The sequence below is a fragment of the Lontra canadensis genome, unplaced genomic scaffold, assembly GCF_010015895.1.
Source record: "Lontra canadensis isolate GAN:19392208 unplaced genomic scaffold, GSC_riverotter_1.0 scaffold36, whole genome shotgun sequence".
NCBI lineage: Eukaryota > Metazoa > Chordata > Mammalia > Carnivora > Mustelidae > Lontra > Lontra canadensis.
In genome coordinates this window covers 6777056-6921234 of record NW_022631030.1, presented here as the reverse complement: position 1 = coordinate 6921234, position 144179 = coordinate 6777056, and the positions used below count along the sequence as shown (strand labels likewise).

The following is a 144179-nucleotide window of genomic DNA, read 5'->3' as shown; positions in this document are numbered from 1 at the left end:
CAGTCTTTGCCACTGGCCATCAAATGCACACTGGTACATGCACCTTGAAGGTGGCAGAGACCAGAGACCATATTCTCTAGTCACAGAGCTGAGCTTTTGAGACCTAGAATAGGTAGAGAGGAATACCTCATTTGATTTTTTTTTTCATGTGTACATTATCAGCTTTATTGAAGTCTCTCAGGGCCAACTTAATACCTTAGAGGGTTATGCCACTGGGTTGGGAATAGTGTGGTGTTTTATAGTGTACCTCATTGCACAGAAATTTTCTTGAGGTTGGCAGGTGACCTAGTGTCAGTCTAACCTGTTCTGTGACCAATTTATATTTTGAGGCTTCGAGTTAGGTGGTGAGCATTCCAATAGCTTTGAAGTGCTTGACCTGTGCTCACTGATTTTGTGGTTGTTGCTTCTGATATTCCCATTAGCAATAGACTTTACCTCGTGTGCACATTAACTCACAGAAAAATTTGTCTGAATAGATAGTGGTCTGGTGAGAATGGTGAACTCACCACTTTGTGAGACTAGCCTTAACAGCAGGCTTATAGGACCTGTGCCTGCATTATACCCTGTGGTTTTCCTCCTTATGACAAGTGGCACAAAAGACAGAGACAAAGGAAAACAGTGGTCATCAGCAGAAAACAAGAGTACTCATAACAGATCTTTACCAGAGTTTCTATACCCAAGGAACTAGTTCACACAAATTCTCTCCTGATAATCTAAATCTAGAAAAAGGTAAAAGAACTCCCATCACTCTCACTTCCACCAGACCCTGCAGGTAGAGATCAGGAAGACTGATACGTTAAGAATTCTTACCTCTGCCAGTTTTTATTGGAGGTCTCCCAGGATCTCAGCAGCAAAAGCCCTGAGGCAAAGTGTCTGGCCAATGCAGTTCCCTTCATGGTTGTCAACTGAAGGGGTAGAAAAGTTTTCCTTCTATTCTTTTAGGTTCTTTGGCTGGTCTAATAATCGAATTGACATAAGACAGATTAACATGAGAAAAACAAATTAATACCACACATACAGGAGCCCCATGAAATTAAGAGACCCAAGGGGCACCTGAGTGGCTTAGCTGGTTGAGTCCAACTCTTGATTTCAGCTCAGGTCATGATCACAGGGTTGTGAGATCAAACTCTGAGTTGGACTCCATTCTGAGCATGGAGCCTGTTTAAGATTCTTTCTACCCCTCTCCCCCCGCCCCACCAAAAACAGTTACAAGATTCAGTAGACAATCAAGTAAGTGAAGCTTATATGACTTCCCGAATAAGGAAACGGGCAGGGATCTGAGGAGACAAACGAGAGGTGGTGGGAAGACCTCCACAGGAAGGCAAGAAGAGATGTTTGGAGAACAGTGATTGCCCTGTTACACAGATTAGTTTTTAGGTGAAAAGATATCTCTGATAATAGTTGTCTTCCTGGTAGAGACCCCCTTTCCAATGTAAATTTTGGCAATTGATAGGGAGTTAAAGAACTTTTCCTGAATCTTCTGGGTTTTGATTCCCTCGGGATCAAAATATCCTTATGCCAAAGAGAAATATTTGGGGGTAGCAAAATCTGCTCCCCTTTAGGATCAACACAGGCTTCTTTGTAAGGCATAAGGAAGTAAGAGTTAAGCTCAATTTCAGATTACCACATATAATTTCCTAGAGTGTAGACACGGCGGAACTACGATTAATTCTATCAGCTGCACCCACTCCCATCACTGCTATGGCCACTACCACCTCACAGGGATCATTCCTAAAAGGTTTTCAGGTGAACGAATAATGCTGGGGCTTTTCCAGGTGAGACTTATTAATTATTCAGTTACTGGGAATTCGTAAAACTCAGCCCGAAGTGAAAGATAGCAGTGATAGAATAAACAAAGGGTTTCAAGCACTGTACAAGAGACACAGAAACAGGTGGCAGGTAGGTGAGATGGGGGTGGGTATAGCACCATTCAGGAAATCCTGGGCTGATCTTACTACAGAGAAAATGGAAACCATTCCTTCTATAAATTGAGAGTAGTCGCATTATTAACACCTGATGTGTTACTCTTCAATAAGATCCATGATCTTTCAATAGAACTGTCTCTTCCATGAGGTCGATGTATACATCCCCATTTTGTAGGTAAGGAGGCTAAGACCCAAGTGAAATCACCTAGTAAATAACCGAATGAGTTGGGCAAGCATTGGACATTTTGTTTCCCAGTGCAGAGAGTTTCAGGAACAATCCGTAAGATGAACAAACTGGTCAGGTTAGTCAAAGATGCTTATCTCAGCCCGTTCCTCCACAGAGACCTCAACTGGCCCTTGTTTCACATAATCCTGTTTTGTATTGCCTTACCTTTTCTGTTTGGTTGTTTGCTTGTTTGTTGTTTGCTTTTTTCTCCCTTAAAAATAACTTTAGGCTCTACTGATTTCAAAGAAGAGAAGTGTTCAACTCAAATTAATTTGAGGAAAAAGGAGCCTAATATAAAATTGTTTTGCACCAGGAAGAAAAGCTCTGTGAGGGGGTTGTAGAGACAGGTGATTCCTTCTGCCTTTTGTGGTGGACCCACTTTTCTCTACTACTGGATTCCATTTCTGTCTCTACCAGTAGGTTCCTTAGCTTTACTTAGAAGTCAGTCTTCCCATAACTTTGGCTTAATGTGGCCCATTATGGCTATTCTGGCCTCTAAAAGATAACTTTCTTTACTTTTTCTTCTACTGTCAACTAATAAATTCTTGTGATATTTCCTTGCTCAGAGTCTCAGGAGAGGAAATATAATTAGTCTGGCATGCTGACGGTTTGGATTAGTTGCCATTGGATTAAATGTCCAGGACTGGGCCAGTCGAATGAGTCCTGTATTGGGGTTCAGATAAGACAAACTGTGGTAACTGAAGCCTACTTTTCAGGGTCATTTCTAGGAGATGAGGGTGGAGATCAGCAGTGAGACTACATTTGCTGATTCTACTCCCTTCCTCTCATTTACTCTTCAGCGTGGATAGGACTAGTGTAACGCAAAAGAGGCACCTAGGGTTTCAGATTTAAGGCTGTACTCACTACCAGATGCTGACCCTGCCCTCGCACAACTTTGAGAGTCAGTTTCACCTTAAATTTTGTTCCCGGATGCTTCTCTTTCCTCACCAAGTCCCCATTCCTTCACCAAGTCCCCATTCCTTCACCAAGTGTGTTTCCACCCAGGTCTCAATGACCTATATACTGTGATATCCAACAGACATTTTTAGCCTTTTAAGATCTCTTTTTTGGCCTCTCTCTGTGTTCGATGCTCCTCCTCCAAAACTCTCCTCTCTTTTCTTTGTGAGAACTCTATATTTTCTTCATGTCTCCATATAATCTGAGTCTCTTGCCTGGCTCCCTCTTTTCAACCAGTCTGCACATTTGGGCAGAGTGTATTGGGCTGTCTCTAAACATACTCCCTTTGGACAATTTACCTATAACCAGCTTCCACCTATACCATAAGTTGGTGTGATTCTGAAATTTAAGTCTCCAAATCAGATCTATCTCCTGACGGACTCTCCATATTCCATTTGTCTTCCAAACTTCCACCTGGGTGTTTGACAGGAACATCAGACTCCATATACCCTGACTCAGAAATAGAACTGTCCAAGGAAAGACTCTCTGCATTCAGTATTGCCTATATCAGCAAATTCATGAGATCAGTGAAAACAATTGACCATGCCAGTCACGACTCCTCCCTATCATAGCCAATTGGTTGTGAAGTGTTTAGACTGTCCATTCTTGTCCATCTCTACTATTATTACCTAACTCAGACTCTCATTCACCTGCACTTGGATAATGCAGTTCTCAGTCGGTCTTCCTGATTCTGGTCTTCCTTACTTTCCAATCCATTCTCTATACTATAGCTGGACTTATCTTCCAAAAGTGAACTTCAGCATGTGTTAATCCCTTGCATAGGATCCTTAAATGACTCATCATTGTCTAAAAAGTTAAAGTCCACAACTTTTCAAAGGACATTCAAGATCTTTCGTAACCAGATCCCTTACTTTCTCTGAATTTCATCTACCACCATACACCTTTTCAAAGCCTGTAATCCAGTTGTATCATATGACTAATATTTCCGCCCAAGCCAGGTGCTTCCGTGACTCTCTGCCATTTATATGCTGTTTCTTGTACCATTTTCCTACTCCTACTCATCCTTGAGGACCTACCTCAACTGTTTTCTACTAGGTAACGGTTTCTCTTATAGCCAGAGCTACCTAATGAGAGCTGAGTGCTGCTACTGTAGTATAATGTGTTTCTTTTTTTTTTTTTTTAAGATTTTATTTATTTATTTGACAGATAGAGATCACAAGTAGGCAGAGAGGCAGGCAGAGAGAGAGGAGGAAGCAAGCTCCCCGCCAAGCAGAGAGGCCGATGCGGGGCTCGATCCCAGGACCCTGGGACCATGACCTGAGCCGAAGGCAGGGGCTTTAACCCACTGAGCCACCCAGGCGCCCCAGTATAATGTGTTTCTACATCTATTATCCAGTACTTACTCTACTAGTTTGAAATGATGTCTGCCTTATTAGACTTTAAGTTCCTTTCAGACTAAGGATTTGTTTTACTCTTTGTAGCCCTGGTGCCTGATTCTTTCATGTACCTAACACTCAAACTCAAGACTTAATATATATTTGGAGATGCTTTGATCTTTCAGGGCTCAATGAATGTGTGTGTGTGTGTGTGTGTGTGTGTATGAATTAATATGCTCTCTGGTTTCCAAGGCATTTTTTACAGAATTCATAGTATGTGTCCTCTTCCTTTAAATGGGCCATTTCTGTATTGGATTTTTTGGACAGTGGTTTTCCCTAGGATTGAGCCTACTGAAGGCCAAAGTAGAGTGGCTAGAACACCCCTGGGTCTATCTTTGGGGATGATATAACCCAGCTTCTCATTTTAGCTTTTTGGTGGAACTACCTTCTCTTGTCTCAGATAGGCAGTATGTCCCTGTTCTTCTCCTTTATTTTCTTCTCAAAAAAATAACCTTTCTGGGGTGTCTGGATGGCTCAGTCAGTTAAGTGTCTGACTCTTGATTTCAGCTTAGGTCACAATCTCAAGGTCCTGGGATCAAACCCTGTGACAGGCTCCACAGTAGGTATGGAGCCTGCTTGAGATTCTCTATCTCCCTCTCTCTCTGTCCCTCTCTTTTCTTCTCACCTCCCTCCCAAAAAAATCTAAAAATCTCCAAACTTTTCTATTCTCAGGAAATAATCTGATAAGTTAATTCACCCAGAGGTGAATGATCAATAATGCTCAAAGCAATTCTTCCTTTAGAACTTTCTAAATTGCAGGAGTCAGGAAGCCATCAGACAGCACCTTCAAATAGCCTACTTGGGTCTCTGATCCTCAAATTTCTTCCTACAGCACCATGTTGTTCCAGTTGCCTGGGTTAAAAAATATGTGGTAACTTTATAGTATAATATTCAACTATTGATCTATTAAATCTTGCTGGGAATCTAGGCATTTATTAGTTTGTCATATTATGATACTTAGCAAAGCCCTGAGGAAATAACTGTCTGATCAGAGGTAGGGACGGCCAAGGGGATGATCTGGGAACAGGTACCATGTATGAAGTCTGGTCAGAGTGGGGGTTCATGGGTAATTTGGGAGCAGAGTAGTTAGCCAGCATTTTGAGCAGTGTTATGAGGTCATGAAAAGGAGAGGGAGGAAGTGGAAAGAAGACAGAGTATGTTTGGTGGTTCATTCAGCATTTTTATTGAATTTTACTATAGGCCAGGCACCAAGGCTGATTAAAAAAAAAATAAGGTGATGATTCTCCATTACAGGAACTCATTATCTTGTGGGAAAATTAGAAACTGAAAGGCACAAAGCTATATTTTAAGTACAATGGCAGAGGTTAAATATAATATGCTCTTGGAGCATAGAGGAAGGAGCCACTGACTCTGACAGGGAAACGAAGTCAGCAAAATAGGGAAGATGCAGAGAGAAGGTAATATTAAATTTCTGTCTAAATGGGTAAATATGTTTTCTGGGTGGAGAAAAGGAGGGAAGACTATTCTAAGGAGGGAAGATGTGGCAAAGGGATTTTCCCAGAGAGTATTTATTGGGTACCTACTATGTGCTGAGTATTTTTCTAATTGCCCAGGATATATCAGTGAATGAACAGAGGAGATTCCATGCTCATGGAGCTCAATATTAGTTAGGGAGACAGAAAATAAGAAATACGAATAATTAAAATATGTAATAACTTACATACGATATGTGGTGATGACAAAGAATGAAGCAGGCATGAGAGATATGAAATGTTGGGATGGGGACTGATATTTTAGATGGGGGGGGCAGGAAACTTTTGTTGTTAGTTAACTTTTGAGTAAAGTTCTAAAGGAAGTTAGGGAACTAATCATATGGATATCAGGGGTAAGAATGCTTTAAGCAGAGGAAACAGAAAGAGCAAAGGCCTGAGCTAAGGATGGACGTGGAGTCTTGGAGGGATAGAAAGGAGGTCAGAATGCAAAGATTGAGTGGGGATTATGAGCTCAGAGATTTAAGGAGGAGGCAGATAATTTGGGGCTTTGTGGGTCACCATAAGGATTCCAGCTTTCACTCCGAGCAGGATGGGAAACCATTAGAGGAGTCTGAATAAGGAGAAATATATTCTGATTTAGGTTTTAACAGAAGCACTCTGGCTATTGTGTTGAGAGATGGTTGCAGGGAGTCAAGGACAGAAACAGGAGGACCGTTTGGGAGCTTATTTTGACAATCCAGGTGAGAGATGGTAGTGACTTGAACCAGAATAGTGGCTGTGGGGGACAAGTGGTCAAATTCTAGATTGATCCTGAAGGTTGAGCCACAGAGGTTCACAGTACTTTGGACATGAGAGGTCAGAGTGAGAAGAATCCAGAATAGCTTTCAATTTTTAAGCCTGTGTAAGTTGCCATATATTGAGAAAGGAAAGGAACTAGCTTTGGGAAAAACAAGAGGAACTCAGTTTGGGAATGTTAAGTTTCAATGCCTCTTAAACATCCAAGTGCTGATGTTACATAGGCAGTTTTGAATATATGGGGAGAGATCCAGGCTGAAGAGAATACAATATTGAGGGTCATCATTCCTATATAGAGTCTCATAACCATGTAGATGACATTTAAAGTCATGAATCTAGAGGAGTTTATGTAGATCATAGATGAGACCACATAAAGAAAGACAGAGGGTGAGAAAGAAGACATTGTAGATGGGCCCTTTGGAGGAATCTGACATTTAGAAGTCAGAGAGATGAGATCAAGCCAGGAAAAGAAAATAAATAGATGCAACCAGAAATGGAGGAGGGAAACAAAGATAATATGTTGTTCTGGAAGCCAAGAATATGAAGTGTTTCAAAGAGAGTTTTCATTTACGTCAAAAGCTACTGCTAGGTAAACACAGATGAGGACTGAGAAATGACCTTTGAAGACCGCAGTGGAGGTCATTGGTGGCCTTGTGAAGAGCCATTTCAGGGAAGTGATGGGGACAAAAACTTGATTGGAGTGTGCTTGAGAAATAAGGGAGCACATAGAAAGATAGATGTTCACCATCGTTAGCCATCAAAGAAATGCACCAAAACCTAATGAGCTATCACTTTATACCCCCTAGGATGGATATAACAGAAAGGATAGATAGTAACATGAATTGGAAAGGAAGGGATTTGGAGAATTGGGACCCTCATACACTGCTGGTGAGAAAACAAAATGGTGTTGCTACCTTGGAAAGCAGCCTGGCAGTTCCTCAAAAAGTTAATCATGGAGTTATCACATGACCTAGGAATTCCATTCTTCCTATCTACTCAAGAGACATGAAAACATACGTCTGCACAAAGACTGATTACATGAATGTTCATAGCAGCATTTTCCATAATAGTCCCAAATTGAAATGCCCATCAGCTGATGAATGGGTAAATAAAATGTGGTTCATCCTTACCAGAGGATATTACTTGGGCAGTTAAAAGGAATGCATCACTGATACATGATACAACATGGATGGACCTTGAAAACATTATGGTAAGTGAAAGAACATAGTTACAAAAGACCATGTGTTGAACTCCATTTATATGAAAAGTCCAGAATAGTCAAGTCTGTACAGGCAAAAAGTAGATTGATGGTTGCCTAGGTCTGGAGGATAGGAGACAGGGATGAATAGGGAATAAAAGTGAATTGGTAGGAGGTTTCATTTTGGTCTGATAAAAATCTTCTAAAATTTGATTGTGTTAATAGTTCCACAACTCTGTGAATTCTAAAAACCATTGAATTGCCTATTTTATTTATTTAAAAAATATTTTTAAATGATTTTATTTATTTGAGAGAGAGAGAGAGAGAGAGAGAGAGTGAGAGGAGAGAGGTCAGCGGGAGAAGCAGACTCCCTGCCGAGCAGGGATTCTGATGTGGGACTCGATCCCAGGACTCCAGGATCATGACCTGAGCCGAAGGCAGTCGCTTAAACAACTGAGCCACCCAGGCGCCCCTGAATTGCCTATTTTAAATGGGTGGATTTTATGGTATGTAAATTATATCTTAATAAAAATTTACAAAAAGAAAGAATGGGAGAGAGATATTAGGAAGAACTAGGAGAGAAGTCTTTCAAAAATTCTTTGAGGAATTTTGAGGTTTGAGGAAAGGAGAAAAATAAGGCAGTAGTGGGATGGGGAAATTGGATTATGGAAGGAGTTTTTTTCTTTAAGGTCAGAGGAATATCAGCGTATTTTATAATGTTGCAATTGATCTAAGGGGAAGAGGAAGTTTGGTCCTACAGGAGAGAGAGGAGACATGGTAGAACAATGTTTTTGGGTAGTCAAGAGAAAATGGGAATTTAGCACATAGGTGGAGGGATTTGTCTTGCTGGGAGTCTGGATAGTTTGTCTACAGTTATAACAGAGAAAGTAGAGTATATTCATTCTTATTCCAGTAGGTGGGTAGATTTGGGGTTGGAACTTTCACAAATTCTCTTTTAATTGCTTCATTTTTCCTCCATGATAGTAGAAGGCAAGATTGATGAGCCAAGAATGAGGATGAGAGAGGAGAGGCTGGAAATTAGAGGAGACACTGAAATAGTTGTCCTGGAAAGTGAAAAAAGAGTGGTTTAGGGGAGAAAAGAATGATTTCTGGGGAAAGGGAAGGACGTGTATGCAGTTTAGTGAGCAGGAGTGTCACGAGACCAGTTGGCATGCTTACAGTCTTTTTCTCCAGCTATCTTTGATTGCATGGGTTCAGGCTTGGACTAAATGAAGAATTGGATTTAGCTAGGGTTTTAAAATTTGCCAGATTCAATTGGGTTCCAAGAAAACGGACTCTGAGTTGAAGATCTGTGTTCAGGAAGTTTGCTGAGCCATAACCTCTTTCAGAAGAAACATCTGTGAAGAAGGGAAAGGAGGGAGCACTTGGCAGAGGACAGGGTGAACAGTGATGCTGTGACAACTGGGGTCTCAGTCAATCTTACGGGGAGATGGGAACCTTCAGAGTGGTCCCAGATTGAGGCAAGGGGTTGGGCATCTGTGCGCCTTTGGAAATATTTAGATAGGGATTCCTCTGGGGAAGAGACACAGCCTTGGGCAAGGAGGCTTCCTTTGGGAGAGGGGAATTCTCCAGCAGGGACCTCACTGTGAGATGGCAGCAGTCAGTACACGTAGGATCTGAAGTAATGAGTGCTTAGAGTACTTAGTACTTAATGAGTACTTAGGTAATAGTGCTTAAGGGGAGGTAACAGATAACATTCCACAGAATTCACTACAGTTCACCCTTTGCACTGCTTGCTTGTATTACTCAGTTTGCTACTTCTAGAAAGAGCTAGAAGGATTCTACTCCATTTGTTTTTCTGGGCAAACTTAGAAGGTTACTGGGACTAATCCCACCTCTGTAGCTGGTCTAGAGGTTGCCATTGATATTTGTCATCTCCCTAATCTAAACCCATTCTAGATGCTCTTCTCCTGGCTCGCACCTCTGCTTATGTAGAGGGCTTGCTTAGTGGTATGACCCATATTTTTATATATGAGTTATCTGGCTCTCGGGTAATCAAGCTGTTCTCGGGATCTGGCTGTTGCATTTGTCCATTTACCATTAAAATTGGGCAGGGAAGTATCAAGAATGCAATATTGGATCACCTAGTTGCCCAACACAGTTTTCCCTTTTCCCTTATGGAAGAACCACCTTTTCTTCTGGTGATGTTTGGGGTCAATTTCTTCCACCAGTTTGGTGACATCTTTTCTCAACTGCTGGTATTTTGGTACAAAGAGCTCAATGTGACCAGGTGACAGGCATAGCTTAGGGTTTAATGGGGCCATAATGTGTTCCATGGTTGATTTCCATTCTGAGAACAGGGACCTTTACATTTGTGGGGGAGAACTGTGGGTTCCCAAGTGGGTCACTGAGAGTGCAGGTAAGCAACGCTCGTTGGTGCCCAGACCCATGCACCCTACACACTGGGGGCATGGGATCATAAGGTAGTCTTCGAATTATGGTATATACTATGTCCTGGAGGATAGCACCCCATCCAGAGTATCATCTCCAAGCTTATGCCTTAGCTACACTTTTGAAAGGTCATTCTACTGCTCTATCAGTTTGGTAGATTGGAGTGCTACAGTATATGAAAGGACTAGCTGATCCAATAGTCATGTGCCGTTTGCCATATGCCCTTTGCCATACCTCTTTTTATATAAAGTTCTTTTTGGTACAAGTCATTGCTATGTGGCATTTTGTGCTGTAGATCAAGTGTTCTCTATGCTCTTGGTGCTGGCCAAGGCCTTTTGGACCCATACTGGGTTTGGGGGTTTTCTGTGGAGAGGAATTGCTGTTCCTTCCAGCATAAAAGAGATTCGGTATAATAAATTTGCCACTAGTGTCTTCTTGGTCTTCTCTAGCCATAGGGTCACATCAAGGGGTGGCTATTTGTCTCTGTGGCTGACCGGTTGGGTGTTTGGCAGCATCAGTAGTCAATCGGCACTCTTGAGTAGTACTCCATGCTCCTGGGCCCGTGAATAGCCTCCATCCAATAACATCATTGCTGCTCCGTTAATAAGCCTGTTAGGCTGGTCCTGGGGTAGCTTAATAGTGGCTGGAGGAATTCTTCTGTCCACTTGGTTATTTAATGTCTATTCCATGTGGATGCCCTCTTGTGGGCACATTCAGCAATAAAGATGTTCACATTTTGTGAGTTTTCCCATATTCCCATTCACAGGACCTTTTCCCTGACCCCCTTTCCCAAATCTTCCAGACTTACTATGTTCTGATTAGTAAGCCAAGTCAATCATCACTGCCTCTGAGACCATGTGTATTTTCACCTCTGACCACCTCTCTTTCCACACAAAGCAGATGGACGGGTTCTTCACCTGAAGCCCACCTATTAGGAGAAGGTCCACTCACCCCTGTCTTTTGGTGCCACTTTCTAGAGAAGCCCATGTTTCTCTCATGACCACATACTGAACCAGCACAGCCATGAACCAAACTTAGCCTTCTTTATCCTCTGCTGAGGAATCCTCCATCTCATGCAACCGTAGGTTATGGGGCATGGGTCAGAGATAGACATCATGCAGCAATGGCGGATGACCCAGGGGTCTGGGCATCTGCTCAGGAAGCTTGCTTGTGCCTTCAGGACTGTGTATGCCTGATCTTGGCGTACCACTTCCAGCTTACAGTGAATTGCTCCTGGGGCCTCTTGACCTTATGAAACATAGATTCCCCCCCCCCCCCAGTTCTTACAGCTGGTTGATAGAATCCAGTCCATAATGGGTCATCCTGGCCACATGGTCACTTAATGTCCAATTCTCTATGTCTACAAGGGTCCAGTAGCAATGCGAGCAGTGTTGTGTCGAAGTAATTATAGGTATCTGTTACAGAAAGCATAGCCTTGCTCCAGATCCCTACGAGTTTGTGTTGTGATTCTTCTATCCAAGTTTGCTATGAAGTCCATATGATGCCTTTTCTTATAGCAGTAGAAACATCTAGTATCATTGGTTCTTCTGCAGCATATGGCTAAGTGGCTGGTTTTTCCGGCAGTGTGGTCTCAATTCCTGTGCCAGGGCTCCCTGGAAGCTGGAGAACTTTTATGTTACCCAATAAATGGGTCAGAGCAGCATCCTAAAAGTGGAAAATGATGCCTGTGGAATGTGGAGAGATTTACTAGGCATGTCTTCCTTTTTAGCGGCACAAGGCTCACAATGAAGTGATGTGTACTTTAATTCAGAGGGGGAGTTCCAGCATGATCCAAAGCACTGATCCCCTAAAACCCTCACCGGTATGGTGGTCCCCTAATTCTTTGTAATATTTATTTCCAGCTGTCAGAAGCCCATATGTCTTATTAAGACTTCTGATACTTGCCATTTCTTGTTCCTCCAGCTGGACGAACAAAGACGCCATCCATAGACTGGAATAATGGAATGGTCTATGAAATGGCCAAGCTGTGTAGGTAATTTTAGACAGTATTAAAGAAGTAGGGTATCTTTGGGGCAAATGTATATATGTGCACTTTGTCTGTTGCACATGGATGCAAACTTGTCTCCAATCCTACCTTTTGATAGGGATGGAAAAGAACTCCTTTGTCGGATAAGTGGCTTTCTAAATGCCATGTATTTAAGGCTGTATATCTAGCAAGGATCCCACATCTGGCAAAGTCGCTGCAACTGGGGTTACTCCTTGGTCAAATTTTCTGTGTATCATGTCATGCATCACAGTCCATCTGGGTTTTGTAGGTTCCAGAATGGTGAATGAAATGGGAGATGATGGGGATCATCACCCCTGCATTCTTTGGGTCTTGAGGGTGTGTTATCTCTGCTGTTGCCCCCTGGGATAAAGTATTGTTTGGATTTACTATTTTAGCCAGAGAATATGATTTAGAGGATTCCTTGGATTCCTCACTAGGTAACTCTTACCCCACAGTCCATGGAGCCAATGTGTGCCTCCTGCCAATTATAAAGTTCTCATCATCCATTTGACTATCAGAGAAATGATCACTGGGTGGGTCTGTGAATAAATGGAGTTATTGTAATTTGAACTTGGGACAAAATTCCATATATTCCCTGGTCCCCAAAGCCCCCACTCCAGTCGGGTAGCCATGAACGCTCAGCATTCTGTGTGTTCTCGAAGTACCTACTCAGTCCCCTTTTCTTAACAAAGGATTTTCTTTCTATCACTTTGCCTTTGGGGGAAGAACTGGGAATATTATTTCCATATATACTTGCTGTGTTCCATTAATTTTCTTCATGGGAGCTTAGCCTTTCCTTCAATCCAGGGTTCTGGATCTATTCCAGAAACTGCTGAAAAGATTTTGACTTTTTATTGGGGTGGTTACCTTCAGTTTCCTGATCACCCGTCTTTGACTTTTTTTTTTTTTTTTTTGGTCCTATGAGTTAAGCAACTTCCTTGTTAGCTGCCCATCAACTTTACCTTAGGATTAACAAAAGGCATCTTTTATTAACCACCTCCATGGCTGTCTATAGGTCATGTAGGAAGCATACAGTCCTTTGCAAAGCCAAGACCTCTTGATTATCTTCAAAAAAGGCATAATGCCAACTTTTAATGCACACACACACAAACACACACACGCACACACACACATATTTGAGAGAGAGAGTGAACGAGAGTGCTTGAGCTGGGGGAAGGGCAGAGGGGTAGAGAGAAAGAATCTCAGGCAGACTCCGTGCTGAGCACAGAGCCTGATATGGGGCTCATCTCATGAAAAGAGCCCTATGTGGGGCTCAATCTCATGATCCTGAGATCATGACCTGAGCTGAGATAAAGAGTTGGACGCTCAACCGACTGAGCCACCCAGGTGCCCCATAAAATACCAGGAGGGGTCACCACTGCAAGTCCAGGTGGTTCGGGCTAACCTGGGAGTTCTAGATTTCCAAGTACATCAACACAGACATCCCCATCCCAGGTCTCAGGATTTCATTCTTTCCTAATTGAATAGGGTGAATGGGATGTTGAGCATTATAGAGTTTATAGAAGTTTGAGCATTATAGAAGTTACACTTATCTGTAATGATAAGGTCAAGAATTTTCCATTGGGCTGAGTGGCTGAGGTAGGGTAGAGGACAGGATCAATGGAAGACAACAGATGGAGGAATTAAGAGGCAGGGGGATGGAGGCATCATAGAACTGAACTGTTTAGTACTTAGATGTGAAAGGGCTTAGTATGTTCAAGGAATAGTGGGGAATGGAATGAGCCAGAGCTCATATATATGGTGACAAAGGTGGAAAATATCTGAAAAGGTAGTTTAGGGCCAGCATGCAAAAGGCCCTCAGCATCCAGCTACAGAATTTGGCCCCATAGAAAAAACATAGCTAATGGAGATTTTACAACACTAATTTGTTTTAATCATATGGGGTTTACTTGCAGCAGTGTGGACAACACAGATCGTCTAGAGTAAGGCCAACAAATTTAGATGCTACCACAATGGCCCAGGGGTAGTTCTGGCTCCATAAGCTAGGTATTTGCATCAGACACTGTCAACTGCCTATCCAATATCCCCTCTCCCTTATTCCTTAGGAATAGGTCTCTGTGGTGTCAAAGGGAAAAAATTGTGTTCGCCTTCCTTGCAGATAGGAGGCATCATTGAATATTGTAAGATTTTTGAGAAGACCGTGTAACGATGTTTAAATCTGCAGAAGGCAAGTGTGGAAGGCAGAATAATGCTCCCCGAGATGTCCCTGTCCTAATCCCCAGAACCTATAAATACGTTATCTGAGGCTGCAGATGTCATTCATGATGTTAACCAGCGTCCCGGATTACTCGGGCAGGCCCAGTGTAATTACAGTCATCTCTGAAAGTGAAAGAGGAGGAAGAAGAGTTAAGAGTTCCATGTGCCCCAATGTGGGAACTCTACCCACTGCTGCTGGCTTTGAAAATGGGGGAGGGGACCTGGAGCCAAGGAATGCAGTAGCCTATAGAGGATGGAAATTGAAGGAAGTAAGTCGTCTCCTACAGCTTCCACAAGGAAACATAGCCCTGCTGACATCTTGATGATACTCCAGGGAGACCCCTGTCAGGTTTCTAACCTATAAAATTGTAAGGTAATGCATTTGTGTGTGCTTTTTCCTAAGCCGCTAAGTTGGAGGTTATTTGTTATAGCAGCAATAGAAAACTAATACAGCAATCATCTTTACTTTTTCCTCCTCCCTGCTTCCTTCTAATTGCTGGGATGCAGATGTGATGGTTGGAGCTCCAGCATTCATAGTGGACTATAAAGCAAACCTGAGGATGGATACCATGCATTAGGGGTGACAGATCAAAAAGATAGAAAGCCCTGGGTCCCTGGCAGCCACATTTTGGGACATCAGCCTCAGAATTTCTTTCAGAGTACTGGAAATAAACCTGTAGCATGTTGAAGAGACTGTAATCAGGGTCATATTACTATCTAAATGTAATTCCTGACTAAATAATAATGTAGGCTGGATAGACTTGTAACTCTAAAACTTAGCATTCCGTGGTCCAGTAAATGTTCGAGCTGCCATAGGCGTGGCATGATCCTCCCCACTCCTTGATTTCCTGATCTCTGCTCATCTTCAGGGCTTCTGAGGCCAGAACTCTTGCATTCCCCTAAAATGCTCCCTCATTTTCATTTGCATGTCCAGTGAGTTGTCCACTTGTCAAAGCCTGTCGATTCTGCATCCATATTGCCATCCACATCTTCTGTCACTGTTGCACTACCTTGGACTGGGTCCTCTCTCTCTGTCTCTGTCTCTCATCTAGGCTATTACAAAAACTGGTCTTTTCATGTTAATTGTTAATCCCTGTTGTATCCTCTAAATGGCTCTATTCTACTAACATTTCAAAAAAAACTTTTTTTTTTTTTTTTTTTTTTTTTAAGAGGGAGAGAACACCTGATTGGGGGCAGGGAAGGGTAGAGGGAGAGGGAGAGAGAAAAAATACCAAGCGGGCGTGAGATCATGACCTGAGCTGAAATAAGAGTCGAGCGCTTAAACGACTGAGCCACCCAGGCACCCCTAACATTTCAGTTTCTTTCTTCTTCTTTTTTTTTTTTTTTTTTTTTAAATTTGACAGAGAGAGAGAGGTCACAAGTAGGCAGAGAGGCAGGCAGAGAGAGGGGAAAGCAGGCTCCCCGCTGAGCAGAGAGCCCGATGCGGGGCTTGATCCCAGGACCCTGAGATCATGACCTGAGCCGAAGGCAGAGGCTTAACCCACTGAGCCACCCAGGCACCCCAACATTTCAGTTTCTTAAAAGAACAGTAGTACTTAGAATTCTTCCCCTAAAAATCCTTCAGTGTCTTCTCATTACACACTATATTAAATCCAGATGTCTTAATCTTGCATTCAGGGCCTTAATCAAAATATGTCATGTATTTTTCTCTTTAACATATGTTGGGTTGGCTAATGATTATTTCCCCAAACATGCCTCCCATTTTCCTGATTCTGTGGCTCCTCACCTCTGACACACATGCCTTGGTTTCCGTGATTTACTCTCTCAGCATTTCCCTTTTACTTCTCTCTTTGCTTACTATGGATTGCAAATACATTTGTTATTGTTTGTTTACATATCACTTTATGTATTTTCATTCTCACCAGAGTGTAAGCTCCCTGAGGACGGGAGCTATGTCCATCTTAGTCACTACCCAATTCCCGAGGTCAGGTTAAGTGTCTCAGGAGGGGCTCATGAAATATTTGTTAATTGACTACATGAGTGTGATGTCATTGTAAAGACCATCATAGCATCGTCCTAAAATTCAAGCTGGAAAAAGCATGGCAGCTTACATACTCAGAGCTCTAAGAATTAGGGATGTGTGCTCGTCCTCTCCTCGTGGGAGAACACCATAAAGTTGTGTACCCTGATGGCAGGGAGGCAAGGCTGTCCACAGATCAGAGCACCAGCCTCCATCAAGGCTGTGGGGCCTCTCTGATCTCTAGGGAGTCATTTTAGGTCAAACGAAAAAATATCCTTCTTATTTTACTCTTACTTTATGCTGGGCCATAAGGATTATTTAGCCTTTAAAAACTCAGTTTCTCTTGGGCTTCATCTAACTGCTGAAAACTTAGTGTGTCTGGAACAGTATAAATAAACAGACTCGGAACGGGGTGGGGGGGCGACGGGGGCTACATTTTATTCTTCCCCTTGGCAAAGCATAAAAACAAATACCCCCCCCATGCCTAAACTCTCCAAAAACCTCATAATTACAGGAAGGAAAATATGTCTGAGGAAATTTTATTTATTCAACAGCAGGCAAGGATCTCAGATAAGGGGAACATGTCGTAGCTGCTCAGTGGTAGCTGCTGAATGGGGTACATGTAGGGAGAGGCAGTGGGTTTACTCGTAAGGTACATCGAAGTCCCTTTTATTCATCGAAGCAATTGATGCTGGCTAGGCAGGCATTGTATTAGAGGCTGGGGGACACTGTTTCTTCGTACACCTAGAGAATTGTTGTTCCTTTGAAACTCTGCAACATCTTTTCAAACACAAATTGGCCTGTGTGTGTGTGTGTGTGTGTGTCTATGTCTAGGCAAACAAGCACTTTAATTCCAAATGAGTATTTAATAATCTTTATCATTTGCAATTTGATAGAGTATAGACACATATAAATGACACCCTGAAAATACCAGAAGGACAACAAAAGATATTTATTACTATTATTATTATTAATCATTTTAAATATAAAATGCCTTTCCATTCATTCCTATGCTGTCTGTATTAGGCCCTCTCTTTGGCTCTCTCCCTTCTTTTCCCGCCCTTAACCCTTTCCATTTGCAGAGTGTGAATCCTGACTTTTGACTCAGAGAAGTCGTCTGTTTTTAAATTTCCGGAATTTCAGCTCTCCTGTCATTAAGGATGACAGAGAGGTTTAGGAAAAGGCAAAGGGGAAGCACTATTTAAAAAAAACAACAACTGTTTTTTAGTGTGACCTAGACAGCACCCCAGATGAATCTGAATTTTGAACATATTTTTAGGTTGTGTCCCGGTGTGTAGCATTTTAGAGTGTGATGATGACTAAGTCATCGGAAAGAATCCATTTTGCGTAGAAGATTTTTAACAATTTTATCCAGAAGCTAAATCCTCACGTTGTGTTTGAATATGCAAACGACTCCCATTCTGATCTGGGTTTGGAAGCCTGATCGGAAAAGCCTTTCACTGGCATTTAGGACGTGGTGTTCTTTAGCGAGAAAGCTGTCTATTTTTCTTTTCTCCGGGGGAGCCGCAGTTTAGGACAGACACAAAGCTGGGAACACAACCAAGGGCAGAAAAAAATTCACCCCCCTCTTCTGTTTGTCAAACTGACCTGCAGGTCACAACCTGAAAGTTTATGGATCGGTGGGGCCTTGCTTCTGCACAAGCATGTTTTCTGGACTTTGGTTGAAGCTGAATTCCTGACTTCTGAAAGAGGAGTGGGTGTGGACTTCCAGCAGGAATAGCCAGTGGGAAGGAAGTAATATTCATTAAGAGTGTCTCATGCAAGCAGTGCAGGGCTAAGCATGCTCAGTGTAAATTCTCCTGTAGCCTGTCAAGCTATGTTTGAACTCGTTCCAGAATACTGGATTTACTTTTTTTTTTTTTCCACCACCAGGAAGAATGCTTGATTAGACTGCATTTTGCCCTGTTTTTCTCTTTCTTTTCTTCTTTCTTTCTCTCTTTCTTTCTTTCTTTCTTTCTTCCTGGCAGAAGATTGGAAACAATATCCTTTTCCGATCAGTTCAGTAATACAATACCTTCAGTGTCCACTTGAGCATTTCAGTGGAGAAGAAAAGAAACTTTGCTACCTGAAAGCTGAAGACTGCTTAGGTCAGTGACTGCTAATAAAGTCCTTAAGGACTTATGGAACCAGGAGTTAACTTTTCTCAACTGTGAAGGTAATATACAGCAAATTTAATTGCTTTTTCAACTGAGTGGGTGTACACCAATTTTTTTTCTCACAAAAAAAAGTATGTTTTTCATATGTTGGAGTGATTTTCCAAACACAGGGAAAATATGTCTTTGGGTTAATTTGCATTTGAAAGAACCTCTTTTTGTATTAGAAGTTCTCTCTCTCTCTCTGTTTCTCTACCACAAATTATGTGTTTTTCAAACAAATATTGTGGTGAGCTGATGTAGCCATAATGGTCTGAATGTGGTTGTGTTCTGTGTTATATTAATTCTTGGCATGGGCTGGTTTGGTGAAAGTTACTGCTATTGTTACTGCCAAAGATGAAAGAGAGTTTGTTTTTTGTTGCTGTTGTTTTTGGAACTTTTGGTAGGCTTTGGGGGCTGCATTGTGAGCCCCTTCTGGAGAAGAAAGTCATCTCTTTCTATGTGTAATGTGCGTTTTGCACAGTGTTCAACTCTAACTCTGAGAAAGGGACACAGTTTTTTTCAGAATCTGTGTAGGAGTCGAGGTTTTTTTTTTTTTTTTTTTTAATGTGGTTTTGGAGGGAAACAGTACTTAAGAAAGGCAGAAGCAAGGTTTGTCATGAAGAAATTAAATCAAGACCTTCTTGGTGAATATAAGTAGTGAATGCAAAGAAGTATTGCATGCCATGTACTCCCTGGTTTAGTTTAGATTAATAATTTTACTTTTGAATTAAAAGCAAACAGATTAGACTCTAAAGTGTGCTGTCTTACATATCCATTGTGATGACACCAAAAACTCCAATGAGAGAGACGTTAGGATCTCCGAAAAAGCAAGGTCGCAAAGATGGCCCCTTGAAAGCATACATCTGAGGACTGAGGTTAGGAAGCCACATGGCTTCATGAAGGAACAGAGCATCCTGGGCTAAAGCAGTTTAATTTTATTCAAGAATTTTAAGAGTGAAAGGGGGATTTATTTCTTTTCAAAATCAGAACAGCCAGGCGAGGATTATTGATCAGTAGGGGATTAAATATTTTCTGGGATACAAAGCATCACATATTACCAATGTGTAAATCAGACTGACCAGCAAGCTATTCAGGGGATGGAAATGAAAACACCAGAGTTCCATTCGGAGTCGGATGCGGGAGCACCCCTGCCCTTCATTCTCCCATCTTTATGTCCCAGAAAGGGCCGATAAGAGGTGGGGCAGGGTGTGAAATAAGGCTTCGCTGGTGAGCTGACCTTGCTCTTTTTTAACTTCTGTCCATCTGCTCTTACTGGGCAGCTGAAACCGTGAGCAACGTGGGAAGGGACCTCAGGGGAGATGAGGAAGAAGGGGCCAGACCCCGCCAGGCCTCTGATCCGTTCCCCATCCTGTGATTTAGACCTAAGCAGAGAAGCTAAGTGGTTGCATCTAAATCCACTTCCTTCTGCTCCCAGGGCTTTGATTTAGTACCACTTGCCGCAGTTCTGCACCTGCCTCTGCTTTTCATAAGTAAAAGCTCCTCGATGCGGAGACGGTGGTTTATTTGTTACAGATTGATCCCCAAGGAGATAGCCTCAGTAATTCAGTCTTGTTTTGGTTTTTCCTTTCTTACCTAACATGTGGCATAGATCTTGATAAGTTTAATGGAAACAACAAATCCTTTCTAGGATGGGAGAGCACAGTTCTCCACGAATGTGTGTGCGCGCATGCGCCTGGGCTGGGCTGCGGGACAGTGCAGCTCGGGAGACTTTGCATGGCCAAGGGCATTTGTCTGGCGTCAGGGACCCTTTCACTGCCTTGGCTCTGTCTGTATAGAAAGAGAGGAGGCACACATTCTGGAGCTTTCTTTCCCCCCACTCTCCTTTCCTATCACTGTGCCCCTCCCCAACGCTGTTCCCCCTCATGACCTACGTCTCAAAGAATGGCATGAAACCTTTCGAGGGACAAAGGAAACCCAGAGGCCTCTTAATGTTCACATCTGGATAAAATTTAGATTGTGACAAGGGAAAGTGAGTGGGAGAAAAAAAAAAAAAGCCTGACGTCACATTTTTTAAAAAGGTAGTAACTGACTTCCTAGAGGTTTTCTTGTTTCAAGTTTTCTGGGTGTTTTTGTGTCCTGCCCACACCCTGCCCACTGGGCTTGGGGAAGGCGAGTATCATATCCTTATTTTGTAGTGAAGTCCAGTGGCTTGTCCAAAGTAGTGGCCGAGTTCGAATCAGCACACAGAGCTGTCAAGCTCCGGGTTAAGACTTCTCCTACACGCTAGAAGGGATGATCTGAGGCGAATTTCTGCATCTTAGCCTCAGTTTCCCCACTCAGCTGGAGGTTTTGGACAATGGCAGTTTTTCTGTGCAATAATCTCTCCAACGGACTCCATTACCATAATGGTTTCTTAAGTGGGAGAAGCACTTGAGACTTTCCAGGGAACTTTCTCGTCTTTCTTTTTATCTTCAACACCGGCCATCAGAATCGATTGGACCAGTGTTGACATTTTCTCCAGACAAAGCATGATACCAAAAGCCTAGGTGAGTTGCCGCCTCTGATCAGGTAGAGGCTGGATGGGAGTTCAGGTTGCCCAACTCAGGGTTTGAAATTCTAGACCATCCTGCATCTATGTGGGGAGTTTGGGGGTACTGAGGTAGGGAGGGTACCTAAAGAGGAGTCCCGTGGTCCATGAAAGTGCAAAGTGTGTCAGAAGCTTTAAATACTGTGAGTCCCCTGACGAAGGAGAAAACTCAGAAAAGTCATGTGCTTGGTCCGCACTCACACTTAGGGAGTTGGGAAGCTGGCTCTGGATCCTATGGTTAGGACCCCAAGGTGTGTGCCAGATGGCTCAGTGAGGAAGCCCCTGGGCTTCGGTAGGTTTCTCTGCATCTTTTTTCCACTTGTAGGTAGAAAGGGGATACCTAGCACAGGGGTGCTGTGAGGATTTTACTAGAGGACATATGTAAAGTACTTAGTATGGTGCTTCGAGCACAGTAAAACCCTACAACATTCTGAATGGGGCCTGTTCTTGTTGTCTGTGTTTTTTTAATCACCCAAGGCGAGCACCAGTTACGCTCACTGTGAATCCCAGTCAACTCTTAGCTCAGCTCCCAGATTCTCAGGGCAGTTGTGTTGGCGACTTAGCGTCATTCTATGAATGCACTCAAGGCATATTTATTGAAAATACAAAAACTGTGCCGACTGCTGGCAGGGAGCTAACAAGGGAAAAAGCAGAGTTCTTCGTCTCCACCCGGGGAGAGGCTGGAGGGAGGTTATGCAGGCAGATGTGACTGGGATAAGCAGTATGGGCTGAGTCAAATCTAGTCATCTTTGGTGGCCTTCACCAGCTGCTGAGCAGACTTCTTGCATGTGAGAGGTCTCTCTGAGGGGAGGAATGGCTCGTCAGAGGTTAGTCTAGGCTCATAGCTCCGGTGAGTATTGAAAAACAAGTGAAGGCACTTGTGCTCACAGGTTGTGAGAGTTTTGTATTTCTTGGCCCTTTGAGACCAGTACTGACTGGGCTGTGGAGGCTGATGGAGTCTCTGAACTTAACGTGACATTGTGTTAGAAAGATCCTCTTGAAAAGAGAAAACTCCAAGGTCCACGGCTGACCAAATCAGTACTTTGTAATTGAGTCGAGAACTGTAAGCACACCATAACAGGGCTGCAAAACCAGAGGGCAGAGCCACTCCCCTCAGAGCATGTTCGTCTGACTGAATAAATGGTACATATAAAGGCACAGAGCACTGTGACTCACAAAATAGGTGTGGGGGCGCTGAAGTGTGAGGCCAACTTCAGGGACAATTTTAAATGTCTATTTACAATTCTAAATTCTTTAGCGTTCAGAGGCTTTACCATGACCTTCGGTCACTTGTCCACTGTAGGGGAATGGGGAATATAGAGAGGTGTTGGTTTCTTAAGCATCTATTATGTACCTTCCACTAGATTTTATGCTTTACCAACATTAGCTTCTTGAAAGTTCACAATATCCCTAAAAAGTTTCAAGAGGAGGAAATCGGCTGGGAGACAAGTGTATGTGGCCACCGAAGCGAAGAGGGTTCACATGATTGACCAACTGACATACCATACCTCGTGTAATAGGAAGACCTCCAGGAAGCATTTTAGGTGGACAGCTGTGGTCCAGGAGTCTCTCAGCTACTGTCATTTCTGCAAGTTCCTTAGATGGGAGATGCCAGACTCGCCCAGTTCTGGATCCATTAACATGTATTGTCCGGAGTTGGGCAAGTCTGTTCCCATGAAGGGCTACTGCTTTCTTGGCTCTATGCACACCACCTGCTTTAGGGAAGCTACTCTACTTGAACAGCAAATCGAAATGCATCTTTTTATTCTCCCATAAGTAGGTCCTTAAAAGTTTTGCAGCTTTAGAAGTAAAAACCCCAGTAATTATTAGGTAGTATCATGTAACTTAAAAGCAGAATTTGGAGTGAAATGCCCAGGATTTGGGTTCTGACCTTGGCATTTCCTAGCTGTGTGACTTTGAGTAAATTATTCCAATTCATTGTGCCTCACTTTTCACACCTGAAAATTGGAAGGGCAGAGAGAATTTCCTCAGGTGGGATGATGAAATGTTGAAGTGAATTCTAAAAATTTAGCCTGTTTTACCCCTGTGGCTGCTATCTGAGGGTTCTCATGCATTCTGCTTTTCTGTTCTGAAAAGGCTTCTCCTTCACTTACTACACGGAAGGTAGCATGGTTGGCTGAGCTGGACAAACTGTTTTCTATCAGAATATTGGAAAATCTCTTATTGCCCAAATTAACTTTATATTTGCCAGATTAGTGAAAGATGGAAGTCTTTGAAAAGACAGGGAACTAGGCAGAAAATATAGCCATAGCAGAATTTGGTTGACTGTAAGTAGTTCCCATATGCAATGAGAGATAAACAACGAATCAGGGTACCAGATAAATTGTTGACACACATATATTTCCACATGCTCCCTGAGATGATGGGAGAACCACCACCCGCATTAGGGTGACTACTTAAAAGAAAATAACAAATGTTGGTGAGGATGTGGAAAATTGGAATCCCAGACAATGTTGGTGAGAATGCAAAATGGTGCTGTGGCTGAGGAAAACAGTATGGCGGTTCCTCAAAAAGATAAATATACACATAGGATTTCATCCCATCTAGCAATTCTACTTCTCAATATATACCCCAAATAATTGAAAGCAGGGTTTCAAAGAGATGTTTAAACACCCATATTCATGGCAGCATTATTCATAGGAGCCAAATGATGGAAGGAACCCAAATGTTTGTCAATGGATGAATGGATAAACAAAATGTGGTACGTATACGTACAATGGAATATTACTCAGCCTTAAAAAAGGACATTCTGACACATGCTACGTCATGAATGAACCTTGAGGACATTATGCTAAGTGAAACAAAGCAGACATATCCCTCCTCCCCCAACACAAATACCTTATGATCCCACTTATATGAAGTACCTAGAGTAGTCAAATTCACAAAGACTGAAAGTAGAATGGAGGTTGTCATGGGCTGAGGGCTGGGGAAGTGGGTATAGAGTTTCAGTTTGGGATGATGAGAAAGTTCTGGGGTTGGATGGTAGCTATGGTTGCTCGAAATTGTGAACCTACTTAGTGCTCTGGACCCGGTTATTTAAAAATGGGTGAGGATGGTAAATTTTACATTCTGTATATTCCACTGCAATTGAAAATGAAAAAAAAAAATGACAATGTGAAAAAGTCAGTATATGAGATAGTTTGTAAGGGCTTACCCACTAGACGTTATTTGTTTCATTCCTGAAATTCAGGTGTGGGAGGGGAAACTTAGGCTCAAACAGAGGAGAACAAAAGAACAAACCCTTTTAATACATGCACTTTGTGGAAGTGAGGAAAAAAAAAAGAGAGAAAATACAGGAGAGAGAAAGGCTCTTGGTATAGAAAAATGCAATTTCCAGAATTTCTGAACGTGAGGTTCTGAGGGGTAGGGTTCTCCTTCGACGTTGCATTCACACAGCAAGGGTGCCACTCTCATTTGGGGGTGGCATTTGGTCACTGATACCGAGGTGGAGGGACCGAAAGCATTCCTGAACCCCCTCTTTTTGCTAAGACCTTGAATTTCCTATTGGATTAAATCCTTATCAGGGGCTACCTTTGTGAAAGGTCTGTGGTGAGAAAAAAAATGCAGAAGTCAAGAGAAATTAAACAGCTGCTCAGAGGCAGGTGGAGGAAGGGAGGACCAGCAGCCAGCAGGGGCTGGGTGCCTGCTTTGTACCAGGTGTTTATGTACACCATGCATTTAATCCCCTCAGTTGCCTCTCGCCTGATTTTATAAGGGCGGCCTTTCCAAGGTCCTTTTGCCAACAGGGTGGCGAAGCCAAGACTAGAACCCAGGTCTGTAAGAGCCTGAAGTTTATTGGGTTTCATCACACTTCAGGCTTTAGGAATTACATTGCTTCAGTTAACTATGTAGACCAGCCACCCCCTCCACTTCCCCCACACCCCACACCCCGCTGTCTTCGCTGTCAGCAGCCATGGAGGGAGGTTTTTCTGGAACAGATACATGTCTCCCCCATACAGCTTAGGACCCTCCAGGAGGCTTTGGGGTGTGGAAGGGGGCATCCTTAGCATCCACAATCTGAACATCATTTTTGATTTTCACAAATATTCGCATGACAACATTTAACCTTCTAGAAGAAAAAAACAAAACAAAACAAGCCTCCAGAGGCACAGGTGTCTGGGGAGCGTCTTTTCTGCGGTGCTGTCTCGGGTTCAGGTGTTGGAATAAATGAACCCGAGCGCACCGGCCCCCTCCCTGGAAGGCTGTTCTCAGGCTCCTTTGTTTGGTTTATGTATAGCCATCAATGCATCATTCTTTCTGCTTCAGCTGTTTGAGAATCCCATCTTCTCTATTGATTTCCCACAGAACGTTTACTGCTCTCCAAGGTGTGACCTGTACCTCTAGCTAATTTATTTCTGTCATGGCTGTAGGATTTAGGAATGAAGGGGGAGGGGAGGTGGGGAGGAGTGGGGACTGGAGGGAGGGAGGGTCGGGAGAGAGTGATGTGTCCAAGATGTGGGAAGTAAATTCAGCATCGGAGCCCCCGACAGGCACGCCTGCGGCTCTGGAGGGCAGTTCTATGCACACAGTGAGGGGACTTTGTTTGAAAATCTGCTCAGCACGATGGAAGCTCAGCCACGGGGTTTCAGAAGGCCAGGAATTATAGCAGGGCCCCATGGGGATGGAAAAGCAACGAAAGAATGTGTTTGAAAATAACGTCTTGACTGTTCAGGAGCCAGTCACCATATTGAGCAGTATGTGGTCGGTTTTTTTTCTTTTTCTTTTTTTTTTTTAATGAAATGATGGAAAACTCCTACTAGGGTCAGGGAGGCGACTAGTGAAGTCATATTCTCTTCTACATTATGGGATTTTCAACAACGGGGCATTCATGTGTCAGTCTCTGCCACTGTGGGTATAGTGACAGACATGTCAGATATTAAATCAAACCACTTTAACATAAACCTCCCTTGCCCTCCATGCCTAGAACACACCAAGTGACCCTTTCCAGGGCCTAATTTTTCCAGAGAATGATTCGAATGTCCACTTCATTCCTGCCCACACCCCAACTCTGGAGCAACTTCTATCTTAGAAAATCTGGATGTCGATTATTTATTATTGCCTGGATAATGACTCACGTTTGTTAAGTGAGTAGATAAGTCATATTTGAAGAGGGCTTGAGAGTTCTCAAGACCTTTTTCATATATGTTATTTTATTTCATTTCCACGGCAATGCTAAGGTTTTTTGTTTTTTTTTTTTCTGTGCATAATCGAAGAAATCCTGGCTCATCAGCCAGCTTGTTACCTGCCAAGGTCACGTGGCTAATCAATAGCAAATACGAGATTCAAGTCTAGGGCTTCTGACTCCAGATTTAGTTTGTATTACGTGACACCTCAGAAGTTCAGAGCCCACAATTCTTTATCAAGATCACCCACTGAGTAGTAGAAGCTGGGCTGTAAGAGGCATGAGGACCAAAATTTGCCCAGCCACTTAGAAAGACACTAATGGGATAAATCAGAACTGAACGAAACATACAGGCTTTGATGTGTCCACTCATAGGATTTATGCCTACGGTCAGTCTATCTGAGGTATGAGAAAGCTTAGGAAGGAGGGTAGAACATTACTAGTGACCATTTTCTCTCTCCTTCTCATGTACCAGCCTCCAGCCCCACCCCAATGTACATGCAAATTCTCTCATTCTTTATAGGGAATAAAATAAAGTAAGTCATCTCCACATGTGTGATCATTAATTATAATGTATCCTGGGCTGGGGATTAGAACAGCAATTCATTGTGAGGCTGCCTGATGAAATTCATGTCTATAAATGCCAGACATTCTGAGAACCTCTTCCTTTTCCACAGTTTAATGTAGAAGGGGCTCCTGTGATGTTAGCTGGAGAACAAGATGGCGGGGCTGGGAGGTCTTTCATCATTGGAGTCTAGGCTACCAGTGACTGTCTAACCCTGAGGAAGAGCAGGGTTTGCCTGCCATGATGGCCAGGCAAATCTTCTCAGCACCCACCTTGGAGCTTGAAAGAGCCTCCTCAATCAGGAGGCCCAGGACTTGAGCCACTCCATTTTTAAAAACATGTAGCATGATGGTGTCATGGAAAGTCTTCTATCCTAAGGAAATACTTGGAATTAAAAAAGAAGGGATAATCTTGTAGATAAATTTAAAAAATCCAGTGTGTAGGAATAAAAAGTAACTGTAAATATCACTGGAAAACGGACATTATTTTGGTCTGGCAGTGTCTGGTCTTTCAAAAGAAACTTGACTCTCTTCCTCTCTATGTGGCTGACTATATTCCCGCCAACTCTGAGGTAACCTTTGTCTCGAAATTTAGGATTTTGAGAAGGGATGAATGAGCTGCAAAATAAGTTGGCCTGAGGTGGCCTGTTGTTACAGAGAGAACTCAGGACTCACAGATTTTTTTGAAAGGCCTGCACCTGAGTACTTGTTCCACAACTTATTAGCTGTGTGGCTATGGCATTTAATTGCCATAATTAATTTCTGCATCTGTAAAGTGGGTATATTAATATCTCTCCTAACTCACAGGGTTGTTGCATGACCCTTAAGAGACAATGGGTGCTAAGATGTTTTGTAAACTCAAAAGCGCTGTGCTGGAAAGAATTTGTCTGGTATTATTTTGAGTTCTTAAAACATATGGGCAGTTGGTGTTATCTCATTTATCTCTGCTATCATCATGACATAATGTTCCAGCATGTTTCTATTTAATATTAAACTTATTTGGAGCTATGGTTTGGCGTCAACCTACAGTTCACCACTAAATGCCAAACACAAACCTTGTCCCTACTCTGTTCTGTGTCTCCCCACACTAATTAAATATCCTGCCTCTTTGCTCTGAGAGTATGTTCCACTCCCGCACCTGGCCCTGTTCTTTGGAGGTTTGCCTGGGAACCTCTTTAATATAAGCACCCTCATCAGGAGACACCATCTTATGGCTCCTGGAATTTCCGTAAGTATTGGAGCAAAGTGCTGTGGGGAGGGGCTGGGCTGTGTGCAGGGGGCACCACTGTAGGGAAGGGGGGTTGAGTTTCAGACGTCTCCTTTCTCAGCTTGGAACATGGTGTGTTGTAAAACTAACAGAATACATAAAGTTTAAGTCTGAATGTAAGAATGATGTGATTTTGGTACCTGATGGGTTAGGTTTTTGGTGGGCTAATGCGAGAAGCTACAAGCCATTTATACAACTGAGAAATGCTTTGCTGGGAAAATGCCTTATGAATTGCAAGGACTGACTTCAAACATATATTCAGAGCTCAGCTTGGTTATGGCTGGAGGCTTTTCTTGGTCTGAATGTATGGACCTGGCTTCCGAATTTAATTTGTAGAAGTATTTTATAATCTGTGAGATGAGATATGTCTTGGTTAGTGTGGGTTGCTGAGTGACCTCTGATACTGGGTGACTGGAGAGGGAAGGAGGAGGACCAGTCCTGATTTGGCCATTTACCTGCTGTGACACTGGACAACCACTTAAGCTCTTTATGTCCTGGCTTCCTCACCTATAAAATAAAGATGATAATAATAGTTCTCTATCTACAGGGTTGTTGTTTTTAGAAATTGTTCATAGAATATAGCCATTACACAAAGAGACTTGTGACACTGACTTAGTGCAGCACTTTTTTTTTAAAGACTTATTTGTTTGAGAGAGAAAGAGAGAGGGGGAAGAGGGAGAGAACCTCAAGCAGACTCCCTGCTGAGCACAGAGCCCTACACAGGACTTGATCCCACAACCCATTAGGTTATGACCTGAGCCAAAATTCACAAGTTGGATGCTTAACTGATTGAGCCACCCAGGTGCCCTGACTTATGCAGGATTAACACTCCTTTCCATTTTGTTGAACAAGAAATGACTGGCTTCCCAGCAAGGACTCTTTAGAGTGTGTTCATTGAGGGTAAGATGTTCAGATAGTACTGAAGATCAAAAATTCCCACAAATACTTTAGGTAGGATAAGGAGTTGACAAAATTGTCTTAGAGACACACAATGGAACACTATTTAGCCATAAAAAGGGAGGAAGCACTGGAATAGGCTACAGTGTACATAAACCTCGAAAACATACTAAGTGAAAGAAGTCAGTCACAAAAGGTCATGTGTGGTATGATTGTATTTATATAAAATACCCAGAAGAAGTAAATACATAGAAACAGAGAGCAGATTGGTGGTTGCCTGGGTCTAGGGGGAGAGGGATATGGGGAGTAGCAGTGTAATGGGTATAGGGTTTTCTTTTGGAATGATAAAAATGTATTAGAATTAGATGAACACAGCATTGAGAATGTGCTAAATATGAATTGTTCACTTGAAAATGGTTAATTTTTATGTACATTTTGCCTCAGTCAAAAAAATGCTCCCCCCCCCAAAAAAAAACCCAAACCCACACCTGAATAAGTTTACTATATAGGAAGCCTTTCTGACTCTTTATATAATCTTGGTCATTTGGTGAACTTTGTGAAGGAAGTCTCCCTGACTTCTCTACTTTGTTTTTTTTCTGGCTTTGGTAGCCCTGTCTTAAAACCTTGGTTTTCTGTATCTCCAAGAGTATGCAAGTTCTGTTTGAGGCACTTCTTTCGTTCATTCACTTGGTGTCAAAGAGAATGATAATTAATGTGTGATCCAGGGCAGGGGACGCAAGCTGGCACTGCTGTGTAACTTTGGCAAGCATCGCAACCTCTCTGGTCTTAGGGAAACATCAACTAGGTTACTTTTGGGGACTTTCAGTTTCAAAGTGCTATATTTAAGAAATGAGCAGGGCATTATTAGGTTTCCTTTAAGTATTCTGCCAATTAATTTCTCTGATTCTTTTACTTTGAATTCATTTATCAAACCTAGCTAGACAGACAGAAAAAAAATAAATTACGCTTTGAATTAGCCTCTTTTTTTTTTTCATTAAACCTCATTAATAAGGAGAAAAATTCATCTCCGTATCTGTGGTAAAACTACTTTGACTGCGGGAAACTTTTCTTCATGTTTTTTTAAGATAAAAATGCCCAAAGCATGAAATTGATAAACTTTTAAGGTTTGAAAAGCATCAGAAAGGATTTTTTTATCGTTAATTATAATACGTATCAGAAGATAGACACAGCAATAACTTAATAGACGATCAGAACACCATCTTCAAGGGTCATTTAGCATTTCCATGATAAATTGTTATTTTTAGAAGCTTATGTAACCAAACAAAGAATGTGTTCTTGGCTATGGCCATGAAGACAAGTTATTATCGTGGGAGGGACAAAGGAATCTGAGAGGCCCATGAGAGACGGAGCCAATTGCAGAGGACATTTTATAGAGCGCTCTTTCTCTTTAGTCTCCCATTTTCTGCAATCAGAATAATGCAGTGCGTTTCAGGGCCATTTTCATTTTTGAAGTGCTCTTTCATCATTAGTTAATAAATACTCATCAATGAATTTTCCTCCTCGTCTTGGAAGTTGGAGTAAAAAGAAAGATAATCGCTTTCTGTTTCGTAAGTATTATTCCCTTTGGGGCTTCCCTCTTGTGCTTTTAATGGAAATGTAAGAAATACATGATACCTATTCGTTTGAAAGGACCAAGGACTCCCATTCCTTCCATATAGAGCACCTGGAAATTTACCGCAGAAATGAAGGACCTTCAGCAACTACCCAACTATGGTAACAGAAGGCATGTCTGTCTCCCATTACCAAACTTTGTACTGTGTAGTGTCTCTTGAGGACAGGGAACTGGAAAGATGCCTTGGTGGGGGGAGTCTTCATCAGGGAGATGAATACAATAGAGTTGAGCTGGGAGGAAGTGGTCTCTGTCTGAGCGTGGGTTTCCAGTGACCTTCATATCTCTGATTTCTAGGGCCAAAGGGTATGGTTTTTGAATTTTCTATTCTTTTGCATTATCCGCACTTCCCCCCTGTATCATCTTAGTTCGTTCCATTTAGACTTGGCTATGATTTTCCCAGTTTCTGCTGTGGTGAATTGCACTACGCATACTTAAACTGCTCCTAGACCATAGCTGCACGTATCTGGGGAAGGGGGTTAAGGGAAGGTGATTTATAGCATGAGCTATGTCTTACTGGGTTTTTGTTGTCTTATAGTTTATAGTAGTGTTCTCCAACAGGCCCACAACACAAATATGAGCCACATGTCTAATTTTAAATTTTATGGTAACTGCGCTAAAAAAGTAAAAATAAACAGGTGAAATTAATTTTAATAATACATTTCATTTAACCCAGTATATCTAAAATATTATCACTGCCATATGTAATCAATATAAAAAGTGAATGAGATATTATCCATTTCTTTAACCAAATCCATGAATTTTGATGTGTGTTTTATACTTACAACATGTCTGTTTGGACTAGCCACATTTCAAGTATGAACAGCTACATTTCATATGGCTGGTGGCCATTCCTTTGGACAGTACAGACCTATGAGTATGGGTAGACAATATTTTAACAGGTATTTTCAAATAAAAAGGCATTCTGAATTATTTATCACAAAGTCAAATTCTGAGGTAAATTACCTCAAGTTTCCAAGGTTTTCTCCTTGTCAAGTAAAGTATCTCTTGGTTTTTTCAAGGATGGGAAGAAGTTAAAGGGTCCCAGCAGAGACAGTGTTAATATATATTTTCTGAAAACTATGGTTCACTCTGGCGGTTATGCTCAGTATTTGAAATTAACAGTAGCATGAATGAATTATGGTCTCTTCCTCCTCATTTTGCTTTATGTTTTGCTGTACCTTGGGCTCTAATATACCTGAACCAAGCAACGACAAGACTGTCGATTTCAATAGTAGTTAGGATTTGACCGTGTTTGATTTGAGCCAATCCTGTGGCAGCTGCCCTATAAATGGTTCCCACATTCTCTTAGTTTTTGGTGTCAGCATCCCCCAAGATAATCTTCTGTGCTTCTTTGTATGTGTTTGTGTTCTCATGAAGAAAAAGGCGTCTGCTTCTATTGTAGCCTCTCATTTTGGCTCAACTGAAATCATTCTAAAGGGCAGCAGTCATGACCGAAGGAGACAGAGGCATAAAGGTGGCTGCAGATCACGTCCCAGAGGCCTGGCACACCCCATTCCTGGGCTAAAAATCTCATTTTTTTTTTTTTTGAAAACAGCATCACAAAGATTTGGTCTATCTATCCTTCCATCAACTGAAACTTTAGTCATTGGCACTTTTACATATCTACAGTGGAATTAATTAATGTTGGTAATTATTTATCTTTGACCATTGACCATGAGCAAAGCACTGTGGCAGGTGCTGTGAGGGATACAAGAAAGTGGTGGCCTCCTCCCTTGTCCCCAAGGCCCTTAGCCTGATGGTGAAGAGAAGTTTGGTACACAGAGTCCTAGTCAAGCTTTTTTAAAGTGTTAAGGCAGAAATAGCAGGGTATTCCAATGACCCTGATGTACTACAAGATACAGTGAACAAATAGATATTTGCCAAGGCCCCATTCCAAGCCCGGAGATTTACCAGATTCCAGTAACAATGAAGATGAGGACATGGTTTCTCTTTCTGAGAATCCACGAAACTACTGGGAGATGGCGGTAAGGAGCGGCCACCTACCATGTCCTTTGAGATATGATGTAACAGGGAACAAGAACTCCAGAAATGCAGAGGAAGGGGAGACTAAGACCTCTAGTCCAAGTTGGGGTCAGATCTTCACCAGCAATGATGACAGGCTGGTTTTCAAAATAGTTCCTTGGCAAGAAAGGGAGAGGAGAGACGCCTGGAAAGACAGGGGCAAGAGTGAAGGCCAAGGCATTTCGAGGGCTGGTGAGCCCTGGAGAAAAGTCATACTTAAGAAAGCTGTGTTCTCTTAAAGCCATTGGATTCTCTCTTAGGATACTTGATTCTAACTCTGCCCATGACGTGTTCTCTACAGTTCTTGAATGTTTGAAAAATTATTGTAAGTTACTAAAGATGGATCATTTAAATTTTCACATTTATTTAAAAAGTAGCAAGCACATCAAAGGCTGTTAATTTAATCACTGTAGTAGAGAGGTGCCATGTCATGGGGCTTCAGCACTGACTCTGGAAGAAAGGCTACCCAGATTCAAATTCCAACTCTACGCCCCAATTCCAACTCTGCCCCCCAACTCCAACTCTGACCCCCCACTCCAACTCTGCTACTGAGCCTCTCAGCACTTCAGCTTCCTCATCTGCAAACTGGGAAATAATAATAGCACTTGCTTCAAGGGCGATTATTAGGAAAACAATGAGTTGAGATTTGGAAAGGACATAGGTGAGTGTCTGGTTCATGGTAAGGATCCTAAATGTTTGTTAAATCTAATGATGGTGGTATGTAAAGTGTTAGGGGCTAACAAAAGCAAACATCTCTCCATGTGACTGGCATGTGATCAGAGAATTGTTGATTTGGGTTTCGTAGAAAATTTTTTTGAAGGAACGACTTTGCTTGTAGTCTAGCTAGTCTGAAATCGGCCTGTGGTGTATACCGCTGAATGCAGACTACAGCCGACATTTTGCAGTAGAATTGTATAAGCTTTATTTTTTATTTTGGTACATACTAAAATGCATTTAATTACTCTAAATGCCTAAATTTTCTGCTTTGAAGAACTTGCATAGGAAATATCTGGAAACACAAGTTGCTTCTAAGGGAATACGTGTACATTAATATTGAATCATATATGAAAATGCCACTTTTGTCAGTAAAAGCAGAATGTTGTCGTATTATAATGAGTGGTTGCTTTGCATTCATGTAAAAAGTGCTTATTGAGAAAAATTCCAAATAGGCATAGAAGGAAAGAATAGTCCACCGTATACCCATCACATATTCATCGTTTAGATTTTAACTATTTTATTGGGTTAACGTATTTTAAAGGAAATCCCAGAAATCATGGCGTTTCAACCCCCGAATATTTGGTTTAACATTTAGAAAATATATTTTCTTATATAACCACAGTGCCATCCCACCCACAATAATCTTTCTTTGCTATATTCCATTCAAATTCAAATATTCCCATTTGTCCCCAAGTGGCTTTTTGAGTTAATTTGTTTGAATCAAGACACAAACAAGTTCTATTCAGTGCCTCTTATGTTTCTTTTAATCTAGGATGGTCTGTGATCCTGTGTTAGTTTGAAAGAGTTTTATTATGTGATGGACTCCAGGTCTAAGACCTAGAAAAGCCCTATACGGGCCAGTGTTAGGTGGTTGTCTAATTCACCTTAGGTAGAAAACCTTTGGCCAACACACTGGAAGAGTAATTCTTTTCCCACAAGTTTTAATTCTAATTACATGTATTCTAGGCACTGAGCGAGGCACTGAAGGCCCAGAAATGAATAAGATGCAGCCCTTGGGCTCAGCAATCAGGCAGAGTTTCTGCCCTATGACCCATCAGAGTCAGAGTTAGAGGGAGACCAGACCTTGATGTTGAAGGGGGATTGTGGCTGCCTCCAGGGGAGCTATCGGCGTGTAGTGCTGCAGACTCATGATCAGGGCTTTTCTTTACAGTGTTAGAATACCCCAGATAACTGAGAATGCTGGAGATTTTATAGCACCATTGCAGAGGTACCTAGTGATTAGAGACAGGAGATCCTGGGGTCCGCCTTCTGTCCTAACACCCTGTTCTCTAGGGACATCCTGTCTGACGTTTCATTCCTCAGTGAGTATAAATTGTGTTGAAACTCCACAAATATGCCAAGCACTGGATGGCATTTGAGAAACAGTTAATACCTCCCAGGAAGTAGAATTCTTAAGACAGCACATACAGAAAAGAAAAATTCCCCTTAGATCTTTGCCTGAAATATGTCTTCAAATTTGAAAGGAATTCCTGAAGGTGGTCAGTTTACAGGGAAGAAAGGAATAAGCTTTTTTCCTTAGGAACATGTGTTTTAGGGAGAAAGCATGTTCTGAACACCTGAGGGGGCCCAGGGGAACGTGAAGAGGTGACTGTCGGGTGGGAAGGTCTCTGGACTGACACGTAGAAAGACCAGGGTTGCTTCTTAACTCATCACTTACTGGCTACTTGAATGTGAGCAGGTCTTTGAACTTGTTTGAAGTCAGTTTTCTGATCTATAAAATGGGCGTAATCATGACTTTTCCTTATGAAAGGGGGAATAAAAGATGACGGTTTAGAAACTTTCTGTATTTTCATCCCTCCTTATAGATAGGAAAGCAATATTGTTCTAGCTGCCTTTGGAGGAGGAAACTTCTCTGAAAGTTTTAGAAGGACAGTTATGAGAGTGCTGTGTCGGTCAGAGGATGGCCAGCCAGGGTCTTTGGAATTCTGAATGAAGAATAGTTTAAAACCATTTATTTGGTTCCAGAATAAAGAATGAAGGGAATGGGGTGCCTGGGTGGCTCAGTTGGTTAAGCCTCTGCCTTTGGCTTAGGTCATGATCTGAGGGTCCTGGGATCGAGCCCCGCATCGGGCTCTTTGCTCAGCAGGAAGCCTGCTTCCCTGTGTCTCTGCCTGCCTTTCTGCCTACTTGTGCAGTCTCTTTCTCTCCCTCTGCCAAATAAATAAATATATAAACTTAAAAAAAACAAAGAATGAAGGGAACACTGGGTCATTTAACAAATGATATAACTTTATCGCAATCTCTATTCATGTAGAAGCAAGGATAAAATTAAATTACCTTTATAGACACCAAGTTAGGCTACATTCATCAAGTGGCAGTGTTAATTAGTAGAACTTCTGCTTCAGTATAAAATAGGGTTATAATATTGAGAAGTTGGTTTATAGAATATAGATATGAATTGGATAGATTGCTGGCTCTTCTGTAAAGTACAGAGGACAGTGGACTGCTGATTATACAGTCAAGCGATTATTTGCATGGAAGTCATGACTTAAATGCTAGTGTGAGAAAGCGGGGAGATTGAGCTATTTGACCCATGTATGCTGGTTTGGGGGGGCAGTGGGGTAGTGAGAGAAATTTGGGAGGTTATGGGAGGAAGATAGATCCTAGAACCAGAGGAAAGGTTGAAAAATATTAATATAATGAGCAAATATCCTACAGCACCTTAAAACTAAGCTGGGGAACCAGTTTTGTTTTTGTTAGCATTTTGGGTGCTCAGCCTATGATGCATCACATGGCCATGTGAACTTACATTGATGCCATCCCCCTTGTGTGTTCTAGGCGTCCTTGGGTGGTCAGTAAACAAGGCAAACATTTGCTAATTTACTCCAAAGAGCACTTTTGGAAGCTCCAACAGAAAGCCATTGAATGAGAGAATGAAGGTAGAGGGTAAAAAAGCATCAAGTAAATGGAGTAGTGAAATTCAGAGTAACAAAGGATCACTTATCAACAGCCGTCGCAGGCCTTTATTTTAAATATTTTGTTTATTTTTCAGAGAGAGAGTGAGAGCAGGGAGGGTGACAGGTAGAGCAAGAAGCTGATGGGGGGCTCGATCCCAGGACCCTGAGATCCTGACCTGAGCCAAAGGGAAATGCTTAACCTACTGGGCCATGCAGGCATCCCTCAGGCATTTGTTTTAGTGTTAATTGTGCCATCCAAAATAAGGGATCATTTAAAAATTGAGTGCATCATGACTACAGCACATCTCCATGATAGCAACTGCCATTTCTATTTCTTACTGTTGTCTATTTTTGTATCATATATTGTATTTACTGAGCATCTACTATGTGGAAGCACACCGCAGTGCTGGGCATATGCGAAGGAATGTTTCATGAGCCGATGACAGAGTAAGCTCAAGCAAGATAAAAACTGAGCAGTAACCAGGAGTTAGTAATTCCTAAGACATTAGTGACAAAAACCATTTCAGATGAATGGGAAGCGGACTGACCCAAGTAGTATTTGTTGCTTTTTTTCTAGCAGTTGGGTTGTCATGGATATGCTCAGACCTCGATCCAGTTCCGCACTGGGAGTGTTGGGGTTAGCTAGAGACCAAGAGGTGTGAGTGGGCAGCTACTCCTTCCGGTCTCTAGGACGTACACACTTTCTTTAGATCTCGTTGATAGATCCGTAACCAAATGCCTTGAAGACATGATCTTGAGACCTTCTTAATAGAGTAGAATCCCCATGAGGGCAGGACTAGGTCTGTCTGCATTTCTGGTTCCTCACACTGTGTCCAAAACAGAATGGGTATTCAGTCAATTAAAAAAACACACACTTGTTGGAGAATGGTCTTCCCTGAAGCAAAAAATTTCTTTGAAGCTTAAATGCATATCGTAAAATTCTGAGGCCACCAGTTAAGTCTGAAAAAGATTTGGAAATGAACCCTTTTTGAATCATTGCGTTCCTTCCAACAGACGGGATCCCCCCCATCACGAAAGCATCCACGCGCATTATGTCTACACACATGTGCCCACACAGTCCCTTCTCTCTACTTTTGGGTCCTCAGATCTTTGTGATCTAGTTTAGAAAAAGATGTTAGAAAAGTGACATGAATTGGAAGTTGTACGTTGCAGGTTTTAGGCCTTAAAAGACCGTGTATCATTAGAGAAATAAATCCGTGCTTCTGAGATTGCCTGTAATTTTGTTTTGGCAAGTTCTTCCTGTCTTTTTGCAGCTCTGTCTCTTCCTTAGAGGGATCTTTAAGTTCTATCCATCATCTCATTTACTGAAATGTACCTCATTTGGGAATGAGAAAGTTTTGGCATAGCTGAGAGCTTTTAATGGAAATAGGAGAGAAGATGACTCTGACACATATAATACCTTCAATATGTTTCCATATATTGCACGATCTCTGATGCGTTACCCGAGATACATAACGACAGATGGGCTGAAGAGAAAGAGGAACACGCTCCAAGCAGGGATTTCTTTAGAAACCAGCCCTCCTTCCAAGGTGCTTTGAGCTATTCTTAGCAATTGGGGTTCAACACTTTCACCCCTAACAGAAGCAGGTTTCTGCCAACAGGCTGCCCGTGGGAGCTCTGTTGCCTAGCATTTTGCTCCAAACAAGAGTCAAGCCAGGTAGTATAGTCTTGGAGAAACCTCTAGGTTTCCAGAGGATTGAGCCCCTGTTTTCAGCTGCGGGAATGTGGTCAAGCTCTTTGACTTCTTTGAACCTGGGATTGTTGCATCATGCACTGGGGCTGAGGAGTGGTTTCTGTTCCCTTCCAAACTCTGAAACAGAACTATGAGAACATTTTTAGGGAATGGTGGGGATTATGAGAATTTCCCTGTTCTTTGCGACTATCTTTTTTACACATTGATAGTGGAAATAATTAGGAAGGAGGTTTCTTTTCCCTTCTTATTTTATCCAAATCTAATCTAATCACTTGATGGCTTAGAATTTCCTCAAAGGCAAACGGCACACTCCAGAATAATGCAGAATTTTGGAGGGAGGGGAATAAGCTGCGATGCGTTTTGACCAGATATTATGGGATTGAGAAAATTTAAAAACCACCTACGTGAGAGTATAGACTCTGTAATGTGAGCCATACTTTACGCCATGGTCATTCTCAGATCATCTTTTCCCTTCTTATTTTATTTTTTTCTACCCTGTGTGGTCCATGGGATAACAGATCTGAATCTTTGGAATATTTAATACGTTCTCATTCTTAACCATGTTCCATTTCCATTAGCTTGAGCTATTTATCAGAGTATGCTTTTTTATAATCTTTTTTTTTTTTTGTACTTGCACACAATCTAGTTGCCTGTTTTCACCACACCCATACATTGTGCTGACAGAGCCTTGTGTTGTTTTTTTTTTTTTTTTCCCCAGCATAGTTTTCCCATCTGGGGCGTGTGCTTGTTATTGTAGTAAGATAGATAACATACCTACGTAAAGACGTACTTGGGCCAAACACAGAGTGTATTCCCAGATGTACGGCAGGCTGGAGGGGAAGGATCTGAGAGGTCTTTGGAGCCAGTGCCTTAACTTTGCAGATGAGGCCAGAGGGACTTAGAGAAGTAAAGTGCCTGGGGGTCCGAGACCTCATGACTCATCAGGGCTCCTGGGTTAGGTTAAGGTTCCTTACTGGAAATAACTGGAACCACTGGAGTTACAGAAAATTAAACCTATTATCTTGCTTCTCTGAACCAAGAAGAACATCCTCTGAGTTGGGAGCACGTTATCCTACAGCAGATTGCAAATCAGAAGGTATCTCTCCATAACAGGTAGCTCTAAAGGGTATTCCGTCTCTTTTAAAGGCGGACAGTAGAATGATTCTAAGTAAAAACATTTTCCTGTGTGGCATCCTTAACATGCCTACCATGGTGAATGCTCCCGAAAGCCTGCTGAATACCTTCTCTCCTCTGCCTCCTAACCCAGCTTCAACACCCATCGCAAACATATTATGAGCTGTTTTCAGTGGCTTTTGTTCTGATCTGATCTCAGCCCATCTCCAAATGCTTGGCTTGGCAACCTTAAACTCCATTCTTCCTGTGGGTCTTAGACCTGGTGTTTGGCCTTGGTCTCTATGGAGTTTGGGTTTTGATCGGTTTAACAGATGAGCTGCAAGTCTGAACGGGCAAGGGGAGGGCGGGGACTGGACTCTTCATTTGGCACTTGATGCAGGGACCATGCTGTCCATCACAAATCACAGGGACTACATGTGATGATACAGGGAGGCTTCCCCATGTCAGGGACCAAGGAGTATGTTCTGAACAAATTGCTTGCATTGGGAATACTGTCCTCCACCAATATCAGTGAGATGCGTGGAACTTTTCTCCAAGGAATACTGCACCACCTGTCCACAACTTGACATTTTAGGATCAAGAATTCAACATTCCCTAACTCTTACCTCATCTTCTCCACTGACCTTATTGCCCATACCTGTCCTCTTGCTTTTCTGACTAGGCATACTATCCATCTTCTCTGACTGGGGTTTCCCTTCTGGCTTTACCTTTGTTTCTCCTGTTCAGTATGATCACCAAGCTGTCAGGCAATAATCTCTTCTTTTGCTTCCAGAAACTTTCCCATGACACTTCCCGTTCAAGTGATATTTTACTCCACTCCTTTTGGGTAGATTCAGGAAAATGGATACATTATTCCTTAATCTGATAAACTGTGGATATTCTTTTGTGTTGTGTGTGTTTATGTGTGCATGCACGTGAGTGTGTATGTTTGTTTAAACACAGCTGCAGAATAGAGATTTAGACGGGCAGACTCAGTGTGGAGTAGTGGACTAAGACCTTGGCAAAGATGGGGAGACCTGAATTCTGTACCTAGCTTTGCTAGTAGCCATTGCTGTGTGACAAAGGACAAGTCACAGCCTCTCTGAAATCTTAGCTACAAATTGCCAAGTTGAATCATTAGACACTGGGGTGTTTTACAGATTGGGTCTGTGCAAGATAGACTAACTTAGCATGGATTTGGGATAACATATGTGTGGAAATTCATTGTAGCAGTCTATTAGATTGGCTTGGTTATCTATCAGCTGCAGTGGTTTGGGGATACCAAATGAAGATTGGTTCATTTGAAGGAATTGTACATGTTCATAGCTTGTAAGTAAAGGGAGAGAGACAGAACACCCAAAAGAAATACATCATTAGCTATTATTTCAGCTATTTTGCTTCCATCTGTCTGATACTGTTGACATGACTTCCTGAGAAAATACTCTTTCTATAACGTTTGACTGGCATGGGTTATATTTTTGTTTAAGATATTTTACTCTTCTCACATAAACCAATTAACTGTCATATTTTATCTTTCTAGGAGTATCCAAATATACGGTTGGCTGACAGCCAGTTTGTTAAGTCCTAGAGGATAATAGCTCATTGTCTATAAAGAGCCTTGTTTTAATGTCTCTCGTCAATTCTGGCAGTCCTTGTGATGCAGAAGATATTTATAAGGCTGGGAGGAAAGGTCATATGTTGGGTGTGAGCTGCTCTGAGCAGCCCAAGTGATTTTATTTTTCCATTCAACAGCTCTTTGTTGCTGTAGATGACCAAAACTTGACTCCCTTTTCACTCTTCACTGAAAATTTTACCATTGTCTGAGAGCTTTGAGAGCTGACTTGCTGAGTAGTTTGCAATGGCCCACTACAATCTTAGCTATACCCTAAAAATATAAATAAATAACAGGAAAATGAATTCAGGCCAAACTGAGCCTTTGAATTCATAGGCAACAAACTTGGTATTAGGAGGCAACAATATCTTGATATATTACTGTTTCTGTTCAGTAAAACACTGACGTCCGTATTTAAGAGGAAAAGCTGCTTTCAACAACTTCAATGAGAGGGCAATTTTCTTCATCTTAAGAAGTTCATTCAAACCAGCATATTAATGCTTTATGAACAAATGAAGGGAGACTATCAGGGATTACATTTCTTTTGAATTATACAAAGATGTAAAAAGCTTGAAGAGAAAGGACTTGATTCAAGGTAAATGTTTGTTGAACTGATTTATCAATCCCTTCTAAATGCTCTTGGATAAAAAAAATTCTAATCTGAACTACTTTTTATTTTTTTTAACGTTGGTAAGCGTTCTAGAAGATGGCTTTGAATCTTGAATGAGCAGAGGTTTAACTATAATTTCTAGCCCTTGCTAATTCCATTTGAGGCCGGGGATGCAAACATTAGTGCAAGAAAGAATAGCAGTCAGTTAAGCATCGTGGCACCTTAAGAAAAATGAGAACCATGTGACCAGCCTTCTGGGTTTTGAATCCACTTTGGTCACACAACTCAGTATTTGCCGAGTGCCTTCTATGAGCTGGCACAAGGCTTCATGTTGCAGGTACGATAATAGAGGAGAGATGCATTTCCTGCTTTGGAGGAGTTTCCAGTTGCATGGAATGGCCTGCCCAAAATTGAATATCCTAAGACCGTGTTCTTACCAGAGACAAGTGGGGCAGTTTAGGAATTCATAGAGCCTAATCAGGAAGGGCAGGGAAGGCCCCTGGGGAAGGGGAGTCTAGTTTGACCCCTGAGTGGTGAGTACGTGGTTCCAGGTGAAGGGTGACAATCAAAGATTATTTTTAGCAGCGGGAGCAGAATGGATGAAGGTCTTCAGATGACAGAGAACAAACATGACTAGAGCAGAGAGTGCAGAGTGAGGAGAAGTCTTACCTCAGCAGCTCTTCGTCACCATGGAAAGAAGGCGTCCCCTCAGGACCAGTGGTGTGTGGCTGCCCACCAATTGCCTACCAGTGGTTCCCTACTTGTAACAAGTACTTTCATTTAAAAAATTTTCACACACATTATGTCATTTAATTTTCACAATGAACTCATGAAGTCGATCACGTTATCCTGATTTTATGGATGAGGTTCAGGGATAGGGGGACTTTTACCAAGATTACTTAATGACTAATGAGCTAGAACTGAGTCTCAAAGTAGTCTCCCCCCACTCCCAACCCTTCTCCTCACCTCTAGCCTCACCTTCCTGATGGTGGTCACCATGTTGTTGAGCATCTCCCATGGGTCAGATACCAGCAGGCACTCTCTCCATGTATGGTGTCATTTAGTCCTTGCAACAATCAGAATCTTCTAGAAGGGTAGAGACCCGTGTTCTTTTTACTCCATCCTGTCTTCATTTTCATAAAGAACAGGGCTCATCCTCTTCTGCCTTCTGTCACAGTTGGAGAAGATTGCTCTGTGGGGAGAAGAGAAATTTTTAATAAAAATTCCTTTTATATGGAGACTACAGAGATATTCTATCTTCCAGATACTGTGAGTTGTATAACTAATCAGGTTTTCCTCTTTGATTGATGGCCAGCCAGCTTAGAGCTAACTTTGAACCCCATGTTCCCCTACAAATGTATAGGTCTTTAAGGTATGTCTTTCTGTATTAGCCCCATTCTTGTCTCCATTTTATGGTTATTAGCCTTATTTTTTCTCCTTTTTCTCTCCCGCATCTAGTTTGTCTTATCATTTCTAGACCAAAGCAGGATATAAATAATTAAAATGTAATTGAGTTACCTGAGCATAGCATAGAATTTAAGCTCTGTGATTTGCTGTTCTCTGCAGCTGAGGAGAGAATTTGCACCAGTCCACATACTTTCACTAGGTCACCCCTAGGACCCCAGCTCTCATTTGCAAGTTGCCAGTCCAGAATTTAGGGTATGCAGGGGAGCAGAGAATAGAGTCTTGGCTTATAGTCCTCTCCACATCTTTACAAATAACCTTCATTTAATCAGCCTTGTGTTTCTTTTGTCTTGTGTTCATTGTTCATTTACTCTTTGGGTTTGTCTTGTCTTGTCTTCATAAATTGCAACAGATTTTTTTTTTTTTTTAAACAGAAAAGCTTAAGGAAGAATTCAAAGCTGTGACATGCTGTGTGCTTTCACCCCAGAAAATACGATATCATTTATTGTAATTTAGAATGAAATGAAGGGATTCTCTCCATAAGTGGAACGTCAAAAATATACTCTGTCTTGTGGAAAATAGGGAATTTCTTATAGATCTTAGAGATGGTTATTTAAATCTGTCAAATAATAGCAGACTTGGAGCAAAGGGCAGTTTGGTATCAAGAACCTGGGGCCTCGAGTCACATCCAACCATGCTACTAATTTTGTGACTTCAGGCCGATGGCTTCATGGGTGCTGTTTTCTTATTCTTGCAGATTAAAAGAGAACGTGAGCTCTTTGTAGTCTTGTGAAGATTAATATGGTAACATGTAATTGCTTGCTAGAAAGCCTGATACTCGGTAAGTGTTAGGTGTAATCATTAGCCTGACTTCTGCTTATCATTGTATTTAAGCTTAGTTATTACACCTTTTAGAAAGATTTTAATAGGAATAATAATTGTTACAGTAATCACCATGGGGTTATTTTATAAATATGCACACACACATACACACACAGAGTAGTCTATCTATCTTCATATGTATATACATGTATATGGTGTATGTTCTGGACCTCTATACATAAATAATACATATGTATGTATATATATGTGTGTGTCCATACACCATACACATGTATATATATGTGTATTATATATGTATAGAGGTCCAGTGTTTTTGTTATTTCTGGTTGTAGTTTTGCCATTTATAAGAGTTCACTTTCTATGTGCTTTTCTGGTCCCTCTCCCCTGCTCTATTTTCTTCTAAGTACATCTCACCATTGGATTTATTGCATATTTAACTTATTTATTTGCTGTTTGTCCCTGCCCTGCTGGAATGTACATTATAAGAGGGCGTGGTGTGTATGTGTGTGTGTGCACCTGTGTGTGTTTTGTTCATACAGTAATTTCCAGCATCTAGAACATTGCCTGGCATGCAGTATTCACTCAAATTCATATTGAGTCAATGCATGATCTTCAGACATCATCAAAATTTCATTAATACGAGTTTTGATGATACTCGAAAGAGAAAGAATATTTGGTTGGCCAAGGGTGGAAGCTCTTCCCCGTGGAAGGGGGTGCTTGAAAGGCCAAAGGAAGACATAGGTTTCACGACTCTTGAAAGTGGTTGGTAGGTCAGAATTCCGTAATAAATTAGTCCAGTCTTCTGTCACCAGCAAATGGAGCGCCCATTGTGAGCTGGAGAGGGACCAAATAGGAAACCTCCCCATGCCTTCAGAACACTAGCCTTTTTTTCTATTTAGACATATTTTTTTTCTATTTTGACACAGGGTCAAACTATAGGAATATTTTAGTTGGAATTCACAGATATCAGGTATTTTCCTTGTGTAGTGTCTGGTCTACTGACCTATCCGGGGTCATGGAAGTTGACCATTTTTTATCTAAATACGGAATTAGTTAGAAACGATCTAGGTCTTGATTGACAGAAGATTCCTAAGATAAATTCAGCTCAACAAATATTCACATAACACATATTATATGTAAGGATTCTGCAAGGCACAGCAGGAGACAAGATAACGCTCCTGACTGCCCTTTAAGAGCCAACAGTCAAGTAGAGGGAATGAGACAAATACCAACACCTGGGGCTGAAAACAGTCAGGAAACTTGTTTTCTTGGCTCTGCGCTTTATGGATATGTCTAATTCTTCTGATTACATCAAAGAAAAGCTTTCTGAAAATGCCTAACTTCATAAAAATGCTTACTTAAGGGTTATTTCCTACCCGTCACACTTACAGATGAATATTTCTGGCTTCTGGGTTTCTGTAGGAAAGGGAAGTACTATTCACAAATACTTCTTCTGGGGCAGAGAGTGTGCTAGGCGCTGTCTTATCTCTTATCTCATTGAGTCCCTAATTTCACCGTGAGTCAGGTGTAATTATGCCCACTTCATAGGTAAAGAAGCTAAAGCACAGAGAGTTTAAGGAATTAGCCCAAAGCTGCAGAGTTAACAAATTCAGTTAGAAGTTGGCAACTAGATTTCAAAGACATTTTTGTGGTTCAAATCCCATTCCCCTCCCCCATCTTATTTACACTATAATTCATTGGATGTAGAGGCTCTCCTCTGTGAGAAGTAAGTCATGTGGTGGCATCAATTTTCCTGGTTCAAGTGAGAATTTCACCATATACTATCATATACATGGGAAACCTGCTTTAACCTATAGTAAATCTTACTGTGGTATATGAGAGTTTCGAGCATAAAGTTTCACTTGAATTATTCATAGAGGTGCTGACTTATGAAGAGGTTTCTCAAATGTCAACTGTAAGTTGGTTATGACATAGTAAAGAGACAAGTGCTAACCAGCAAGGAACATCGTTCCGTGATGGTAGGGACCCACTAGATTCCAAATGGCGGAGATTGCCACAGAAATGAAGAGAAGAAAGAACATTATCCTCACCAATCAGCGTTTAGCTTGCTGATCTGTTTGCGCTCAGAGAAGCACTGAAGAGAAATACATCCTTTTGGTCGATCTGTGCCTCACATTACAGCCTGAAAGATGTGTATGTACTCCAAAAAAATCTTGTTAGCTCAAATTAATTGGTGGGAAGGTCAATCTGAAGGAATATGAAATTTGAACCAAAGAAGGGATCTAAAAGAAATACATTTTTGATATTCACAGGCAGTTTGTATTAGAGATCTAGAAGCTGGAGGGCTCAAGAAGGCTTCTGGTCTCTGAGTCACGCAAGACTAGGGTGTATGTGATTGGTGCCGCAAAAGTGCTTTAAACCAACTCGGGTTTTAGTTTTTTCTTGTTGGTACTATGTGGCTGTTATAACATATTTAAAGGATACACCCTGATGATTTGATAAACGTATACATTGTGAAAAGATTCCCACTGTGGAGTTAATTAACAAATCTATTACCTCATATACTTACCTTATTTGTGTGTGTGTGTTGAGAACACTTAAGTTGTAACCTCTTAGCAAATCTCAGTTATGTAATATACAGTATTATCAACTAGTTATCATGTTATACATTAAATCCTCAGACATTATTCCTTCTTATAGTTGAAGTTTGTACCCTTTTACCAAACTTTCCCTATTTTCCTCACCCTTCCTGGTCCTTGACAACCCCCATTCTACTCTTTTTCTATGACTTTTTGTTTTTTGTTTTGTTTTGTTTTTGTTTATTTGTAGATTCCTCAAAAAAGCAATACCACCTAGAATTTGTCTTTTTCTGTCTGGTTTATTTCACTTTACATAATGCCCTCCAAGGTCATTACTGTTGTTGCAAATGGCAGGATTTCCTTCTTTATAAAGGCTGAATAATATTCGATTATGTAATATTCTATTATACGTATACATCACATTTTCTTTACACATTCATCCATCGTTTGACAGTTGGATTGTTTCCATATCTTGGCTGTTGCGAATCATGTTGCCATGAATATAGGAGCACCGATATCTCTTGAACATAGTGATTTCATTTCGTTTGGATATATATCCAGAAGTGAGATTGGTGAATCATATGGTAGTTTTATTCTTAATTTCTTAAAGAAATTTCTTAAAGAAACTTCATACTATTTTTTTTTTCCCATAATGGCTGTACCAGTTTACATTCCCACCAACTGCGCACAAGGGTTCCTTTCCCTTCACATGCTCACAGCATTTGTCATCTCTTGTCTACTTGATGATAGTCATTCCAACAGGTGTAAGATGATCTTTCCATTGTGTTTTTGGTTTGCATTTCCCTCCAGACCAGTGATGTTGAGCACCTTTTCATGTACCTGTTGGCTCTTTGTCTTCTTTGGAAGAACAACTATTCGGTTCCTTTGCCCATTTTTAAATTGGTTTATTTGTTTTTTGTTTTTTTTTTTACTGTTGAGTTGTAGCTTTCCTTGTGTATTTTGGTTATTAACCCCTTTTGGGTATGTGGTTTGCCAGTGACCTAAAGAATGCCATTCTTTAGATCTCATTTGTTCTGTTGTTGATGGCTTCCTTTGCTGTGCAGAAACTTTTAATTGACTTTTAAAGAGAATTGGCAATATGAAAGTAAGTTTATCTGTCTGGTTTGAATTATCCTCAATTTGAATTAGTGTGACCCAAATTAATGGGATTTTACTTTGATTCTTTTTAAAAGAGATTAGTATCACCATGAAGGAGATGTTCTGTTTGATATTACCCTAAAGTCAAGGAAGGTTTCAAATAATGCTTTGACAATCAATTTTGCATGTCTCTTACAAAATCGTTCCTTTCCCTTTTACTACTTGTCTATAGCATGACCTTCTAAAGAACATTCGCTTAGCATTTTCTTATAGAATGGAGGGTTCATTTGCAGCAAACATCATTTTATGTATTTATTTTTAAAGCTTTTCTTTTGGGTCTTGTTCTGCTTGAACTATTTTGTATGAAGTCAAGAAAAAAAGAATTAATAGCTCTAAGTGTAACTTGGTATTAAGTCCTATTCAGGTGGGTTGAATTATCTCAGTTGTGTGAACCCTTCAAGGTCGCGTTTATCTAAGGAAAGATGCACAGTGAACGGAAGATGACAGCCAAGAAAATGACTTTCTTGGTCTTAACTCACTCCATAAAGGACTATTAAAATTAGACCAATATCCAGCTCATGGGCGTTGCTTAGACACCACGTTAGCAAGATGTTATGCGCTGACCTAGGTCATTTCATTTCTTTTGTTTTTGTTTTTCCCCAGTTTTATTGAGAAATAATTGACATACATCACTGGGTGGGTTTAAGGTGTATGGCGTGATGATTTGATTTACATATATTTCAAAATGATTACCATAGTGTGTTCAGCTAAATTCCATCTTCTCATAGGGATAAAATAGAAACAATAGTAAGAAAAAAAGAGGAAAGGAAAAAAAAAAAACCCTCTCTTTGTGATGAGAACTCTCAGGACTTTCTCCCTTATCAACTTTCTTCTATATCATGTAGCAGTGTTACCTATAGCTGTCATGCTGTATATGACATCCCCAGTATTTATCTTATCACTAGAAGTTTGTACTTTTTGACCACCTTTCCTCCAACTCCCCCTCTCCCCACCCCCACCTCTGGTAAACACAAGTCTGATTTCTTTTTCTATGAATTTGGCTTTTTAGGTTTTTTTTTTTTTTGATTCCACATGTAAGTGAGATCATATCGTATTTGTCTTTGCCCGACTTATTTCTCTTAATAGCAAGGTCCATCCATGTGGTTGCAGATGGTGAGATTTCCTTGTTGTTTACAGCTGAGTAATATTCCACTGTACATATACAGCACAACTTCTTAATCCATTCATCCATCAATGGACATGTAGGTAGTTTCCATATTGTGGGTGAATAATACCACTAAGAACATGGGGTACAGATAGCTTTTTGGGTGAGGGTTCTGTTTCCTTTGGATATATGCCTGAAAGTGGAATAGCTAGATTACATAGGATTTCTATTTTTAATTTTTTGAGGGACGACACCACTTTGCGTTCCCACCAACAGTACATGACACTTTTCTCTTCTCTGGGTTCACACCAGCATTCATTATCTCTTGTCTTTTTGATGATGGCAATTCTAATGCGTGAGGTGACATCTCATGGTTTTAGTTTGCATTTCCCCGAAAACTAGTGATCTTGAATATCTTTTTGTGCCTTCATTGGCCTATTATATGTCCTCTTTGGAGAAATGTTTATTTGGGTCCTTTGCACCCTTTTTAGTTAATTATTTGTCTGCTATTGAGGTGTATGAATTCTTTGTATGTTTTGGATATTAACCCTTTATCAGATATCTGGTTTGCTCATATTATTTCCCACTTTGTAGGTTGTCTTTTCCCTTTGTGGATGGTTTCTTTGGCTGTGCGGGAGCTTTTTAGTTTGCTGTAGCGCCACTTGTTTTTTTATTTTGTTGCTTGTGCCTCAGGTGTCCTTAGATCATTTCCTAAAGCCCTTTCCAACCCTGGAATTGTTTCTATGATCCATTACTCCTCAGTTTCAAGGACTCTAGTGTTTTAGCTGACAAAGTTGTTTGCACTTTGAACAGTCTGTTGTAGGGATGTCATCTTGGGGCTGGGCCGATGGGAACTCTGTGCCAATGAAATTATGCAACAAGGCAATCTTTTTGGTTATAGGCAGTGCCTAACATTTTCACGTCTAGTTCTACCTGGGTTGGAAGCTTAACTGTGGCTCAACCAAACCTGATTCGACTCTTTTTGGACTCTGCTAGGGAAGATGGCAATACACAGTCTGGGTCCCTGGGGTTTTGTGAAAGCATGTTTCCCCTTGACATAAAGTACAGATGATGGAAAGCAGCTCCTTGGAAAGGATCATTTTCTCAGTCTGTTTTCCTTGGCTTGAGTATAGAACATGGAGGTCTTTCTCTGAGCCCTTGGAAGATGTGGCCTATGCACGTACTGCTCAGCTCCTAGGCCTGCGTTTATGGAAAAAAAGTTCCTAAAGAAACAGATTGAAATTGAGCAAGATCAAGTATTCACTTGTGGGTTTCCGCAAAAGTTGCTTTTTTTATTTTCCCCTTCACTAGCTTGTGGAAATGTCTCAGGGCTGCCTCATCTGAGAGATTTGTGCATTAAGCCAAAAAAAATTATAATTCATATCCCTTCTTGTTCTCCCAGGGCTTCAACACACAGGCAATCTTATTTGCATTCTCTAGCATTTATCTCCCTGCTTCCTGCTCGTCTCAGGACTGTCTTAGGGAGTTATAACATCTCTCCTCTCCAGCCCTGCAGCCTGTGTCTGTTTTAAGTCACATATTTGACTGTGGTCAGAGTGGAAGGGAACTGCACTAGATGACATGTTAGGTGTCTTTCTGTACATCCACCAGCCTCCTTCCCCACATTTCAAATTAATTGAACTGAAAGCCAGAAGAAATGGAAGGAGGCTGAAGTGTCCATTGGCAGAGGCTTCCTTAATCCCAAATCCTGAGAACCATCCTCTCTTCTTTTTGCTCCAGAGTTATTTCTAGCTTGATGATTTTTCATAAACATTGCCCAAGAGTGGGGATAGATTCCCCCAGTGTAAAGGATATTTTTCTAGAAGAAGTTAATTTCCTTTAGAACCAAATGCTAATTTTTTCACACCCAAGAAGGAACCAGAACATGCTCAAGCTTCCTAACAACTTCTTTTCCTCCTCCTCCTCCTCCTCATTCTTCTTCTTCTTCAGAGGGAGAGAGGGAGCATGCACGTGTGAGTTGGGGGCGGGCAGAGCGAGAGAGAGACTCTTACGCAGGCTCTACACCCAGCTTGGAGGCTGGTGGAGGGCTTGATCCCACCACCCTGAGACCATGACTCGAGCTGAAAGTGAGTGTCAGACCCTTAACTGACTGAGCCACGTAGGCGCCCCTTCAAACTGCTAAGCTTCTAAGTGGAGATCTGTGACTGAACATTTTTGAAGCATTCAAAGATATGTGGAAGAATAATATACATCCTGGGGGAGTCTAGATAATTAAATACTCTGATAAGAACTCTTTCCCTTTGCCTTTTTGTCTCCACATCAACAAAGAGCCAAACATCAAGCTGTCCTCTGGTATTGTCCCACTAAGTCCCTTGCTAAGTCTGATGATGAAAATCAGTCCATTTGTCATTCACTTGAGACTTCAATACCAGTAGGAAAGAAGATACTTCAGACTGTGCCCTAACTTCTTTCTGGTTCCAGCTTCCTGCTTTATCCTGGAAGAAGTATGGTGTGGTATAGTAGTGCATTAATTAACAATTAATTAATCCACTTACTCATTCAAAACACTGTCTAGGTGCTCATAGTATGTGAGGTACCAGGCCAAGTCTTACTATTTAAGACCTAAGAGTTTGGCTCCTGAATAGAGTTTAGGATAAACATATATACAAGAAGTTAGATGGAAGTATTGTATATACTCTAATTAAAAATATGTAGGAACGATGGGGGAGAAATGGATGATCACTGGACTGATGAAAGGTACAATATGCCTGATCGCAGCAAGGGATTAAGATAGAAATGGAAAGTCTGGTGTTCTCTTAGAAGCACTTTGTACTTTTCCAGAAATTCCCTTAGTGTTTCTTAGTAACTCTTAGGAAAAGCCTTCATCCCACCTTGCTGACTTCCCAGTGCTGGGGGTATAAGAACACCTGTTGCTGGTAGTGCCCTGGTGTAGAAATCTGACCTAGACAGAGTCTGACTTTCTATAAGAATCTATAATAAATTTTACATTGCAGATCTCAATATGAATGAATGAATGAATGAATGAATGAATGAATTCATGACATGGGTCCTTTTCCTTAGCTTTGTTAGCAACTCATTGGATGACTTCCTTGGCTTTCCTTTTTAATAGTTGTAAAAATGTCTGCTCTGTCTTATTTCATGGGGGCTGAGGGGAAAGATCAAGCCAGAAAACCAAGGAAACATTTTGAAATATCTTAATTACTTGAAAAACTTTACACATGTAAGGTGAGGCTGTTAATCATTGTCTTTTTGAAAAACATGACATAGCGAAGGCAGGCAGGCAGGATGGAAGAGAGGGATGGAGGGAAGGAAAAAAAGGATAGAATCAGACACTGAGAGGGGAGGCAACAGAAGAGAAGAATAAAATGAAACCCATCGTTAGATGCCTGAATCCAAGCTGCCACCTGGATTGGCACCATGATGCCAAGATATGGAGGAGGCACTGGGAGAAAGAGAGAGTCTGCTCAAGAAGGATCTCAGATATTAGCCTCTGGGGCAGCTGGGTGGCTCAGTCGGTTAAGTGACGCTTCATGTCATGTAACCCCGGGTCCTGATCTCAGGGTCCTGAGATCAAGCCCCATGCTGGGCTCTGCGCTCAGCGGGGAGTCTAGTTGAAGATTCTCTCTCCCTATGCCCTTCCTCTCTCTTTCTCTCTTTCAAATAAATAAATCTAACAACAACAAAAAAAAGTTCTCATTAGCCTCAAAGACTGTGACCTACAAGGTTTGTTTTGACTCGCTATTCCGGGACTGAAACTGATTTTTGCTGCTTCTACTCAATTTATAGCTGTCAAGGGAAACTTTTCTGAGTAAATAAATGACATGAAACCACCCCTCACTAGCCCTTCGTGGCCTTAGACACGAAATACTATATGGCTCATGGAAAACGACCAGCTTAAACAGAAAACACCAAATGTTGCACTAAAAGCTTGGTCAATTGTTGTCACAGATAAAACAGCAATGTTTATTACAAACATTCACACCTGTGTCGCAGGACTTCAAAGGAAAAATTTTAAAAACATTAGAGAGGCAATCACACTGCTTGCGCCCATGCTGTGCCCCAAGTGCTCTTGTAGGTCTCTAGAGGGTGGTGAGAGGGCTTAGGATATGGACAGGGACCTGAGAACTTCAAAGGTATGGAGGAAGAGTTCTAGTTTTTGGTGCACTATATTGTTTAGAAGGGATTACATGGTATGCAGAGGAGAAAAAAAAAAAGGCAAATAGCCAATCCCATGGGATAGAGTGGGAAGAAGATCTGGGGGTCTGAGGGACTACGTTCTAGTTCTGACTTTTGGCTAAATGGGTGGCCTTGCTGAGCCGTGTCAACTTTCTCAGAGACAGGCCCTCTACGAGATGAAGAGAGTGGAGTACAGGGTCTCTGCATCCCAGACTCTCTACAAAATAAATAAAGTTCCTTTAGTTCCAAGAGAGTATTGGGCTATAATAACAATACAATTATTGCTAGAGCTAATGTAATTTATTGTATACTAAAATCTTTGTGCATTGCTTTAGTCAGTCCTCATGCAATCTTATAAAATAGGTATTTTCCTACCCATTTAAAAAAAAAAACTTTTATTTATTTGAGAGAGAGAGAGGGAGAGGGACAGAGGGTGAAGGGGAAAGAACACTTAACCAGACTCCCCGCTGAGCACAGAGCCTGACATGGGGCTCGATCCCAGAACCCTGAGACCATGACCTGAGCTGAAATCAAAGTCGGTCGCTCAGCCGACTGAGCCTGAGATTAAGTTTTTTTAACAATCAAAATTGTGAGACCGTGGAATGAGATTTTGTGTGACTCCATGCTTTTTTTTTTTTTTTTTAAATCTGAGGGTCTTTTTAAAGGACCCTCAGATTAAAAAAAGCTCAGATTGTGTTATCTATCTTAGTTTAGGTTCATCTTGTCCCCAGGGAGTGACCTGGCCATCAGAAATGACAAATACACAGCATGCCTGTCACCAGTCCCCTATGCCACACCTGCGGTAGCCAGCACTACCAATCACCCTTTCTCTCTGAAGCCTGCTCTGGTCCCAGATAATCAAGACAGGATTTCAGGAAATTCAAGAAATTCAGGAAACTTCAAGCAATTGAAGGTAGGATACAAGTTAGAAGGTGTTTGTCCTCCATGGTTAGTGGATTTTGCAGTGTCCCTTGAGGAATAGTGATTCTTCCTTCTAAATATCACTCCATCACTGTTGCCTCTACTGCCCTGCCTCTCGTTTGTTTTTGCCCAGAAAATTGGTAAGTTTCCCCTAACAGACTCTGTGTCTCCAGCCTTGATCCTCTCTCATCCTTGTCCTTTACCCTTCTCTACCCCCACCCTGATTATGCCATCACCCCACTGGAATGCTCTAATGGCTACAGGTCCTCTTCAGAAGCAAGCCCCAATACTGTGTGGACACTACGGCCACTTCTCATTTTCCTCCTCCCTGCTCTCATTTGCCCAAATTCACCCTAAATCTGTATAATCTCACTTACATGGAGAATCTTTAAAAAGCTGAACTCGTAGAAACAGAGCAGCATGGTGGTTGCCAGGAGCCAGTGGGGAGGGTGTGGGAAATGGGGAGATGCTGGTCAAAGGGTACAGACTTCTGGTATAAGATGATTATCTTTCGGGGATCTGACATTCAGGCAGTGTGGTGACTATAATAACACCGTATTATATACTTGAAAGGTGCTGAGAGCAGATCTTAAATATTTTCACCAGACACAAGAAAAAGGTAACTATGTGAGCTAGTGTCTGTGTTAACTAACCTTGTTGTGATGATCATTTCACAATGTATACATATATCAAATCATCACAGTGTATACCTTAAACTTACACAGTGTTTCATGTCATTCTATCTCAATAAAGCTGAAAAAAAAAATCCCCCAAAGTAACCCTTATTCTAGCCCTACCAAATTACTTGGATTCCTTAAAACTCCCTATGCTGTTTCTGCTTTAATATCTTTCCATATACCCTGTCTCTCTCCTTCCTTACAAAATATACTCAATCCTTTTTTCCTGCCTAACAAACTTCCTATACATGCTTTAAATCTTAGTTCAAGCATCAATCCTATAAAGCCTTCCCTGACTCGCCCGGGACAGCTGACTGCTTTTTCTTGAGCTTTCTCTCTTGGCCTTTCAAAGGCAAGGACTTGTCTTCTTCACCCCAGTATCCTGATGCTTACTATAACATCTGGCATGTGGTACATTATGAAATTTGATTAATAAAAATATACATCAAATGACATGCCCGTATTAGTTTTCCCCAGTCCTTTTGGAAATGAATACAGTAAAAGAAAATTGAACCCAGGTTTTCTGACAAGCACTCCTTTTGATTTTTCTCCCTTTCCATCACCAGCTGAGGATCTTATTACTTGGACTTCTGAAATGGCCTCCTTCGGGGTTTCCTGGGTCCAGAGTTTCTCTCCACCAAACCACCCTGCATCCCATCCACAAGCAAATCATTCTCCTTAAAATTAATATCAATTCCACTTTTCTGTATAAAACTTTAATCTTCCTTTCTTCTACCTCATAAACTGTGAACTCCTTAGCCCTATATGTACCGCTTCCCGAACTATCCATGACCTTATTTTTCCACTTCACCGACACTTCTTCCCAAGCAGACCTTTCCTGCTGACCATCGGTGTGGCTTTCTAGGACCGATGTGCACCTCAATTGCTTACCTGCTCACCTTTGCCCACACCAACCTCTTTTGCTTGGATTGTCTATCTTTCATTTCCATCCTCATCTCACTGTAACTCTTCTGCCATATCTTTTTGCCTGTCCTCGTTCTTCTTCGTGATTCTTCTTTCTGTACCTCACTCAGAAGTAATTCTAGCATTTCTAATCTCCTTCTACAACACTTAGGTGTGTTATACTACCTCCCTGGACCTTGTCATATATCATTATCTTGCAGAAGCCAAATACGAACGTTTGGGTCCTAATTCTAGCTTCACTCTTTATAAGTGAAAGTGACTTTACTCATCTTTGAAATGGGAGTGGTGATAGATACTTACTGATCTTTTGTTAGAGAATGATAAAGATCAAGTATGAAAATGGTATTTGTGTGAAATTATTGTAAACAGTAAGGAGGCTCTTGTTACACACTTTATCCTTTATGTCGGTTTGCTAGGCTTATGAAAGTCAAACCTGTCTCTTGTACCTAACACTTACCCTTTGTATCCTGAACACTTTAAAGCTTGGTGCCCTGCTTATCACAGGTGCTCAGGAAGTATCTATTGAATGAATGATGAATCATCTCCACAGGAAAGAGAGTGGGCCAGCTAATTGTCCTTGTAGGGCTTGTTTGTTGACAAATGAGACTAGGGATCATCTAGAAATATGAGATCATGGAGGTTTGCTGACATTCTCCTTTCAAGTTTCTCTTCCCTCAACCTCCCTGATATACTCACACCCACACCTGCTTGTTCCTAGTTCTTCCTGGCTGTCAGTGTGTTTTAGAGAGTAGAAAGCAGGATGGTGAATGTCTGCTATTCATTTTCCTTGAGTGCTTGTGCGTGGTAAAGCCACTGGGCCCTTTGCCCAAGTCAAAGTCCTGGGATGTGTTACCAGACTGAACATATTTTCTTGGATATGGCAAAAGTGACGAAGGCCAGTGAACTATTCCAGGATGTTATGGAGGGAGAATAAGAGAGCTGAAGTTAGAAATTGGGGACAGAGAGCTTTGTGGCTCTTATTTTTAGTGTTGTACTAAAATCACCACCTAAAATGTGCCCTCTAAGGAACAACACTGCCAAAATTAAAGAGTAGTTCTGGACATTATTATGAAAGCGAACAGATCCTCAAATGAAGGACAGTGATGTGGTTGGGATGCCTGAATAAGATCTCATTATTAAGTTTTACTTTTGTGGAATAGCAGAGGCAGGTATCCAAGGGTTTTTCAGTTTTGTGCCAAGACATGTCAGGACCTAAGTCAAAAAGACAAATCACTAATACTAAGCCTGCCTTTTTCTACAGGAATTTTTGCATTAATTTTACTTCTTACCGTCCTGCCTTAATACATTATGTATCTTGATTATTGAGATTTTTTTATCTACCTTAAATCTGTGCCTGAGGCAAGTGCCTCACAGATTGTGACCCGAGTCCCAGCCCTAATTCACTTGATTTTAATCTGTGTATCTGTTTGTGCACCGGTAGCAAGTGCCTTATAAAAAACAAAAAAACAAACAAACAAACAAACCAAAAATCCAACCAAACAAAAAAACTTGTCTCAATGATAGAAAAAGTGCCTGCTTCCTTGATGGAGAAGATAATGAACCTATACAACATGGCCTGGAAAGACAGAATAATTGTTATCCTCATACTATCAATATTTAGGGAATAATTGTTTTTAGAATTCTTCTAGTATTTTCTAGAATGCTGTGGTCAACATCCCCCACCAGAATGGCATATTTGTTACAATTGGTGAACCCCCATTGCCACATCGTCATCACCCAGAGTCCATCGTTTATATCAGGATTCACTCTGGGTGGTACATTCTGAGGGTTTGAACAAATGTATAATGACATGGGTCCACTACTTGGGTATCAGACAGAGAATCACTGCTCTGAAAATCTGCTGTGCTCTGCCTATTTTTCCCTCCATCCCTAACCTATGCAACCCCTGACCTTTTCCCTCTCTCCCTAGTATTGCCTTTTCTCGCATATCATGTTGTTGGCCCCGTATAGTGTGTAGCCTTTTCAGGTTAACTTCTTCCTCTTACTTCTGTATTTATGTTTCTTCCATGTCTTTTCATGGCTTGATAGCATCTTTCATTTTAGCACCGAGTAATGTTCTATTGTCTGGATGTTTTGAGGTCCATTTTCATTTGAGGAAAACAAGCCTCAGTGAGATAAAGCACCTGTACAAAAGTCAAAATGAGTGGAGAGCCAAGGTTTGAGCTCCAAATCTCTTGATGCCAACTGGAATGCTATTGCCATGGATCCAGTGACTTCAGCTGAGAAAGTAATGGGCAGTTCAAATAGGGCTCGATACCAAAGCCAAGTGCACTTGATGGGGCTGCGAGGTAAGGGAGTGGTCTCTAGAACGTCAGTTTTAGATAAGACACAAGTGGGACCAGCTGCGGTTTTCCTTTGGGGATTCCTGGAAGGTTTTGTGGAGTGAGGAGTCATCAGGAGGCATTAATGGGATGAAAGGTAGACTGGGGCTGGGAATTTCCCAGGCAAATGATGTAATTTGAGAAACGTGGGAGGACATGAGAACAAGTTAACTTCTGGAAGAACTCCCCATACACGATACATATAGTTACGGTGTCAGCTGCCAAATAATATAAATAAAGGATGACAAAAATACAAAAATACAACTCTTTCCACAAAATCAAGCCTATGTTCCTCTTATTTTGATTTTTCTTCCCCACTTAAGGACGCATGTGACATGAGTATTGACGACCATTTGCATTTATTAAGTGCTTAATGATGCCTGAAGCCTGGTGCCAACGACTTTATCTGCCATGATTTATTTAACTCTTAGCGTGTATCTGTAAATAGGTTCCATTATTCTGCCTGTTCTGCAGACGACAGGTTCCATGTCTGAAGAAAAGTGACTTGCCCAAGACCAGGCAGCTAGTACCTGCTGGGGTGAAATTTGAACTCCCGTCACTCTGATTTCAGGGCCCTGCAGTCCGTACAATCTGGCCTCAAAGCATATCCAACTGACGTTAATGTTCTTCACCATATTCGATCAACCTCTTTAGACTTCTGAAAAGAGCCACGCAGGAGAACTCAGCACCACTCAACACACACTAAACCCATTATTCAATAAGGTGGTTCTAAGTACCCTCAAGTTGCCCAGATGTAGGTTTGCTATTTGTGATAAGAAAAGGAGAAACATGTTTTATGTTTTTGATGGTTCTATATTGACACGGAGTGACAGCAGACCAACATTGTCACTTCTTAAGAGTAGAGAGGTAGAGTTGGCAAATTGGCCAAGGCTCTTCATATATCACCTGAACACGGCTGATGGATAGAAGAGAAGCCAACCTGTATTTGCCCTCTGTGGCAAAGATTTTATTCCTTCAATAACGAGGCATCATTTGTTCATTTCAGAGGTGAGAAAACTAAAGTTCAGGAAAATGGTTTGCTTGATTACCAGCGACCCAGTGAAGTGGTAGAGTTTAGGGTTTCCCCTCACATCTGTTTGGTGCAAAAGAATTTTCTCTTTCTAGTACAACCTAATGCTTCTTATTAAGCTCAGTTTCCTGGATAAATGTTATTTTTGCCTTTTATGTGTTGGTCCTGTTGAATATGGTACCTGTTGGATGCCTAGTAAAGACAGACATGGTAATTAAAAATGCCCATGAGGAGAGAGGTCAGGAGCATGTTGTGAGTTTAATGTTGGCTCTGAAGTACCCAGGTGCTCTCTAAAGGGAACACTTGGATCCATCAGTGTCATTCTCTAAACTTCATATTCATATTCACGAGCTTTCGTCCACACAAAGTGGGTAAAAATAGTTCAGTGTTGACTCAGGAGTCCCAACCTATGTACAAATGAGCTGTGTGGCTTTCTGCAGCTTTCAACATTGGTTTTCTACCATCACAAAATGCAAAGGGGTTGGGCACGTGGTGTTCCTTGGCTCATGGTTTTATTACATATCTCAGATTTGGGATTGTATTTCAGCTGTGTCTTCTTCATTCAACTCTGTAATCTAGATCTTCACCTGGTAGAGTCTGGCTTCTCACTAGAGTCACAGAACATCCATTATACTTAGACAACCTTCATTGCTTTCCATGATTACAGTGACTTATGTGTGTATAGCTCTCAACAGTTGGTAAAGGTCCTTTGTATACCGTCTCAATTTGTCCCTCAATAACCTAGATAAAGGGGGGCAATTTCAAATAGGGGTTTGAGTGCCTTAAATTCTTCATTGATAAATTGTGTATATATTAATATCTATCTCCTCCATTGGCTGTGAGGAAAAAAAGAAAATCACGCCCATAACATGCTTAGCAGGGAGCCTCCCATATCATCAGTGTTGAATGAATGTTGGCTGCTTTTTGGTGGTTTGCTCCAGATCTCACACCTTCCTGATAATGGAGCTGGACTAGAACATAGGGGTTCTAACTCAAAGAAGAGTGCTTTTGTTAATACACTGTACTGTTCTTGAAGGTCTTTAAGAAAACTAGAAGGAACCTTTCTTCTGGGGAAACGGTGGACCATTGACTTTAATACTGGGTCTATACGTGCCCAATACATTCACCCACTAGGCTCTGAGAGTCACCTACTCTGGGTTAGGCACCGTGCTAGTCATTGAAGATACTAAAACACAAAGGTAGCACAACCTTTGTTCTCAGAGAGTGCACATCTAGTGGGTGAGGCGAGTATATAAAAAACAATGTGTCAGGCATTTCATAGACATTTTTCAGACGAATAATGAAAGAAAGTACAAGGTGCTTTGGCACGCATAAGGAAGGAGGCCCCTAAGTGCCAGGGGAGTTTGACCGTTATGCATGAGCTGAGTCCTGACTGACGAGCTGGTGTTAGCTAGACAAAAGGCCAGAGGAAGAGAGGACATTATGAATAGAGGGAACAGTGTCTACACAGGAAAGAATTGTGAGAGAACATGGCGCACACAGAGGATGCAAGTACTTCCATATGTTTGTACCTCAGTGAGAGTCTGAGGGGTTGACAGAAATTGAGTCTGAGGAAGTGGGTAGGAGTCAGATTGCAAAGGGATTGTATGCCACGCTAAGGGGATGGACATTCATCTTAAAGTAACCAAGGAATAGTGCATGTTTTAAACAACAACGAAATGGCAGGCTCTTTTTTTTTTTTTTTTTTTTTAAAGAGAACATTCTGGTGTTTCTGTGGAGAAGGATTGGAGAATATGATCATCAGAAGCAGAGTTTGGATCCTCTAAGCAAGAGAAACTGCAGATATGGTTTGAGAGTGCAGCAGGGCACTGGAAAATTGACCGAAATGGGTGATGCATTTGGAGATACTTGGGAAGATTGGTTCTTGAGCGTGAGAGTAATTTCGAGGAGGAAGCTGTGGTGACACCCAGGTTTCTGGACTGGGCCACAGGGTGGATGGCTGGCCACTGTTAGCACCAGGAGAAGTCTAGTAAAACTTTAAACAGTATCTGGTTGCTGTTCCAGGGAGAGACCTGGATGGCAAAGGGAATGTGAATGCGTGATAACGTTGAAGTAGACAGATCTGAAGCTTCTGCTCTGGAAAAGACGCCCCAGGGAAGGTGGGTAGCGAGGAGGAGTCGCTTTGTTTTGCCTGTGTTTACAGAGACCAGGGGCATTACCACATGAATGATAATTGTTGGATGAAGCTCTTCAAAGAACCACAGTTCCAGGCATTTCACAGGGTCCCCACACTTCTCCCACTGGCAACTCCTGAGTAATTAGGAAGTGATTAGGTAGTCAGTAGGTGATTTAGGCTTTCTCCTCCCCACTGCTCACCTTCTGCCATGTCACTGTGCATTCGAGGCTGAATCAAGCAAAGGTGAGGAGGGAAAAAATGAAAGAGTCCTCTTGGCTATGTGGGAAAGACCCACAGTTTATTAGGTTTGGAGACGGACCCATTAAACAGTTGGCTGTCGTAGTGCTATTTTTGAATTTGCGTTGCCATCCCCATGCCATCCCCACGCATATGGGGATGGCCTAGATGGTAGAAAAATGGCAGTTTTGATTACAGTCTATATTCAACTTTGCGTGAGGCAAGCTTTTTAAAATTTAGTAGAAAAAAAAAATGTTTGACTCCTCTCCCCAAGGTTCTTTCTCTAGAAAGCTGCTCCAGAGTGAGTAGTGCTCTGATATTTTCCTCAGAACTTCTCTTTTCAGTTCAGAATTTTATCAGCAATTCTTATGCTAAGAGGGGTCAGGAGAAGAGGCCCTTCTCACGTTACCCTTGAAGCTACTCATGAATAATGGCCTATATCACCTCCATTGTCTGCCTCAAAACATAAGCAACCAGACATAAAGGCAGAGGAGAAATTAAAGATCACCGAATGAGCCGGAAGAGCAGACTGAGGCTGAGATAGCGTGAAAAGGTAGCAAATGCAAGGTAGAGCAGATGGTTATGTAGGAGAAAACATTTGAGTAGATTAACTACTCCACAGCTAGAGAATGAGCCAGATTCCCTGGTTTAAAGGCAAGAACAACAACAGAAAAGTGTTATGAAATCTTCAGAGTGAGATTAAGGGCATCCCCACCAAAGAGGAATGTGGCTAAAATAAATTAGGGGTCATTATTCCAGGCTGAATGCATAATGAACCAAGAAGCTCACTGGGCTTTTCACGGCCCCTTCGTATCATTTCCTGTGATTTATGCTGCCCATTTCTGCTGTGTGGGGGCAATCTGTCTCTCTAAATACTTTCTTCCTTCATCTGTGAATTGATTTCGTTGAACTCTGACTGGAGTTTGGGTTTGTTGGGTGGGGGGTGGGGCGTTCATGAGCATGGGAGTAGGTACTCAGCAGGACTAGAACAGTCTAAGGGAGTCAAATAATTCCACACTGGTAGACTCCCAGCAGCTGTCCTGGGAAAATGCACTTCTGCTTCTTTGTGGCGAGGCCATGTGGATTTTTTTTTCCCCTGGCTACAGGTAGACATTGCACACAAAAACAATGACTTCCTCCAACGTGAAAGCCTAGCTCCCGCCTAACCAGAAAACTCATCCAACACTCTTCAAGAGAGAGGGGCAACATGTAAAATGGAAACTTGGCAGGGTTTCAGTTCTGTCCTGGCTGAGTTATTTTGAAGTAAGAGGAGGAAACAAAGAATACACCGACAGAGGAGGTCACGGAGTGTGACGAGGGGTCTGTGAGAGGGCATACTGTGCTGCCTAACGAGAGAGAACCGAGGCCTTTGTGCTGGGGCACGAGTCCAGGGAGTGATGGATGCTTTCTGTATGGAGGCTCAGACCTTTCTGTCCCACAGCCTGGCTGCCGCGGGACCCTGTGACATGACTGGCTCGGCGAAGCCTGGCCTTTTGTTTCAGTGGCTTCTTGAAGCAGTGACATCAGAGTTGATGGCCATGGGCGCCTTTCGAGAGGCAAGTTTTATGTTCTGATGTTTTTTATTAATGCTCGTTAGAGCTAACTAGAAAGAAGTGCTTGAAGCCTACCTGGGAGTAAAAATTAAAACTTTTAAATGAGAATAATAATAACACAACTACAATGAAATCACTTTTATCTCCCCCCCACCCCCTGCAAGACTTTCCCAAAGGTTTCCTGATGCAGTACCTCTATTAGGACAGGAAGAGAGTAAAATGGCATTGCACAGCAGCCCGAGTGGTCCTTGTTCTATTTTTAAACAATTTGTGTAAGGTGGCAATTCTTTCTCCCCCCCGCCATATAAGCCCAGTAGTAAGGAAATTAATCCAATGGCTGCACTCTGGTGTCCCGGTGCCGGCGCTGGTGGAGGTGGTGAAAGTGGGGGTTCCCTTCTAGAGCCAAGAAGGCTCTGATGTGTTTAGAGTGTCCTTTGAGTGAGATGGTTCAGGGCCTGTTCTAAGGGCCGCCTAATGTTCGCACCATGGACTGTTGGATTGAGATGGTAACAAGTCAGAATCCATAGAATCAGAATTAGAAATGGAAAGACTTTGGAAGGTCTTTCTTGTCCATCACATGTTACTAGGTGAAGAAGCTCTTTAATTACCCTAGACAGATGAAAATCTCCACCTATAGGACCTTGTGCCCTCCATTTAAATAACAAGTATGCAGTATTAAACACTCTCTGAAATGACTATCCGGCCCTAGCAAGGGATGGCTCGGTTTTGTTATACTCAAAGCTCGTTCTTTCTCTCTCTTTCTTCCTTTAACATACTGAAATCTTTCAGATATATGGATTAATTAAACCATTCATTTCTCCAACAGACACTGATACGTTAAGTGCCTTGAGTGGGTACAATACTAAACCAGGCACCGTGGGGAGCACAAAAGAAGGGAAGGGATAGTCCTTGTCCTTGAGAAGTATATTATATTGAGTGGGCACAAAAAGAAGTCATGAAGCGACTGGAGAGCAAGGCAGCACAGTACCATGGAAGTATGATACAGTTGGGGCGATGACACATGCTCAGGGGAGTGGGAGATCTCATGGAACGAGGCCAGTCTTGAATTGGCTTTGGGGAGAATGAAAGGAGTTTGGAAGGAACATCTTAACTTCTATGGAGACTACCTAGGGATTTAAGCTTCTATGCCTTTCTTCCTCCGAGCCTTCTCCGAGCCAAGCTATGGGGACTGTCCCATCTACCTATGACCCACAGTCTCCAATCTTCTCCAACCACCATGGCTTCTGTAATTCACATTGACAGCACTTTGTGCTGCTGGATCTCCAAACCAGACCCCGTGTCTCTGGGATGCAGATCAGAGGCTCTAGGGGGGAACTGTCTCTATGGCAAAGCCTCTATGTCTGGCCACCTTGCTTTTCCTTCCTCGAGGTCGGTGGTACGAGGCTGCTGTCTACTTTTCCCTTTATCTCTTTCATCCGAGGGCTGGTTGGCTCAAGGCATCAGAGTTCTTGCATTCTTGAACCTGTGCTCACTAGTGACAGCGTAACTTCCGGTGGGCAGTATCAGTAACTTCTTCAACCTTGTGGATTGCTTCCTTCGAGCCAGTGTTTATGAAAATTTTATTCTCAAAGCTGCTGTTGCTTCTTCTATATCGTGTTTCAAATCAGCTTAGGTGCCACTTGCTCAGGGAGATGTTCCCCTGCAGATCCCTATGTTGGCTCTTCCTCTTCTCACTTGAACCTCGCTCTTGATTTGCAATTATGTATTTAGCTGGGCGGTTACCAGAGTCGTGTTTGGTGCTCCTGCTAGAATGTAAGCTCCATGAGTCAGGAACCGAGTTTGCTTTGTTCATTCTATATACTCAGCCCCTAGCCTAGGCGTGGAAATAAATGCTTGATAGTTGGATCGTTGAATGAATTTAAAAGTGTGGGCAGAGGTGCATAGTCAGGACATTGTGGGATCTCCTTGGGATTATTATCAGAGGCAAGTCCTGGCGGCTGGCTGGGAGACCACCCATAGGATCTCCCCAAAAGCAGTTGAGAGAGAATGCCTGCTGTGACAGTGTAGCATAAAGACATCTCTGTGCCCTCTGGATGAACTCAGTAGACCCTTGGAACTGTCATCCCAGCTGTTTTAGAGGTGCTGCCTTGTCTGTGATTACATGCTGGATGCCTCTAGCATTGCCACAGGAATCCATTTTATTGCAGTGCGGATTTTCCATTAGGGATGGGAGGATCGACTCAAAAAATCAGATTTGGTTATAGTGTATTTCCAGTGGGAAAGACATTTCCACTTATTTCATGTTTCCAGTCTCTGACTGACTTTTGACCTGGGGAATCCAGCTGTACATTCTGGATCCTAAAACAACAGTCATAACAGTTAATTTTTATAGAGACAGGCACTGTTCCAAGCACCTATATGTATGTATCGTTTCATTAACCTTTGTAGCAGCCTATGGAGTAGGGATTGCTGTATGTGTATACCCATTTGGTAGATGAGGCACAGAGGGATGGATCAGAACAGACAAGTGAGAGAGCCAGTGAACTCGGGTTTAGTTCTGTAGCTTGCATTCCCTGTATTGCCTCCTAATACGGTTTAATATTTATTTGAATGCAACTCAGTTATCAGTCTCATATCATCTGTATGGTTCATAGGTGTTTTCTTTTTTACTGTTACAATAACCCTGTGAGGGGAGTAGCAGGACTATGCCCGCATTGCTGGTGACGAGACTGAGGCTCAGAGAGGTTAAGGAACTTACTCAGGATCACACAGCAAGGGCATCTGGGTGACTCCGTCGATTAAGCGTCCGACTCTTGGTTTCAGCTCAGGTCATGACCTCATGGGTTGTGAGATCGAGCCCTGCGTCAGGTTCTGTTCCCAGCAGGGAGTCCGCTTGAGGATTTTCTCCCTCTGCCCCTGCTTTCTCTCTCTCTCTCTCAAATAAATAAATCTTAAAAAACAAAGATCACACAGCAAGTTACTGCTATAATAAGACTCAAGCTTTGGTCAGCTCACTCTAGAGGCCGTGTTTCTAGCCACAGTGCATTACCCGGCCCCCACACGCCCGGAGATGCCCTGTGTGGACGGTTCAGCAAGGTGGCAATGGGGGACTAGTTAATTGTGTGCCAGACAGATGGTCCATCAAAACGGCAGTAGAGAGCTGACAAGTTTTTCCACCATTATGCCACAGCCTTTTCCTCCCTGTACCTTGGAAAGGGCAAATGTTCTTTCTTTTGACAACCTTGCATCATCAAATTGACCTGTTTCCCCCCACCGGAAACTTTCACGTTTGCAATACCAGCACACTTCAGGTGAATGAGCTGCTCACTGTTCTTGCTTTTTCCTGGAACTGATTCTGGCACTGCACAGGGAGAAGGTGAACTGAGGAGGAATCCCCTCTGTTTATTTCCATCCAAACTCGATCTTGGTACCGAAGAAAAATAAGGGAATTTAAATGACCCAAGTCAGTTCTCTATAATACATTGATTTGTTTCAGGGAAAATAATAACTTTAGTGAAGGTGCCCAAACGATCTGGCTTTGGCCTTGACCCACTCTGACTGTTCGTGCATTGTCCCTGTGCCATCTTGGGATGTCAGCCCGGACCCCCCATCCCTGCACACTTTCATATTCTATCTTCCTCTCTTGGAGATGCTTTGCCTCTTGCCTTCATCTGGTTCTGCGAGAATGAGCTCAAGCCTGGTCTGGTCTCTTCAAACTTTAATTTTTAAGTGCTCTTGTCAGTGCCTGGGTCTTGACTTTCTCCTGTAGATTTTTATTTGATTAACCCCTTTGACTCTTGCCTTTCCCTGTTGCCTTAAGGTGGAATCTTCTGCCCTAATCTCAACTCCTACGAATTCAATTTCAGCCCTTTGGCCATCAAGGCCACTCCTGAGAGCCAGCTAGTTTTAGCAGCCTTCTTATCACACCTAAAATCGACCATACAACTCAGCCCAGTCTTTAATAATAGGCTATTTTTGTCTCTCACCCTGAGAGCAGAAGTCTTTCAGTCCTAGAGATGACAAAATAGAAAAATGCTCTGATAGCTCATTCATTGGAAAGAATTTAAATGCATAAACATCTGAGCGGAAAAGGTGGCCCTGAGATAGGTTTGAAAATATGTCCTTTATCATACTTAAAATATCGATAGAAATGGGGACGGATACTGGGAAAATTGCCAGTTTAAGGAAAATAAAACCCTCAAGTTATATCCTTATCTTACAAAATGCACCCAAATATATTTTAGGCAGATTACATGTAAGATAACTTGAAGACAACATAGGTGTTTAATTTTGAGTGGGAAATACTTCAGAATATAAAAGCATCTGCTGATTATCACAAAGGAAAATATCAGTTTGTATATAGAATACTAAAGTTCAGTATACTAAAATGTCATAAACAACTTGGAAAATGTATTTGCAATAGTTGACAATGTGTGTGTGTAAGATATACATATATATGTGTATAGAAAAGACACAAACAGGTAGTTAATAAAATTTTTTAAATGGTCAATGAGTTCTTAAAATATCAATCCGAACTTACTAGATTCACAGAAATAAAAAATGATACAGCACTGCTAAGCAAATAGTAAATAGTAAAGTAAATAAAACAAAACTTGAGGCTTGTGATACTGCAGAGAATTGAGAATTTCCTCCAATAGTTCAGTATGCTAATTGGCAAAACTTTTTTGGAAAGCGGTTTTGAAAGACATAAAAGAGAACACTTTGATCCAATTGTCCCACTCCTAATCTGTACTAAGGAAAATGGTCAAATAGTTTTGTAAAAAGATGTCTGTTACAACCTTATGTATAATATAAATCCAAAATACATCCTAGATATGCAATATTGGGGAAATAGTTAAATCACATTTTTAAAAAAGATTTTACTTATTTATTTGACAGAGAGAGAACGAGTACAAGCAGGGGGATCAGCTGGCAGAGGGAGAGGGGGAAGCAGGATCCCACTGAGCAAGGAGCCCGATGCGGGCCTCGATCCCAGGATCCTGGGATCATGACCTGGGCCGAAGGCAGTTGCTTAACCAACTGAGCCACCCAGGTACCCCTTATATTTCTTTAGAATAGAATATTACATAATGTTACAAAAGATATTAAACACCAAAAATGCTCCTAATATGATGTCAAATTAAAAGGGTGGGAAGCAAAGTTATTTACATTATGATCCAAATGTTCTACAAGTTCTAATCTGTAAAAGATTAGAAGAAAATCTGATGAAATAGCAAATGTGGTTATCTTTAATTGTTATTACTTTGGATCATTTTATTTATTTATTTATTATTATTTATTTATTTATTATGTTCAGTTAGCCAACATATAATATCATTTTTAACTGTAATCTTTAGGTTTTGCTATTTTCTTATAAAAGTTTGGTAGCAAACGTTTTATTATTATAACCAGGAAAAGTCATAAACATTATTAAAGTGTGCATACCTGCATTATTTGAAAAAAAAATTTTTTTGAGTGTCTGTTAAACATCAAGGGAGAGAGGCAGAGGGAAAGGTGTCTTCCTTCCCTCACTTGTGGTAGGGGACTAGGGTAGGTTGAGAAGCAGAGGACCTGCATCTTCAAAGTAGTTCGGAGGGAGTTCAGGTGAGAGCGCACATCACACTGGGACAGAGAACATAAAGGCAAATTAAAAGAAGGGACTAGGGTGAGCCCTATACCAGAAGAAAGTTCAACTGAGATGTGTTCCTCTCTGAGAAATTTCTCGAACCACACATTTCTGATCTCATGAAAGCATCCCGGATGGAAAACCAATATTCTGATTTCTCAATTCTAGTTTTTCTCCTAAGGCCCCTGTGTTGTCACTGTGTTAATGGCAGTCTCTTATACCAGCCTGTAAGTTTCGATGGGGTGGGAGCCTGCTGTGTCTGGTAGGTAGTCATGCTCAGCGGCATTTTCTGAATAAATAAATGCACCCGGTGTGTGTGCACTGGGAAACGAAGCTAGAGAAAAGAAGGCAGGCTTTCTAGCAGCTTCACACTCGTACATTTTGCTTCTTCTCTGTGTTTTCCTTGACCATGTGTTTTATTTCCCTTTTTCTCTTAGAGCTCACCCAAAGTAGGATTGGCTTGCTGGCCATTCTGTCTCACTTTGTACTGAAAGTTAGAATTGATGAGAATCTAAGGACAGAGGAAACGCAAGATGAAAGACAATTGAGTGCAAACTGGTCAAGAGGGTGGGCTTAGGCATTACATTGCCCAGGCGTGAAATTTGGTGGCTGCCATGTACTAGCTGTTTGATCTTGGGCAGGTCACTTGACTTCTCTGTGCTTTAGTTCGCTCATCTGTAAAACAATGATGATAACAATAGGATATACCTTATAAGGGGGCGCCTGGCTGGCTCAGTGGGTTAAAGCCTCTGCTTTTGGCTCAGGACATGATCTCAGGATCCTGGGATCGAGCCCCGCATCGGGCTCTCTGCTCAGCGGGGAGCCTGCTTCCCTCTCTCTCTCTCTCTGCCTGCCTCTCTGCCTGCTTGTGATCTCTGTCAAATAAATAAATAAAATCTTTAAAAAAAAAAAATGGATGTACCTCATAGGGATAGTGTGGGGATTAGGTGGGCCCAAAACCAGGCCCAAAACACTTAGCACATTGCTGGGCACTGCTTAAGTGCTATGTAAGTAATAGCTATTATTATTATTATTATCATCATCGTCATTATTATCATTATCATTTCCCTAAAAAGCAGCAGACATCCTCTTCGGTTAACCATAGCTATTGAAACAGATTTTTAGTCTTTAGAAGCCTCCCAATGTTTTCCATCCAAACCATGCATAGATAATGAGCCTGACGTCTTCATAGAGCTTCATGTTTGTAGCAACTATTTTAAGCTCCCTCATCTACTGTCTCATTTCATTAGATAATAACTGTCATGACAAAGTAATAAAAAGGGTCCTTCACAAGTACTTCTGGTACTGCAGATGCCAAATGCCAGTTACCACAAAATTTATGCCAAGACCTGCAGTCCTTTTCTCATTTAACACTTTGCGATTATTTTCATTTTATGATTAAAATTTTTTTTTTCTGGGCTTTAAGCTCTTGGAGGCCAAATCTTTCTTTTTATACCTCCTACCTAGAGTGCTCTTCATGTATATCTTACCGACATACACATATTTATCACATGAATAATTAGATCCTTTCTCCGTGTATTATAAACACAGAAAATACTGAACAGTGATTTTTAAAAAAAGATTTATTTGTTATTTACTTAAGGGAGAAAGAGAAAGCATATGCAAGTGGGGGGGAGGGGCAGAGGGAGAGGGAAAGCAAGAATCTTAAGCAGGCTCTATACTGAGGATGAATGTGGGGTTCGATCCCAGAACCCTGAGATCAAGACCTGATGCAAAAATCAAGAGCTGGAGGCCTAACCGGCTAAGCCACCCAGGTGTCCCCTGAGTAGTGTATTCTTACCTTTTAGCACAGATGTCTCTGACACATCGCTAGATCCCATCCCATGATTTCATTCTTATTTCCTATGAGGAAGCAATGCCACTAAGGGAGAGTCCACTGGAAGGCGGGTTGGTAGTGACCAAGGCACTTGGCACGCCTCCATCGGTAGACGTGACTGCGGATACTCCCCCATGGGTTTGACACACACGGCGAGGTACTGGACTACATTATTCATCTTTCGTGCCTTACAATGAATGATGTATTTGGTTTTAAAAAGCTTTAGTATTGGGATGCCTGGGTGGCTCAGTGGATTGGGCCTCTGCCTTCAGCTCAGGTCATGATCTTGGAGTCCTGGGATCGAGTCCCGCATCGTGCTCTCTGCTCAGTGGGGAGCCTGTTTCCCCCCCTCTCTGCCTGCCTCTCTGCCTACTTGTGATTTCTCTCTCTGTGTGTCAAATAAATAAAATCTTCTTTAAAAAAAAAAAAGCTTTAGTGTTATTTTCTCCTCCTCCTCCTCTTTTGTTTTATATTTTGGAGCAGTTTATAGAGCATCCTGATATTATCTCATTTAGTCTGTACAATAAGCTTGTATTTTTATTGCTATTTTATGTGCAGAAATCTGAAAGGCGGGAAGAGAAAGGTTTACCTCGTATATGCATGTGCTTTGCATACATGATCTCATTCAGCCTCAAAGCCACCCTTGAGTTAAGCAGTAATATCTGTATTTTACTAACACAAACCCAAGGTTCAGAGATGCTAACAGGTATGTCAGTACAACTGAGATTCAAACTCTAGTTTGTTTGGTTAACAGGGCTATTTTTTCTATAATACCAGTGGTTGAGCGAACCCTATTGGAACCTGCATGTCTACATCTTAGGGCTGAAATTAGTGTTTTTTTCCCCCAACTTTATGAGGTGTAATTGGCAAATAATGTGTACACTGTGAAAGTTACTACAATCAAGGTAATTAAGACATCTTCCACCTCACATGCCATTTGTGTGTGTGTGTGTGTGTGTGTGTGATAAGAACACTTTGGTCTATTCTCTTGGCAAATTTCAAGTATACAATATAGTCTCTGTAACCATAGTCTCCTTATACAATACAGTCTCCTATACAATACAGTCTCCTTAACCTGTGTCCCCCATTCCCCCGTTCCTGACAACTGCCCCTCTTTTCTCTGCTTCTGAGTTCTTGAAGTCACTGTTGCTTCACCTCTAGTGACATTAAGGTCTGGATGTGCACATGATCCTACAGGACATTGGAGGACAGCCTTTTTTTTTTTTTTTTTTTTTTTTTTTTGCCTCATCCTTCCCACAGAGAACTCATACTTTGTGGGCCCAGTCCTCTGTCACTGGTGATAACCACAGAGAGTGCCGACTCTGTCGTGTTGTTCTCTGTCACTGTTCACATGGTCTCAGACCAAGGCAGTGATTCGGGATGGGGCCAAACTCAATTAGCCTTCTGATCATTCTTCCCCTACCCTACTCTTTCTAAAACCAATTCCTCTAGGCAGAATGCCCTAGAAAAACTAAGATCACGAATTTGGCAGTGCAGAGCAACGACGGCCCCAACCTATTCTCTGACTCGCCTTTCAAGGATATTTGTTCCCCAATTCCCCAAACTGACCTGTGTGACAAGCCCTGTGGTGGTGTGAGTGTGCACTACAGAGAATCTGGTGGAAAAGAGTCCGTTTGCTCCTGACAAACAATCTGATCTTCGGGTCCTAATAACCCTGGCTGGAAGGTGGAAACTCCCACGTTCACTTTTGGGTCAGGGTGTCATTGCTCAGTATGCTAAGAGAATTCATTTTCTTTGAGTGTTTTTCCTTTCAAGTCACGTCTTACTGCTGGAGTTTCTCAACGAATTAATAGGTATAGAAATGCAAAGCTCTTTTCTTATTACATTCTATCGATCTGATTGCAGTGTCATTAATTGAAAGGCTAGGGAAATGTGATGGATAGTTCAGCTCAAGATTCTACACGCATTTTGGCCCAGAGCTGTTGGAAAAAAGGTTGTGTGAAGCCGACCGAAAGCAGTCTTTTGGTCTGACATGAATTATTCTTTCTCTGTCAGTCCTTGTAAGAGCATTGGGTCCTAGTGAGATTTACAATGCGAAATTATAAACTGTTTCTACTCTTAAAAGGCAAATCAAAACTCAGAATGCTTATTGTGGAGTTGGAAATCATCCATGTTGTAATTCGCATTTACAGATTACATGTATATGACATCAAAAACAAAACAAAACAAAAAACAGCCCCCAGTTCTGACAGAAACAAATTCTGACCCAAAAATACGGAAGTGGGCATTTTGCTTTTTGTTTCCAGTAATTTCATTTGGAATATCATGATTGTGAAACAGTGTTTTCATTCAGCACCATCACGTCCGCCGGTCTCATTCAAGTGCCGTGTGAAACTTTAGAGAGATGGTGTGTGGTTAGAGGTTGTTTTTTATGACTCTGTATTTGTTTTTTTTTTTTTCTTTCTTTCTTTCTTTTTTTTTTTTTTTTTGGATTGTTTGCCCTACTATCCTTTGGATTTCTCCCATAAATTTAAATTAACTTGAGAATTTTGTATATGTGTAGATATGTGCCCATACATATTTAATAAGTGTACTTAATATGAAAGATTTAAAGGAATGTGTTTAAATATTTTAATCCTCCACATGGGGGAAAAGTTCCTAGGCTTGAACAAGTGCATACTACATTATATTTGATTTGTTCACGAAGGCGGAGGATGTCTCCTTTGCTTTCTGCTTATCCAATTTTTCTGTTGTGTTTATTATTTGAAATATTTGAAGCTTCAGGAGAACTAGAGGAATACTCACACATAAAAGCCCATCTAAAGGATATAAAATATCAGCCATCTCAAACATGTTGTTTGGAGAAGTTTAGAAGTGCAGTGCATGTTACTAATAATACATGTCCCGCTAAATACATGTGTTTTTTAATCCTCAGTCTATGGTATTTGAATTATCTTTATCAAGGTGTGATTTCTTCTCCTGGTTGGGATTCTGGATGTTGGAATTAAGTCATTTGTGGAAAGATGGGAAGTGAACGATTTGCCACAAGGCGTGACCTCATTTCGGGAACATACCTTGACAATAAATGTATTTAATGCTCTCTATGCTCGGAGACAATGGGTTAGGGCTTGGGGTGCTTCTAACCGACCTTTGGCTTGGGAGAAATGTGGGCTGCCTCCTGCAGTCACCAGCTAGTCTCAGAGTGAAAAAGAGAAGCTCACGCTATCAATGAGTGCATAGGCTGCCTTAGCCCTGATATTATGTCTAAAAATAAATCCACAGAGAGGCAGGCATATGCTCGGCGCCTTGGTGTGAAGGAGCTCTCGCCTGTGTGTCTTGCTCTACCCATCTCAATTCTGGAGTGAGGAGTTAAATTATTCCGGAAGCCCTGCCAGTTTTTGATTTGCCATTGTCTCTGCTTCTTCGTTGCCTTTGAATGGGACCCTGGATACAGGGCTTTCAGAGACCAGCCGGTGCTGATGGGGTCCGTGACTTGACGATGGCGCCTGCTCGTTCCCGTTGTGTTCTGTCTGAGGCATGCTTTTCTTTCCTTTTTGGGAGGCAGAGAGCACTGGGCAGAGGTTGTACTTGGCACATGACAACGCCGCTGTCACGGCTATGGCTGTTACTCCCCTCGGCAAGCGCCAAGGAGCAAACAGGACGGTGGGTCACCTCGCCAACTATTTAACACTATTTCCCTTCTCCCTCTCCACCTCGTTAGGATCTTTTTCTTTTTTTTTTTTTTTTTCTTAAGTGACGGGGTCTGTTGGGGGGGGGGGGGTGGGGTTCCTGAGCCTCCGTCTCTACCCCTGCTTTATATTGCTAGGGACCTGGTCTGTCCTCCTTTCTAACACCTCTCTCTGCCCATTGTGAAAGCTTTGCTAGACTCACCGCCCGTCCCTGCGACTCCGTGCTCAGGCTCTGTGGCGGGGGTGCCCTCTTGGAGGGGGGATTTCCAAATAGCTCCGCTGCTGTAGCTCCCTGACAGATGAAAAGGGGTAAAATTATGGCTTGAGCCATTTTGTCTAGGAAGAAAGAAAACAGAAACTGCTCTGTAGAGGGGCAGTCCCCAGAAGAGGAATAAATAGCAGAGGGAAATAAGGTGATACTGTGTTGCAGATCCTTCCACAGCTCGGCTGTAAATGCATGTCTTCAGGTGAGACTTTCTGTCTTGTTTACAGAGTTAGAGAAGGTTGTTAACTTACAGCATGGGTGCCATGTCTTGTCTGGAAAGAGCTTCGATTCTAGCAAGAAGTGCTTGAGGGGAGAAACAGCAGCTTTTCATGCCCCAGAAAAGAGGGAAAAATCACAGAGAACATCAGATCCAGAGTACACCCTTCCCCTTTGAAATATCGGTATTCATAAGTGAGTCAGATCAGCTCTTACTTTTACTTATACCCCCCTCTTTCTGCGTGTGTATTCAAGTTAGCAATATTTGGATGTCCTTGAACACTGTAAGGCAAAGCATTGTTTTTCAAAAGGGTCTTTTTTTTTTTTTGGAGGTTTCTGCAAAATGAGATAAAAGAATACTTTCTGTTGCTTCAGAGTGTTAGCACAGAATGCATCCAAAGAAAGTTACCACAGATAGCTCCAATGTGTGCTGGTACTCAGCAACACATACAATTAAAAAAAAAAAAAAAAGCAAAAACAAAACACCTGCACGCACACTCTAGCAAACCACTCAATGTTAACATCCGAACGTGAATTTAAATCAAAATAATGTTATCTGTTATGGAGGAGAATGAATCTTCATACATGCTTTTCTGTAGCTGAATACTCCCCCCCCTTCTTTTTATCACTATTTTATGAGCTTCTTTCATAAAAGCCATTGCCATGGACAAAGAACTCTACCGTGTACTTAATTTAAGTTATACTTGCAGTTGTTAAAATGGAGCATGGATCAAATATGTCATAAACTCTGATTTGTCCCCAGGTGTTTCCTTTAAGTTCAGCTTAATGCAGTTCGGTGATGCCAAGGGAACATATATACCCAGAGGCACTCCCATCCCTGATTATGCAGGTGGATACATTAGAAGCCTGTAGTATCACATAGATTTGGGAGTGAAACAGAAAAACAAACAAACAAAAAAACCAAAAAAACCAAACCAAACAAAAAAACAACAAGAAACAAAAAACAAAAAAAAACAGCAAAAGGTGCCGATCTTTGTAGCAAGGAAGTTGCGTGATCTAGGTGCTGGAGTATTTGCATGTCTTTCCACCTTTGTTCCTTCAGAGGCGTTGAGGGTCTCAGCTATTGCTGACTAATTGACAGTTGTAGTAACTGCTGTAGGCTCCTTAGATTAGAAGTGCATGCGGACGTGGCTCTTGATTCAAGCACTAAGGAATGCACACTCTCACTTACTTACAGGCAGAAAGTCTTCATACTAATGGAGGTGTGATGGAGCTAGCAGGACATAAAACAGGAGAGAGAGAGAGAGATGGCTGACAGCAAGTATGCCGCTGCAAATAGTTCTAAAATGCGTTTGCAAAATGCAGAAGCCTCAGCACCATCCAACAATTCAGACACCCTTTTTATTTCTTCTCTGCGGGACGCCTCCATCCAGACTATTCGCAAAAACACGGAAAAGGTGAGAGCCCTGCCATCTTAGCTCAGAATTCATCTGATTTCCTTTTTTCCCCCCTGCCTTGTATTCCTCAGTCCATTGTCCATGCATCCGATGGCAGCCGTCCGTGCTCTTGAATGCGAGTGTCACAGCAGGAGCAGAAAGAGGGTTGAGGGAAGGCATGGTCAAAGCCACGGTCAGCTACTGTTTCTTCGCTTTCACTGATCTGCTTTTTTTTTTTTTTTTTTTTCCCCTTTCCTGAGGCTTTCCCTTATTAGTGGCCTCTGTCCAGGAGGAGGGAGAAAATTGCAAGAGTTCACAGAGTAGTAGAGTGAAGCCATTTTTATTGCCCGCTGTTTGATAAACAGCTCAGCGATCCAGTCCACGAAATTAGGAGATAAAGCAAGAGTGGAAGGGCTCTGGTGGGAGTGTGAGGGGGGTGGTCTGGGGAGACTGCTCCAGACTAGATGCCAAAGGCAGTTTCTTTGCAAGGACTTCTGCGGGGGGCGTATTTGTTTTCTGCTGCATTTTTGGTTTTAAAAAATCATGAGAAAAGTCCTATTCATCTGTCAGGCTTTCCATTTGTTTATTTTTGTTCAGTTCAACAACGAGATGGAAAAATTTAAGCAAGGCCAGATCTGCTGTTTGTGATTTGCTCAAATGTTAGAATTGGTTCAGCCTGAAATCGGTGATTGTCTTTTTCAGATCATTTAAGCTTGCATGTGAAATGTGTGTGGTAACTTTCCAATGTACATTACAAAAAAAAAAAAATAAGATGCTTTTGACCATCATTGGTATGGTTATAAATCTTAGGATTATGTTATTTTGCACCTTAACCAGAGAGCTGTTCTTTTGGGCAACATTTATGCAAAAGTGATTTTCTGCTCTGAGCAGGCCAACTCCTCTGATAACTCCTAAACTTTTCAAAGGTTACAAAGGCACATGCTCAAATAGATTTTTAGGCAAGTATTTCAAATGGCCATTTGGCGTAAGCATGAAAATGCTAGGAATTCTTTCCAGCAACTTTAACTTCATGTAATGTCTATTTCTTCAACTGAATAAAAGTGATTAGATTCAACATAGAACCAGAAAGCATATTTAAATTTGAATTCCGTATTCAAGCAATTTTGCCAAAAAACAAACAAACTTGCAAATTTTATAAACTTAGTTGCAGTGTAGAAAAACCATGTCTGTAATTGATTCCCCATAGTTTTCTTCTTTCTAAATATTGTACTATCTGTACTTACGTAGAAAATTATTCCAAATTGATCACCCCCCCCCCACTTAAGCCATCTAACTTCTCACATGAGTCTGGGACGCTTCACTATTATCAGAAGTTGCTAACATTCAGCATTTCAATCCTAAAATGTATTTTAAGCAGAGGAAGAAAATGTTTCTTTTTAGGAACCATTCCATGTTCTAATGCATGCTGGTGGATTGATGGTCAATATGAGCTCATAATTTCTTTCTTTTCCAAATAACAGGTGTAGTCTGTCTGTGAAAGTGGGGGAGAATAACTTTTGGGCTCCCTAAGAAAACACCTTAAATAAGAAGTCTGAGGATCCCTATATATTAGCAGCTACTTGGGTACCCTGCAAATAAATCTGCCCCCCTTTTCTGTTCTCACTGCCCTGATTTAGGGGACTTGAGCCCAGCCACACTGCCTCTTTCTTTTGTGAAGGAACATTTTGAAATGTCCATAGAAAGCAAACTTCTCGAAGAAATGCAGAACAGGGCATGGTTTGAATGCAAGTCTGAATTTAATTGCGGCCACCCTGGTAGCGCACTGTTTAATTTCCAACACACATCTACATGATCCTTACAGCAACTCGGGGCCAGGAATTGTGAGCAAGGAAAATTTATCTGTGATAAAGTTACATATCTTTTGCCAAGGAACAGTCACTTGGGATTGATTCAAAAGTCAAATTTAAATAAATGTTTCCAAAGCCTTTGTGTATGAGAAAGTTGGTCTTCAGAGTGTTTTGAGCTGAGAGGGACGGAGATCCCCAGCTTCTGACCAATCTGCTGGGGCAAAATGTGAAGTGAGGGGCACATGGCTGCTCTATCACAAGGCCAGCTAGGATTTCCACTTGAAAATGCCGAAGACAAAGAGGTTAATGAAAAGCTCAGGGTCTCTAGGAGGGAAGTGTTGTAAACAAGTCCCTTCAGCCCTCCAAACAGTGGTTCTCCAAGGAGCCGGAAGGAACGCTTCGTCCCCTGGGAGAACAGACTTGGAGAGAACCCCATCTTTCAGCCCATGCCCCCCTGCAGATATTTAATTTCTGTTGGATCAACTTGAAAGGAACAACTGCTCTTGTGGCCAAGGTCAATCCCCAGATATTTTAAAGGCACAAGTTCAAGTTCAACCATTAATCCAAATATTTTACACAATTGCCGAGAGTTGTTCCAGTAGATCCAAAACTTGCAAAATCTTACAGAAGACCTAACCTCGACATTTCTGAAAAAATGAAAACTCCATCTTTATTATTTTATATTTTGAATGCAATGTGGTTAAAATATTATTTGTGCCTTTTATCTTCTGGGCCTTAACAATACAAATCTTAAAAAAACAAACAAACAAACAAAAAAAAAACCAAAGGGAAGAATAGTATCTTTTGGCGTTTTGGAAGAACACCTTACCATAAATCAAGCAAAAGATCACATAGATGTGTGTGTAAATGATAAAAGAAGTTGTAGCTCTTCTACTTCTATTTGTCCGTAGACCCTTTGGCTGACTTAATATAACCATTAAAATGATAGGGGATAGCCCAAGGTGCTAAACCATGTTCAATCCACTCATTAATTCCAAACATCTTAATTCAACTGAAAACCTTTTTTTTTTTTTTTTTCTTTCCCCAAAAGCCTTACATTCGTGGAGACTCTACAGCTAAGTTGCAGACACACTTCTCAGGGTCACCACCTTTTAAACTCTTCAGGATTTCTTTTTTCTCTTCTAAATTTAGAGGACAGTTGTGCTAACCCTTTATGAATGAATAGCACACCTCCTTCTACCTAACTGGATGAGGCCTTCAGAGATCAAATTGCTCATTTAACTTCCTTTGTGACATAGGACTCTAAGTGCTCATAAGAAGTGTAGAACATAATAGCAAGATGAAGACTATTCTACCATGCTAATCAACCAGCATGACAAACTGCTCTTGTTGCATTTTGGGAAGTAACTAGAAAGCTCCTAATGGTTTGTTACATTAGCCAAGAGGTGGCATTTGGATACGATGTTTTTTGTTCAGGAGTTGGGTTTAAAAATAAGCAAATGTGGAGAATGAGGATGCCATTGACAAAGGATGCTTTGACCGAACTCTGTTTTCTCCCCGGATTTATTTTTTTGGGGTGGGAAGGAGGTGTGTACTATTTCATTTATGTAGACTTGCTAGGCTAACTGCAGATGTTTGGGATTTCCTTGAAAAATAATTATATTATTTTGACAGTTGACATTTTAAGCACAGCGTAAGAATCCTAAGAATATTCTAGAAGTTATGTGGCAATCCAGGGCTTTTCCCCGCCCCTCTCCCACATTCATTTAATGTGAAGTTCTATGCAAAAGAAACACTGATGATGTGGAGAAAAGTTCCTCCTCTACCCACTTCTCTGAGAGCAGATCTGGAAGGATGAGAAAAGAATATGTAATATTATCTACACACCTATCCATGAAAATGCAATCCATAAAGTGCTTACTCCAGGACTATTGCTTGAAAGTTTGTGGGAGGGTATTAAAAGGGATGTCTCAGATTAGCCATCCTTCAGTTAGTGATATTGTAAGGGCTCTCTAACATTCTTCAATCCCTTTTACAAATCCCTGTCCCTTTGGGCCCTCTCATCTTTCCCTCTTCAACTCCAGCGACTGGCAAGGTAAGACTAAAATAAAGCCTGACAGGAAACACCAGTGCCATTTGCCCAGTGAAACCAGGTCATTCAAGCATCCAAGAATGCATAGAATAAATGTAATTTATTTGCATTGTTTAACCTCTTAAAGGAAAACACTTACTGTCCTTGTTGCAAAACATTTGTCCCCCCAAATGCTCAAGTCTTTTGATCATCACAATCTCATTTGTCTTCATACTCTCGAAAGGAGTGTCTTTTCTCCCCCTGACATGCATAAGGGGATACTGAGGACCAGAGAGAGTTTGGGCTTGCCCAGTGCTGGGAAACCCATGGTGCTCGATCAATGGACCAAAGTGAAGATCTAAGCTTTCTTGTTCAGCTCCTTGTGCCAATGTTCATCAGTTTGCATGGTTGCTCTTGACATCTCAGAACAACTCTGGGCTGGTTAGTAGGATCCTAGCCTTCCCTTAAAAACTGACATTTGAAGAGGAAAGTTGTTTCAATAGGATGCACTTTGCTGGTTTCCGGGACCTATTCTCTGGTAATGAGAATCAATCTTTCTGCACATTGGAGACATTTAAGATAGTTTTGAACTTTCCTTTCTTTTCATATAAAGCATTAACAAAGCAGAACATGCAGACATTAGGATAGATGATATTAGAAGCATTGAATCTTCTCAAAATGGTTTCCACCCACCTCCCCCTACTACTTGCTCATCTGGGAAATTACCTTAAATGGCAACTCAGTGTGGTGATCATCACTGGGGCCCATCCTTCCCTGATGAGGACTAGTTATTTTGGATATCCCACATCACTTCATTTTATACCAATGAAATTTGGTGGAATGGATAATCAGTTAGAATCACTCAAGTCCAGACTCATCTTTTTTCTGGTATCAGATTTTGTAAGATGAATCTGAACCAGGGCCTCTCAATTCTTGACTTCATTTCATTCTTCTTGATGGAGCCTTAAAATACTGCATTACGCCTAATCACACAAATGACCTCACTGTAGAAAGACAATCATCTATCCTTGATCATAGAAATTGAGAGTAATCCTGACTCTGGGGACTTTTAAATAAAATCATACAATGTGAATTCAAATTCACCAATATCCCTCTACCTTTTATCTTAAATAAGAAGGCAGGGTCATTATTTTTTTTGCCTCTGAGTAATTTCACATACAAACCTATCTGGAAAGAAACTTCTATTTTCATGGCAACCATGCTTTCTGTCTCTCCTCCCAGTCTGTGTGCTATGACCAATGTTGAACTCGTTCTTTTTACTTAACTCTAGTTAGTGCTACTTTCCAACTTCTAGGAAAATAGTTTCTTGGGGGTTGCTCACTAGCTAACAGTGTTTTATATAATGGTTTCAGTTGATTGTGCCTAAGCTTTCAAAATGTTGGGCAATTTATAAACTCTAAAAGGGTATTTGTGTTATTTTACTTAAATATGGAGAAAAAGAGAGACTTTATCAGGTTTATGCTTTTTAAAAACATGGTAATTATTATTACTGTGTAAAGGAAAACATAGCACACATTGTTTTCAAAGCTTTTAATAATAAGTTGCGATAGAGTGTATGCCCATAAATATCCTGATATTTTGGTGTCATCTTTAAAAACAAAATTTCAAATATTTCAAAATTTCAAAACTCTTCACTTGTGGCTAAAGTAATGTTAAAAGTTTTCATTATCCAGTAGGCCTATGTATTATGAACACATTAACCAGTGATCCAAACCTCAGCTTTGAACTTGTCACATAAGTAGGCATTCCTTTTAATTTTCCTGAGAATTTTATTTCCGTGTCCCCTCCATTCTTTTTTCTTTTCTACTTGTGGACAAGGTTAATATGACACATGCCAATCTGGTGAATATATTGGGACAACTGGAGAGGAGCAAAATGCCTGGTATTTGACTGGAAAAATAAGCTAGAAATTAGAACAATGACAGATCCTTGTTTTTGGTGACTTGACTTGAAATACCAGGGAGGACCATGGCTAGGATTGGGGTGATGGCCTGAAAGACTCAATCTGTCCTTGCCTGGAAACACAACTGAGAAGGGCACTGAATCCTCTCCACTTATTCTGGAACATTCCATATGACTATGTCAATTGATAAATATTTGCTGAATGCTTGCTCTCAGTCCAAGGCTGGAAGTGTCAAAATGTAAGAGTGGTAAAAGATACAGTGAAGATCCCTGCAAAGAAACAACAGTGCATTCAGTTTAGTTGTTCTAGAACATTGGCTAGTAGCGCTATTTGTCAGACACTGTGCCATATGCCACGGGTAAGAAAGAGGGAAAAATTATGGTTCATACCCCTAATGAAGTTACAGTCTTAGTTAAGGACATGGACTGTTTAACAGATAATTTTGGTACAAAGTGGTATATGCAGTGTGCTGTGGTGAAGCAAGGCATTGCCATTTCTTAGAGCTGGGGAAGGCTGACTAGGGGATGATGTCTAATTTGAATTTTGACCAAAGATTTATTTATTTAGTGGCCACTAAAATTCTGCACCCTTGGTTGGTGCTAGGGATTCAAAGAAAGATAAGATGGCATCTATCTTTGAGGAGATCATGTTAATTTAGTAGAATTTGGTAGATAAATGGGTCAGGAAACTCAACACGTACTTACATACACACACACACACAGAGTGCAGTAGGGTGTTTCCTCTTCTCTCGGGTAGATTCCCCAGGCTGGGGAATGCTGGGTTGACCCCCTTCATATGGACTTGCCTCTCACTTAGGAACCCCCCTTCGCCCTATTCTGGGACTCCTGGTGCTGTGCTCACACTTGCTGTAACAGAGTTAAACAATTATGTAGGAGATCAAAAGAAAGACCTCTAACCTTTTGGAGGGAGTCAAGGAAGTTAGCCTACCCAAACTGTTGGTCAGTGGATTAACACTGTGAACAGAATGATATGAAGGTCTAGAGGAGGGAACAGCTAATTCTGCCTGGAAAGGGAAAGGACTTGGGGTAGACTTCATGGAGGAGGTGGCATTGGTTTGAGCATTGAGAGTTAAGTGGCATTTTTTCAGGTAATATTAATGAGATTAGAACAGAAGGGAATTCCAAGGTAAAATGTGAATCAGGGAAGGGGTTATGAAAGGTTATGGTGTGTCTATGACAACAAGGTCTGGTTTGTTTGTCTGGAACCTACTGGGCATGGAAGAAATTGGAGGAAATCAGGTCAGGAAGGTGGCCTGGAGCCATGTGAAAGCCAGGTTAAAGAATCTGTTGTTTGTTCCTGAAAGGCAGTGAGGAACTGTTATTACTGGAAATTTTGAAAAGTAATTTGGTCAGTAGAGGGAGAAAGGATTGGAAAGGAGGAAGTTTAACATGATGGTGCTCAACAGTGATGGGCAGTATATCAGAATAATCTGGGAAGCTTTTGCAAAATACACAGGCTTTTTCTCTCCCTAGTCTTCTGTTTCTTCCCTCACCTCAACCAAGTTTCTGCTCTGATACAGGGTGATGGGAAGGTTAATAAGGATATTTTGAAAAACTTGCTAGATGATACTAAGACATCCTGCCCTCCGCCATTGCATTAACCTTGTCAAGAGATGCTCATGGAGATGAGAGAGGATGATCAGAGCAATACACATACATTGGAATTAATAGGATGGACTGGAGGTGGGTATGTTGGAAAGGAAACATGATAAAAACCTGAGTATTTAGTATAAACAATTGAGAAACCATGAACTGAATGAACCCAAGGAGAGGAGTGGCATCTTTGGAGAAGATCATGGGTTCAACTTGATACCTGTAGAATCTGAGGTCCCTGTGGGCAGAAGAAGCTAGAGTTCAAAAAAGCTTACAACCATTCATACCTGACTCAATTATGAAACAATAAGAAATACCATTTAATGTTTTAAAAAGGCAACAAAAACCCAGAGACAGAGAGATCTATATTGGCTGGAACAGATGGATAAGTCTTCATGGAGAAGTAGAACTTGAATTGCATCTCAAACCATTAATAGAAAATTCAACTTTAAGAAAGGAAATTAAAAATGAAGAACATTTGCAAAAAAAAGTATGGGAGGGAGAAAGAAAAATGCTGTTTCAAGAGGATAGAAAAGTAATATAAATAGCTTAATAATAAAACTTAATATACTCTCATTTATTTCTCACTCGTAGCTGGAGCCATTATTATTTGCAATTTATAGATGAAGAAATAGGTTTGGAGAGGTTAAACAAATGACCCAGATGGTTACAGGGAAAACTGTGCCTTGACTGTGGAGCCTTTAAATCTAGAGTCTTGTTCCTATCCATTAGGCTATGTGTCCTTAAAGTCAGGGTTCATTTCATACATATTCTTAAATACCTCCTGGCTAGCATGTAGCCTGAAAATAGAGTAGACCCTCAATAACTATTTACTAAATTAAACTTCTCAAATTTTTGTGCATTGATTTAATTATTCACAATCTATACTTAAGGCTAAACATGGAACGTAACATTGTAGGACCAGAAAATACCGTGGTGATTTTCTAACTCAATCAGCTCACATTATAAGGGAGCAAGTTAAATCTCGGGAGAGGAAGTAACTTACCTAGAATTTCACATCCATGTCCCATCTCATATCATAAAATCTCACATCTCCTATCAGCGGAGTGAATCAGGACCTCCAGTCCACTCTTTCTTCAACTTGGGCTTATCTCGCATACCATTGAACCCAAGAGTCATAAGCTCAAAGTGTGAGGCTATCCTCCCTTCTCTGAGCTCTACAGAGTTAGGTGGAAATGAGACATGTGGATAGGATATAGAAGGTTATTTGATAGGTAAGATCTTTGACTATCTTTTTATCATCCAGTCTAATCATTGTATTTAATGCCTTGAATAAGAGAAGGATGACACAAGATTCAGATATGGGATTTAGTGAGCAATTCATTTGAGAAAAGAACAGCAAGTAAAAGGTTAAGGAAGGTAGTAAATGTTTCAATGTGTTGTGATAGAATGTTATGGTGACACCTTTGTTCTGCTGTTTTTTAAATGGAAAAACATAGTCTCACCTGCCCAAAACAGATACGGAGCAATATAGTTCTCCAGGCTGGAGAACTAACAAGGGAGTGGTGTGAGCCATGGCGGAAAGGGTCCAGGGCTGGGATCCAGGGCTTCTGAGGGCACTAGCGGGCAGTGAGATTTGGGGGTTCTCCCAGATTCCTCATCTGTAAATGAGAAGGTTAGATTAGATTTGTCTAGCTTTTGTTTGTCACTTACCCCTTCTCAACTAAAGCCCTGCCCAAAAGCTGAGGAGCGCCTTCTTCTCAGCAAGGGAAGTGTAGAAATAACTCGAGCCTGCTCTGCACTACCATGGGTATTGGTTCTTAAGGGTGAGCAGAGTCTCTGGAGCCGTGTGAACATTGAGTGACAGACTCCTTGCTCAGCCAACACCACGAGGGTCCAGATGGCTTCTCTGTCCCATCAGCCTGATCTTCTGGGCCCATCCCCATCAGCCTGTGCTCCTGGCTGGATCTGCTCTGGCCTTCTGTGCTTTACCCCAACTCTACATTCTTGATGATGACCATTCGTTGATTTCACTCTTCATCTGTGTATCCCATCCTGCCTCTCACGTTATATCCCTTTGATTTTTTAGTACATTTTTTTCTTTTGAAATTTTTGTTTTTAATTAACATATCACGAATCTGACCTGAGTATACAGTTCTATGAATTCCGACACAGCCATAAATTCATGTAATCATCACCAAAAGCAAGATCCAGAACGTTTCATCAACTCCAAAACATTCTTTCATGTTATTCCTTTGCCGTCATACCCTGCCCTCACCCCTGGTCCCTGACAATGCTGAGATGTTGAAAATCTTGTGTAAATGTCATCATGCAAATGGAATTTTTGAGAATGGCTTCATTCCCTCAACATAATGTCTTTGGGGGCTCATCCACAATACTGTATGTATCCATAATATACTTTTTTTTTTTTTTTTTAATGCTGAGTGGTTTTCTGTTGTATGGATACACCACATTTGGTTTCTACATTCAGTGGTAGTAGGACATTTGGATCATTCCCAGTTTGGGATGATGACGAGCAGAGCTGCCATAAATATCTCCGTATGAGTGTTTGCATGAGCCTAAGTTTCCTCTTCTCCAGGGTAGATTCCCCAGGCTGGGGAATGCTGGGTTGACCCTCTTCATATGGATTTGTCTCCCACTTAGGAACCCCTGTTGGCCCTATTCTGGGACTCCTGGTGCTGTGCTCACACTTGCTGCCTTCCCCCTTCCTCAGATAAGCAGGCCCATCTGCCAGTGCCCTGCTGGCTCCATATCTTCCACCCCACCCCGGCTTTCTGGCTGGGAGCTCCCAGCAGGTGTTAAGGCTAGAGCCCATTTTCATGAGTCTTAATCTCTCCGGGCTCTGGATTGGCCCAGAACGGGGAATCGGATTCTTGCCCCAGGGCTGCAGTACCCTCTGCTGGCTGATTGGCAAAGCTGGCTTTCAGCCTGCGCAGGGGGAGAAGGGGTAGGTGCAGTGGGAGAAAGACAAGTAAGTCGGGGAAGGAGGTAGCTGTGGCACACTACCATTGTAGTGACAGCCTGACAGGGACACTTCGTGTATTTGATGCTACACATATAGATAAATGCTGTAATATTTTTGTGGAACCCTACAATATTGTGCTTGTCTTCTCAATTGTAGGCAAAGATGGGCTGTCTGGAAAGCTGGACTCAGCCTGGAGCCTGCTACCCAGATTGCTATTTTGTGAAGACTTCCGCATACAAATGACTCAGATGGAAACATTCAGAAATGATCTTGGAGGGCCATCTGGTCCTTGCTGGTTCTAAAAGCTTCATTCAGCCTGGTGGATGGATCCAGTACAAAAGACAGTGAGGGCCCTTCACTGAGGTTTAAATGCGTTCCACGGGCTGGGGTGAGAGGCTGACTTTAGAACGAGCAGATGCAGATGCTCAGGGGCCGATTGACGGCGCCTCCCCCTTTTAGGTCAGTGGAGGGCTGAGGAATGTTCAATCCAGGACCATGCAGTAGCACAGGATCTTCGACAACACATGTGCGCATGCGCGCGTGCGCACGGAGTTTTGCATCGTCAGGGAGCATGCGCTGATTTGTTTGGGCGTCTGAAACGGGCAGGAGTGTGGTTGACCCAGCAGGTCAAGCAGGGAGGTCTAGCAGAGCCGTGGGATCATGGTGATGCGTCGTATTTCGTTCATAAAGACGAACGGAGGCTGCCAGCCTTGCATTTCGGGCCGTGGTGCTGACGGGCTTGACGTGGGCGCTCGGTGGCCACTTGCCTTTTCACCCGGGGTATGGTTGCGTGTTCCGTGGCCAAGGGATGGGGAGTGTTTACCAGCAAGGATAGGGATGGAGTCCTGTGCTCTCGGACTCATCAGCGGGCTCTGACCAAGTCCAGAAGAGACTGGGCGTGTAATGAGAGGGATGCTGAGCACCAGGGCGTGTGAATTTGAGAAAGCCACGTCATTGGGCCAAGAGAGTCAGGAGGCACTCCCTGCTGAACGTTCTGTTCCTCTGGGCTCCAGCTTTCTCTGCTGACAGGGGCGGGAGGGGAGGCGGGTGCGCGTCCTTTAGTTTAGGCACAGAACCGCAAGACGTCCTACGTTCTGACAACGTAGTTCGGGCATTCATGCTTTCTCACTCCCTAACATGGGACATTCCTGAGTGGAGGGGCTGCACCACATCTCCAGGCACCCCCAGCCTTAGCACAGCACTGAGCCCACAGACACACGGCAAGGGAGCTCATTAAATGCTAAGGAGAGAGGCATGGTGTTTGAAGGGCACCCATAAGCTGGGTGAGGTATGTAAGTGTCAGGACCGTGGGGGAAATTATTCTCCCTTTACCTCGGGTAATCGGTCTTTCTTGTCTTCCCTCTCAGTAAAGATGCTGCCGTTTCACCTTCCGTTGTTCCTGTCTGTCCAAGACTGTGAGGCTCCAGGAGATCTGCCCTGTGGAAGGGGAACCAAGATCTAGACTATTGGTCAGATGAAGTCAACCGGTAAGTCCTTCCTTAAGAGCTTCATGTTTTGTTTCAAAAATGTATCAAATCACTGCAGAGGGCTCCTCTATACCCATTGCCCCTGCTTGAAGATATGAGGCAAAACCTCTTAACAGTCACAAGCCAAGGTTAACGATTTAGAAATTTTTAGGTTGTTCTGATATGTCTGTTCTATCAAGATGGTGCCTCAAGCGATGTCTAAATGGATGGAGAAATTTAACATTGTCGGTTTTATGAACACGTGGTGGGGTTTATGGTCTTGTGAGAAAGACTCAGTCGGGGTCTAGAGTCCACCATCTTCATCAAGGCTTTCCCTCTTCTCCTTCAGGATGTTTTCACACAGAATGTTAGCATTTCTTTGTTGGTCATTTTATAGGGGCTTCACGGTCCTTTGCAGTGTTTTCTAGGGTACTAGAGATTTCCATTCGCTCCTGCTAAGTTTACTGATGGTGATGACGGTGCCTGTATTTCTTGTCTTATTTTTAAAAAAAATTTTTTTAGCAAATGTACACGACATAAAAATTACTATCTTAATCATTTTTAACAAAGTTATTATATTATTATTGACTATGTTTCCTCTGCTGTGGTTTTGATCCCTGTGACTTATAATTGGAAGTTCGTACCTCTACCTCTCCTTCCCTGATATCAGCCCCCACCTCCCAATTTTCCTCCCCTTTGAAAACTGCCAGTTTGTTCTCAGTGCTTATGAATCTGTTTCTGTCTTTTTTGTCTGTTTATTTGTTTTGTTTTTTAGATTCCAGGTATAAGTGGAATCATACACTATTTGTCTTCACAGTTTGTTGTGTTGTGACTGGCTTCTGTCCCTTAGCATAAAGTCCTCTAGTCCATCCATAGTGTAGCATGTATGAGGATTTCCTTCTTTTGTAAGACCGAGTAATAGTCCATGGTATGTATAGACCACATTTTACTTATCCATTCATCTGTCAATGGGCACTTGGGTCATTTCCACTTTTTGGATCCCACAAATAAGTCTGCTATGAACACAGATGTATAAATATCTCTTCAAGACCCTGTTTTCAGTCCTTTTGGGTACGTATGAACAAGTGCAGTTGTGGAATCATAGGATAGCTCTGTTTCTAAGTATCAAAGGCACCACCACACTATTTTCCACACTGGCAATCCCATTTTACATTCCACCAACAGGGCACATGGCTTCTGAGTTCTCCATACCTTCTTCAATGCCTATTTTCTGCTTTGGGTAGCAACTATCTTAAGGAGGGGGAGGTAATATTTCGTTGTAGCATAAGTTTTGCATTTCCCTGAGGAGTGGTGATATTTTCACATCCTTACTGGCCATTTGTATGCCTTCTTGCCAAAATTCAAGTTCTTTGCCCATTTTTGAATCAAGTTACTTGCTTTTTTTTTTTTTTTTTTGAGTTGTAGGAGTTTTTCATCGATTTGAGATCCCTCAACAGATAGATGATTTGCAAATAATTTCTTCCTTTCAGCGGGTTGCATTTTTGCTGATCATGTCATTTAATGCACAAAGATTTTAAATTTTGATGTAGTCCGATTTATCTTTTTTTCTTTTTCCTTTTTTTACTTGGCTTTTGTTGCTGCGTCCAAGAAATCATTGCCAAATCCAATGTCATGAAAGTTTTCCCTATATTTTCTCTGACGTGTTTTACAGCTTTAGGCCCTACATTTAGGTCTTTGATTTATCTTATGTAGTACCTGTTTTTTTTTTTTTTTTAAGATTTTATTTATTTATTTGACAGAGAGAGAGATCACAAGTAGGCAGAGAGTCAGGCAGAGAGAGAAGGGGGAGCAGGCTCCCTGCTGAGCAGAGAGCCCGATGCGGGGCTCGATCCCAGGACACTGAGATCATGATCTAAGCCCAAGGCAGCGGCTTAATCCACTGAGCCACCCAGGCGCCCCTGTACTACCTGTTTTTACCCTTTCTCGGATAGTTTCTTGAGCACAGAGGCTGTGGCTGTCCATCTGCATATTCTTGGCCTTAGGATATACCTGGAACAGAGTAGTTGATCAGTAAATTATAGCTGAAAGAAACAACTTTTTCAGACACGATGAGACAAAAGCAAAGAATGTATTTATAGTGATTTGACTTCTCCGTAATAATTATAGCACACTGCCTTCGGGACCCACAAAGAAATCTCTAAATTTAAAAAGTAGTACTTCTTGCAAGGGCTTTTTGGCATTTTATTTATTTACTTTTTCCTTGAGGATATTTAATGGAATATTTGACTATTATATGGGTTGTGTTCTTATTACACTTGACTTTGAATGCCTTTCTCAGGAGCTCTGTGCACAGTTAGCTCTAGACTGATGAAACTGTGCAAAGAGATTGTTTCTCCCATCCACGTGGGTCCCCAAACTGCCGGTCAGTCAGTGGACGGGGCGGGCACCAAATCGACACATCGCTGACCAAATTAGCTTCATGACCTGGGACAAGTTTTCCACATCTCTGAGCCTCCTTCAGTTCCTTCATTTATAAAACAAGAGAACACGTGTGAGAGTCCTAGTTCTAAAATTATCCGCTTAGGTACGGGTGATAGGGTATTTCAAACAGAAACAGAAATTTAACTGCCTTTGGGAAGAAACCAAGACAAGATGGACTGCAGTCTGGGTTGCAGAGAACCTTCCTGCCCCAGAGATGATCTGGGAGTCAGGTGGAGAGGAGGCAGGACCCACGGTCCAAAGTGATGTTCTTGCTGGCCTGGCATGCACTGGCAGGGAAGGTGGTGAATTGAAGAAAAAAGTCCTGTTACTGTTGTTGTCATTGCCTCAAGGACATCTCCCCATTTCAGACATTCCAGAGCCAGTGGTCTTGTACTTGGGTGTGTGTGTGGCACAACCAGTTTAAAAGATGAGAGGGCTCTTGGTTACACCGTTAGTTAAAGCTGTGAAGCCCACTCCCCTCCCCCACACAAAATCCCATACATGCCACGTGTTTCCTGGTGAGTTTCAAGCATATTTGAGAGACAGGTACAGCTCTAGCCTCCCTAGTGTGTACTAGCATCGGATGCTGATGTCTGCCCTCTGCCACACCCATGTTTGGACCTTTCTGAGACTGGGCACTGGGTCATCTTTATGGTGCCCATCAAACAGCAAGGCCTAGCAAGGGTATCGGGGAAATCCGGATTCTGCTCTCTACTCTTTCCATCTAGGTGAGGTTTGGGCAAGTGAATGACCCTCCCTAGAAATGGGTTTCGACAAGTGTGAAATAGTAGGGATTTTATCTACTGTTTTATGTAGTGAATTGGGTTATTGAAAGAGGGAAGAGTGGAAGGGACCAAGTTTATTGAGCACCTTTTATAAGTAAGGTACTCTGCTGCTTGTACAGTTATTCTGTTTAATGCTCTCCTTGGGATGGGAAAATCAATGCTCAGAGAGGTTAGGTGACTTGTTCAGAGTCACACAGCTTGTACACAGCAGAATCAGGATTCTAATGCATATCTGCTGACTCTAAAACCAGTGTTCTTTCCCCCACATCATTGGACCTTGGCATGGAATTAAATGGATGTATTGCACACTGATGGGGAAGGAAGTCCCCTTTCCTTCCTTCCACTGCTTATGTTGCTAATTTGCTTTCCTTAGGGCTCCTGAGAACGAGGCTCTCAATCTTTGAGCCTTCTGGCTTTTACCTTTGCCGAAGAGCAGATACCAGCTACGTTCCCCAGAAGCCATATTTTCTTGAGAAAAAAGAAACTTACGGTCAAATTGTCAAATGTGGGGCTGGGGGTGGGTTGAGGTGGGGTAGATGCGGCGTAAAGACTGCCCCAAAGACAAAGATGCGAGTATAAGTGAGGCTTCATTTGTCTGTGATTCCGATTTGTGGTCATTTCTTTTGCTCCCTTTTCCTTTTTCTAAACATATTGTTCAGAAACCCATTCTCACTGGGGGCTCTGGTGAGTGTCATGGTGTCCAGATTCCTGCTCTGGGGCCCGGGACTCACAAAGGCCAAGTTGACGTCCATTCTGCATCTGGCTTATTTGATGCCAGAGGAGGGCTGAGGTCTCCTGAGAGAGCCAGGAGAGATTTGCCTCCTGCAGAGGTTTGGATAAGCCCCAGCTAATCTCCATGGCTTCTTAAGGGCACACCTGCTTGTCTGCCAGCCAGCAGCCTCCTCGCTCATTTCCCGTGGGACGGCTGGGGTCAGAGGGCCTCCAGAAAGCCTTTCATCCCCCACCACCCCGCCAGGCGCCCCTCAGCAGCACCTGGGTCCACACATAAGACTTTCTTTGAGGGGAGGTCTAGACGTTGTCCCTTCCAGAATGGGGGCCGGTGCCCTTTTCCTTCTTTTTGAGGCAGCTTGCTTGTTCCTTCCTTCTAAATAAGCATTTAATTCAAGCTTTATCATGCATGGCTCAAACTTTATCCCATTGGGGCTAAGCTGATCTGAATTAGTTTCTGGGCAGCTGAGCTATAAACACATAGTAGGTGCTCAGTAAAGAAAGATGATGTCTGATGATGATCTGTTTGGGACTCCATAAAAGATCCACTGTTGCTTTCCATCTGTCTCATCGCTGGGATGGGATAGTTACACCGATAATATAACATGTCAGAGGATTCAAGTCATTTCTGGTTAGCTGTGGGAGTTAGGGATTCTCTCCTCCCTCCTTTCCCAAATCACATTGTACTTCTTAATTATCCTTTAGGTGTAGCTAGTAGTGAAGTTGATTTGTATTCTACGAGCATTCTGCTTAAGATGGGTAGTCAGGGACTGTTGTTTGACATCGGAAGCTCCCAGGTGTTGTCTTCTTTCTCTTTTTCTTCCCTCCCTTTCTTCCTTGCCCTCCCTCCGTCCCTCCCTCTGTCCCTCCCTCCATCTTTCTTCCTTTCTCTGTCTCTGTCTCTCTATTTTTTGTATGTCAGATGGAAGCATGATCATTTTTTGAGACAGTACTGTGAATGGCGATCTGTAAGGGTATGGCTGAAAAGAATCTAATTTAAAGAAACTGTGATCCTCTCTTCCTTTGAACCCACCAATTGTTCTGTAGGTTTGTAATTCCACTTGTTCCTAATTCCACTAATATTTGTTAAGCCCTCATTCTAAGTCCCTGGGCTGAGTAAGAGGGAACAAATCCAGCCCCATGGAAACCAGTTTACCTAGGAAGGTAGGCCACTGGAATTACGGGAGAGAGCTGTGTGTGGGTTGATGGCGTGTTTGAGTGTTGAAGAAGGGAGTGGGATAAATAAGTCTCAGTTCCTCTGATTGTGGGCACGATATCACCAGCTTCCCTGTTCTTCAGTTATTTTCCCCCAAACTAGGCCAGGTACCCAGTGTCATCCCTGTATAACAGACGAGGAAATAGAAGCTCCAAGAACTGAGTCATTTGCCAAGGTGGTTGCAGTGCAAAGACGATAGCCCGGGCAATACAACTAGGATTTGGAAATCCAAGTATTGAACCTAGCACTGGATCTGAACAACTCTCAGGTTCTAGCCTATTCCGTTGACACAGAAAAGGAGCTGTCACAGAGGTAGAGAATTCTGTGTAGGGAGCCACTTGAAAAGTTAATACTGTAAAGTGATTAAAAAATTTGTTGTGTGTGTTTTATTTTCTTAAAGGGGAACACATGTAAAGATAATTTACCAGCTAACTGCTCATCTTCCCTTGCCGTTTGGATTATATACATAACAGGGTGTTGGGGGGGCTTGAAATGATGGGGTTTAATTATTTTAGTGGGACAGGCAACCCCTTCCTCCGCCTGCGGCGTCCCCGTTAGGATGCTTTCTGCTTGCTGAAATGCTTTGGCATTGTCTCTCGCCTGATATGTACACAAATGGATCTTCCACACCTCCCTTTTCCCCAGTGGAGCGCACAAACAGCAAGCAGACAGACACTATCTGAGAGTCGGCAACTCAGGCCCCATAATATTGTGGCAGAAAGTAGAAAATAAAGCAGCCAGTGCTGGGTGCAGGATAATAGCATAATAGGATAAGTGTGAGAGAGTCAGGAGGCGGTAATGGCCCTGGAGATGTAGAAATTCTGGGAAAGTAGGGCGGTATGAAAGCGGAGACGCCATCTGTGGGATTCAGGCAGTTGTGAGAGACTCTGAATGGCACAATATGGAGATCTGTTACACAACACACCAAATACTAGTAAAGGAATCATCTGGCCTTACAATTGTCAGACATCCTTTGTTTGAAATGCCACCTTCCTGGCCACCAGCACCAGGGTACCCAAGGATAAATGGCAAGAATATGAACTGCCTCTTCCTCCAGCCAATTTAAGTTGCAGACGGTGAGAATCCCAAAAGTCGATGCCTCCTTTCTTCCTTAGACGGACTCTGCACTCAACCAGCAGAGGGCGCTACTCATGCCCTCACCCCATCTCCTTCAAAGACAGTAAAGAGGTAGTCAGAAAGGACTGAGAAAGACTCCGCTTTCCTGAATGAGTGTCTGTTGTGCCCGGTGTGATGATCGGCTTTTCATGTAGGTCCTCTCATTTGTTCCTCATCTTACCTCTTTGAGGTTGGTGGCATCATTCTGATTTTAAAGATGAAGACACTGAGTCTCAGAGAAGGAAAATGACTTCCTCCACTTTTCCTGGTTGGGGAGCCAGGATTCTCATTTGGGTCTGGATGACTCCCAAGCTCCTGCCCTTTCCGCTCCACCCTGTGTTTCCAGAGGTGGACCCATCCACGAACATATTACGTCAGCTCATCTGAGATCCTTTCCCAAATAGACGTTATCCACAAAAGTTTATTTTGACATGAAATGCTTCTCTTTAAGTCTCTGGAAATCTGGAATCGACCAACCGACCAACTCATCAACTAATCAACTTTCAAGTAATCAGAATGATTTTTCTCTATGTCCGTTTTAGGGGAGACAGACAGAGGAGAGGTAAACCACTTAGTTAAGGAGTTTTGACAAAGCATTAACTTCTGGAGTTTACATTGATCTTGGTACAATTTCTCAGCTCAATACTCTGTACCTTCTACTCCATGGAACTATGACTGCTCAAGGTTACAATGATGACCCAGAGGTGGGGCAAGGATCTTAATCATTAAAGAGGCCAAGAAGAGCATAGAAGAAAGACTACTGATTATGAATGTCATGAGAATATAGGTGTGTGTCCCTGTGCAACCACCTAGGGCCTGGCCCTGGACAAACCGATCACTTAACTTCATTTCCATCAGCTAGAAGGTAGGTGTGTGGTACCTCAAAAGATGGTTGTGAGAAATCAGTAAGCTAGGGTGTGGACAAATCACCTAGCACAGGGAGCTACGCGTTGGCCCTGCTGAGTCAATCCTAGTTTCCTTCCAGAGGCGGAAGAGTAATTTTTAACCACAGGTAGAACAAAATGGATATCAGTCATTTTGAAATTTTTCCATTTTTACCATTAGCACTGCATCTGTGAAATGGGTCAAGAGGGTTGGGGAGCCACAGAGAATTTGTGTCCCCAGAAGGACCCTGACAGCATGCTCCCAATGTAGAATTTAAGTCCTGGCCATGGACTCTGCCTTTTACATTATTTTTGCTTCTATTGGTGTAGGTTCTCAAAACAATGTGTCATATATTGAACAACAACAATAATAACAAAACTATGGAGGTGTGAGTAACCCACAGTGGAATTTGCCAGTTTATCCCCTTGATTCAAGAACTCAACTTTCCCCCAGCAGACTTCCCCAAGAGGAGTAAATGGCAGGATACTACGCTGCAATGCCCATGCCCTCTGCCTTTCCCTGTGATCCATTGCATGATGCCTCCAGCCTCCACCCAGACAGCTGGATGGCCTTTAGAAATACATGTCCTTGTTTCTGTGCATCAAGATGGGTCAAGTGCACACCAGCGACCCTGACGTGATGAAGACCGCTAGAAAGAGAAAGGCCTAGAGAAACATATTTAGTTGCAGTTTGAAGTGAGCCCTGTACAGAGCTGTGTGGCATGGAGTTAAGGCCACTGTCTGATTCTGTAGCGAGTTAGCCTCGGTGTGAGTCCTGGAGTTTCCATGGACAATCCTGGGATGTTCGGAATGTGGCTTCACAGCTCCAAGCTTTAGTTTCCTTAGTAGTAAATGGACCTAGCTTGTGTAATAAGTTCTCAGTAAGTTTAAGTCATTGAATACAATTTGCTTTCTGCTTATTCTGCTGCTCATAATTTCATTTAGCTACCTCCCAACCTCTTCTGAGACTGAAGTGTACTTTATTCTCATCATTCTCAAAATAGTTCATGCTCTCCGTGTTTTCTCCTTGAATCGGCCAGATGGACGCTAAACTGTTTGGGGTTTCTCAGTGGCAGACAACACAAGAGCTGGAAGACCACCCCTGGCTCCTGCTGTTTCTCTCTCCCCCTCTCACCCCTCCCGCGGAGAGAGGGGGTGTCACGAGGGCAACGCCAGTATGGGAGCTGTAGGGCTTCTGTCGGCAGACCTGAGCATGGAGAGCATTTTATTTGAACTTGCAATGATTTGTTTCTCACTACAGACATTACTCTTTAGCATTATTGATCTCCTCTGTCTACTGAGCCCCGTCAGACGTCTTTGACCCTGGTTTGCACCAGGAGCAGTCAAGGGGCCGCCTGAGACTGTCTGGCATTGTGATTCAGTTCAATTCCTCTTCATGTTTGCCTATGCCGTGTTCTGCCTTGAAATGGTTCTGCCTTGCGCCACTGCAGGTGGGGTCTAGAGTCTGCCTCTGTTCTGTCCCGCTTCTCAATACAATAAAGACTTCTATCCATTGGAATCTCTTCCCTGCATGGCTCCTGCTGTCCCAGGGAGGGAAGGACTCTTGAATCTTGCATCTCTTCTCCAAGAAGTTGGCCAGTATAGTTTCAGAATGAAACTAGAAGGGGCTGGAGAAGACACTAGTGAATCCGCACATAGAATTAGAAATGATAGGGTGAGAGAAGGGGAAGAAAAGGGGAGTCTAGACTAAAAGTCGGGATGCCATCCTTTTCTTTGTTTCTTCTTAGAGTTGAAAGTTTTCCTGAATTACTTGCTAGGGTGTTAAGGAGAAATGATGTCAGGGGAGTTTTTTCTTTACCTTTACTGCTCAAAGAACAGCCAGCGATATCATTCCCCCCAAAGCCTTCTTTCCCATCAAACATCTCTACTCGGGCTTGCCACATTTCATGAGGTCAAACCCATTTCTTTTCTCTTTTAATTTGGATCCAAGCCACCTGCCCTTTGTGCCGTCTCACAATTATTGCTTCCAGACACTTAGAAGCCCTAAGGTCACTCAGAGAGAAGAGTAATATCCCTGGGGGAGGTAGACTAGCCCTGCTTGAAACATTTAATTTTCATAAGAGAGTGATGATAACTTGAATAAGGAGCAAGTATATTGCAGAGAATTAGGCTCCTGGTCCACAGAGAAGGGATCAATAAAGGCTATGTGTGCATGGTGAAGTAAATCAAAGAGTTGGGGTAATTACTTAAGAAATTTGCTCCAAAACCTCTGCTCAATTTGGAGGGGCTTAATTTGATTGCCTACTTTAAATGTGTTGTCCATTCAATTCATCAACTCAATCAGAGTCTACTTGCCTCGGCCCGATGTGTGCGTGTGTGTGTGTGTGTCCGGAAGGGTGGGGATAGAGTGGTAATCTTCTACCAATCATCTCATCTTTATTCCAAAATCCATTTCATTGCAGAACTGGCAATATTATCAAAATTGTGAACAAATCAGTGTGTTACACTATGGTTCCTAGAAGGTGAAAGACAGATAGTTGGCTACCACAGCATAACCCTTAGTAGAGTTTTCCCGTACGATATCATCATTTTATGTTTCTGCTGGCATGGCTAACACCAAGCAGCCCGGTATATCACGTGCCCTCTGTTGCTTTAACTTGTTGCCATGGCAACCTCAACATTCTCCCACAGTAACAAAATTTAAATATGTATCTATGAATTTGAAGAAACATAAAACCCTCCTAGCATCAGTCTGTTTCATATAGCACTCTGAGATGATTTCCATAATAACAATTACTGGGTATAATTTCATGAGATGCAATCCATAGTTAATCTTTTCCTTGAAAAGCACAAAAATAATCAGGCTCTTTCATAGGCAAATGGGTGAATGCCCCATTTAGTTATTTGCCATCCCTTGAATGGAGGTATATGCCACCGTGTTAGGCTTGTGTATTAGTTAGGGCAAGCTCTGGTAACAAATAGGCCCTAAAACGTATACACATTAAAAAAAAAATAGAAATATATTTCTCCCTCTTGTACTAGTCCAATACATGGTTTCTAGTCCACAGTAGCTTTCTTCCGTGCAATGATTCCCTCATCAAGCTGGCAACATCTTGCCTCATCAAGGTTTCCACATAGCTGGTGGCAGGCAGAAGAGAGTGTGGATGTATGGTATGTTACAAAAACCTCAAGGTGAAGTACATCGCTTCTGCTTATATTCCACTGACTAAACCTGGTCCAGTGGCCACACCCAGATAGAAATGAAGCTGGAAAAAGTAGTTCCTGGCTTGGCAGGAACTTCTCAGCAGCAATTCTGTGTTAGAGAGGAAGAATCATGAGTGTCAGTAGATAGCTAGCTAGCTCTGCCACGCTGTAGGTAAATAGGAGAGGAGGACATGCTTCAGACATATAAGGGTTTCAGAGTTTTGGGGGAGAAAGTCATGTAACCAGTAAGTGCAGTGGTGAAGGGGTGAGCCAAGTGACATGGGAGTGACTACTTCTGCTTGGCACAATTGGGAAGGTTGATGGCATTGCCTTTATGGTAGCTGTACCTTGAACTGATAAGAGGAGAACCATCTTCTAGTAATTTTCAAATAACAGACTTGATTAAAAGCATGTGTGTTGGAGTGGGAGGCTGGAGGAGATGGGAATGAAGAGGAATAATTAGATAATGTCGTTGTCCCAGCTGGTTCTTAAGTGATAAGCCTGTATTTGTCCCTCACCCTCCACTTGCCTTATCACGAGTGGGTGACCTTGATGAGACATTTTCAGCACAGTATCTTTGGTTCCTTTTAATCTCCTGTCAGTTGCTATCACTGTCAGCATGACCCAGCTCCAGTGAAAAATTCAGCATTCATTTCAGCCTTCCCAGGAATGCTAAATTATGACAAAATGTCAGGATGGGAGAAAACCATAAATACTGTGGACACCTTACTTAATAGGGTAATTGAAGGACACTTAGATGTCTTCCTTCAACTTTGCAAGGACTAGGAAGACCTGTATTTTGACCTTCTGGATCTTTCTATAGTCTGAGTTGCTATAATGTCACCTGAGCACTGTCTTTCTCTAGTGCTAATCTCTAGCTGATTGCTGTTATATTCTAACGAGATGAATTGCAATGGACATTTTCTTGCCTGGAGGAGGAATGACCTCCAGTTGCCGGTTTACCAAAAGGCACAAGACTCCAGACATAGCTTTCACTGGTGAGTGGGGGTGATTGGTAGGTTTGTGGTTATAATGTTCTTTGGGGACTGTTCATGAAATAGATACCAAAATGAAATGGTCTCCATGAAAATGTTCTGAAAAGTTACAATGACTTCAAGGTACAGTACAGAGTAATTGTTACCCATATTTCAAATGGAGAATTTCCCTAGTGACATTTATGTAAAGCACTTCAACCAATCTCTCTTACCTTAGGAAAAGCAGAAGTTGGGTTTGGGTGAAACATTTTTAGTGATTCTATGGGATGCTAGTCAGCCACAGTGAGCATGGCAACAGATTGACATGGATTAAAAGAAAAAGACATCATCCTGAGGTATTTGGAGTTTAGTTTAGGAGGCAACCAATAAACACAAAATAACCGATAAAATATGAATGCAAGTATAGAAATAGGCATAGAAATTGAGGTAGGTATTCAGATAAATTGGATCAAAACCCCTTACCTATGAGTTACTGTATATTTTTATATATTTTGTCATGTAACAGATTAGTTTTTTCTTTTTGAAAGATTTTTAAAGAATGGAATTGCATAATTTTATTTGGTTTTCAGCTCATGGCCCTTTGCTTCTTCTTTACTCCAAAATAGTCACTTGACAGCCTGAGCCTTTGTTTGCATAAATCCCTAAGTGGATAGCTGAAACGAAGTCCCACATCGTACATTTTTCTACGTCTTAGATACTAAGGGTATGCACTGAGGGTTTGTTCTTTTTATTACGATTTCTTGTGATATACCTCTCATTTGATTAATTGCATGGTAGAAGCTTTAATCATGATATGACCCTTCTGCCCTCCTGTCCCCTTTCCTTTAAGCTCTCACCTTCCTTGAGATTCCAGACCTCAAAAAAAAAGACCAAATCTCTCCCCGACGCTTTCAATTTATATCTGTTACACTAATGGCATACTGGTTGAGCAATATAATCTTTTTACTGAGGCTTTATTTTCTGTTTTGATTGTTGATGGGATAGACAGCCCAAATTTCCAAGGTATCATCGGCTCTAAAATTACTTACCTCAACTCTGCCCAGTACAGGGTGCAAGCCAAGATTCCATTAGTGATAGCTATTTCATTGGATGAACTGGGGCCTGGGGAGTACTTGGGTAAGTACAGGGTACTTGGAGTAGGCTTTCGGGACTCAGATAGCACAGGTGACCACTGCAAGGTGTGTGGGTCAGTGAGAGGACGGCTGACATTGTTTCAGGAGCTTCTGCCTGTCCTCAACGGGAGGGCTCCCCAGGAGGGATGGAATGTTCCAGTGATGTCCACCTCATAGAATAATCTTGTAATTTTCCTGTGAGGTCAATGAATTTTACAATTTCACAGTTGCAGGTGATATGAGAAATCATTTAGCCTGACTTTCCAACAGTTGAAAGGCTTCCCCATATGGTATCCTTGAATAAGGGCCATTCAGCCTCTGTGTGGACCCTGAAGTCATGTCAATAAGAACACGCTGTCATTTTATCTCTCCCAACTAATTACAAGTTTCAAGAAGAGCTTTGAGTGGCTAATGTTCAGATCAACTGGCTAATGTGGATACCAACCAGAGTTTTAATTATAGCTGTGGCAGATTTTCTACATTTAGCACTGACGAGGATCTACAGACTGTTAACTGCTTGGATAGTAAGAAAGCAGCCTGCAGTATCGGAAAAGAAAACCTCCTTCACTATCACATATGTGACCAATTCAAGGCCTTTCTCAAGCGGGAAGTGCCCCTATTCTGGAAATGTTTGAATGTGGTTTGATAACCAGTCTGGAAAAGAATTGGGACCACTGACAGACGCAGATACCTTGTCATCAATTCTTAGTCTTATCCCTGTTTTTTGTGTCCTATTCTTTTCTTCCCTTCTAATGTCCATTCTTCATTTACTCCGATCTGATCTCCTCTATATAATCACCTTTTGATTAACTGTGACAATTAATAATTCTAGACTATCTTTACCCATTATTATCACACATATTGCTAAAATGAAATGTGTGTATCTGGGGTGCAAATCCATTATGAATTTACCTTCCACAAAATCAGTTTTGGGGGGAGGGTGTGTGTGTGTGCAAGTGTGTATGAACATGCGTGCCTTTGTGTAGATATGAATTACATACAGTATTAATCAAATACCCACATTTTAGAATTATCATCTCACTAAACTTTTCCATAGCAATGTTATTCTACATTTAGGACCAGCCACCTAGAAGACATTATGCCTTATATGTTTATGGCCTTAGAAATAAGTATAAAATACACCAATCATGAAGTTGTTGTTTTTAAAAGTCCCAGAACATCAACTCAACTTCTTATTCCATGTCACATTGTTTTTTGGAGCTCACTTGGACTGGGCTGTGTCTCATCTTTTGCCAGTCGGCTGGTGGTTACTTTCAGGGCTCACTCAGGTATCTGTTTATCAAGCTAGCACTTGGAAAATGACAGTGATAAATTATCATGTACTTCCTGGGAGAGCAAGTGTATTTCCAGGGGTCGAGCACATTGAGCGGCCTGTTGATGCTCTCTAAAGGCAGAAGTCGGGAGCCACAAGGCAGGACAATGGAAAAGGCTGAAAGTTAAGTAGGGGGCAGATTGGGCCTGAGCTGGGAGGTGCTGAGTCACAGGACCTTGCTCCCTTGTGCTTTCTAACAAATAGGATTTCACAGCAGTTCATGAACTTGGTGAACACATAACCTTGGAACCTAGTGGTGCAGGCCCTTTGAGAGGGCTCCGGCTCCTCCATGGCTGCTTGTGTCAGAGTGAAATGTGGTGGAAATCCTAGAAGAAAGCTTCATTGTCCCTGAGACAGATTTTTGTCATCTTTCTCCCTCAGAGGCATTTTCTGTAATTATCAGCTTTGCCACTTAAAAAGCCCTTTACTGGCATTCACTAATGAAGCTCACAGTTCCATGGATTGTGCTCCCCATTTTTCAGAGCTTGGGTTATTAGATGCAGAGAGGTTAGGGTAATTGCCCAAGAGCAGACTGTTTCGATCTGAAATGAACCTAGACATTTAAGATGCTGGTTCTAAAATGTTATTCCCTTTCTGGGTCTGAATTGCAATTCCTTTATGTATGGCTTATGGAGTAATTTATTTATTCATTCAACACACATTCACTGCAGATCATTTTGTTCTAGTGTGATGGCAGAGAAATTAATATATAATGTATGATGTAGTCTCCACCATCGAGGACTTCAGACTGAAAGACAAGAGAAATGGGAGCAAAAATAATTATAACAGGCATGACTGATACAGTAAGAGAAAAATAAATGAACAGGTGTGGGTGACACAGCCTTGACTCTGCCTTGGCACTTAGGAGGCCAGAGGAGGTGGTTAGAGTCCTGAAGGGTTAGTAGGAGTTTGTCAGGCTGCCAGAAAGGGGAAATGGCATCTCCATAATGGGCTGTCCAGCCAATGTCCAATGACATCCATGCTTCTCTTCCTAGAACTTTCCTTGCTGAAAAGGTCAGAAGCAGCTGATGTGAGTTGCCTCATTGCCCTCCATATCCAAATGTCTCTGTATCTCCATCTGTCTCCTCTTCCATCTTGAGCCAGAGGCAGAAGGGTAATTCCTCTTTGCCAAGGCTGTAGCTCCCACTGGAGCCACCCCACACAAGCTGTCCATATTCTTTGCTTAGTCGTAAATTGCCCACACCTGTCTCTTGCATCTTCACTCTTTCGGCACGTGTAAGTTCCATTGTGATAACAAGCAAAGGACCCTTGTCTGGGAGGGGAAGGATCCTTTGAACTGAGATTTCTCTCTTGCTTTCCTTTTGTTACTAATCTTTTCAAAAGTGAAGGCTACAGGGGCGCCTGGCTGGCTCAGTGGGTTGGGGCCTCTGCCTTCGGCTCGGGTCACGGTCCCGGGGTCCTGGGATCGGGCCCTGTATCGGGCTCTCTGCTCGGCGGGGAGCCTGCCTCCCCCTCTCTCTGTGCCTGCCTCTCTGCCTACTTGTGATTTCTGTCTGTGAAATAAATAAATAAATAAAATCTTTTTAAAAAAAAAAAAGTTAAGTTTACAGTGATTAGAGTCACTTTCTTACCAACCCTCATCATTTGGCTTTACCCTCCGCCCTCCATGGGATCTCTCTCCCTTAACTGTGTTCCTCACTGTGCTGCATCCTGTTTGTTCTCAAGGCTCCTCCACTTTGCCATCACTGCAGTATTTGACATGACTAGCCAGTACCTCCCTGCTTTCTTTAAAATTCTTTCCTCTGGCTTTCATGACACAGCATGCTACTGCTTCTCTTTCCTGTTCTCTTTCCTTGATTTTCCCATTTGGATTTGATGATTCTCATCAGCTCTTCTTTTGGTACTTTTATGATTTTTATTTCTCCTGATTCTTATCATATGTCAGCTTGCCTTATAAACATTCTTTTCAAGAACTGTATCTGATTCATTATGACAAGAAGCAGCATTGCTGAGCAGTTGGGAGTGCAGCCTGAGCCAAAGAGCCTGGGTTTGAATCCTGGCGTTGCTGTGTGGCCTTGGGTAAATTTCTTAACCTCTCTGTGCTCAAGTTTTCTTACATGTAAACTGGGGATAATGATATTTTTCTTATAGTGTCATTGTGAGAATCCAGTGAGTCAAAACATATGAAGTGTTTAGAATAGTGACTGGTTCATAGTAAAGGGTCTAAAAGTGTTAATTAACTGTATTTGCCTCTACCATGGCACTGAGCTCAAGAACAGTATTAATATTGCTTATATGCATTTATTTAAAAGGTAAACCATTATAAGTAATACATATTTTGTAACTTCATTATTATTATTATTATTATTGAGAGCTTATGGTTGACAGACTTTGACCTAAGAACTTTCTTGTTTTATCTCAAGTTCTCTCACAAACACTGCAGAAATGATCTCCATTATGATCTCCATTTTGCAGATGAGGTGACCCAGTCTCTGAGAGGTTAAGTGGCTTGCCCAAGTTCAAACAGTGTGTTGTGGAACTGACCTGACTCCAGAGTGATGGTTCTTTTTTTTTTTTTTTTTTTTTTTAAATAGGCTTCATTGTCAAGTGTGGAGCCCAATGCTGGGCTTGAACTCATGAACCTAAGGTCAAGACCTGAACTGAAATCAAGACTCAGAGGCTCAACTGACTGAGCCACTCTGGCACCCCCAGGGTGATGGCTCTTAACTACTGAGCTCTCTGTAGGTGTTCTGTGGTGCCAACTGACTAACGTATTCAGGAATGTTCCCCAGCTTCTGGCCAACGGTCCACAGCCACGACAAACTTAGCTCTCTCACTAGGCAGTGTGTGAAAAGTTAGTAAGTTTTAGAGTGGTAAAGCCAACGTTGGGATTGTGTTGCTACCCACTCCCCTAGCTTATCTAATTATTTTTCTTATGCTCTTTGGATTCACGATCACATTTTAAGTATCTGTAAGATGGGGGATCCTATCTTTTACTTATTTTACATGTCCTCTGCAGTGTCTGAGGGAGCTCTGTGTTCACGCAATCCTTACTGATACACACAATAGGCAAGAAGAAAGTTGGACAGAGCCAGATTCAGTGAGCAGGACCTTTGTCACATGACCCCTCACTCTCATCCTTACTGGGCACCTCCCCTGAGAAGACGTCTAGGACCCCACTCCCTTCCCTTACCCTACTTCTTTCTACCTTCACATCAGAACTAGGTACCCCAGGTTCTCACCTTCTCTCCCAGGGTTCTCTGTGCACCACTCCTTCAAATGACACAGTACAGCCCTCTTCAGTTTAGACCACTTACTCCTACTCCTACTACAGGTCAGGGACCTACTCAATCTTTTTTATATTCTTTGCACCTCACAATGCTTGGCATGTAGAAGATTCTCAATAAATACTAATCCAATAGGTGAATGAAGGAGGCTTTTTAATAAGTTTTCTGGCTCTCCCTAAGACTTTGCAGATGGCAGGATCGCTTGGTTCCTTGAGGTCTTCGCATAGGAGAGTGGAAGGATTTAGCTGCTCTGTGCATGTATTTTCTGTGTATGGATGGCGGGGAGTGTGTGGTCAGGCTTTCTCTAGTCGCCTGAGTGGGTTGTGTCTGTCAGCTCTGCTTGCCCTCTCTCTCTGGCTAATGCAGAAGCACCCAGCCCCATCTCCACCTCCACCCAGCTGAGGCAGCAAGGATGCCAATTCTCCAGACCCTTGGCCATACCCCTTGGCTGAGCTGTTTTTAGAAATGAACTCCTACTCCCAAGCCTGCTGTTTCCCCCAGTGAGTCCTGCAAGTGTTCTGTATCTCCATGGAACTTTCAAATCAAGAAATATTGTCAATTTTCCTGTGTGCCAGTTCCAGTTATCATAATTATTTTTGACGCGTTTGCTTTCATAAAGCCTTTCCCTTACTGAAGCCCTGTCATACACTTTTCTTCATTTGGATGAAGCAACAGAGGGAGTTCAGTAATAATGTTGGCAATGTGAAATGAATGATCAGTAATATTGCTGAGTGTCTGGTACCAGAATCAATAGTTTACATATTATTTCATTTAATTCCTAAGCAGTGGCTAAGAGTTCTCTAGAGTTTGGGCTGATTGGATTTGAATCCTGGCTTCACTCACCAGCTGTATGAATCTGGATAACTTACTTCAGGCCTCTATGCCTGTTTCCTTGTAAGAAAGAGGGGCATTCAGTAGGAAATGTTCCATAGACCTGTTAGAAGTAGGAGATGTTAATGCGTGTCGAGTACTAAGCACAGTGTTTGGCACGTAGCGAGGTTGCAGTAAATATGATTACCGATCCTCATAGTCAGCCCGTTACGAACTGTACTTTGACAGATGAGTAGAGGGGTGCTTGAAGACCAGATTCAGGCTCCACGTGGTTCATCACCATGCATCCCACCTCTTGGGTATTGGCAGTCATACGTTCTTATTAGATCAGACTTGACGACTTGGGTCACTTGGTCTTAAAAAGTAATGAAAGCTTCCGGCTTGTTATTTGACAATTTTGAATTCTCTTTTCCCAGGTGGTATGTGCCAAGCCCTCTGATCTTTCTCCCTCATCCCTACCCCCACCAGACTAGAGGAACAAACTTCTAAGTTTGCAAGGGCAGCACAGTCTCCGGATACGGTTGAGTGGTCACATCCCAGCCGCCGACCTTCCCACCAGCTGTCACACCCTCTACCTGCTTCCAAGTGGCCCTGGAAGAATCATCCAAGTGATTTCCTGCCTCGGGAAACATCAAAGCCTTCCCTCTCCCTCTCCCCATTCTTTCTAGTGAATGCGCCACTGGTTGGTATAAATGGAGGCAAGTCCTCAGTAGCTTCAACAACTTGGGGGGAGCTCATGGGAGGGGGGCTCAATGTCTAGGGCAGGGAGGTGAAGGCCCATGCAATGTCCGGGGATGTGGCCAGACACTGAGGTCCCCAGAAACACCCGTGAAAAGACTAGCAGGTTGGGTGCGTCGTCATATACTCGCCACCCTGCGTGGGTTTCAACGGGAAGCCTGCTGCCTTGAGTTATTATTTCTGTATTGTATAATAATCAGGCCACTGTTTTGAGATCATGTCAGAGATAACAAAGCATCAGAAGCCTCTTCTGTTGCTGAAGAACCAATCAACCTAAACTAATACCTTAATGACCACTTTTCCCAACGAGAAAACAAATTCAGGCAAAAAAAAAAAAAAAAAAGCAAGCAGGGCTCTGAGAAGGACCTTGTCTGGTCAATGAAAAGAAGAAAGAGACGTCTGCAGCCATGGCAATGGAGTAGGGATTACTTTGATCTGGAAAATAGGTTGCTTTTTTTTTTTTTTCCTCCAGTGCTTTTTCTCAGGCAGCCAAGAGATGCTATTGAGCTTGATGAGTGAGCCCTTTCAGAATGAAGGGGCACCTCAGAGGAGAATTGAATGACTGCTTTCATGGACAGCTACTTTAATAGTCTCATGTTTGAAAAATATGCAATTAAAGGAAGTACTATTACAAATAGCCCCTATTTGTGGCTCTAAAAATACTATCGATTAACTGAAAAAATGAGAGAGAGGTGTGCAAGATTATTATGTGAAGTGTAAACTGCAGATCGTAGGAGGGAAACACACGCATACACAGACACACGACCTATATACAATACCCGAGGAGATGTGGGGAGGGGGGCGCGCATGTCATGAATCCTAAGCTCTTTATTCCTTTCCATATAAAAAATGACTTGCGGAGAAAAGTCCTGCCCGCCAGAGTTTTTAATCACTTTCTTCATGTCAGTACTGTTCATAAGAACGAGTGTTATTGGTTAAGATTCATTTTCTTCTAAAGTTAATCTGCAGTAGTTGGGGGTCTTCATGTGTGAGAATGATGCTTTTTAGTGAATGCTCTTTGGGCATTTTAAGTGAAACAATGGAGATCCTGGCAGTTTGATCTTGCATTTTCCACGGATATGACCCCTACCTTGTAGCCCCCTGCCAACTCTCTTTCCATTCCGCCACCTGCCTGCCTGCGACGTCCTCGCTCCTCTCAGATCTTGCCCTGTGTTAATTGGGACATATTCAGCAATGTGTGGCTTTAGTGGAGGATCAAGGAAGACTTTGTCCCTCCCCAAAGAGACGGAAACATCTCTGGCTATTCTTTTAAGAGATTTCCAAAATCTCTGTCCAGGTAACCTGCCTCGTTGTCATGGCAACGGCAGGATGGCTCCTGTCTCTTTCTCTTTTTTCTTTGCCTTCACGGATTTATTTAACACTTTTATAACTGACATATAACTGATAGATAACTGCTTTTTTAAAAAATATTTCTGCACACCGGTAGAAAATGAGAAGGCGAAGGTATCTGAAAGCTTGTCCCAGATCGTGCACAGATTTGCAGATGAGATGAGCCCTTTCAATGTTTAGGCTCCAGCTTGATCAGCATTTATGATGAGCTAGGCACTCTGCTGTGTCTTTTGTCTATATTTTAGTCCTCAAGACCAAGTTTGCATGTAAACGCTGTTACCATGCCCATTTTACAGATGAGAACCTGAATTATTGAAAAGCTGAGTAATTTGCCCAATGTCATAGTACCTTATTAGTAGCTCATGAAAAGCCGATGCATGGCAGGAAGGACCCCGTGGCCACTGGGGCAGGCAGGCAGGGTGGACACGGTGAGGCACAGTTCCTGGGGCCCGCAGCTCACCAAAAGCCTCTGGGCAGTGCAGACTCCCCTCAGGGATAGGTTGGCCACCCCAGGACTGAGTTTTTGGAAACTGGAAAATTGGAAAATGGCTAATGTCCATCTCAGGGCAACCAGAGCCTCACTTGAAACTGTTAGAGCCCTTCAGCTTCTCTACGTAGGCTGCTTGAGCTCCTCCTGTGTCTTCAGGTGTGCAGGGCCTTCAGCCTGGCCCATCCTTCCTCTCCCTCCTCAGTGACTAACCTACCTGAGAGGAAGGCTGGACTCCTGGTTAAAGGTGTGGTCTCTGGGCACCAGCCTGCCTGCATTCCAGTCTTCCTTCTCCCACTGACTAGGAACCCTGGGCTAATTATTCTTCTTCAGCTCCTCTTTTCTTACCTGTAAAATGGAATAACATTAGCATCTTTTCATAGAGTTATTGAGAGGATTATGTGAGGTGACACATTAAAAGTGCTGGGAGGAGAAGGCACATTCAGTAAGCATTCAGTAAGAATTTATTGTAATTATCACACAGTCCTTAAAAGTTCAGCCTAAACACCAAACTGGCCAAACAATCTTCTTGTAGCCCCACAGGTTGGGGTGGCTGGTGCCACTCTGGGCTTCGCTAGGACCTGTGCTTCTTTTGCTTCACACAGTTGCTTGTTTGGCCAGGTTCCCAGTCAATGGAAGAGGTTGGTCTTGCTCACCTGGGCCCAGCATGTTGTTTGTGGGTATTTGCCTGGATGGCCTCTGGAATAGGAAAGCCAGCCTGGACTTGAGGAGGGCAAATAGAAGGTTTGTTAATGTCTTCAAGTCATTGTTGAAGAGCTGTTCTGTTAACCTAGTACAGTCGTAAGCATGATGGAGACAGAGAGAGAGAGAGAGAGGAGACACATACCACACAATCGGTGCCTTCATGGAAAAGCCAAGCTGTGGAGGACACATCTAAGATGTGATTGGCAGATTAATGCAACCAAAGAGAGTGATCAGTATGAAACGGGATTTTGTGAGAGAGACATGTGCCAAAGCCATGGTTTTTGGTAAGCTTGACAGGATCCAGAGGATTCAGTAAATCAGAGGAGACTAATTTAGGAAGTGAGAAGAACGGGAGTAAAAAGCACGGAAACACCCAAGGAGTGGATGTAGAATGGGGAAGAGGGTTCTGAGTAAAGAATTCACAGCTCTCTAGACGATCATCTAACAGTAGGGACAAGCATGGATTTTTTTTCTCCCCTGTTTTATTGGGAAATAATTGATATGCATCCCTGTATAAATTTAAGGCATACAACAGGATGGTTTGATTTCACTATATTGTGAAGTGAGTACCACAATAGGTTGAGCTAACATTGACCTTCTCATATAGATATGACAAGAAGAAAAGAAGTGAAAAGGAAAAAAATTCTTTGTGATGCAGACTCTTTACTCTCCTACCAACTTCCCTATCTGTCATACAGTAATGCTAGCTATAGTCATCATGTCATACATTGTATCCCTAGAGTCATCTGAATACTAGACATTTGTATCTTCTGACCACCTTCCTCCACGCCTGTCTCTTTCCACCAGCCCTCTGATCTCTTTTTCTGCAAATTTGGTTTTGTTTTTTAGATTCCACGCGTGAGATCATGTAGTATTTGTCTTTGTCTCACATGTTTCACTTTGCATAATGCCTTCAAGGTCTATCCATGGTGTTGCAAATGGTAGGATTTCCTTCCTGTTTTAAATAGGTGAATAATATTCCATTGTATGTATATATACCATAGCTTCTGTATCTGTTCATCCATTGATGGACACTTCAGTTGTTTCCGTGTGTCTGCTGTTGTAAATGATGTTGCTGTGGACATGGCAGGGCTGATATCTTTTCAAGTTAGTGTTTTCATTTCCTTTGGATATATTCCCAGAAGTGGCATCCTCCATACTGCTTTCCATAGTGACTCTACCAATTTACATTCCTACCGGTGGTGCACAAGGGTTCCCTTTTTTCCACATCTGTGCTAGCATTTTGGATCTCGTCTTTTTTGTGATGGTCATGCTTACATGTGTGAGGTAAGCTCACATTGTGGTTTTTGCATTTCCCTAAGGACTAGTGATATTGAGTAGTTTTTCATGTACTTGTTGGCCTTTCATATATCTTCTTTGGAGAAATATCCATTTAGGTCCTTTGCACAATTTATAATTGAGTTACTTTTATTGTTTTTTGCTGTTTTATTCCTAAGTATTTTACTGTTTTTGGTGCTATTGTAATTGGAATACATTTCTTTTTCAGAAATTTTGTTGTTATTCTATAGAAACACTGCTGATTTTTGTAAGTTAATTTTGTATGGTGAAACTTTACTGAATTCATTGATTAGCTCTAACAGTTTTGGGGTAAGTCTTTAGGATTCTCTATAAAATTATGTTATCTACTACAAATGTAGTGATCTGAAGGAGCACATGCACCTGAATGTTTATAGCAGCAATGTCCACAATAGTCAAACTATGGAAAGAACCTAGATGTCCATCAGCAGATGAATGGATAAAGAAGATGTGGTGTATATATACAATGGAATATTATGCAGCCATCAAAAGAAATGAAATCTTGTCATTTGCAACAATGTGGATAGAACTAGAGGGCATTATGCTGAGTGAAATAAGTCAGTCAGAGAAAGAAAATTATCATATGGTCTCCCTGATATGAGGAATTTGAGAGGCAATGTAGGGGGTTTGGGGGGTAGGGAAGGAAAAAATGAAACAAGATGGGATCAGGAGGGAGACAAACCACAAGAGATTATTTTTTTTTAAAGATTTTATTTATTTATTTGACAGAGATCATAAGTGGGCAGAGAGGCAGGCAGAGAGAGAGGAAGGGAAGCAGGCTCCCTGCCAAGCAGAGAGCCCCATGTGGGGCTCGATCCCAGGACCCTGGGATCGTGACCTGAGCCGAAGGCAGAGGCTTTAACCCACTGAGCCACCCAGGCACCCCACCATAAGAGATCCTGAATCTCACTAAACAAACTTAGGGTTGCTAGGGGGAGGGGGGTAGGGAGAGGGTGGTGGGGTTGTAGACATTGGGGAGGGTATGTGCTATGGTGAGTGCTGTGAAGTGTGTAAGCCTGACGATTCACAGACCTGTACCCCTGGGGCAAATAATACATTATATGTTAATAAAAAAATTATGTCATCTACAAGTAGAGGTAATTTTATTTCTTCCTTTCTAATTCTGATGCCTTTTATTTCTTTTTCTTCCCTTACTCCTCTAGATAGGACTTCCAGTAATATATTGAATAAGAGTGGTGAGAGTGGGCACACTTGTCTTGTTTCTGATCTTAGAGGAAAAGCTTTCAACCTTTCACTATTGAGGATGATGTTAGCTCTGGGTTTGTCATATATGGCCTTTATTATGTTGGGGTTGTTCCTTCTTTTTTCTATTTGTTATGTTCAATTCACCAACATACAGTACATCATTAGTTTTGATGTAATGTTCAATGATTCATTAGTTGTGTATAATACCCCATGCTCATCACATCATGTGCCCTCCTTAATACCCATCACCCAGTTGTCCCATGCCCCCACCCCCTCCCTTCTGTAACTATCTGCCTAATTTGTTGAGCTTTTTTTTAAAAATCATGAATGGATGTTGAATTTTGTTGAATGCTTTTCTATCTCTATTGGAAGGACCATATGTTTTTTTTCATATATACTATTAATGTGATATATTATATTGATTGATCTGTGTGTGTTGAACTGTACTTGCATCCATCATGGTGAGTGACCCTTTTAATGTGCTGCTGAATTCAGTTTGTTGGCATTCTATTTAAAAAATTTGCATCTATATTCATCAGGGATATTGGCTTGTATTTTTCTTTTCTAGTAATGTCCTTTTCTGGCTTTGGTATCAGGATAATGCTGGCCTTCTAAAATGAGTTTGGAAATGTACCCTCTTCTTCAATTTTTTTGGGAAGGGTTTGAAAAGTATTGGGGCTAATTCTTCTGCAGATGTTTAGAAAAATTCACCAGTGAATCCATCTGGTCCTGGGCTTTTCTTCAGCGGGGGACTTTAGATTACTGATTCAAACTTGTCACTAATAATTGGTCTATTTGGGTTTTCTATTTATTTTTTATTCAGTCTTGGTAAATTTGTATGTTTCTAAGAATTTTTCCATTTCTTCTGGGTTGCCCAGTTTGTTGGAGTATAATTGTTTATACTTCTTATGATCCTTTGAATTACTGTGGCATCTATGGTAATGTTTCCTTTTTCATTTATAATTTCATTGATTTGGGTTTTTTTTTCCTTAGCTAAGGGTTTGTTAATTTTATCTTTTGTTTTGCTTAGCTCTTAGTTTGGTTAATTTTTTTTTCTATGGTTTTTCTGTTCTCTGTTTCATTTACTTTAAGCATTAAGGGTTTTATAGTCAAAATACCCAGGGTTTGAATGTTTGCTCGGTTGTCTGCTGGGAAGCGACAGTGGGCAAAAATACTTAACTTGCTAAGGCTCAGACATCTTCCCTGGAAATTGGAAGTAAGACTAGCTTGCTCTTAAGTTGTACATCTGAAACTAGCATCACATTGTACACCAACTATACTTCAGTTAAATGAAAAAAGACTAGAACCAGGACTAGAGTGTGTCCATCAGATTTATTTTTATTATTTTTTTCAGATTTATTTTTAAAAAGTCAAACCTGAAGCCAAAAATAACAAAGAAAAGTTGTCACATTAAAAAACAAAACAAAACAAAACAAAACAAAAAAACCTGAGCAAGGGCTTGACTTATCCCCTCTCAGTCTACTAAAAAAACATAATTGGTTAAAAATATGGGAAGGGATTAGGAAAAATAAGTCTTCCTCTGCTTTATATAAAACATACAACTTTTGTTTAAAAAGAGGGAGTATCTCCCTTGTAAGGTTCCTGAGAGGATTCAATGAGAGGAGGCACGAATGAATTGAAGGCTCACATGGTGAGCGCTCAGCTATTAACTTGCTTACCAAACGTATCTCCCAGAATTAAAACAAAAACAAAACAAAACAAAACTTTTTTTCTTGACTCTGACTATTGATGAGACATGTTATATTTCCAGGTCCACTAAAGGAGAGTTTTATCTATTCTGCTTAAGTTACCCCAGTTTTATCATTGATTGATCATGCATACAGCTACATAAATTGAAATTAAAATTTGCCAAAGGATTATTATATTATTATTATATTAATTATATTAATCTTCTTGTGAAGTAGGCTGAGGAAGGGTGGTTATTCCCATTTTCTAGCTGAGGCAACTGAGACAGGGAAATGTTGGAGGAGTTTTCCAGGGTTACGCCGTTAGTGGGTAGGGACATTATTAATAGACTTAGGACTTCTGACCCCAGAACTTCCTTCCTCTTGTACTAGCTGGATGTGTGTTCATGGTGATTGGCTTTGATGAAAACAAAGTCCTCTTCTCTGATATTTGCCTTATCTTTGTAAATTTATGTCCCATCATAATTTTCAAACTTGGCAAAAGCAAGAGTGGATAAAGGCATTTCAAGAGCAGTGATTTTGTGATATTATCTCCAAAGGACTATTGCAAGAAGAATATAAAGAGAGAAATCAATTTATCAAATAACAGGCTCAAAAGGACCAAGAATCAATTGTACCAGGTAGATGGAACCAAAAGGGACCATGTGCTTGCTGCCATAGGTATCATGTATGCCATGTATATTATGGGTCACTGTAGAGATTTTTGTTTATTTTGGTATCGTGGAGTTGATGCTATCACATACTGGAGTTTTGCTTTGGAGTATTTGACTCCACTAAGTGATGTTGGCAGAAGACCTCATCACCCTTGCCTACTATAGCAGGAAATCTTCAGCTACCAGAAGAGGACCTTTTTAGGAGAGAGTTGGCAACTGTTGGTAGTGGAAATCCCCTCTCAGGTACTAAGAGTAACTGAATGTTTCTTCCAGCTGGAAACTGAGTAGATCCTGTGTTTGAAATGACTTCTTCGAGCCTGCTGGCCATTTTTTTCTTAAGCTTCATTTCTGGAATCCATGTGGTGATAGACTACTCAAATAAAATAAAAGTTCTGAAGCCACAAGTATGCTTAGCTTCTGATGGTTTCTGGGGTACAGACATATGTAACAATTGTACCTGTCATTGTTCCTCTAAGACATTTGATAATTTGATACATGGTTGGGATTATTGAGGCACTGTTTTTGTTGTTGTTGTTGTTGTTTGTTTGTTTTTGGTTTGTTTTTAAATCCAAGAACCATCAGTCTTTGTTCAGAGGCAAATTTCATAAATGAAATCAATGATCTAGTTAGGACATTGTTGCTTATACTGCATAACTGAGCCATCTGTCTCAAACTATAAATTTGGGAATTTCTTTAAGATTTCATTGTGGGGAAAGGGTGGCATTTCTTGACTAAATCTTCAAAACACATCTCATTCTATCACTAAATCTTCAAAACCTTAAGGTGATAGAATGAGAAAATGTTGGAAAGGGACAGGATCGCAAACTAGCAGAGAGCACTGTGGTCCTGATTATTTCCTACTGAAGAATAGTTTATATAAATACAGAATTGTGATCCACATTGAGAGGGAACCCTTGCTATTACTGTAGTGCTTAAGAAATTCCACATATGCTGTGAGAGGCGTGGTGGTGCTTGTATATTTCTTTGGGGGTCAATGATGGGTTTTCATTGTATTTATAAAATCAACTTTGCATTTGAAGACTTTGAGTAGTACATGTGTCCACACACTTCCCTACACATCTGGGAGAACAACTGGGAGAATATCAGTGCCCTGAGTCCTCAGTGTCACTCCAGGTTTTCTGGTGTGGTCTGTATACACATAGTGTACTTCAAGCCTGTCGCAGAGCTTGCTACCGTTAGACTTTCCCAGCTCACCTCTTCAAGTTGATACAATTGTCTAACATTATTTTAAAGGATATAAGATTGATTTACTCTTAAACCAAAAAAAAGGGGGGTAGGCGAAGGAACAATTCCGTGAAGAACTGGAAAAGCTCATAAGCAATAAAAATGATTTTTTTGCACATAAAGGATGGTGGAAAACTGCACTGTTACATCAGAAGGCCATTCATCCCTACATTGGCTGAGCCATTTGCATGTAATTGAGTGAATTCAAATGAGAACGTTAATAGATGCCTTATGTGTTGATGTATAATTGATGATGGCGTTGGAAATATTGTCAGTGAGTGTTAACATATTCCAAGCTATTCAGCTTAGTCTACCAAAGGCTTTTTCTCCAGGGGAATAGACAGAGGAGTCTTTGTCAATGACCCACATTGTTCTGTGGGACTTTTCGAATACGCTCATAGATGGCACTCAAGATATATTTTTGAAACAAACTCTAGCAGACTCTCAGAAGATGGTTCAAGACGCTCTTAATTCCATTGCAGAATCCTGCTGAAAAGTCACAGCATTGAGTTTAGGAATTAGTCTTCTATTGTTGCACTTACTCAAGCTGTGAAACTTCTGTTGAGGGAAGGAATACTTTTGCGAGCAGGCATTATTATGTCCCAGGAAGAACTTACTGTTAAGGTTAAAATCTTGTAGGTTACATTAGACAATTAGATCCCTGGAAAATTCCAGTATCTACATATGGATAAATAATGAACATGAGGTTTACTTATGTCTTACCGAGATCCTCTTTATGTACTATAGTTTAAACCCATGTGCCCCTGACATGGACAAGGGTAGTGACCATCAATTCCTCTCCCCCATAACAATGTTAATCAACTCTACCTTCAAAACACTGGGAAACAAGCTGAGGGTTTCAGAGGGGAAGGGGTGAAGGGATGGATGAGCCTGGTGATGGGTACTAAGGAGGGCACGTATTGCATGGAGCACTTGATGTTCTACACAAACAATGAATCATGGAACACTACATCAAAAACTAATGATGTACTGTATAGTGACTAACATAACGTAGTAAAAATAATAATTAAAAACAAAACACATCTCTAAACAAATGGTTGTTTTCCTCTCTCACTCACCACTATTTCTCACCGGGCTACCATGGGAGTACTAGTTGAGTACTGGAGAACTAGCTAGCCTTCTGACTTGTTGCCAAGCATCTTCCCTTACCACTTCAAGATCCAGTCTTCACATTGTAGCCAGAGCTACATTTTTGAAAGGCATGGCAAATTATGCCTTTCTTCTGCTTAGAATTCTCCGGTCATGCTTAGAATAAGATCCAGATTCCTTCCTTGGGCCTACAAGCCTTACCACATTCTTATGTCTGATTAGGGGCTAGTTTCTGCTTCAGAGTGGGAGACTTGCTAGTGTCTTAGTTATCAGCTGGCTGGGAGAGGGTAAACCAGGTCTAGGAGGGTAAGCACAGCTGTAGGAATGTATTGGATCAGAACATCAAAGGCTGTAGCAGATTTGGGTCCAACACAGGCTGGATTCAATATTCTTAGGGGGTCGGTCTGGGAGCAGGGTACTAGAATAGGGCTCTTGAATTTGGTGACAGCACTCCCCAGGCTAGTGATTCCAGGCATGTTAAGTTCGGAGCACTACTCTGCAGGGTCCAGCCCTCCCACCCCCAACTTTTCCCACCCTTGTGACAGCTAACAAATCACCTGTGTTCAGAACAGGACTCCAGTCCAGGAGGGAACTGGTTTACATTCTGCGATCCAGCAGTTGGGAACAGGGAGGAGGAAGGAAGGCTACATTCTTGGTAGACTGACGTATACCCAGGGCAGAACAAGATGTTGTGGACCGCATCTGCTAGCGAGCTTCATAGGGTCAAGCAGGGCAAAGCCCTGCGTTTGATGGGGTCCTTTGGAATCCAGAGTTTGTTCTGAGCCTCAGAGCAAGGCTCTTTCCCTCTGAGTGGGTACTTGCTTCCTATTTCACTGTGAACTGTGTTGCCACAGAGTTCAGTCAATCCTTGGTATTTAGTGGAAAAGGTCCTAGTCAGAAAAGAGTTTTTAAAATTAAAAGCTGAACCACAACTGTCCCTTCATTCATTCATCATGCTGGCCCTCACAGAGGGGCACTTATTTATTTTATTTTAATTTAGTTTAACTTAATTTTAATTTCTTTTGTTTTATTTTATTTTTCGTTAAGGCTGAGGTACTTTCCCAGCATTCGATGTCTGGCGAAGATGTTTGATAAGCCTCTGATGGTGACAATGGAATCTACATTTTCCTTTGAGCTTAATATGGTCTTTTCCATAGTTCGCTTAAGCATCTTCAGATTGGCCTACACAGTCACCTCTTCACATTTCTGTCACTTCCTCTGGTAGTTCTTTCATAAGCAACATTAATCCTTTTAAATCCTCAACTTGTCCTGAGGATTTGCCTCCAGCACCCTTATTAGATCCTACCTAGCCTACTTTCTCTTTCCGTGGTTTTCTTGCTGGGGTATAGTAATATTTCCTCTGCATTTTGATTCTCTGTTTCCCACTTAAAAAGAAATCGAGCTTCTCAAAACTCCAAGGCACCAAAGACCATTTATTTTCAACCTTTAATTTCCTGGTGGAGAGAAAGGCACACATATTTCCTGTGAAGGCGCCTTGGATGTCCTTCATGAGGCCGATCTTGTGCTGGAGGGGGACATCAGAGACATGCACAGCAGGAGGTGAAAGTTGATGTAGCTCACCTTGGGGAATTGAGAGTTTTATTGTCTTGAGCCTCTTTCATCTGAAAAATAGAGGTAAAAGGCAAAGAAGGAAAAGAGAATTGGATTGTTTCAAGAGGAGCATTCTCAGTTCTCAGTAATAAAGATAATAATTAAAGCATCAGTGAGTCATTAGGGTAGCTTACCCATTGTGTTTGCAGAGTTCTTGGAAATCATTGAGAAAAAGAAGAGACAGTCACCTGTCTAGCTGGTTTTGGCAGTGTGCTGCCTTGCAAGCAGGTGGATGGGGTGCCCTGGAGATAGAACAGAGTACAGCTGACAGAATAAGGGAAATCACAGGTAGATGTGGGAGCCAGGCCGAGCATCTCCTGGACCAGGACAAGCAGATACTCTCACCCTCCTCATCTCCTTCACCCCTGTATCCAGCATATACACAGGATTGTGGTTTTAATTGGTTTTAATTATTTTCAGTAGTCCCATGTGCCTAGGGCTGCTATACTGGAGAGTATAGGACACTAGGGGAGCCCGCTACCCAGAACAGAGAGGTACTCAAGAATGCCCATCGGCTGACAGAATGAATGAATGGACAAAGGAAAATAATGAAAATGATGAACGAACAATGGAGAAAATAAATATCTATCTACTTGTCTCACAGCATTGCTAGGAAGGTCAAGGGGTTTAAGATGCATCTGAGAACTTTAACAAACTTTCCAAGCTGTTCTTCTAGAGGAAAGTGCTACTTGGAAGTGAAGCATTACTTAAAAATTTGCACATGACTGAATTTTATTTATCATTTTTGGATGGAAACATTAAAATGTAGAATATAATTTGTTGCCTTCTTAATCCTTCACTTGGTTGAACTTTGAGTATTTTTTGAGCATTAACTACGGGGAAGAGTTGGGTGCCCCATGTCAGTTCTTTACCACATTATCAACTTACAGCTTCTCCCGTCATTATGCTTAGTGTAAAAGCCCTGTCCCTCCCTTCCCCTCTAGTCTGTCTATAATCTGATATATTCTGAACAACCAAGTAAAGAAGCTGATTAGAATTATATCACAGTCAGTGAGTGTTCGGAAGACTCTGGCTGACCTACTGCATATGACCAGTACATACAGACCTGTGTCTCCGTATCCGGAGGGGATAGAGATCAGGAAGGCATTCTCGTGACATTGAATTCAGAATTTCAGACATTGTTTGCTCTTACTTATTGCAGGACTTTATACAGAAGGCAAAGTATTGCCTCTTATGTGGTTGTGATCTTATTGTTTTGTGTGATTTCTACACAGAGTCTAAGTTAGGTTCTTCTTGCTATGGGAATCTTGATCTATAGATAGGCCTCCTCTTGCAAAGGGATCAGTCAAGGACTAGATTATTAGGCGATGTTGTCTCTATTCCTGGCTTAGACAAAGCTTCTGTTTGACTTTGAATGCAAAGTATACATGCTTCATTCATTCCACCACTTTGTTATGCAGTTAAAAAGTTAAATAATTTTGACGGTCTTGTTGTATTAATAAGAACTGTGTCCTGTAGGTTTTTCAGGAAAGGTTCCAACCAGTGCTTGAGAAACTAAATGCATTGTCAAAATCAGCTACTAGCCTTCAGGCTTTTTGGTGCCCGGGACAGTGTGTACCCAGCACTTAAGACAGAAACAGGCACAGATTAGAGCTCTGTAAATAATTGCTGAGCAACTAGTGAATGTATGATGAGTGAATGAACCAGTATGTGTATGAAAGAACCAACAGTGCCCATAACTCACCACTCAGTTTTCATGGGATTAGGCACAATCCAGTTCTTAGCTAGTCTGGGGAATTTGTGCTGACCTTACTTGATTGCCTGGGAAGATTTTCCCTGGCACACTCAGACACAGCTGTCTGTTCAAATATTATCCAACAGCAGCCTGGTTTGTCCAACACCAGAAGCTGGTAGACTTGGTCTTTTTCACATCTTTAAGCAACATGAAATGAATATTACAAAGAGTCGCTCTGAACCACCTGCTGGCAATCACTATTTCCCTAGGGCCAGCTGAATCAGAGACATCGACTCGATCCAATTTTGTCTCTCTGATTTAATTGGCAATTTTGCTGGGTAGCTGGAGGGGGCATGCTTTCATCTTTGGCAGATCTGGCTAAGTTGTATGTTGTAAAAGGGTGTGGAAGGGAACTGCTCTGGGACACTTGGGCCTCGCTGGGCAGGCTGCTAGATGCCTTCTTCCTCAGGGTCTCATAAAAGGAGAAGCAGGGAGTGGACAGGCTAGAGCTGTCAGGTCAATAGCTCGCCTTGCAACTGGGATGTCTAGGAGGGGGTACTCACTGCCCTTTTCTTGCCCCCAGGGCCCCCAGTGGAGGAGGAGCAGAGAGCCCTGGTCTTGGGTGTGGTCAAATTCACATTGCTGTCTGAACCCCAGTTAGAGAGAACCAGGGGCCAGTTGGCCAATTTGTACAAATTTTAACTTTTTTGTTCTTGGAGAAATGTAGTTTCATGAAAGTGACAAATCAGCCACAAGAAGTAATTTTCACATCAGAGGCACAGTGAGAGACCTGGCTTTCTAAGACATCTTCTTCAGACTTACAGAAGCCATTCTCGTGCTGAGGGTGGGGGAGGAGGAAGAACCCTTCTTCTACTTTTTTTCTTTCCTTTCCACCCCAATCTTGCACTGTACAGAGTTTGAAGTGGGCCAGACCATACAAGGACCAAAGTAACTGTAGAATCACGGACCTTATGGGAGAGAGCAGATCAACAACAGTGGTGATCAGCAATGAAATCAACAGATCCCAGGGTAGCCTGAATGTAGGCCATCCAACAGGGGAGAGACTGATCAGCACCATTGGAGGGGACCGGCAGCCTTTAAAGGAGAGTAGTGAGCTATCCAGAGGCCCTGAGGTGGTCCGGGAGGAGCTGAGGCTCTAGCAGATTAGCCAGAGGGTCTCAGTATGTATACTCCCCTCCCCATGTTTGATTTTAACTCTCTGGTCTTTGAGGTCTGAGAAGCTGAATTATATTTAATTACTGATTCACATGACTGCATTGCCACCTGCATACACTTAAGCATCTCCTCTTGGATTTTTCCTGATGCTTTTGGGAGAGATAGGGTGGAATTAAAGAAAAAAAAGTCATTTACTACCCTCGAGGATTTTCAGTCATGTCACAGAAGCTGTAAGTACAGTGTTGACAGAAGTGCCAAATGTGTCAATTCCATGAGAGAAGACTGGATGAAAAACTTCTCTGAAGGCTTAGATGAGATCCTGACTCCCACCAACTATTATTAGAGGGGGTCCTTCATAAAGCTATGCCACTGCACCCCTAAGGAGCATAACTTTGAGGAATGTATACCTAAGTATTTGTTAGAGTGTGCTTTTACATGTTTTATTCATGACTGAATATAGAAATCCACAAGTGCCCCCCAAAGAACCCTTTCTGTAAGATGCTGACAAAACAGGTAGAGGTCTTATACAAATGTTCAGAGAAGAAGATAGGAGTGTTACATGCCAAGAGTTGATTGAAGGAGTAAGCATGACCCACGCTATTAGGAAGTCATACTTGACTAGTTGCAAGCTGATGAGTTAATTGAATAAAGTCAAAACAAAAGAAGAGCAAAGTATTTAAATGTACACACATAAGAACACACACACACACACACATACTACACACACACACACACACACACACCCCCTGCTTGACTCAAAGATCCATTAGCTTCTCTTTATTGTAAAACCTTAACTAATCAACCCATGTCAATCAGATGGCAAAACAGATAAAAGAGAATGATTTCATGCATCTGACATCAGAGATGGATTGAACACCAAATAGTCATCTAGGCATTGGCATTACTGACAGGTTTTTAGAATATCAAAAATATAGGTCTTCAAATCCAGTATGAACATGAAGCCTTTGGAATGAGAGCTCCTCAGAGATTAGAACCATCTTGCTTCAGGTTGACTGAAGAGTTCCAGCAAAGCCAGAAACGATGCTTTTGAGAAAACAAAAACAAAAACAAAAACAAGCAGAGGTTCTCTATAACCCACATGTGCCTGAAAACCATGTTAAACCATTATTAAAATTGCACATTCCTGGACCCCACCAAGAGAGGCTGGGATTCAGTAAGCCCCAAGCAGGGCTAGGGAATCTTCATTTTTGACAAGTTCTCGGATGAGTCAGAATTACATTCCGAGAAACACTGACCTATGGCCACCATTGAATAATGGTAAATACTACATTAGCCATTTTCTTACTCATTTCTTTAATAAAAACTGATTAATCAGAACCTCACATGTACCACTGGCCCACCACCTGCTAGAGGAAATTAGTACCTAGATCCTATAAAACAGAGCTTTTGACTAACCTAGATGGATTCTAATAATCTAGGTAGTTTGAGAGGATGTTATGCTATCGTGTGGGTAGGCTTAAGGACTCATCTTGGTGTCCTAAAAAGTGTTATTCACCATTCTGGGGCCATGGAATCCATAGCACAACTAGTTTTAAGTGATCTCTTAAGATTATGCTGAAAATGAGTTGCAAAGCTAGAAAGTGAATTTCTGTTCCTAGGTACAATTCATTAAGAATTTGTGATAGAGTGTCCTTTATGTTTTCTCTTGACCGTGTTTCCTGGGGGAGGTGGCAATGACTAAGATAGATGTCTATGAAAGAATGAATATTGATGATACATTATGTAAGGCTCAATGAAAGTTGTGAATTCACCAGATGCTTGGAAAGTCAGCAGCTTCTCTATTATGCATTTCCTTGGCCTAAGCTTGGATGTTTTCCAAGAAGCGGTTACAGAAACAAGTGGAAGGACCTGGTGTGAGTGAGTGTGTGTGTGTGCATGTGTATTTGTGTGTGTGTAAACTCTAACTTGTTAAAATGAGGAATGTGTGAGCAACTTCCAAATCTTCCTTTAACTGAATGATGAGCTTAGATTTTATAGGAAATCAAATTAGAGGCTGAAAAAAAAAAAAAAAACCCACCAGCATCCTTACTTCTAAACAAGCTGGCCTCTAGGCAATCGTTTTTACGGGAACCAGGTCCTTACTGCTAAGTTTGCTTAGCAACACGTTTTCTTGATGACGGTTCTCAAAGCAGAGGGAAGTGAATGGAGGTTTGATTAACCACAGGCCATAATGGCTATATCAGTTTCTTTTGTAAGTGAAAGATTGTCTTTGCATATTCATAAGGGGGGTGTCTAAGCAGCACTGCTGGAGCTGTCAAGACCTCTAAGCTGTGTTGGATTAGTAAGTGTATGGGAGGCCTCCCAATGGGTGGCCCTGGGGACATTTTTTCACAATCAAGGAATTCAGATGTACAGAATTTACTCACTGTAAAAGTTGTTAGGCATAGAAGGAGGTTATAGAATTTATTTTTCCCATAGATCTTTAAGGACAGGACAGAAACTCACTGAATAGGTTGGACTCAATACAGTCCCAAAGCCTTTGAAATGAACTATTACTAGAGTGGAAGGGCTAAAGGAAATGGAGAAACCCAGAAGCATGAAAGTCAATCCAATTATCTCAGCAGCTGGGGGTCGGGGTGGGCATATAAATTGGACATTGTGTGGGATGAAGGATAAATTTTGTATTTTAGGATAATTCAGATTTCCCTGGTCACATGCTACTGTAATGAGCTTGGCCCAGTGGGTCTAACCTGTTAAAATGTATCCATATACTAGGGTCATCTGAATTAGGAAAATAAATAAAAGGCTCACATTATTTATGCCAGAGTCAACCAAAGGCTAAAGTTTTATTTCATTTCTGTAATTTTTTTCTTTTAAAGTTACTCATCGTGTATTATTTCATTTTATGCTCCAAACAGGTTCAACTAAATGATCATGGTCCACATTACATTATTTGCAACAAACTCTCAGAATTATCGGCAAGGCTAAGGTTAGAATCTAATGCCCTTTCCACGAAACCATACTGCTTCCTTCCAAACACTTCTCCTCTTGGCATTTTCTTAATTCTGCAGTTTTGTAAAAGGGTTCATGTGTCAAAGAGTATTCCAATTCCAGAGATCTCAGTCAAGAGAGGTGATCACATGGGATGCCTGGGTGGCTCAGTGGGTTAAACCTCTGCCTTCGGCTCAGGTCATGATCCCAGGGTCCTGGGATCGAGCCCCGCATCAGGCTCTCTGCTCAGCAGGGAGCCTGCTTCCCCTCCTCTCTGCCTGCCTCTCTGCCTACGTGTGATCTCTCTCTGTCAAATAAATAAACAAAATCTAAAATAAATAAATAAATAAAGAAAGAAAGAAAGAAAGAAAGAAAGACTCAAAGCATATTAAAAAAAAAAAAAAAGAGAAAGAGGTGATCACAGCTACCTATGTACGAGTGGATCGAACACAGATTTCCATCCCTACCGGTTCCACTCTAGCCTACGTGTCACAAAATCTACGGTGAGGAACATTGCAAGAGACAGATGTGGAAGGAGGACTTACATGCTCACAGCAGCTTTCAAACATTTCCCACCCAAGATAAAAACTTGGTTTAGCGAATACACACACAGAGCGATGAATACTTTTCAGGGAGTTGGTTTTGCCTGTGAGCTCCTAGAGACCATTTTTTTGATCCCTAAATTCAGCTTCCAGGAACCTTTAAACAAATGTACGCTGCATTATTCTCATTATTCAATTATGACAGTCTTTCCCCCAGCATTTTAATTAGCACTCATTTACTGAGAATTAAACTGTCATTTTAGTTGAACTCAAAGGAGTACCCCAGGGACATGCATTCCACAAGATAATAAAAGCACCATATAATTCTGATGCTTCGACAATTGAGATCGGAGCCACGACAGGGTTTTTTTCTGTCAGCCATCTCTGATGGGACTTAATCATTGTGCTTAAGCGAGGGGTGGAGGGCACCATCTTTCTATCCCCGAAAGTCGGAGGCCAGATCGTGTTGGGTCAAGAAAATCTGAGCTTTGATGCCTGCTTGATGCTATTCAGCAGAAAAGTCAAAGGAAAGGATCAACATGTTAGACATTTGGCTCCCAACCCCAGTTTTGCCCCAGGACTGCTGGGTTTTCTAGGGGAAGATTGGCCCAGCTTTCGCACAGGTGTGATTGAAGGGTGTGGTCATGACGGGGCTGTGATTGTAGCTTTGGCTGCTTTCTAGATCTGCCCTCACTCTTCGGATCCGACCCTTTTCCTTGCTGTTCATCGTGGAAGACATTTCATGTCTGACTGTGGAAGGAAATTCTGTCAAGACTAGGAGATAAGGAAGCACCATAGAATATCCTGTTGTTATGTGGTATTTCCTTTCATTTCTCCGGGTTCAGGATAGAACCAGTTGGGTTTTTGTTTTGTTTTGTTTTTAGCGGGCTTGAGACCGGATTTATCTTACAGATTTTCATGGTGAATATTCTGTCAGCCAAGTAATTCTCCAGTTTTGAAAAAGCTGAATGACCTCAGTTGATTAAAATAAGTAAAAATCATCTGAGCACAATTAAAAGGTACAAACTTCAAGCTATAAGTTAAATAAGTCCTAGCATGGGGACTATAGTTAATAATGATGTATTATATATTTGAAAGTTGCTTAGATAATAGATCTTGAAAGTTCTCATCACACACACACACACAATGGAAATTATTTGTGGCAATGGACGTTAACTAAATTTGTTGTGATCATTTCACATTATCTACATATTGAATCACTAGTTGTAAACCTTAAACTAATGCAGTGTTATAGGTGAATCATATCTAAATAAAACTGCAAAAAAATCACAGGACCACAGGATTGTAAAAGAGGCATGACCTTGGTAATCCAGTAATATCCAGAACCCCCATTTTATAGTTGGGAAGACTGAGGGTCACAGATATTGGGTGACTTTCCCAGGGCCAAATGACTTAATTTGTGGGAAATGAAAACTAGAGCTCAAATATCCCAATTTTCGTGTATTTGTCTTCCCTATACCTAGAAGGCAGGCAGTACACTGTAGTGGGAAGACTAGGAACTCTGGGCTCCACATGCCTGGGTGTGAGTCCCAGCTCCGTCACCTCCTACTGAGTCACTCTGAAAATGTCTTAATTTTCATGAAAGTACTATCTCAGTTCTAACATACAGTAAGTACTCAAAAGCATTCTGTGTTGTTGTTACTATATCTCCCTATTTTCTAGGAGTCCTTCTAGCCACCACAGTGTAGGAAGCAGGCACTTGTGTTTTGTCTTTCTATCCCCATCCCTTATCTTCTTCCACCGTGCTTTATACCAGCTCTTTGTGCTTTATATCTAAACCTCACAACAAACATGCAAGGTAAGTGGTATCTGTCCATCTCTAGGATGAAAAAAAATAGGCACAAAGAAATAATTTGTCCAACGTCCACAGCGAACAAATCAGGATTCTCTTTGATTACAAAATCTAGACAACTTCCATGTATGTTAAGTTTGTTATCACTTACAGTTCTCAGTCTAGACCTTTCAGATGTTATCTATTGTCGTGGAGTTTGTCCTGAAGGAGGGGAGGGCGGCGTGCATTTTCCCAAAACATGTTTTAGAAGTACATTCTATTGTTTGCTGGTGAGATGGCTTTACCTCTAGACCTATTCCTCTTTGGCAGTAAAAGATTGATCTTTTCTTACCTCAGATTCCCTGAAAATCATGTACCTGGAGAAGAAGTTTAGAAGTTCTATGAGAGAAGAGGGTGAATTCCTAATAAAAGTGAGAGTATCTCACTTTTTTGCTATTTGAGCTTGTATTTGGCCTTAAAAAGACAGAAGCAGGGGTGTCTGGGTGGCTCAGTCAGTTAAGCCTCCAGCGCTTGGTTTCCACTTAGGTGGTGATCTCAGGGTCTTGAGATTGAGTCCCTAGTCAGGCTCAGGGCTCACCGTGGAGTGTGGTTGAGATTCTCTCTCTCTCTCTGCCCCTTCCTCTTGTGCTCTCTTTCTCTCTCTCTCAAATAAATCCATCTTAGAGAAAGAGACAGAAGCAAAGAAAAAATCTTTGAAAAATAGACGAGAATAACTGGACTGAAGAAAAAGTAAGAAAATTCTTTTTTTTTTTTTTTTTGTCCTCACAAAATTCTCCAGGAATATTTGCTCTGCTCTCAGTGATAGCCTGCCATATTGATGTTCCCCGTACCGAAGAATGCTGAAGTCCAGAGCTCCTACAAGACTTCTTGTGAAATGCTTGTTTCCTTTTAGTTCAAGTGAGTTCTTTTATTCCTGTGTGTGATTTTGAATTTTCTTGGCAAAGCTAAGGGGAAAAAAAACTCCTCCTGAACAGATGAGGATCTCTTCTCTTCATATCGATTTGAGAAAAGGAGCTTCTGCCACATACTTTCATCAGGATTAAAGCGTTCTGATGTTTGCCCTGCAAATGTGAAATTACAGGAAGTAGCCAGGATGGAAGGAAGGTTTATCAGAAGCCAACATGAAACAGGCTTTTGGCCAGTTAATCTCCTGAATATAGTAAGAATAACTGTCAGTCTGTCAGCCAACATTGGCTTGTTCTAGAACCACCAGTGGACAAATGGCATCTTTGACCTTAGGAATTTACTTTATAGTAAGAAGATAGTAAAGACAGAAATAAATCCAGGACGAGGCCGTAAGCTAATAATTATAGTGCATATGTAATAATAAGTTGTAGTTCACTAACCGCTCTTCTGTGCATTCTCTCTCTTAATCTTCAGGATTAATTGTGGTTTTCTAGGGAGGTACTGGACACTGGAGTGGGAAACATATTCTCTCCAGTTATCTCTCATTTCTGAGAGACAACCTTCCTATCATGAAGGTTAGAGTCTCTTCCCCTCTTTGAGCTTTGGGTCATCTTCTTGTCTCTGTGACTACTCTCTCCCGAGGTGAGCTCATCCATTCCGATGACTTTCCATATCACCATCATGTTGATACTTCCAGATCTGTATCTTCATCCCTACTCTCTCATCTGAGCTGGGGATTCATATATTTTACTATATAACTAACTACAGTTGATACTGTAATTAGGTACCTCACAGGAATCACTGTGTTAAGACATCCAAAATGGAACTCTTGATTTTCCTCCTGCTCTCAAACTTGTTTTTGCTGCACCCACACTTCATCCCTCCCAGTCCTACCTCTAAAGAAAAAGGGCCTCACCAGCCACCCTGGGCTCAGACCAGGAACTTTGTAGTAACCCTTAATTTCTGTCCTTCCATCATTGCCCACATCTAGTCTACGAGCAAGTCCTCTTAATTATACATCACAGTTGTGGAAGACACTTCAAGCTGTTTTTTCCTCTTCATCTCCTCTTGCCATCATCTTAGCCCCAGTCCTCATTGTCTCCTGGCCAGGTACCTGCAGTGGCTCCCTAGTAGATCACCTTGCTCCCACTCTGCCCTTGCACCCATCCCTGACAAACTAAATGGTATGCCACCCATCCCTGACAACCCTAGATAGTATCTAGAGAGATCTGTAAATAGCAAAACAAAACAAAGCAAAGCAAAACCAACTTGTGTCTTTCCTATGCTTAAGTCTGTTAATGATCTCCAATTCTACTTAGAAGACATTTAAATTCTTTTCTCTGCCTTAATTACCATGTGGGATATGGCTCCTGCCCATGGCCTAAAGTCCCCAATCTCATTCCAGGCTCCTGTCTCCATTGTCACCATTGTTCAGCCTTCCCTGGCTTTCTGACACTTTGTAGAACACACCAAGCTCTTTCCTACACCAGGAGCTTTGCACCTGTTGTTTTCTTTCCCTTTCTGGCTCTTAGCCTGGTTCCTCCTCATTTTCCACACATCGTTTTATATTTAACCTCTCCTGGTCACCCCCTCCCCTTACTTATTTCTCTGTCACCACACCTGGTGGATTTTCTTCTTAGAGCTTACTTTTGTCTAAAACAATTTCAGTTTGGAACTGGGATCATCCGTGTGTATCAGGGCAGTTTTCCAAATTTCCCTATTTGGGGCCTGATGTTAAGTCATCTACTTGCCTTTTTGTATCAATAACTCACAATAGCCTCTCCAAGAATCCTGCCTTACCTTGATTTCTTTTTTTTTTTTTTAAAGATTTAACCTATTTATTTAACAGAGAGAGAGAGAGAGAGACTACAAGCAGGCAGAGCAGCAGGCAGAGAGGGGAGGAAGCAGGCTCCCCGCTGAGCAGAGACCCTGATGTGGAGCTCAATCCTAGGACCCTGAGATCATGACCCGAGCTGAACGCAGAGGCTCAACCCACTGAGCCACCCAGGCGCCCCCTTACCTTGATTTCTAACAAGGCTAACTGATTTATACAAGCCACATAGAGGCAAGTGTTCCTGTTTGCCAATCAAAGCTCTTTGCACTTTACTGAAGCTTAGGTGACAAGGGTGGTTAATGGGCAGGGGGACGCATGGCTTTCTGAAAAAGCGACAAAGAATGTGCCTGGTGACTGCCTATGGCTGATGCATTTTCACTAAGTAAATTCCAAAACTATTTGTCAGTGATTTTCAGTTAGCTACTACTTGTGTCTCTCTTCTCTCTCTTTAGTATAATGGGAAGAAAACTCTACTTGCCCTCATGTGGACACAATATAAAGACTAATGAAGTCTTTGAACTAGGAGGGCATACTTGTTACCTGGGTAATTCACTCTGGTTTTATTTCAGAATGATTTTAAAACCATAAGAGGCATGCTTCTCAGGACAAACATTTTGTACTTCTAGTTGCTTTCTTTTCTTGCTCATAGCATTGTCATCCTTGTTAGATGCCCACTTCAGAGTAACCTTTACTGGAGAGAGAATGAATAAGACAAAGGAAGAAAGACATGACCCCAAAAAGGGGTGGTTGGGTCAGAGTGCAGGAGAGGCCAATATGAACAATCTCTGCTCCTGCCTGTTTTAATCATCTCCCAGTTAAGTTCAACGCTCACTTCCCTGTAGCTGTCATGAGCTGTGACTTCAGCTCATGGTATCTGAGTACGTTGAAATTTACCACCACCGACATTGTAATGATGCTCAGTACCACACTCTAATTAAAGCCAGCCACTGGCAGCCATGTGAGCCCTTTGTGAAGGAGATGATGCAGTGAACCCTGATGCCTGAGAGAGAAAGGAGAAGCAGTGAGGAAGGAGCCAGGCGGCACAAGAACTCTGAAGTCTATACAAGGAGCACAGGGTCCAAGTGTTGACCATTATCTGCTCTTCCATCCTTGTGGCTCCTAGGGGATCCCCCTGCTCCGGTTTTGTTTCTGCAGAGTGAGGAGAGGTAATGTGGTTTAGTTGGGAAATACCCCAAAATAAACACACACACACACACACACACACACACACACACACAAAGTTTCATTCCACAGGGAAGAAAACCAAGGCCTGGAAGAGGAGTATAATAACAAACCTGAGCTTCTCCCAGATCATTTTTCACACAACTACTTAAAGTGTGAAGCTTAGCAAAGATCAATGAATTGCTAATGAATCTGCAATATTGGCAACTAAGCTCCAGTGATTTTTCTTAAGAGACAGGCTGCTACTGGCTCGGCCATGAAAGCTGCATCAACTATATTGATAAATGGAGACAAAGTCAGGGTCAATGTCATCTCCATTGACTCTCCCGCCTCTTCCCACCCCCAACTGATTGCAGTAAATAGCACCATCTCATTTGGCTCTTGAAGTTGAATCCTAGGGGTCATCCTTGAGCCCCTCATTCTGTCCACATCCAGCCCATTGGAGGTTTCTAGCCCATCTTCCTTCATTAGTATGGGATGCCTATGCTGTTTCAAAGTCCAAGAATATACTTTACAATGAGGTGCAAAATCAGTTATTTCTGAGAGAAAGACCTGAGGAAATCATATCACAAATAAGAAGGGCACTTGCACAGGTAATGGTCACAGCAACATGGGATAACCAGAGAGGGACAGATTTATCTTGAACATAGCCAAGGTTATTTCTTCCATTTCTGTCTTGCTAAGTGAATGAGAGACTTCTAGACATAATGGATTTTCATACCATATCTCCTAGCAAAAAAGTATATAAAGAAGGTTCTGGAAGGATAGTGACTGAAGGTGTGAAGCAGGTCCTAAATGGACTTAAATAATATCTCCCATTCATCCATTATCTGGCTGCATCACCACCGTAGTCCAAGCCAATGCCCTCTTTTCCAGACCACTGAACATGACCCCTGAGTCACCCCCTCCACCCACTCAACCACCTGTCACTGGGACAGCAGCAGAATAATGTTTTCACCATAAATCAACTCACTTTCTTACCCCTGCTTGAAACTCTACAGGGATTTTCCATTACATTTACAAAAAAATTCAAACACCTCACCCTGGCCTATAAGTCCTTATATGATTTGGCTGCAGCTAATTTCTCTGACTGATCTGGTACTTCTCTCCACATTGCTCACTATCCTACAGCCACACTGGTCTTCTTTTGTTCCCTGAAAATGCTAAAGCCATCCCTCCATAGGCCTTTTGTAGCAACCCTTCACTCTGGAATGCTCTTCCCCCAGACACTCTCCAGGCTGATTTCTTATCACTCAGAACTTAGCCTCAGATGTCTCCTTCCCAGAGAGCTTGCCATAGACAGTCATCACCACATTATTCTGCTTTATTTTCTTCGTGGCATTTACCACTCTCTGAAATCATTTGATTATTTCCCATTGTCTTTGACTCTGGTCTCTAGAATGCAAGGCACATGTGAGCTAAGATACTGTGTCATTACCCATTTTATTCTCAGTGCCAGGAACAATGCTGGGTGCCTAGAAGGGTCTTGCTCAATAAAAGTTGTTGAATGGATAAACGAATGAAAACATGGAAGGTCAACCATCATTAATATCATCCTCATAGCACCTGTCATAAACACCAGGCATATTATCTCAATCTCCACAACTACATGATAAAAACATTACTCTTGTCAACTGACAGACAAGGAACTAAGGTTAAGAAGGTTATGGAACTTCCCAAGTTAGCAGGTAGAGAAGAGTGAAAGCAGTCTGTCGGGCTCTGAAGCCTCTGCTTTTCCTCTCTCACCCTGTGGTTACGTTGCATGGCTGGTGCTGCTTTGCTGGGGCATGGGTCTAAATCCGTCCATGCGTTCGTTCTTTTATTTTGTCAGCTGTTTATTTGGGACCAGTTGTGTGCAAGGCGCTATATGAGGTGTGAATTTTGCCATGAATGAGATAGAATTCTTGCTTTCACTTCTCTTACATTCCAGCAATAATTTGGTTAATGCTCACATGCATCATTCTGACGGTGTTCATCGGCTCAGGCTGCCATTACAAAATACTGCACACTGGTGGCTTACACAACAGAAATTAATCTCCTCACAGTTCTCGAGGCTAGAAGTCCAAGATCAAGGTGCTGGCAGGGATGGCTTCCTCTGAGCCTTTCTCTTTGGTTTGCAGAGAACCACTCCCTTGCTGCATCCTCACATGGCCTTTTCTCCACACCTGAGCACCCCTGGTGTCTCTTCCCCTTCCTCTATGGAAACAGGTCGTAGTGAATTGGGGCTTCATTTATGTTATGACTCAATTTACCTGTACCTTTTTAGTCTTATTTACTTATTTATTTAGTTAGTTAATTTATTATTTTTTGAGAGAGAGTGTGTGTGCACGTTTGTTGGGGGAGGGGCAGAGGCAGAGAGAGAATCCTAAGCAGACTCCATGCCCAATGTGGAGCCTGACACGGGGCTTAATCCCAAAACCCTGAGATCATGACCAGAGCTGAAATCAAGAGTCAAACGCTTAACCAACTGAGCCCTTGGGTGACCCTGCCCATACCTTTTTAAAGGCCCTATCTCCAAATATAGTCAAATCCGGGGTTAGGGCTTCAACATATGAATTTGGGGAGGGCACAATTCGGTCGATAACACTGATCATTTAAGAATAGTAACTCTTTAAAGATGTGAATAAAAGCTGGATTTCCAACTAAATTAATATTAGTATTTTTCTAAAAGATTTTATTTACTTTTATGAGAGAGAGAATACAAACAGCTGAGGGAGAGGGAGAAGAAATCTCCCTGCTGAGCAGGGAGTCCAATGTGGGACTTGATCCCAGAACCCCAGGATCATGACCCAAGCTAAAGGAGACACTTAACCGACTGAGCCACCCAGGTGCCCCCAGATTAATATTGCTATTGTGTAAGTCCTAGATTAAACTCATTTATATTAGTGTGGGATGCCTATGTTTTTTCAAAGTCCAAGACTATATTTTACAATGAGGTGCAAAATCAGTTATTTCTGAGAGAAAGACCTGAGGAAATCATATCACAAATAAGAAGGGCACTCACATAGATAATAGTCACAGTAGCGCGGGACAGCCAGAGAGGGACAGATTTATCTTGAACATAGCCAACGCTATTTCTTCCATTCATGTCTTCCTAAGTGAATGAGAGACTTCTAGACATAATGGATTTTCATACCATATCTCCTAGCAAAAAAGTGTATAAAGAAGGTCCTGGAAGGATAGTGACTAAAGGTATGAAGCAGGTTCCAAATGGACTGAAATAATCTCTCCCAGTGGATTTTGCAGAACAGAGTGATCTAAAGTTTGGCTGAGATTCTACTGTATTTACGACCTTTGCCTGGAATACCAGCATTGATGATTAATTGATGGAGGGTTACAGTGGTCCGAATACTTAAAAAATAGTATCTCTGCAAGAGCATCTTCCTATTTGGGCTTGAAAAAATTATTATGTGGCTCTTTGCCCATATTAAAAAAATACAAGTTTTTATTTCCCTTAACACATAACCAATTTAAATTCTAAAAGCTATCAGGTTTAGGGGAGAGAATGGTACTCCTTTTTGTCTATAGAATTTAGCATAGAACCTAAAAGAGGGTAATGTTCAAGAAATGTCAGGTTTTTGGAAAGCCTAGTTAAACAACACAATAACAATAATAATATTGCATTGTTATTAGAGAAACAGCTTGGGTGGTGGGAATAAAATGGGTATAAAACAGGCTGAATCCTGGTCCAAACAGTCCTCTGACTGGCCAGGAATCTTAAGAACAAGCAGACCACCCACCACCTGCCAAAAATCTCTGGGGGAGTCTGGGTTTCCTCATATGTAAAATGAGTCAATAGGGCTGGTCCCAAGTTCTCTCTAAAATGTCCTGTTTTAAGGGTGTTGGATGATGATTACCAGTTGGATATCAGGTAGGGTTGCCAGATTTTGCAAATAAAAATACAGGTGTCCTGTATTATGTGTCAACCCTCATATACCCTGAGAGGCCCCTGAGAAAACAAAGTCATCACGAATAATCTGTAATGTGCATAATCTGCTGGCATTTAATAGAGACCTGACTGCTTATGTTAAGTTTCGGAACTTGCAACATTTCAGATTGGTTTGGGGCTGGTTCTGAATGCTCCCATCCCTACTGATATGTCCCAGGAACAGAACTCAGAACAAGCTAGGTGATTAAGTGCAACAGAAACCGATGATATTACACTATATATTAACCAACTAGAATTTAATTAAAAACTTGAAACATGAAAGCAAGAAAGAAAGCAAGCAAGCAAGCAAACAGGCATTGTAATCCCCTTTCCCTGGCCCTGCAATGGTTTCCCGATAGGGCAAAAACCCGCCACTAACACTCCTCATGCAATGTTCTGCTGGGGTTGAGAAGGCAGCCAAATTCTTGCTATGCCTCTGCCCTTTTATACCAAGTCATACGTTGGCATTCTGGAAGAATTTAAGTGCATAACAAGGTACTATTGTAGAAAAAAAAATACATGCATCATGTTCTCTGGGATCTTAAACCAGATTCAGCCCCAGCCTGGCCACGTTCTCATGGGATGGGGAAGAAAGGTATTCCTGGGTCAGGAAAAACCATCTCCTTGAAGAACCTCAGAAGAACTGTTTGTGTGGCAAGAAATCCGTATAGAAACCAGCAAGCTATTTGTTCTTTGTACCAGAATAGTGCTGCCCTTCCGGCATTTTGACAACTGACTTATGGTTTGGGTTGGACACAGTAAGTAAATTCACCAGCCAAGTTGTGCAGCCCATAACAAAGAGAATGTGAGTCAAGCACAGCAAGAGAAGGCATATGTGTTCTGGGTTTTGGGGTCGTAAATACAGGTTAGGAGCTTCATACCAATTGCTTCTATCCCTTGACACATTTCCATTTTAAGGTTAAGTAGGTTTAATTACACAGCTCCTTTTCCCATCTTTGCCTCTTTTTGACATTACATAAGGTATTTTAGGAACAGAGAAAGGTTAATGGGCCTATGATGGGGCCTAGAATTAACTTCCTTAATTAAACCTCCAGAAGACATCTTTTCATTTCTTTTAATGACCTGTCTTGGTTAAAAAAGACCCAAAGCTCCTGCAGTCTTGTGCAGGTCCTGCTTGTGTAAGACCCACACAATCCATCATATGATTGGAGCTTTGTCCTAGATGATGTTTCTGGCTTAAGCAACTGCTGTCATCAACAGGGGGGCCGAAGCTGATGGGCAAAGAGAAGATTAATCTGTTCAGTGTTGTGACTTTGTAAAATTCACTTTTGTGGATTTTGACACATTTCAGGCATCAGTTTATTTTTAGAAAGAAAATAGATGACCATGTCCCTTCTCAAATTATCCTTCTCAAATATTTGTGAATTAAATTACAATTTAAATGTACTGGAGAGTGGACTACAATCCAGAACCTTGCCATGAATCTTTTCAAAAACTCTTATCCTACTCTGAATTTCTTATTATTTAAGAATTTCTAAGATGTGTTTCTCTTCCATGAAGGCTTGCTATACGCTAATTTTTCAAATGAATTCTCTTTGTGGAACTGTCAGCATTCAGGGGATTTTTCAGAACCCATTTCAATGTGACCAAATTCTTTTTATATTTAAGGACACTCCCTGTAGTCCTAATTTTTTTGGCTTAATTTAGTGGTAATTCATTTACATTTCCTCATATTATTGGAGGAGAAAATGCATATACTATTAGTGTTCTTGTTATTCAAGATGAAAATTTTAGCAGTATTTCCTAATCAGTAATATGTATCCAAATCTCCCTTTAAAATTTTAGCTATATATATATATATATATATATATTTTTTATATATATGCATTTATTTATTTATATGTATATCACATATATTTATATCTGGCTGGCTGGTTCTGGTTTAGAGATCTGGACCAAGAGAATGAAATCTAATCTGTGTTTCTCAAAGTTCTCCAGAGGATACTGAAACCTGTTCCATATGTGTGTCTGGAAATGTGGTCTGCTTTAGAGCTCCAAACCTAGGGCAGTGAATGGCTTCTGTTCCTTCTTCTCCAAGTCTTCTCTTCTACCTGATCAAAGGACTGCCTGAAAGGGGGATTGTTGCTCAACAGCTTCTTGTGACATTGACCTCAGCACTGAATGTGAAACAGAGCTGTTGTTATCTGAACTATGCAAATATGAGAGTCAATGAATGTGCACTTCATTGAAAAGGCTTGTGAGAGACAAAATCCTGAAACTGTACCAGGTGCTCCCACAGTTCTCTCTCCCAGGTAATGGAGCACCAATGGTTTGTTTCTTATGGTGTGTAGATCCTTGAGTTTGCTAATAGACATCCTGTGTTTCATTACAAAAAGAGTTTAAGGGATCCAGATAGATGCCTAGATGCGTAGGAGAATGTCTGCAAGGTTGTACATTCTTAAAAATGGCACCTCATCTTTCCTCTTCCTCTAATTCAGAGAGTATGTGGTATGGATGCCTGTTATCACTTGGTGTTTTATTCATATTACATACCCTGAGTTTAATTCTTTCTATGAACATTAATTATATATCCATATTAAATAGAGTGGGAAATAAATGACCTTATGTCTCTCTTTTGCTGTCCTCTTCAGGACAGGGCTGGAATGAGCAAATTAATCTGTAATAAGATGGCCAGACTGGGAGGTGTCAGGGGACATGTGGCAGGGGACAGAGGGTATGCAGATCCAGCTGCAAAGTTCAGAGCATAATATCCAAAGAGTAAGGCAGCCCAAAGTAGTTAACATCATGGAATCTGCAGTAATTAGACAGAACATGATCAGGAGAAACCAACAGGCAAACAATAGATGGAAACTTGTCTGTGTTTCCCTCATCTATAAAATGTAGGTAATTCAGTACTTAATAAATCGGTTTGTTGTGAAGACTAAATTTGCTTCATACACGTAAAGCACCCCGAATGGTGCCTGGTGCATGGTAAGGTTGGATTAATGAGTGAAACAGCATTATTGTTATTGTCTTCATCAGCAGAAACCAGAGTATAAGGTGGGTTCTGGGCCTTAGGAGCAGGGACTAGGAAGACAAAGTGGAAGACGGGATGCAAATGTAGCTGGACCTCTGATGAAGAATACTAAGTTGGAGCTCTTGAAATCTTCCGTGCTTGAGTCCCAAATTGATCTTGGAGACCAGTTGAACTGAGCTTGAAGCACAGGGTCATGAGAGCCCCAATGTGGGGAAATGGGGTAGCAGAGGCTAAGACCCAATTTCTAGAAGTGTTTAATTAGCCTCACCTCTTGACTTCCTTTCCTTCTGACAACACCATCATGCCCCAAGAGAAAGAGTTCCCTGACCATCTAGGAGAGTGGCTGGTGTCCATATTAACTGTCATAGACTGACAGTCCCTAGAAGGCAAGGTTTGGTTGTGCCTTAGGGTATAATTCTTCTGATTATTAGATGCCACAGGTGATTAGGTATTTAATAAATGATATGAAGTAGATCATTTCCCTTTAGGGTAGTGGCAGAGCTAACTAACATAGGTAATTTTCACTATTAACATCAATTCCATTCCTTAATATCCATCATTGGGGGATCTCAAAGATTAATCCATTGCAAATATTTCCACTAGATTTATGTGCTGTGTATTTTTCACAGTTCCCTGGGATAACGTGGTATCTACTTCACACAGTGACTATATTCCTTTAATTATTTCATTTGTCAAACATTCACTGAATGCTCACTACATGTTGGTGATGGTACTTGGATACTCAAGATGCAAAAGAAGAATGCGACATTGTTCCTGACCTCAAGATGTCATAAGCTGGTGCAAGGACAGAGACAAGTTGACAAGCATATTTCAGGGAAAGTGCTGCTAATTGAGCAAACACAAGATGCTGTTGGGATCCAGGGATGATCAACTCTACTCAGTGGTTGAGAGTCAGGGTCAAGAAGAGCTGATAGTGTATTAAAACAGAACTCCAGATCTTCCTCCACTTTTTTTAACCAAAAAAAAAAAAAAGATGTATTTATTTGAGAACCAAGGAGAGCACAGAGTTTGTGAGGGTCAAAGGGAGAGGGAGAGAAAGTCTTTTAAGCAGATTCCCTGTTGAGCGGGGAGCCCAAGTTGGGGCCTCATCTCATGATCCTGAGATCACAACCCGAGCAGAAACCAAGAGTCTGACACTTAACTGACTGTGCCACCCAGCCTCCCCTTCCTTGGCTTTTGATGGGCTTACATCCCAGTAAATCTGTTATAAGTTGAAAATACACTTAATATACCTAACCCACCAAACATAGTAGCTTAGCCTAGCCTACCTTAAATATGCTCAGAACACTTATATTAGCCTACAACTGGGCAAAACCATTTAATGTGAAGCCTATTTTATAATGAAGTGTTGAAAATCTCCCATAACTTATTGAATATTATACTGAAAGTGGTTGTGTGGGTACAGAACAGTTGTCAGTGTTTGGGTTGACCGGTGATCGTGAAGCTGACTGGGATGTGGGGATGGCTGCTTCTACCCAGTACCACAAGAGAGGAAAGTACCACATAGTCCTAGTCAGGGAAAAGATCCAAATTCAAAATTCCATGGATGGTTTCTACTGAATGTAGATACCTCTCACACTATGATAAAGTCAAACTGTCATACACTGAACCATGACAGATTGGGGGCTGTCTATACAATATCTTAAAAAACAAGAAGAGGTTTATTTGGCAGCAAAAGAAAAAGTATGCATAGCAAAGAGGCAGCTTGGGAGAAAGGAGAGGAATGGAACACGTGAGTTGGTATGAAAGTAGCAAAGTGGGAGAAATAGGGTTAGGTTAGTAAATAAAAGCACTATCACCATAAACCTTGCATGAAAAGCTTGAAAGTATTGAATTTGTCAGACATCATTAGAGGACTTGAAACAAGAAGACAATATGATCAGATTTGCCCTCAAGAATGTTCTTTCTGATGCCAGTTTGGAGGATGCGGTGGTTGAGCAAAATACTACGTGGGGGGTCCAGGTGTGCAATTGAGAGATTATTTTAATGTCCATGTTACATATGATAAGGATCTGAGCTAAAGCAGAGCAGTGGGGATAGAAAGGAGGATGGAAAAATCATTTAGGAGCACCCATACAGTTGCAAATGGCAAGATTTCATTTATTTTAATGGCTGAGTAATACTCCATTGTGTATGTATATCACATTTTCCTTACCCATTCATCTACTGATGGAAACTTGGTTGCTTCAGTGTCTTGACTATTGTAAGTAGTGCTGCAATAATCATAGGGGTGCATATATCTGAAATTAATATTACACTGTATGTTAATTATGCTTGAGATAGATAAGCAAACAAATAAAATCCTTTAGGAGGTAAAATCAAAAGGACTTGGTAGCCAGCTGGATGTCTAGAAGTGAAGGAGAAGTACTTAATACCAAATATACTTACTGCTGGTTATCACAGTCCACAATGCATATTCCTCCTTCAGATCCTTACTGGTGATCTGAAGCAAATCCTTCCCTGATGGCCATTAGATGGAAAATGGGGTTGAAAAACTTGCTGTAGCAAAAGAAGGCATATTTTAAGGAAGTTTTGGATTTCACTGGGGTACTTTATTTCTCCATTTAAATGCACGGGAAACACAAGGAGGTTTGCTAACTGAAACCTTGTACATGGAGCTAATGGCCAACGGGGAGAGTCATGGTCTTCGTCTCTTGACCCGTCCTTCCCAAATTTAAGGTGCATACCAATCACCTGGAGGTCTTACTAAACCACAGGTGCTGATTCAGTGGATCTGGAGTGGGTTTGGGAACCCTCCTGTTGAACAAAACTCCCAAGTGGGGCAGATGCACTAGACTCCAGTTTGAGTCATCTGTCTCTAGATTGTTTCACAAAGAGGGAGATACATTTTGTTAGTGCAACAAAATGACCGCAAACACACTGTAGCAATAGGGAAAAGAGTACAGGTCTCAGATTGTACTCTGGCTACTGCCGCAGACCTTTCCGATCTTGTCTGGGTGGGGCCTCTTGGGAATGGCACCTATCCCAGGAAGGGAGTGGTTCTGTCCTATAGAGTTATATGTAGTCCGAGCCAAAATTGTCCTGGTGTTCCTTCAAGAGCCGTAAGAGTGCCTCTCCCCGTGCTGCCCCCAGCATGTCTCCCTGAATAAGCAAGCCCTAACTCAAACCTGAAAATAACTCCAACCCCCCCGGCCCACACAGAGTCCCACCTAGCCGAAGTGGGATAGCCTAAGTTTTGTTTAACTTGCTGTGGGGTTGAGGGATATTTGGGGTTTAAAGAGTTATAAAGGGCTCTTTGTAACAATTGCAATATTTATGTACCTGTCACCAGAGACAAACAAGACTGGAAATTAGGGAACTGGCTCCTTCTCACCTGGGGAGTCAGCCCTCATCCACGTTTGACCTCTACTCACTGACCATGCGGTGCTCTGGTTATGGTTTGTTTATATATGCCAGCTCTTTAATTAAGAGAACATAAGTCCTAGGGATCAGGACCAGATGCTGGGGTTGGCATTGCCTGGTGGGAGACTGGCACTGACCAATGGTCTTGGGTGGCTCAGACCCAACCTGGCCTGCTCTGGTTGCCTGAAATAGGAAATTTTTGCTGTAGGGAGACCGCAGTAGGCTCTGAAATTAAGAGGAGTCTGGTATGAGGAAAGGGGCTATCTTGGGAATCAGAGAACTAGTTCTAGCTCAGCAATAATTGGTTATGTGATTTTGGAAGAGGCATTTTGTCTTTCTCTGGCTTGGTTTCTCTCTGAGAAATGAAGTGGGCTGGGTCAGTTGTGTTCAGCCTGTTCTCTACAGAGTCCTACAGGCTTCACTGAGGAACCAGGAGGATCAGGCTGGATCTACCAGAAAGTTACCAGTTCTGGCTCATGTGATTGGTAGCTCCCCCGCATACACATGACCTTGGTTTTTGCCGTCATGGTAACCTTTTGCCGTTCCACAGAAGTGTTTCCATTGGTGAGGCCACTGATTTAGATTCCGGACTTTCTATAAGAGTTCTTTCCATCATAAGCACTAATCAAATTCTGGAAGATAAGACGGCTCCCAAAAAATCACCTCCAGTGTTGCCCTCAGGAATTCCTTGATCATGGGTCATATATGGAAAATACTTAGAGGAAAAGCACATTAACTGTAGGAACGTGATAACATCAACTGTATTTCTAGGGCATACTCTCCTAAGAAAATTGACCTCTGAAACATCACCTCCAGAATTAGTTTTAGTAAACCAAACCACAACGAATCTACTTTTTTTTTTTTTTTAATTTATTTGACAAAGAGAGACCAGAAGTAGACAGAGAGGCAGGCAGAGAGAGAGAGGAGGAAGCAGGCTCCCTGCCGAGGACTCAATCCCACACCCTGAGATCATGACCTGAGCTGAAGGCAGAGGCTTAACCCGCTGAGCCACCCAGGTGACCCAGAATGAATCTACTTTTAAAAAGTACATTTATTTGGGGGTCCTGGACCATAGGCTGGAGCAACCACTAGACATGTCTTTATCTCAAAATATTTCTTCTAAGTAGCCTATAATCTTAGCAGTTCATTTAAAAGAGGTTGACCTATTTTTGTTGTCTTGATTGTGTACTCACATGTGTTAAAAATCCTTTCTGAGGTCTGTACTGGAGGGATTGTTACCATTCTAATATTTTCCCAGGAGGGTTTTTCTTCAGCAGGTTGTATGGCTTTATAAGGACTGAAGTGCCTAGGAGCAAAGCTCAGTAAAAGTGGCTATTTATATACAACTTGTACTTACAATGGAGCATTTCACAAAGAATTTTCCCTTTGTAGCACTGACAACAGCACCTTGAAAACAGCAGGCATACCTGTTGAATGACTGAATGATCATTCATTCATTGATTCATTCCATGGAGTTGACTCTATCACAGAACTTTGTATGAATTACTGTTTCCTGCTTTGGAGAACTGAAATGATGCTATGCTTCTTCTGATAACTATACTTTTATCTTGATCACTGAGCCAGCGGGAGCTTCATATTTACTTGGCTTTGAAGATCAGTCTTTTAGAAGGCAGAGTCTACCCACCATCGTTCTACTGTTGTTTCCTTAATAGGATTCTCCTCTTTGGCTCTTCCCCTTGACCACAGAAGGATCATTCAACACAGAGACTACTGACAAAAGGGGGTATTTTTTTGTGTGAATAGGGTAAGTCATGAGTAGTTAATAGAAATTGGATTCTCAACAGTATAGTGAAATCTAAGGGATTTCATTTTCAAGTGAATATGGTTCTTAATTTGATTATATTAGAATATACAAGTTTATGAGGAGAAATTTTGAATTTGTTTAGGTGTTTTTCATATCACAAGGAAATACCTGATTGAAATTTGACATTGGAAGACTGATAAATTGGACTCAGCTTCCCACGGGCTTGAGAGCATCTTCAGAAAATAGTGTTACATTCCTACCTTCCAGGAGATGGGGAATTGGCTTTTTAAAGCTTTTTTTTTTTATGAGAAAGGTGATTAATAAACTATAAAAGATGTGAGATTATAGACTCTAGAAAATCTGCTTTGGAATTTAAAGTGTCAGTGGGTCCAATGCACTTAGCTAAGAGATCTGTGGGAGAGGTAGTGTGAGACACATGAGAAGGTAAGGAGAGAAGAAAGCAGGAGATTGTGCTTTCTGTCTCCTTACTTTACTTTGAGCCTCTGTGGAGCTTAGCATGCCCATCCACAAACTAAGAACAGAGGATCTGCCTCTCACTTTTCAGTGATCTTGGAGGTTTGTGGAGGTAGTAATAATGATAGGAGCACTAATGTTAAAAGTGTTGGGGTGTCTGGGTGGCTCAGTGGGTTAAGCATCTGGCTCTTGATTTCACCTCAGGTCGTGATCTTGGGGTCATGAAATGGAGCCCCATGGGGCTCCACTCTCAACAGGGAGTCTGCTTGGGATTCTCTCTTGCCTTCTCCCTCTGCTCCTTCCCCATCTCTCTTTCCCTCTATCTCTTTCAAATAAATAAATAAATTTTTAAAAATCATGTTAAAAGAGTCACAGAGGGGGTGCTTGGGTGGTTCAGTTGGTTAAGCAACTGCCTTCGGCTCAGGTCATGATCCTGGAGTCCTGGGATCGAGTCCCACATCAGACTCCCTGCTCAGCAGGGAGTCTGCTTCTCCCACTGACCTCTCTCCTCTCATGCTCTCTCTCTCTCAAATAAATAAATAAAACCATTTAAAAAAATTAAAAAAAAAAAGAGTCACAGAGGATTCACAGACCTATACCCCTGGGGCAAAGAATACATTATATGTTAATAAAAATAATTTAAAAAAAAGAGTCATAGAGGAAGAGACACATCTTTGAGGAAGATATGTTTGCAACTATAACAGAACTCTGGGTGCCTCACTCCAGCTCCTGACTCACCACTTTTCCCTCTGGCTAAGGAGCAAGGTTTTAAAGACATGAGGAAGACACCCATGGAACCAGGGGTGGCAATTTGCCAAATTCGAATTACCGCAGCCAGCCGCAATGTAAAATCTCTGGAGAAGATACGTGCTGACCTGCTCAGAGGCACAAAGGAGAAGAATCTCATCGTGAAGGGACCGGTTTGGAGGCCCACCAAGACTCTGAGAGTCACTACAAGAAAAGGTTCTCAGACTTGGGATCCTTTTCAGATGAGGTTCTACAAGGGACCATTGATTTGTACCGTCCTTATGAGATTGGTAAGCAGATGACCCGTCAGTGTGGAGATATGATTTGAGGTTGAAATCACCATGGCAGACGCTTGAATCTACTTTTTGCTATAAATTGATTATCAGTTGTCAAGGAAAAAAAAGTCACAGAGATAGGAGAGTGACTCATCACAAGACACCTGTGGTGAAAGCACAGGCATTGAAGCCACTCAGACCACTGTTCAAGTCTGGAACTCTGCCGCTTATACTTTGAGAAAGACATTTAATTCCACCTTTAAAATGGAGATAATAAAGTTGGGATAAAAAGAAAATTTACGGAGGTGCCTGGGTGGCTCAGTGGGTTAAGCCTCTGCCTTCAGCTCGGGTCATGATCCCAGGGTCCTGGGATCGAGTCCCGCATTGGGCTCTCTGCTCAGCAGGGAGCCTGCTTCCCCCTCTCTCTCTCTCTGCCTCTCTGCCTACTTGTGATCTCCATCTTTTAATAAATAAAATCTTTTAATAAATAAATAAATCTTTTAATAAATAAATAAATAAATCTTTTAAAATCTTTTAAATAAATAAATAAAATCTTTTAAAAAAAGAAAATTTACATAAACCAAATACCAGATATCACAGAGTACATGTTCAGTTCACATCACACGGTTCAGCTCTCATCACCATCATCCCAGCTAAGAAATAAGAAGTTTGTTTCCTAAGCATTCATTTATTCAAGGTATTTGGAGTGTTTGCCATGAATGTTGGAAATTTGATATGATTTGATGTCGGCTTATGATGTCAGTGGAGCCAAAATGAAATCATCTCAATACATTCAAAGGGACTATGTTGCCCTTAAGCAGCATGCTTCAGTTCATAACTGACTAATAGGATTTCAGCTGCACACAAATTGTTTTTCTTTGTTCTTAGATTTGTATAATCCATTATTCATATTCTCACCCCAGTCTTTCTTGTGATTAACCGCGTATTTGCAAGAGGGTCACAGAGTGAAGTAAAGTTGGAATTTAAGCTAATAAACAATGGGCTCCTTGAGGGCAAAGCCTACATCATAGTTCATGGTGCTTTCAGGGCCTAGGAATAGCATATAGACTTTGAGTTTTATTCTGGAGGAGATAGAAGCCATCTGAAAACTCGGAGCAGAGGAGTATCGTGAACTGACTGTATTCAAAGAGATTGATTCTGTCTTACGTGGAGGACAGCTGGTTAAGGGGGCAAGGGTGAAGGCGGGCAGGCCCTTGGATGGTCATTGCAATAATAAAAAGGTGATATTATAGTGGTTTGGTCTTGGG

General features: G+C 41.8%; 2 pseudogenes; both read left to right on the top strand.

The window, feature by feature from the left end:
* The first annotated feature begins 30551 nt into the window (after positions 1-30551).
* On the top strand, positions 30552-141385 carry LOC116874226 (annotated as a pseudogene).
* Positions 141386-141807: 422 nt separating this feature from the next.
* On the top strand, positions 141808-142992 carry LOC116874323 (annotated as a pseudogene).
* The last annotated feature ends 1187 nt before the right edge of the window (positions 142993-144179 follow it).